The 122611-nt window shown below is 31.7% G+C and overlaps 17 protein-coding genes across 27 annotated transcripts; 9 read left to right on the top strand and 8 right to left on the bottom strand.

Annotated features, from left to right (window-relative positions):
* The first annotated feature begins 15003 nt into the window (after window positions 1-15003).
* LOC137827055 (UDP-glycosyltransferase 92A1) lies at window positions 15004-16661 on the top strand. The gene has a single exon (XM_068633263.2). It carries the CDS (start codon window positions 15030-15032, stop codon window positions 16578-16580), a length of 1551 nt encoding a protein of 516 aa, XP_068489364.1. The 5' UTR covers window positions 15004-15029; the 3' UTR covers window positions 16581-16661.
* Window positions 16662-17663: 1002 nt separating this feature from the next.
* On the top strand, window positions 17664-19384 carry LOC137824074 (UDP-glycosyltransferase 92A1). The gene has a single exon (XM_068629522.1). It carries the CDS (start codon window positions 17863-17865, stop codon window positions 19336-19338), a length of 1476 nt encoding a protein of 491 aa, XP_068485623.1. The 5' UTR covers window positions 17664-17862; the 3' UTR covers window positions 19339-19384.
* Window positions 19385-20022: 638 nt separating this feature from the next.
* Window positions 20023-25576, bottom strand: LOC137824073 (protein FAR1-RELATED SEQUENCE 3). Of its 3 annotated transcripts, none has more exons than XM_068629517.2 (6): window positions 25174-25576; window positions 22368-24630; window positions 22176-22265; window positions 21771-21920; window positions 20601-20717; window positions 20023-20421 (listed from the first exon to the last, which is right to left on the bottom strand). In XM_068629517.2, the coding sequence occupies exons 2-6, from the start codon at window positions 24588-24590 to the stop codon at window positions 20377-20379; spliced, it is 2625 nt and encodes an 874-aa protein (XP_068485618.1). In that variant the 5' UTR covers window positions 24591-24630; window positions 25174-25576; the 3' UTR covers window positions 20023-20376. The 3 variants fall into 3 exon arrangements, with proteins under 3 accessions (XP_068485618.1, XP_068485619.1, XP_068485621.1); XM_068629518.2 differs by having other exon boundaries at window positions 22368-24662; window positions 25174-25545; XM_068629520.2 differs by having other exon boundaries at window positions 25186-25393.
* Window positions 25577-26749: 1173 nt separating this feature from the next.
* Window positions 26750-28017, bottom strand: LOC137824473 (hyccin). Its single transcript, XM_068630125.2, has one exon. It carries the CDS (start codon window positions 27920-27922, stop codon window positions 26870-26872), a length of 1053 nt encoding a protein of 350 aa, XP_068486226.2. The 5' UTR covers window positions 27923-28017; the 3' UTR covers window positions 26750-26869.
* Window positions 28018-32312: 4295 nt separating this feature from the next.
* FBX2 (F-box protein 2) lies at window positions 32313-34384 on the top strand. The gene has a single exon (XM_068628430.2). It carries the CDS (start codon window positions 32541-32543, stop codon window positions 34218-34220), a length of 1680 nt encoding a protein of 559 aa, XP_068484531.1. The 5' UTR covers window positions 32313-32540; the 3' UTR covers window positions 34221-34384.
* A 1105-nt stretch (window positions 34385-35489) lies between these two features.
* On the top strand, window positions 35490-37443 carry LOC137825373 (GDSL esterase/lipase At1g71250). The gene is made up of 3 exons (XM_068631043.2): window positions 35490-35915; window positions 36419-37060; window positions 37158-37443. The coding sequence occupies exons 1-3, from the start codon at window positions 35675-35677 to the stop codon at window positions 37388-37390; spliced, it is 1116 nt and encodes a 371-aa protein (XP_068487144.1). The 5' UTR covers window positions 35490-35674; the 3' UTR covers window positions 37391-37443.
* On the top strand, window positions 37385-39195 carry LOC137823341 (geranylgeranyl diphosphate reductase, chloroplastic). Its single transcript, XM_068628431.1, has one exon. The coding sequence runs from the start codon at window positions 37651-37653 to the stop codon at window positions 39070-39072; it is 1422 nt and encodes a 473-aa protein (XP_068484532.1). The 5' UTR covers window positions 37385-37650; the 3' UTR covers window positions 39073-39195.
* Window positions 39196-41735: 2540 nt separating this feature from the next.
* Window positions 41736-45408, bottom strand: LOC137823314 (alcohol dehydrogenase-like 7). The gene is made up of 10 exons (XM_068628396.1): window positions 45138-45408; window positions 44856-44992; window positions 44419-44465; window positions 43498-43823; window positions 43257-43339; window positions 43104-43179; window positions 42932-42996; window positions 42750-42845; window positions 42279-42446; window positions 41736-42184 (listed from the first exon to the last, which is right to left on the bottom strand). The coding sequence occupies exons 1-10, from the start codon at window positions 45187-45189 to the stop codon at window positions 42068-42070; spliced, it is 1167 nt and encodes a 388-aa protein (XP_068484497.1). The 5' UTR covers window positions 45190-45408; the 3' UTR covers window positions 41736-42067.
* A 2449-nt stretch (window positions 45409-47857) lies between these two features.
* LOC137825371 (uncharacterized) lies at window positions 47858-50323 on the bottom strand. Its single transcript, XM_068631042.1, has 6 exons — window positions 49930-50323; window positions 49427-49734; window positions 48934-48969; window positions 48243-48847; window positions 48002-48149; window positions 47858-47944 (listed from the first exon to the last, which is right to left on the bottom strand). The coding sequence occupies exons 1-6, from the start codon at window positions 50321-50323 to the stop codon at window positions 47858-47860; spliced, it is 1578 nt and encodes a 525-aa protein (XP_068487143.1).
* Window positions 50324-53999: 3676 nt separating this feature from the next.
* On the bottom strand, window positions 54000-57295 carry LOC137823313 (alcohol dehydrogenase-like 7). Its single transcript, XM_068628395.1, has 10 exons — window positions 56877-57295; window positions 56595-56731; window positions 56158-56204; window positions 55651-55976; window positions 55410-55492; window positions 55248-55323; window positions 55077-55141; window positions 54895-54990; window positions 54442-54603; window positions 54000-54318 (listed from the first exon to the last, which is right to left on the bottom strand). The coding sequence occupies exons 1-10, from the start codon at window positions 56926-56928 to the stop codon at window positions 54193-54195; spliced, it is 1170 nt and encodes a 389-aa protein (XP_068484496.1). The 5' UTR covers window positions 56929-57295; the 3' UTR covers window positions 54000-54192.
* Window positions 57296-61200: 3905 nt separating this feature from the next.
* Window positions 61201-64867, bottom strand: LOC137826210 (alcohol dehydrogenase-like 7). The gene is made up of 10 exons (XM_068632096.1): window positions 64543-64867; window positions 64261-64397; window positions 63839-63885; window positions 62978-63303; window positions 62738-62820; window positions 62576-62651; window positions 62405-62469; window positions 62223-62318; window positions 61769-61933; window positions 61201-61643 (listed from the first exon to the last, which is right to left on the bottom strand). Exons 1-10 carry the CDS (start codon window positions 64592-64594, stop codon window positions 61527-61529), a joined length of 1164 nt encoding a protein of 387 aa, XP_068488197.1. The 5' UTR covers window positions 64595-64867; the 3' UTR covers window positions 61201-61526.
* A 3746-nt stretch (window positions 64868-68613) lies between these two features.
* Window positions 68614-73821, top strand: LOC137824178 (Fe(3+) dicitrate transport system permease). The gene is made up of 3 exons (XM_068629661.2): window positions 68614-68906; window positions 71787-72114; window positions 73421-73821. Exons 1-3 carry the CDS (start codon window positions 68759-68761, stop codon window positions 73629-73631), a joined length of 687 nt encoding a protein of 228 aa, XP_068485762.1. The 5' UTR covers window positions 68614-68758; the 3' UTR covers window positions 73632-73821.
* Window positions 73822-85126: 11305 nt separating this feature from the next.
* Window positions 85127-90796, top strand: LOC137824322 (bZIP transcription factor (DUF630 and DUF632)). 5 transcript variants are annotated; one of them, XM_068629907.1, is made up of 6 exons: window positions 85127-85322; window positions 86114-87269; window positions 87670-87741; window positions 88104-88321; window positions 88527-88750; window positions 89419-90796. In XM_068629907.1, exons 2-6 carry the CDS (start codon window positions 86174-86176, stop codon window positions 90155-90157), a joined length of 2349 nt encoding a protein of 782 aa, XP_068486008.1. In that variant the 5' UTR covers window positions 85127-85322; window positions 86114-86173; the 3' UTR covers window positions 90158-90796. The 5 variants fall into 5 exon arrangements, with proteins under 5 accessions (XP_068486008.1, XP_068486005.1, XP_068486006.1 ...); XM_068629904.1 differs by having other exon boundaries at window positions 85306-85465; XM_068629905.1 differs by having other exon boundaries at window positions 85308-85458.
* Window positions 90797-96618: 5822 nt separating this feature from the next.
* LOC137823312 (NDR1/HIN1-like protein 13) lies at window positions 96619-97949 on the bottom strand. The gene has a single exon (XM_068628394.2). The coding sequence runs from the start codon at window positions 97681-97683 to the stop codon at window positions 96862-96864; it is 822 nt and encodes a 273-aa protein (XP_068484495.1). The 5' UTR covers window positions 97684-97949; the 3' UTR covers window positions 96619-96861.
* Window positions 97950-99581: 1632 nt separating this feature from the next.
* On the bottom strand, window positions 99582-105171 carry LOC137825732 (Leucine-rich repeat protein kinase family protein). 5 transcript variants are annotated; one of them, XM_068631489.2, is made up of 5 exons: window positions 104566-105171; window positions 103310-104309; window positions 100696-102222; window positions 99944-100526; window positions 99582-99815 (listed from the first exon to the last, which is right to left on the bottom strand). In XM_068631489.2, exons 2-5 carry the CDS (start codon window positions 104238-104240, stop codon window positions 99797-99799), a joined length of 3060 nt encoding a protein of 1019 aa, XP_068487590.1. In that variant the 5' UTR covers window positions 104241-104309; window positions 104566-105171; the 3' UTR covers window positions 99582-99796. The 5 variants fall into 5 exon arrangements, with proteins under 5 accessions (XP_068487590.1, XP_068487588.1, XP_068487589.1 ...); XM_068631487.2 differs by having other exon boundaries at window positions 99582-99805; XM_068631488.2 differs by having other exon boundaries at window positions 104574-105171.
* Window positions 105172-110773: 5602 nt separating this feature from the next.
* On the top strand, window positions 110774-112835 carry LOC137825492 (AP-1 complex subunit sigma-1). The gene is made up of 7 exons (XM_068631163.2): window positions 110774-110960; window positions 111239-111325; window positions 111665-111756; window positions 111857-111965; window positions 112053-112088; window positions 112232-112318; window positions 112563-112835. Exons 1-7 carry the CDS (start codon window positions 110958-110960, stop codon window positions 112632-112634), a joined length of 486 nt encoding a protein of 161 aa, XP_068487264.1. The 5' UTR covers window positions 110774-110957; the 3' UTR covers window positions 112635-112835.
* Window positions 112836-118724: 5889 nt separating this feature from the next.
* On the top strand, window positions 118725-122359 carry LOC137826847 (ETHYLENE INSENSITIVE 3-like 1 protein). The gene is made up of 2 exons (XM_068632994.2): window positions 118725-118996; window positions 120125-122359. Exon 2 carries the CDS (start codon window positions 120233-120235, stop codon window positions 122066-122068), a length of 1836 nt encoding a protein of 611 aa, XP_068489095.1. The 5' UTR covers window positions 118725-118996; window positions 120125-120232; the 3' UTR covers window positions 122069-122359.
* Window positions 122360-122611: the final 252 nt, after the last annotated feature.

Genomic DNA, 122611 nt, shown 5'->3' with positions numbered 1-122611 from the left:
ATTATTATCATTAAATAATTAATATATAAAATAAGTAATTGTTTTCATTAATTTAATTTAATTAATTAAGCATTTAAAAAATATTTATAAGATATAATAAGAGGTATAAACACTATTAAATTTGCAATTTATTTGTTTTATTTTTTTATATATAAAAAAGTTACTCTCATTTTGTTACAGGAAAAATAATTGAAAGACTTGTAAACAAGAAAAAAAAAATTCAAAGATCATCATTTAAATACTCTTCATGAGAAGTCCAAAATTTAATTTAATTTCTTTATTTATTTGTTATTTTTTAATTTATATATTGAAAATTGAAGTTGCATTGCCTAATTAAATTTATTTATTAATTGATTAATATTATAGTCTTTTAATTATTTTATTCCTTTATTTTTTATTTTTGTAAGTCTATTTTTTATATAAAATACCCGTGCAATCTGCTTCAAGACCTGTCACGTCTTTTCTAAATGGTAACAGTGAACTAATTTTCCACAGTAAAAACGTACTATATATAATCAAAACTCGTGATTTTATGTAAGACTGAATTCTTAGTTTAAAATCTGCACGGTGTGTTTTAGAATCATTAAATTTTTTTACAGGTATGAAATATAAATATTATTTATCTTCATGTCATGGACCGAATATTATTTTTAAAATCAAATTATAATACTTAGTTAAAGATTATTACTTTCATAATCGGTGAATCACTGAAGAAATGGATTCAAACTAATAAAAACATAACTTGTGCAAATCCTACTTAGAAAATTAGTATGAACTAATTTTTATATCCAGGAATAGTTTAAATATATTTTATTTTCTTAAATATTTAAGACAAGTTTTTTTAAGATAAAATTGTTATGGAGATTTGAGCTTTCAGGATAATAATATTTTAGATATTATGGATGATTGATTTAATGATAATATCTTAAAGAATTTAAAGTTAGAATATTGGTAATGTATTTCAAGATGGAAAATAGTTTAAAAGGCGAAATTCTCGTTTTCTAGTCTTGGCTAAAGGGTATAGAAAAATGGTTCTAAATATAAATATTTGTTCTGTTTTAATTTTAATTGGAAACTTGTTTCAATATATTAAATAGTTTCAAATTGCTTAGAAGTTAATGTTAAAAGGAAGATAATTTAAATATATTTTTCTTCCTTTAAATTCTAACGTGTCTTTTAAGGACAAAATCATGATGGAGTTCCAAGTTGTAAAGTGAATAATATATCGAATACATGTATGATTCATCTTTATAACTACTTTCTCATTCCTCCCAATTGAGGACTACGAAAAAAAAGTTCATCTTTGAAACCTTCTGTCAGTCCTCATAGACGATGTCAATGTTTTTTTCTCAAGTTTGATCGTTACCCTTAAACATTGACTAATGGACTTAGAATAATTTAAATACACATTCTTCTCTTAACTCTTTTAGACCCTTTTAAGAATAAAAATATCATGGAACTCCTAAATGAATAATGTGATGATTGACTTCAGTGATATTACTTTAAGGAACTCGAAACCAATGACAATCTAAATACACATTAGTCTCTTAACTATTCAAATAAACTTTTAAAGACAAATTTAAAGTTGAAAGAATATGATATTTTTTAATTATATTTATTTTATTTTATTTAAAATAATTTAAGCAAATTCGCTGTGAGTGTATTTTAATAAATTAATTACATTTTTTTGGTTATCATGTTATGTCTAATGTATTGTTTAAAAAAATCAAATTTAATTTCGCTAATTTCAACTATACATATGTAACAACTACACTTTTATTGATTGCTATATATTCTGAAACTAATAAATAATAAATCAAGAAATTATTTCTCACTCTAATCAATAAATAATATAAATAGTGACCATATCAAAGGCAACATTTTGCCATGTGTCAATCACAATTTTTTGCCAAAAAAAAACTCAAAACGATAACACCCAAAATAGCAAACAAACCCTAGTCACTTAGTATCATTCTATTAGCAAACAAAACAATTACATTAAGAAATTTACCGCTAATTAAAGATCCAATTTCTCTCACTCTATTAGAAACCCTAATACCTCTCAAACCCTAATCCTCTCTCCAAAACATTCACGCTTCTATCCTTTCTACGTTACTCTCTCAACCTTATAATTATTCCTCTTTCACAATTTCAGCAACTGCACATTCTGCTCATTCGAAGAACACCACTGCACATTTGGTCTTTTAGATAGTTTTGAATTGGCGCGTGCTTTTGAATTTTGAAATGACAATAGCGATGGGTTTCCCCAAATATAGGTTGTTTTTCATTGAGTCATTCATTGTTTTGATTTCGCTTTTCTTCTTTTCATTTTCCGTGGATTAAGTAATTTTTTATACCTTCATCTCATTTTATCATTTCGTTTTCCAGTTTTCTTTTATAATTTCTATTCATTTGTTTGCATCTATATCATTTCTATTCAGATTGTTTGCTCTATTTTTCTCAGTTTTTCCATTTGTATTGTGAAATCTTCATCTAATTTTTTTCGTTTTCTGTCGTTTTCTTTATGTTTTGTGTTCATTGTTTTTTGGGTATTAAATGTTAATCCTTCGTTTTCCAATACTCTTATTAGTTTTGTTCAGTACCAGATTTCTATTATCAAACCCTAGTCATTTACTAACACGTGGACCAATTACATTAAGACACCTACCTCCCATTAAAGATCCAATTTTTCTCACTCTCTCAGAAACCCTAATACCTATCAAACCTTAATCCTCTCTCCATAATACTCTCTAAAACTCTCACGCTTCTCTCCTCTTTATGCTACTCTCTCATCCTTATTCACAATTTCGGCAACAACATATTATGTTCATTTAAAGAACACCACTGCACATCTATAGTTTTGATTTGGCACGTATTTTTGAATTTTGAAATGGCAATGGCAATGGATTTTCAATATATATATATATATATATATAGGTTGTTCTTCATTGAGTCATTCATTGTTTTGATTTCGCTTTTCTTCTTTTCATTTTCCGTGGACCAGGTAATCTTTTATACCTTCATCTCATTTTATCATTTTGTTTTCCAGTTTACTTTTATCATTTCTATTAATTTGTTTGTATCTATATCATTTCTATTCAGATTGTTTGCTCCATTTTTCTCAGTTTTTTCATTTGTATTGTGAAATCTTCATCTAATTTTTTTGTTTTCTGGCATTTTTTGTTTATCTTTTCTGTTCATTGTTTTTTGGGTATTAAATATTTATCCTTCGTTTTCCAGTATTCTTATCAGTTTCGTTAAGTTCCAGTTTTCTTTTATCAAACCCTAGTAATTTAATTACACGTGGACTAATTACATTAAGATACCTACCGCTCATTAAAGATCCAATTTTTCTCACTCTCTCAGAAACCCTAATCCTCTCTCCATAATAGTCCCTCCAAAACTCTCACGCTTCTTTCCTCTCTACGCTACTCTCTCATCCTTATTCACAATTTCGGCAACTGCATATTCTGCTCATTCGAAGAACACCATTGCACATCTGTTCTTTTCGATAGTTTTGATTTGGCTCATATTTTTCAATTTTGCAATGGCAATGGATTTTCACTATATATAGGCTGTTCTTCATGGAGTCATTCATTGTTTTGATTTCGCTTTTCTTCTTTTCATTTTTCGTGGACCAGGTAATTTTTTATACCTTCATCTCATTTTATCATATTCTTATCAGTTATGTGTAGTTCAAGTTTTCTTTTATCAAACCTTAATCACTTACTGACACGTGGACCAATTACATTAAGACACCTACTGCTCATTAAAGATCCAATTTTTCTCACTCTCTAAAAACCCTAATACATCTCAATTCCTAATCCTCTCTCCAAAACTCCCACTTTTCTATCGTCTTTACACTACTCTCTCAACCTTACGATGATTCCTCTTTCACAATTTCGACAACTGCACATTCTACTCGTTCAAAGAACACCACTGCACATATGTTCTTTTCGATAGTTTTGATTTGGCGCGTATTTTTGAATTTTGAAATGGCAATAGCGATGCGTTTTCACTATATATAGGTTGCTCTTCATTGAGCTATACATTGTTTTGATTTCGCTTTTCTTCTTTTCATTTTTCGTGGACCAGGTAATTTTTTATACCTTCATCTCATTTTATCATTTCGTTTTCTAGTTTTCTTTTATCGATTTTGTTCAATTTTTGTTTGCATCTATTTCATTTCTATTCATATTGTTTGCTCCATTTTTCTCCGTGTTAAATGTTCATTTAATTTTATTCGTTTTTGTCTTTTTTTTTATCTTTTTTTCATATTTTTTTGGTTATGAAATGTTTATTCTTCATTTGCAGTATTCTTATCAGTTATATGCAGTTCAAGTTTTCTTTTATCAAACCTTAATCACTTACTGACATGTGGACCAATTACATTAAGACTTCTATCGCTCATTAAAGATCCAATTTTTCTCACTCTCTAAAGAACCCTAATACCTCTCAATTCTTAATCCTCTCTCCAAAACTCCCACTTTTCTATCGTCTCTACACTACTCTCTCAACCTTACGATGATTCCTCTTTCACAATTTCGACAACTGCACATTCTACTCATTCAAAGAACACCACTGCACATCTGTTCTTTTCGATAGTTTTGATTTAACGTGTATTTTTGAATTTTGAAATGGCAATAGCGATGGGTTTTCACTATATATAGGTTGTTCTTCATTGAGTTATTCATTGTTTTGATTTCACTTTTCTTCTTTTCATTTTTCGTGGACCAGGTATTTTTTTATACCTTCATCTCATTTTATCATTTCTTTTTCTAGTTGTCTTTTATTATTTTTGTTCAATTTTTGTTTGCATATATTTCATTTCTATTCATATTGTTTGCTCCATTTTTATCCGTGTGAAATCTTCATTTAATTTTATTCGTTTTTTGTCGTTTTTTTATCTTTTTCTGTTCATATTATTTTGGTTATTAAATGTTTATTCTTTGTTTGCCAGTATTCTTATTAGTTACGTGCAGTTCAAGTTTTCTTTTATCAAATCCTAATCACTTAGGCTATGTTTGTTTCCTACGACTGATTGTTGCGAGCGAAGAATATCGAAGATTTCACAAATTTCAATGAATAAAAAATTACTTAAAAACAGAAAACGAGGTAAAAAAATTTGAGCAACTTTTCTTTCTATACATGCGAAGATTAGCGAGGATTTGCGAAGAAACTCAGTCATATATAATAAAATATATATTAATAAGATTATGAATGTATATTTTATTATATATATATATATACACATTTATATTTTTATATTATTAATTTATTAATATTTATATTATAATAAAATAAATATAATTAATTGTATAATATAATATAAAAAATATAATAATTATTAAGATAATATAAAATATTAATAAATATATAAAATAATAATTATAATAAATAATAACTAAATAATTATATCTATCAACTCAAAATATATATTATATTAAATATATATTTTATAATTATTAAAAATTTACATAATACCATTAAAAAGTTAAAATTATTCTTAATTTTATTTGTATAAATATTTAATAATATTAATAATAAAAATAAATATAGTTATTTATATAATAATAATAATAATATTATTATTAATTATAAAAGAATAAATATATAAATTATTTATTTATTTTTTATTATTCATATATTATTAAAAGTAAGAGTAAATTTATAATTTTACATTTTTATACATTTTAAAAGAATTAAAAATTTTCACACAACCATCACATCATTCACAAAATTCAATAAACTTTCTTCACAAATCTACTCTTACATACCTCAATCCAAAGAACCTCACTTTCTTCTCAAATCACTCCAAATCCACTCCCTCAAATCTCCTCCCCAATCCAAACACACCCTTAATGACATGTGGACCAATTACATTAAGACTTCTATCGCTCATTAAAGATCCAATTTTTCTCACTCTCTAAAAAACCCTAATACCTCTCAATTCCTAATCCTCTCTCCAAAACTCCCACTTTTCTATCGTCTCTACACTACTCTCTCAACCTTACGATGATTCCTCTTTCACAATTTCGACAACTGCACATTCTACTCATTCAAAGAACACCACTGCACATCTGTTCTTTTCGATAGTTTTGATTTAACGTGTATTTTTGAATTTTGAAATGGCAATAGCGATGGGTTTTCACTATATATAGGTTGTTCTTCATTGAGTTATTCATTGTTTTGATTTCACTTTTCTTCTTTTCATTTTTCGTGGACCAGGTATTTTTTTATACCTTCATCTCATTTTATCATTTCTTTTTCTAGTTGTCTTTTATTATTTTTGTTCAATTTTTGTTTGCATATATTTCATTTCTATTCATATTGTTTGCTCCATTTTTATCCGTGTGAAATCTTCATTTAATTTTATTCGTTTTTTGTCGTTTTTTTATCTTTTTCTGTTCATATTATTTTGGTTATTAAATGTTTATTCTTTGTTTGCCAGTATTCTTATTAGTTACGTGCAGTTCAAGTTTTCTTTTATCAAATCCTAATCACTTAGGCTATGTTTGTTTCCTACGACTGATTGTTGCGAGCGAAGAATATCGAAGATTTCACAAATTTCAATGAATAAAAAATTACTTAAAAACAGAAAACGAGGTAAAAAAATTTGAGCAACTTTTCTTTCTATACATGCGAAGATTAGCGAGGATTTGTGAAGAAACTCAGTCATATATAATAAAATATATATTAATAAGATTATGAATGTATATTTTATTATATATATATATACACATTTATATTTTTAGATTATTAATTTATTAATATTTATATTATAATAAAATAAATATAATTAATTGTATAATATAATATAAAAAATATAATAATTATTAAGATAATATAAAATATTAATAAATATATAAAATAATAATTATAATAAATAATAACTAAATAATTATATCTATCAACTCAAAATATATATTATATTAAATATATATTTTATAATTATTAAAAATTTACATAATACCATTAAAAAGTTAAAATTATTCTTAATTTTATTTGTATAAATATTTAATAATATTAATAATAAAAATAAATATAGTTATTTATATAATAATAATAATATTATTATTAATTATAAAAGAATAAATATATAAATTATTTATTTATTTTTTATTATTCATATATTATTAAAAGTAAGAGTAAATTTATAATTTTACATTTTTATACATTTTAAAAGAATTAAAAATTTTCACACAACCATCACATCATTCACAAAATTCAATAAACTTTGTTCACAAATCTACTCTTACATACCCCAATCCAAAGAACCTCACTTTCTTCTCAAATCACTCCAAATCCACTCCCTCAAATCTCCTCCCCAATCTAAACACACCCTTAATAACATGTGGACCAATTACATTAAGACTTCTATCGCTCATTAAAGATCTAATTTTTCTCACTCTCTAAAAAACCCTAATACCTCTCAATTCCTAATCCTCTCTCCAAAACTCCCACTTTTCTATCGTCTCTACACTACTCTCTCAACCTTACGATGATTCCTCTTTCACAATTTCGACAACTGCACATTCTACTCATTCAAAGAACACCACTGCACATCTGTTCTTTTCGATAGTTTTGATTTAACGTGTATTTTTGAATTTTGAAATGGCAATAGCGATGGGTTTTCACTATATATAGGTTGTTCTTCATTGAGTTATTCATTGTTTTGATTTCACTTTTCTTCTTTTCATTTTTCGTGGACCAGGTATTTTTTTATACCTTCATCTCATTTTATCATTTCTTTTTCTAGTTGTCTTTTATTATTTTTGTTCAATTTTTGTTTGCATATATTTCATTTCTATTCATATTGTTTGCTTCATTTTTATCCGTGTGAAATCTTCATTTAATTTTATTCGTTTTTTTTTTCGTTTTTTTTATCGTTTCTGTTCATATTATTTTGGTTATTAAATGTTTATTCTTCATTTGCCAGTATTCTTATTAGTTATGTGCAGTTCAAGTTTTCTTTTATCAAACCCTAATCACTTAATGACATGTGGACCAATTACATTAAGACATTTATCGCTCATTAAAGATCCATTTTTTCCCACTCTCTAAAAAACCCTAATACCTCTCAATTCCTGGTCCTCTCTCCAAAACTCCCACTTTTCTATCGTCTCTACATTACTCTCTCAACCTTATGATGATTCCTCTTTCACAATTTCGACAACTGCACATTCTACTCATTCGAAGAACACCACTGCACATCTGTTCTTTTTGATAGTTTTGATTTGGCGCGTATTTTTGAATTTTGAAATGGCAATAGCGATGGGTTTTCACTATATATAGGTTGTTCTTCATTGAGCTATTCATTGTTTTGATTTCGCTTTTCTTCTTTTCATTTTCCATGGACTAAGTAATTTTTTATACCTTCATCTTTTATTATTTTTGTTCATTATTTTTGCATCTATATCATTTCTATTTAGATTGTTTGCTTAATTTTTCTCAGTTTTTCCATTTGTATTGTGAAATCTTTATCTATTTTTTTTATTGTTTTCTCACATATCTTTTATCTTTTCTGTTCATTGTTTTTGTGTGTATTAAATGTTTATCCTTCGTTTTCCAGTATTCTTATCAATTTTGTTCAGTTCCAGTTTTCTTTTATCAAACCCTAGTAATTTACTTACATGTGGACCAATTATATTAAGACACCTATCGCTCATTAAAGATCCTATTTTTCTCACTCTCTCAAAAACCCTAATCCTCTCTCCAAAACTCTCATGCTTCTCTCCTCTCTACGCTACTCTCTCAACCTTACGATTATTCCTTTTTCACAATTTTGGCAATTGCACATTCTGCTCATTCGAAGAACACCACTGCACATCTGTTATTTTGGGTAGTTTTGATTTGGCGCGTATTTTTGAATTATGAATTGGCAATGGCGATAAGTTTTCACTATATATAGGTTGTTTTTCATTGAGCCATTCATTGTTTTGATTTCGCTTTTCTTCTTTTCATTTTCCGTGGACCAAGTAATTTTTTATACCTTCATCTCCTTTTATCATTTTATTTTCTAGTTTTATTTTATCATTTCTGTTCATATTTTTTGCATCTATATCATTTCTATTAAGATTGTTTGCTCCATTTTTCTCAATTTTTCCATTTGTATTGTGAAATCTTCATTTAATTTTTTTCGTTTTCTACCGTTTTTTTTAACTTCTCTGTTCATTGTTTTTTTGGGTATTAAATGTTTATCCTTCATTTTCCAGTATGCTTATCAGTTCTGTTCAGTTCCAGTTTTCTTTTATCATGTCTTTTCAGATTGTTTGCTCCATTTTTCTAGGTTTTTTCATTTGTATTGTGAAATCTTCATATAATTTTTTCATTTTCTATAGTTTTTTTTAATCTTTTTTGTTCATTGTTTTTTGCATTTATCTTTTCTATTCACGTTGTTTTGGGTATTAAGTTTTGTTCATTGTAATTGTGAAATCTTCTCATTTTTTTGGTTTTGTAGTTTTTTTAATGTTTTCTCTTCATTTTTGTTTGCATTTATATCATATATGTACATATTGTTTGTTAAATTTTTTTCTCAGCTTTTTCATTTGTATTGTGAAATGTTCATTGCATTTATTTTGTTTTCTGCAGCTTTTTTAATCTTTTTGTTCATTGTTGTTTAGGTATTAAGTGTTTATCCTTTGTTTTCTAGTATTCTTATCAGTTCTCTTCAGTGCTACTTTTCTTTTATCATTTATGTTCATTGTTTTGCATCTATATCATTTCTGTTCAAATTTGTTCTCCATTCTTCTCAGTTTTTCCATTTGTATTGTCAAATCTTTATCTCATTTTTTTATTTTCTGCATTTTTTTTATCTTTTATGTTCAATGTCTTTTGCATTTATCTATATGTTGACAGTTTTTTTGGGTATTAAGTTTTATTCACTATTATTATTGTGAAATCTTCATATCTTTTTTTTTTTCGTTTTGTTCATTTGATCCATATTTGAAAGTGTATTTTTGTTCATCTCATTTGCTCAGATTGTTAACGCCACTTATTGTTTTCCATTTGCTTTTTTTTTTTTTTTGATTTTGTCCACTTTTGAAATCCATTGTTATCATGTCCATTTTGTTCATCTCATTTACGATTTGTTTTTTGCTTTGTGATCTTTTTTTTCTTCTGTTGAGTTGTGAAATACATTATAATTATGGAAATGGGTTTTCACTATATATAGGTTGTTCTTCATTGAGTCATTCATTGATTTCATTTCTCTTTTCTTCTTTTCTTTTTTCCATGGATACACAATCATTGAGACACAAAGGTTGTCATTCACTATAGCTAACCAGTAACTTATTCGCTGTGATATTCTTCATGGTGTACAAGAAGCAATAAATCAAGGAGAAACAAATTCTTCTGTCATAGGAAAGTGCATAGTTCTACTTCATCGTTTACAAGTGGTATGAGGTATATGTTCAATAATTGCCAAGATGTTATGGCCATATGTAAAAAAATTTGGATATCTAGGTTTGTTTATCACGATTATGTGCAACATAAACTGGCATGAAATATGTGATTTTGTTTCCTTAAGAGGTTGTACAACATTTGATATACCCAACATTGTGTGTAGAGTATTTAAAATGAAATTGGATGAAATGATGACTGATTTAAAAAAAATTCTTTCGCAAAGTAAATGCAGGTAACTCTTTTTTTGTTGCCTTTCATACATATTACTATGATTTCTAAAGTTTTAAAATATAATATGCAAATCCTCTACTATTGTAGGCATGGACATTGTTGAAGCAAAATGAAATTGATACATCTAGAAGAAAAATGAAGACAAGAAGAATACTATGTTTTTGGCCTGGTTTGAGGCTAATAAGATATATGTTGAAGGGAAAAATCTGACGTATGCTGAATTCACCACCAAATTTGTTTGGATGGATCAACATTGGGAATGAAAACCAAGAAAAAGTGGTTTTAGCATTGGAAGACTTACCTTTGTTCTTCCAGGCTTAGGCGAATTGTATTAATGCTTGGAGAAGAAGTTACTTACTTAAGTTCAGACACACCTTGCCAATCTGATGAACAAGAAGACATTCAAGCTGAGTGGTTTACATCAGAGTTTTTAAATGACATTAGATGCTTAGAAGTTCCTAATCATTACCTAAACCTCAAAAATGGTGTTCCAATAATGCTTTTAAGAAATATTGATCAAGCTAATGGATTATATAATGACACCAGATTACAAGTTATTGAGTTGGGAAAGAATGTTATTGGTGCTAGAGTGATTACAGACAAAAGCATTGGGCATAAAATACTCATTCCTAGAATGTACTTGATTCCTTCAAATTCAGGACTGCCTTTCAAGTTTCAAAGAAGACAAATCCTAGTATCCTTGTGCTTTGCAGTGACTATAAATAAAAGTCAAGGTCAAACACTTTCCAAAGTTGGGTTTTATCTTCCAGAACTGTATTTACACATGGGCAGATATATGTTTCTGTTTCTCGAGTAAAATCTAAAAATTGTTTGAAAATCTTAATTTTGGATGAAGATGGACAAAAAACTACTTCAACAACTAATGTTGTTTACACATAAGTGTTTGAAAATCTTTAAAATATGATGTTACATCACACATATGAGGTATGAACATTATTATATTTTCAATTCATTTTATTTGGTCAATTTATTTTACATATAAAAAACATGACTCTCATGATAACAAATGTAATTGTGTACCAATATATGTTATTTGTGGAACAACAAGCTGAAAATGATTATGTTGTTGAGCTTGCAGGTTTTTAATTTATTTTATTGATATTATATTTATTTTATTTTATGGATATTGATGGTTGAAATGATGTTATTTTGATACAGGAAAATTTGAAAAAGTGTATATGAGAAAAAAAAAACATTCAAAGATCATCAGTTAGATACTCTTTATTCATATTCACATACATAATGATTAAGACATTAAAATTTAATTTTATTCTTTATTTAGTACAAATGTACTTTCACGAATGATGTAACATTATGTAATCTATTTTATTTATTAATATTATAGTCTTTTAGTTATTATTACGGACTAGTAGTTCCTTATTTTTATAATCACAATAAAAAATTATACAATAAATTTGAGTTTTTAAAAAATTAATGTATTTCTTCTTTTAAAAATTGTGTTAGGTTCGTGCTAAAATTGTCAAAAATACAATAAATACTTTTTGAATTGGACATTTCACCGATACGTGTCCTACGAGTATCGATATCCGATACGCGTATCCGACAGAAACACACTATTTGAGAAGAGTGTCCAAACCTCCTAACATGTTACTTTTACAAAGAATTTTATTATTTTAATATATAAATTCGATACTGTTTATAATATGATAAACACACATATAATCATAAAATGATTTATATACAATTTTTTCAAATTTGCTGGTACCAACATATTACTGAATAACAATATATATATATAACAAAAATTGCACTATTTTTTGAAGAAAATAATAATTAAAATAAAACACACTGAATTGTAATAATTTTAGTGTTGAAAAACATCAACTCTCCTTGACAAATGCAACATTTGATGTGGAGAAACTTTATTTCAGTGATTAGAATGGATTACTGTGCAAGATGTGAAAATCTTTTTGAAATTTGATTTTCAGAATAATATAATTTCTACTTCTACATTTTGATTTCCATTCGGAATAAATCATGTGGTGGCCGAATGTTTGAATTTTGATTTTTTTTCATTTGTAAGGAGTGAAAGAGGAAGAAGAAAGGCACATAAAATAAAATAAAGTAAATTTAAAAATTTTATTTATAAGTAAGAAATGTTTTTAAAATTTTAATTAAAAATGTGTAGAATAAATTTTAAATGAAAAGAAAAACTTATTAAATTGTAAGATTAAATTATTAAATTTTGTTGTGTAGAGAATTAAAATATTTATAAAATTGAAAATAGAAGGAAATATAAAATTTGAAAATTAAAAATTAAAAATATATAAAGGATAATATTAATATAAAGAGAATGAAATGAAATATTTTATAGGTATTTTGAACTAAATAATTATATTGGAAAAAATAAATAAAAAATTATTTTGTTTTTTAATTTTATAATAAATTTGAATTTGGGAAAATAAATTATAATAAATATGTAACTACATTTTTATAATAAACTTCAAATTAGATGAAAAAATTATGATATTATAATTATAATCATTGACTGGATTACAGTCATACACTCTAAAGATGAAAATTTGACTCTCTAAAAAGATCAAAATCCAATTACCCACCGAAAAACTCACTTTTCTTCAGCTTCAACCACAAAAATAAAAAATAAAAATAAAAAATTACCTCCAAAATTTGATCCAAAAACTGATGTTGAAAGTCGACAACAGTATAGTGTAGTTGTGTTGAACCAAACACACTTTAATAATAGTCGAACGACACATTGCACAGTAATCCATTCTATTCTAAAAAAAGTTGGGACTAATTAATTCCCGCATCCAAACCAATGGGTGAAATTCTCTCACATGTGATCCAATTTTTAATTGATATTATTGTATTATATTATATTTACTCGTTCATAAGCATTTTTTTAAAGAGTATTATTAAATTATTATATTAGGTTACCGATAATTAGTTATATATAAAAGAATCTTGAAAACATAAATCTTTTAACGAGGTGGTAACCTTGTCCATAACCTTTGTCAAAGAATAAGTAAACCCTAATGAATGTCACAACTATAAGAGTATGTCTTGTCTTCTTCAATTCAAGTGTGAGATTCCGTGACACCCAAACAATTTTATACCACTAAAAAAAAGGATTATGATATAGTGACTCAAATAGGGTAAAAAAAATATATTACATTGGTTCTTATTAACAATTAGTGTAATATTTTTTTTTTACTCATAATGACCTATATTACATCGGTTAAGTCATCTAACCGGTGTAATATATGACTCCCATATTAAAAAAAATGATTTTTTTTCATGAAGAGTGAATGATCATAAACGTCACATAAATAACCACTTACAGACACACGGGTAACTAGTAACCAGTTTTGCGTTGTGGAGGAACCTGTGGCTGAGTAACAAGTTCTGATAGGGTTATTGCATTGGTTAAGTCATCTAAGCGATGTAATATATGGTTCTTATTAAAAAAAATTAGATTTTTTTTCATGAAGAGTGGGTGGTCATAAACGTCCATATAAGTAACCATTTACAGACACACGGGTAACCAATTTTGCGTGCGTCACATAAGTAACCAATTGCAGACACATGGGTAGTTTTGCGTTGTGGAGGAACCTGTGGCTGGGTAAGTAGTCCTCGTGGCGAAGGGCCTTACACCGACGTTTCCAACAGCGTTCTGAGAGTTGTGTGGATTTGTTTCGACGCCAATCAGTTCCATGTCATCATCCACGACAGCGACCGTCACGTCGAGCGTAGCAACGACGATCTCGACGAGGCGCTTAACGTCACCACCGACCTCAGTGTCACCACCAACCTCCCAATTCCAACACCGCCTTCTTCCTTCGTGTTGAGAAAGTTCAACTTCTCACACGGTTTTCAAACCCTACGTTCTCTCCTTTCTCTCTCCCAAAGCCACATCACCATCATGACATTTACAACAATATCCTTACCATATCATCCATTGTTTCCACGTTTGCAGCGTCAAAAGTGTGTAACTTGACAGAAGGTGTAACAAAACGTTTTTAAAAAACAAAATACATTTATTTAATATTATTAAAAGATAAAAAATATTCATTTATTTTTTAATTAAATTTTTAATATATACTATTATATTATTAAGGTTGGTTTTTAGATAAGAGTGTTAAAGTATTATCTGTTTTTAACATCATGCATTGGCTAGGTACATATTTCGGATCTTGATTTCTCTTCATACTCTAACAATTGTCACTCTAACAAAACATTTTCTATTATTTTTATATTTAATATTTTAATTAAATAATTTAATTTCATTTATTATTATTATTTACGGTTTTTAATGAGAATTTCAAATAGGAATCAAAACATGATACTTTGACATGTAAGAGAAAATCTGCAAACTTCTTCCTCTCCTTTATATGCTCTTGAACACTTTTCTTTTATCACCAGCAACACTTTTGTTCTGTTTTCAGCTTCAGCTCCCTACAATGGCAGAAGAAGCAAAGAAGAAGAGGCATATAGTGATGGTACCCATCATGGCGCAAGGACATATCATCCCGTTCCTCGCACTAGCAAGACAAATCCAACACACTACATCAGCAACCTTCACCATCACCATAGCCACCACCCCTCTCAACATTCTACACCTACAGTCTGCACTTTCGTCCACTTCTCCTAATCAAATCCGTCTTGCTGAGTTACCCTTCAACTCTTCCCAACACGGTTTGCCACCAAACACAGAGAACACCGAGAAGCTTTCTGTCACTCAACTGGTAAATTTCTGTCATTCAACACTCTCGCTTGAGGCTCCTCTTCGCTCCTTGATATCACGCATAACAGAAGAAGAGGGTCAGCCTCCAATCTGCGTGATATCTGACGTGTTCCTTGGCTGGGTTAACAAAGTTGCTAATAGTCTGGGCACTAGGAACCTAACCTTCACCACTTGTGGTGCTTATGGAACTTTGGCCTACGTTTCTCTCTGGTTGAACCTCCCCCACAAGAAAACACACTCTGATCAGTTCTGGATTCCCGGGTTCCCTCAAAGCTATCGCTTCCATCGCACTCAATTGCATAGATATCTAAGAGAAGCTGATGGCACTGATGACTGGTCACAATTCACAATTCCACAGATTTCACATTCTATGAAGTCTGATGGGTGGATCTGCAACACGGCTGCAGAAATAGAGCCTCTGGGGTTGCATCTTTTGAGCAAGTATCTTCAACTTCCTATTTGGGCCGTGGGGCCACTCCTTCCACCTGCTGTACTCAAGGGCTCAAGACATCGCTCAGGGAAGAAATGTGGCGTGGCTCTTGAAGCATGCATGGAGTGGCTGGACTTGAAGGATGAGAATTCTGTTGTCTACATTTCTTTTGGGTCACAGAACACGATCAGTGCCCCCCAGATGATGGCCTTGGCTGAAGGGTTGGAAGAGAGTGCGATATCGTTTATTTGGGTTTTAAGGCCACCTGTTGGTTTTGACGTGAATGGAGACTTCAGGGAGGAATGGTTGCCAAAAGGGTTTGAGGAGAGAATGAGGGACACCAAGCGTGGATTGTTGGTGCACAAATGGGCACCCCAGTTGGAGATTCTGTCACACAAATCCACTGGAGTGTTTCTAAGCCATTGTGGATGGAACTCTGTGTTGGAGGCTCTTAGCTACGGGGTGCCAATCATTGGGTGGCCACTTGCTGCAGAGCAAACATACAATGTGAAGATGTTGGTGGAGGAAATGGGTGTGGCCGTGGAGCTCACTAGATCTGTGGAAACTACCATTTCTGGGGAGGAAGTGAAGAAGGTGATAGACATAGTTATGGACAAAGAAGGGAAAGGAAAGGAGATGAAGGAGAAGGCAAAGGAGATTGCATCTGATATGAGAAAGGCAATAACACAGAAAGGGGAAAAAAAAGGGTCTTCTCTAAGAGCAATGGATGATCTTGTTAGGACCATTCTATCTCCCAAGTCTTTGTGATTCTCTTCATTTAGAATTTGAATAATAAAGTTGTTTCTGTAAGAATATTTCTTATAAACTGCTGAGCAATCTTTACCATTATTTCTTAAACCCTACAAGAATCAAACCCAACAAAATTGTCCCATTCTTGAACAAGAAGCATAAAGCTATAGGATGGTAGATATTCGTTCTTCCTTTCATTTTTTTCATCGGTTGGTAGATACGTGTGGGAGAATATTTTACCCACGAAGTGTCTAAGTGGGAAAAACACTAAAATAAATAAATAAATTGCATTAAAGATGTGTAATATTTTTCTACTTTAGTGACATAGCAAGACACTCCATATATTACCATAACAATGTCCTTATTAAATCACATTGAATAGACAATGGATAACACATGGCATCTTATTTTCACAATTAAAATTGGTATTTTTACACAATATTAATTAAAATTAAAATGTTTGATAAACGAAAGAAAAGAAAAGGTAAAATCTTTATAAATGATTTTGGAGAGAACATATGAAAAAATGGTAAAACCTTTTATAGATTATTTAGGAAATAGTGAATTGTGATCCCAATCAAGGGTATTTTCTTATTGCACCTTTACTTTTCTTCATACACCCTATCAGAAATATGAATTGACAAAAAGAGGTTTTAAGAATCCTAGTAAAACGTCTCATTCTTCTTTGCCATTTTTGTTATTACTCTTCAAAGCAAGCAACAATGAGTATTCTGATAAATTTTGGTCAAACATGTGTGATTTATGGCGGTGTTGTGGTGGTTAGTGGTTGGTTTTAAAAACGTGTTCGTCAAATAAGAAATGTAGGGTTCATTTTTTTTTTTACTTATGGAATTGGTAATCCATAATATTTTTGGAAATGATAAATCTATAATGAAAAGGGGGAGTGCAGGGCATGCATGTTATATTTTGGAAAAGACAGTCCATATCCTGTTTTCAAAAAGAACAGTCGTAACCATTCTAGAATATCATTTCCTTAATAGATTTTATGAATTCTAGAATATATATCTTAAATTAAAAAATAACAAAAAGAAGAACATACTATTATATCAGTTATGATCATCATAATTCACGAAAGGCTATGCATATTTCTGAAAAGGTCCCACAGCACCGAAAAGGCACCTATGCGCATTGCATCAATTTACTTTCAAACGTGGATTGCAGAGGTTCACATATGTTTGGCCTAAAATGTCAGAGCTTGACCTCCTTCATCTTAAGCTTTCACTGTAGTTCATAGACACATTTTGTATCAGAAACAAATACTAGAAAGCTATTAGCCCAAATGGCAGAGGCAGCAAAGAAGAATGGCCACATCGTGATGATACCCTTCATGGCACAAGGCCATATCATCCCATTCCTCCAACTAGCACGCCAAATCCAACACAAGACAACCTTCAACATCACCATAGCCAACACACCCCTCAACGTTCAATATCTTCGATCTGCACTTTCTTCCACTTCCCCTCATCAAATCCGTCTTGCTGAGTTACATTTCAACTCTACCCAACATGGTTTGCCACCAAACATAGAGAACACAGAAAAGCTTCCTCTCAATCTCATAGGCAAATTGTTTAAATCATCACTCAGCCTTGAGGCTCCTCTACGCTCCCTCATATCACAGATCACAGAAGAAGAGGGTTACCCTCCACTTTGCTTAATATCTGACGTGTTCCTTGGCTGGGTTAACAACGTTGCAACCAGCTTAGGTATTAGGAATCTATGCTTCACCACTTGTGGTGCTTATGGAACTTTAGCCTACATCTCTATCTGGTCCAACCTTCCTCACAGGAAAACAGACTCTGATGAGTTCTGGGTTCCGGGGTTCCCTCAAAACTACCGCTTCCACCGTACTCAATTGCATAAATTTCTAAGACAAGCTGATGGCACTGATGAATGGTCACAGTTCTTCATTCCAGCAATTGCTCTTTCTATGAAGTCCGACGGATGGATTTGCAACACGGTTGAGGAGATGGAGCCTTTGGGGTTGCAGCTTCTGAGGAAGTATCTTCAAAGTCCTGTTTGGACTGTGGGGCCTCTTCTACCACCTACTGCACTCAAGGGTTCAAAACATCGTGCAGGAAAGGAATCTGGCATAGCCCTTGAAGCTTGCATGGAGTGGCTGGATTTGAAGGATGAGAATTCTGTTGTCTACGTTTCTTTTGGATCACAGAACACAATCAGTGCCTCCCAAATGATGGCGTTGGCTGAAGGGTTGGAAAGGAGTGGGAGATCGTTTCTTTGGGTGATAAGGCCCCCTGTTGGTTTTGACATGAATGGAGACTTCAGAGAAGAGTGGTTGCCAAAAGGATTTGAAGAGAGAATGAGGGATACCAATCGTGGCTTGTTGGTACACAAATGGGGACCTCAATTGGAGATCTTGTCGCACAAATCCACTGGAGTATTTCTAAGCCATTGTGGGTGGAACTCTGTGTTGGAGAGCCTTGGCCACGGGGTGCCAATGATTGGGTGGCCACTAGCTGCAGAGCAAGCATATAATGTGAAGATGTTGGTGGAGGAGATGGGTGTGGCTGTGGAGCTCACTCGAACTGTGGAAACCACCATTACAGGAGAGCAGGTTAAGAAGGTCATAGATATAGTGATGGACCAAGAAGAGCAGGGAAAGGAGATGAAGGAGAAGGCAAATGAGATTGCAGCTCACATGAGAGATGCCACAACAGAGAATGGGGAAGAAAAAGGGTCTTCGGTAAGAGCAATGGATGATCTTGTTACAACCATTTTGTCACCCAAGCATCTGTGATTTTGTTACATTTAGAATTTGAATAACAATGAAGTTGCCAACTTAAGCATTCTTGTTAAACTCCTCTGCAACCTTCACCACTAAACTTTCATAATGTCACTGAGAAGATCACAAGTTCATGCCTTTTAATTGGATTGATGATTTCAAAACAATATAAACGTGAATGAGCATGATCTCCTCGTATTAACTTTTAAGTATATATATTAACTCAACCATATTTTATGAGTACAAAAGCTAATGCGATCTCTGCAATATTTCGCTTATATCATCGTCAATATTAAATCTTTTTTAGGAACAGAATTTTATTAGTGAAACCGCTATTCCTGTTTTCCTGTTTCACATTCAAAATTGTAATCTTTAAGAAAAAATAATGAACTGCATCAAAATGTGTTTTTCCATCGAAAAATATAAAATATAAGAAATTGTTGATATTCAGTCAAACAGGACTTACGTCAATGACTATTTTGACTAAAATTTCACGGTATCATCCAACAAAAAATCATATTAAGTATGACTTGAATTTTAACACATGTATTATAAAAATTAACTAATTTCTTACAAATGAAAATTTGAAATCAAATAAGTATTCACAGCCAAATATTACGTCCAAAGTTTATATGACAAACTAAAAAACTCCTATAATTATCATTACTTTTTGTGTAAAAAATAGGATTCATAAGGTAATTTCGTCACCAAACTAATATATAATTTCCACTCCTGCATTTGTTTGCCTTTTTTTTTCCATTTCCAAATTCCTAAATCCATTTCTACTCGTTATTCGTTTGAGAATGCTCCTCCACTTCACCCCAGTGAAGAGGTAAGGATCTTCCAAACGGTTCCTTTAAAGTAACTCTGTTGCCTGTGATATGCTACATGTACAAATAAATATCCTAGACAACAAAATTAACACGCACAAAAAAGGAGAGAGACTTTACTACACTACTTTTCTAAAAGCCATTTGTGTATTCAGTGTTCACCATGTGGCCATCAAGATTAATAGTCACGAACCTATGCGTATAAAACAAAAATTTCGCTGCTTCACTTCCGAGGTCTTTTTGATATAGCTTCTGTTTGCGCATCGCCCTGCCAAAATTTACCCTACAGATTAACATTACGTACACAAAAAAGCACCCTAGTGTGCTAATAAAAAATAGAGCCTTAGTTTCCTGATTGAAAACTAAAGTTGGATGGTTGATACCACACTATTAAAAACACATTGATACATCTGGTGGCACTTGTTTAGGTAACAATAAACAACTTACAGGAACAGAGAGTTGCTCACGTATGTAGTCCATTGACCGTAGTACAGCAACTAATGTATCCTTGGACACCTGAAACTTGACTTCACACGCACCAGTATTTGTATCGGCAACTGGAAGCTGAAACAGTTAAAAGAATTTCAACAATCTAAAAGTTTGTCGAAATACATAGACCAAAACTCAAAGGAACATTTTTAGAAAGTGGGATTTCTATACGATAACATCTTAAACAAGCAAGAAAGATGCATCAACCCCACAAAAGCCCCATGAAGTAAGAATAATACAATTGATGACAATAATTATCTTTTGCTTTTGTTCTCTTTATCTCTCTTCTCTTTTTAATCGGAAGGGGGTGAGACAAGCCAGTGAGGGGAAAAATAAAGAAAATAAAAACAAATACACACTCTTTTATATAGACATGACCTATCAATGTATAGATGTTTCATCATTTTCACAATGTTTTCACCCTAATCGACGAAAAATGCTAGAAACTTCCATTTAACACAATCATTACTCTGCATATATGCTCTTTGCATCAAATATGATCTCCAAGATAGAATATCAATTCCTGTTCAGTCTCGAGATACGAAGGAAGAAGCTAAGTATTTATCCATATGTATGTTCTTCATATTTTAAACTGAATTTGGTAAGATCAATTATAAGATTTTAGTCAAAATCAAGTATATTGTCGTAACATTATATTACAAGTTATCTACCTCAACAGCATCATGTCATTTTTATAAAGCAGCTATATTTTCAACTGCGTGATGCCTACTTTCTTTAATAGCCAATATGAATATGCTCATACCTAACCATTTTCCCTAATAATAAATGTCATTTACCTATACCACCAGCCTCTGAAAAACAACAGTCTAGCTCTGTTCCCTTTATGTATCTTGCCAATTGAAATAATTAAAATTTTCTTCCTTAGAAACCTAATTAATAGTATGTGCTCCTTAAATAAAACCTAACCTTATAAATATAAATCAAAATAAATATCCTACCACCCCCATTTACAGCCACTCAGTAAGAAGAGAAGTGCTTTAAGGAAATTTAATATGACAATACAAAGCAGCATCAATCCCTGCTTTTCTAGTACTAATACTAAAGCAACAAAGCATAAGGACAGGGCCTATTTGAGAAAAATAAGTCTAATGGAACAAAATCACAGACCTTTAGATTTAATACAGCAAACTTCCTAGTTGGCGCAGAAAGCTGATCTCTGATGTTGACCATATGGTTAAACAACGGTTCCAAAGTAACTTTTGACAGATTAAACTTAACTTCCGATTCTGTTGATGGATTCTTGCTATAATCTTGCAACTGCATTTGAAATAAGCTTAAAGGACTTAGGATCCTCACATTCTCGTTATTTGTTAAATTGATGCAAGAGGATAAAAGCAGGATAACCTCACACGATCAGATGTTACATAAGACATTCATATACTCATAAAGGGATTAAAGGTTATCTGTGTCTCAGAAAATTCTCATGCAAAAGCACAGGTATCTAAACCAAATTTAAACTAAATCATGAGTATTACTACCAGGTTTTCATCATTCATATAATTATCAGCACACCTTAAGATTGATAACAGCCACTCTATTCCCTGGTGTTGAGTTCTTGTTTTCCATTACCCATGTCAATGATTTCAGACAGGGATAGACCACCTACAGAATAGAACACAAGGACCAATTTATTGGATTGCGGTCCAATTCCAATCCCAAGAATATGTCAAATAAAAAAAGGGGAAGAGGTTCTCCTTCACATACCATGTTTTCAGGTGGACCATCATCGCGCTGAAGAGACACTGGAGTCATTCGCGGTAAATTTAAATCAGCAACTGATTGAACAGGAGTACTAGCATCATTAAGGTTAAACCTCTTTGTTGTTTCATCCTGCTGTGGCCACAAAAGAGGGTTTGTATCTGCTGTTGAAGTTGGGGATTTTCTGTCATCATAAGCAGTCCAACTGACGGGATGACTAGGTGGGGAAACTTTGGCCACACTTCTCTTCATGAAAGAAATCTTCTTTGCACTTTCTCTAAGAGCACCAATTGCAGTATCATGTGTTTCCACATTCATTGCCCCTTCTTCAGCATATTTGATGGCTTCCCAACAAAGATTGCTATATCGTGATGCCAAAGAATCGTGTACATGCGATTCACCAGCATGTTCACTGCTTTTTGCATTTCTTGTCCACCGTTTTAAAATATAATGAGATGGTAACGTAAGTACATTAGTTACAGTAAAAACAGTTAGAACATGTCTACATAGAATGCCTGAGTACTCAAACATTTGACAACTACAGTCAGCTCTCAACTCAGAAAGGTTTAACGTGACAACATAAGCCTTTTGGTCATCATCAAATTTTGCAACCCTGAATATGCTACTTTCTCCATCTTCTTCAATTCTGTTGGCTGTATAAGCAAAGGTCTCGACTAGCTCTTCTTGAAACTTTGAAAATATTTTCCGGGTATAGAGATTAGCAGCCTGTTTCTCCATTGGGGAAGGTGTCTTCAGGACAGGGGTGGAGGAAATTGTCTCATAATCTGTTTCTAATTCTTTTTCAAACCAGTTCTCTAAAGCTTGTTCATACTGCCTAAAGAACACTGGTAATGTTGCCTGATGGTTGAGAAAACCATAAAAAAAAGAGCCATCAATTCCTTGATTAGGAGATATTACTGCAAAAAATGAATCACGAAAATATGCTGGAACCCATTGTGCACGAGCATTGTACAATGACTGAAGCCAATCATTTTTTGTGAGTTCATATTTATTCATGATAAAATTCCAACATGAATCAAACTCCTCAATTGTTTCTGTCAGATTAATACAATTATATAGTTCAATCTGAAAATTTGGATGCATGTTGCATACATAAGCCAACTTCTCATGGCCTTCTCGCAAGACATGCCATTTGCTTATACAGTGGCGTGTTTGAGGGAAAACTTGTGAAATTGCTGTTTGTATAGCTCTGTCTTGATCAGTAGTGATAGAGACAGGGTAACGGTCATTCATCGCTGTCAAAAATGTCTTGAAGAGCCAGACAAAAGAAGCCTCGGAATCATCCAAGAGGAGTGCACAACCAAACAAAATCATCTGACTATGATGGTTTACCCCAGTGAACAGAGCAAAGGGCACTCTATATTGATTTATTCTGTAAGTTGTGTCCATAGTAACTGCATCACCAAAATGACCATAAGCAGTCCTTGATCTCGCATCTGCCCAAAACACATTAGACATGTGATTATCATCATCAAGTTGTATTGCATAGAAGAAACCAGGGTTCTCAGCTTGCATTTTCTTAAAGTACTCCAGCAGGTTGTGAGCATCCCTCCCTAATGTCCTCTTTTGAATAGTTGGCCTAACAGCATAATTCATCATTGACGGACTTTTAACAAGGTGAGCTGTTTCAGAAATAGTAGCAACTGCAGGAATATTTCTAATCCCGTGGATATTCTTAGTGGGAATACAATTCTTATCCATAGATACATACATCACACCACTTGGAACAAGCCCCACTCCTTGGTAAGTTTCAGGCATGGTTCTTCCCACACTAGAAAAGTGTCTGCGCGGCCTAATACTATGCACCTTACTAAGGCTTGCCATGGAATGACTATGCTCCTTCACAAATTGTGTAACAACCCACTTATTTTGACCCTTCTTCTCGATCCTAATCATTGCAGTGCAACTTTCAGCAAGTTTTCTTTTCAAATCCTCCCTGCCACAGACAAATTCCCAGTACATATTTTCCCCATCGGCTTTGGAACGACCATGTGAGCCAGCTTTGCAGCTGAAACCCACTCGTCTGGCATACTCATTGTAGAAAGTCTTTGCAGCATCTTCAGAATCAAACTCCCTACCCACATACGGCTCAGAAACCCCAACCTCAACATGAGAACCAGAGTTGTTTTCAGCATTATTAACTCCACCTTCAATATGTTCAACATTCCCATCATCTGCCATAGCTTGATGGTCACTTCCTTCTCCCATGTTTATCACTTGTATGAAGCAAAAGTTGCATGCTTTAATCCTATCAAATAGAAAGGCGTTGTCTTAAATTACCTATGCAGCAAGTAAATCCAAAATTAAAAAATGAAGCGTTTTATCTCAAATATTCTCATTAATAGAATGTTGCAAAACAAAGAAAAGAACCATAGAAAGGAGAAGAAAAAAAAGTGAACTTCTTCAGATTAAAAGAAAATTTTCATTTACCAAATTAACGTCATATGAAGTGACACGAATAAAAACTCAGTCCTATCACAAAGTGTCCGTTAATAAATCAAAACCAGACATCATCAGATATTTGGTATAGCCAAAAATGGAACAAAGGTTCAATGTCAAATAGGTTTGAGCTAAACATCATAACTACAATACACAATTTTAACATTCAATTAATTATCACAATTAGTTATCACAAATAGGTCAAAATGCATACCTAGAGATGAAGTAATCAATAGAAGTCGCAAAACTTTCAGTGAAATTCACAAAAATAAAAATAAAAAATCAATAAAAATAGTAACTATTACATAATTCATTGTAAAAATTAAACGAGAGATAAGAAGTCCGAGCTTACAGCAATAAATACCGAGTATGGCGCTAATAAGAACCGTAAATAATTTCAGTGCTCCATATCGGGGTTGAAGAATCGCAGAAACGCACGAATGTCGAGAAAACGAAACGGGTGCGTTTTGAAAAGTGCTAGGGTTTGTGGTCGAGCAGCTCCGGGCGGTTGCAGAGACGGAGGAGGAAGGAGCGTGACAGTGGGTGGATGTAGTGTTGCATATGTTAGATATGAGTGCACACGTCATATTAACCGTTGATATAAATCTAACGGTTATCATTCAATCCATTTAAAATTGGAACTTCGATTATTTTTCTGCCTTTTGTGGTGAGATTTCTTGAGTGCACTGTGCACCATCCATCATCCATCTATCGCTCTGGCTCCACGTAACATTTCCACCGTCCGTTCTTTTTATGATTGTATTATTTTACAAGGCTTAATTATAATTTTCCATTCTATATTTTTCAAAATTCACAATTTCCTCCTTCTAAAACTTTTAGCTGTTTATTTTTAATTTTCAATAATTTTATATCCTGAAATATTTTTAACATAATCTTGATTCTTTAATTTTTAATTATTCATAATTTATTACATTTCCAATTCAACTATTCGTCAAAATTTATTATTAGGACATAATAAAATAAAGAAAAACGTGTAATACTCATTATTTTCTTTCAGAATTGTAAAGGTTTTCCATATCTTTTTGAAAATTGAAAATTAAACACAATGGGGTTAAAAAATGAGAAAATAAGAAACAAAATTATGAATTTTACAAAATAAAGAGAACCAAACTACAATTAAACATTCCTTTTAATATACTTTAGTAAAATTATTTATCAATAGTATGCTGTCATCTAATAGCATATACATAAGTTTGTTCATTTTAATTATAACCTTCCTATTAATTAAATTTCTAAATAGTTAATCATATTGCATGTTTTATAAATTATATGCATATATCTGATTATTCTTTTTAATAACCTTTCAAATTCAAATAAAGATAAAAAAAATAAGGTATATCTAAATATACATGTATTATTACGTTTTTAAAATACAATCGTTTTTATAGTGGCCACAAAAGATTCTCATTCTCTTATTTCAATTTAATTATATTTATTTTCTTTATGTATTTTACAGCTAAATATAATCAATTTATGCGTTAAACAAGTTTTTAATATTTATAGAATTGAAAAATATTAAAATTGACACCTCCACGATAATTTCAGTATTTTTCATACTCAACATTTAATAAATACGTGAATTTGACTTTGATGATATAACTTTACTTTAAATTGAACGTAATTTTTTAGATACATTAACGACAAAATTAGCACGTAAATCATATAATTATAAACCGTCCCTATCAAAATTACTAAAACATACCAAAACCTTATTTAATTCTTAACTCTTTATATACAAATTTGTCACGTATTACAAAATTTTCATTTTATATTTATATACATTAACATATCAAAACAAAAAAGGACACTATTGTTTCACGTGTTGAATTATACTATTGAAGTAAGTTAATATATAAGCTTTGTGTTTTTTAAAGATTTGGTGAAATGAACATGATCATGAGTTTAATATGATTTTAGAGAATAAATTTAAAACTTAACCTTATAATAGGATGAATGTTGATATATGTTTCCATGGAAGAGTGTGATAAAGAGAGAAAGTGCAGAAAGAATGAATGAAAAGAAAGGATTCAAAGAGAAATAACATCAGAGAAAGGTAGTTCAGTGGGATCAGGGTGGTTGGGCATAACAGTTTTGGAGAGTCTCAAGAGACTTCTCATAGGTAGAATAGCTTTAGGGTTAACATCATGCATGCTCCTTGAAAACAAGGATCTGCATGCTTCATTGGCCTTGTTACAGAGCTCAACATGTTTGTTGTTATTGGGACCCAACAGACAGTGTCCCAGAATCCTCATAACAGGTTGCAACAGTTCCCAAGACAGAGGAACTCGACCTTCGACCCTGTTCTTCTTTTCAACCACCCCTTCTTCTTCTTCCTTCGCTCCGCCGTCTTCCAACTTCTTACACATCTCACCCTCTTCAAAATTCTTATACATCTCACCGTCTTGCCCTGCCCACACCTTGCAAAACTCGCAAAAATCGGTCTTTGAGGACACCGGCATGTGCCCGATCTTCGCGTAGAAGAGTTCCAGCGCCACGCCCACAATGCGGGCACGGCGCGTGGACCGCACGGTGCCGTGGGGCTCCAGCGCGGGGGAGACCACGGCGATTTCGGGGTCGGTGGCGGCGGAGTTGGCGGGGCCTTTGCCGGGGGTTTTCGCGGTGGCCTCGTGGTACACGCTGGGTTGTGAGAGGTCGGGGATCGTTATGGACACGGGCTTCCCGGCGCGTGAGGTTGTTTCGTACGCGTAGAGGGCCAGGATAACGGCTTCGAAGCCGGCTTGGGGTTTCCGGTCGGCGACGCGTGAGAGGTAGACGCCGGCGATGACGGGGAGGAAGCGGAGAACAAGGAGCTGGAGGTCCACGACGCCTGACTGGAACGTGTCGTAGAGCCAACGGCAGAGGTTGTTGTCGCCGGCGCCGGAGTTGGGCTGGCGGAGGAGGGCGGAGATTTTGGAGTAGAGGTCGGGGCTGGTGAGGAGAGAGGCAGGGGTGAGCTTGGAGAGAGAGGGGACGATGGAGGAGAGCGAGTCCACGGCGGTTTGCATTTTCAACGGGGAGTCCGTTGCGGTGGCGGAAGCTTTGGGTTTGGCGGAGGGAGTGGTGGCTTCGTCGCCGGACATTGTTTGTGGTGTGATGGAGAGAGGATTACGTAGTTATTGTGATTAGCGATGAGTTCTTCTGTGAGAGATAGAAAAACTCAACGGTTGGAGCCAAAATAGGATCTTATATTTCGCTATAAAACAAGTGAGTGACATTTTTTATTTTTTTTAATTAGTATAAAATATATAAATCAGAAACAAAATCAACTTCATGGTAATAATTTATTCAGTTGAGATAAAGAAAAAAATTATAAATATTTTTTTTTATATGATACGATGTACCAAAATTAAGATCTGAGATGGGAAAGTTTTTCATTCTTCCGTTTATGCGTTATTCGCGGGTAGTGAATCATTATTATAATTTACTTATTATTATTATTATTATGGATGAATATTATTATGTTGTTTAATTTGAATATAAAACGTGATACAAACAGTGTGCACTTAAGATTAATAACGTTATACAGTTGTGAAAAAACGTTCATGGATACAAAAATAAGTCAAAGATACGAATTAATTAAAAAATTGTTGTTATTGGTAAATAGTTGGCACATGCACGATGGGATAATATAAATTGTAATCAATATATTATGTATAATTCAATTATTCAACACGTTTTTGTAAAGTATACTTAAAATTTTATAAACGAAAATAAGAGAGAAGGGAAAAGAAGAAGGAAAGAACATATAAGCTTGATAAAAACTAAGTTGTGGGCTTTGACTTTGATTTTTGTGAGTGATATGGTTTTTATGCTTACTTTGTTAGCAACTTTGTATATTTTAACTTGTTCTTACTTTGTTAACAACATCTAAAAGTAAAATTGGATAATTTGTGAATAATGTTTAAAAGTAAAATTGGATATTGTGGTATAATTGATAGATATTATTACTAGTAATGTTTATATTTTAATATGATTTAGTTATTTTTAATATACACATGCAATAATTATATTTTACTAGTAAATTGTATACAAGATACTTGATACGTAAATTTATCATTTTAACTATATGATGAGATTAAATATTAAGTAAGATAACATATGATGTTGTATTAAATTATCGTATTAGCAAAAATCAGTTTATATATTTAGTAAAAATATTTTTTTTATTAAAATTATGTCCTTCACGAGCATAAAGACTAGTATGAATAAATTTTAAATTATATGGGTGGGGTGTAGGTACGAGTGTGTGTGGATTGATGGGTGTGTGTAAAAAATAATTAATGACATAATAAGTGGGTAGAACCTAAGAAAATGATAAGGAGGATAAAACTTACACAACCCGAAGAAATTCAAATGCAACTTCTGAGTTTTCTATTTAACAACTTGTAAAAATTTCCTTGTTAGAAAACCTAAAATAAAATTATGCTTTCCTTTTGATAAATTTCAAAATCAAAACATGTTTTGAAAAAATCTGTTTACACACAATACTTTTTAGGTATAATTATCTTATTGGTTCTTAAATATAGTTTTTTTTTAAATAATTTTGTTTTTATGTTTTTTAAAAAGTATCTAAATTGATTCTTTCTATTAAATTCCACATTACAGCGTCAAGTGTTATTTATGTGGCGGAAAGAAGTGATATTAGGTGTTGTGTAGTGACAATTGGAGTGAATTGACATATTAGTGAAAATTCAATTGGAGGATTAGGGATTTTTGAATTGGGGGATTAGGGTTTTTTGAATTGCAATGAGTAAATGGGCAATTGAGATTAGGAATTTTTAATTGCAATAGTGTAGTTGCACATTGCTCAACACAAATTGTCTTTGCAATCTCATGGCCCTCAAATGTAAGAAGTGCAATCTCATTGTCCTGCCGTTAAACCCTAAATCCCCTGAATTCCCTAACTCTCTGCGCTACTACGCCCTCTGCCTCGCCATCCACGCTCACTCTGGGACCTGATCTCTTCTTCAAATTCACCTCCAAAGCCCAAAGCGTCAATAATAAATGGACTTCATATCAACATCATATTATTTGACAAGTCAGAAGATAGGACCGTGAGAAATTGAAACTACACCTGTGATTTCGCTTATGGGTTTGGGTTTAGAGTTTGTGCAGAGGAGAAATAATATTAAAAAATTAAAATATAAATATAATTAATAATTAATTATAAATGTACATAATACCTGGAATCCATCTATGCACAATTGTGCCATATAGTGTGCCACGTAATCATCATTTAACATCGTCTATATCAATTTAACATAAGGGATCAACCATAATTTTGAGCTTCATGTTATTCAGCCCAAGAGACATGTCAGATTCAGGGCATCCCAATTAACTGAAATGACGGTTTCTCATTTGAAATTTGTACAATAAATTTTTTAATAAAAGCACACATCGCCATATACTATACTTTTTAATTCTTTTAGAGATTTATCTAAAAGATTTGCAATATAACTAGGAATACGTCTCAGATACCATGCATGAGTTAATAAACATGTTAGATTTTTTTTAACAAAACTTATGATTTAATAGATTTTTTTAAAAACCACAATAATAAATTGAATATAAACTCTAAATGTAGGGTTAAAAAGATATTTATACTTATTTTTTTTTATATTTTTCCAAAATTTGTTTTGCTGCTTTACAATTAATTCGAAATAAAATAGTTTATTTATTAATTCATGTTGGAATTTAGTTATGCATTTTTTTACAGTACAATACTTACTTTGTGATCGTTTCATACTCCTCAATGGTATTTAATTATGTGTTCTTTCTGATGTTCTATCCTTTGTTTTAGAATTCCTCCATATCTTATTTTAGATGCATGAGACTCTAGTATCTAGAGGCTTCAGGATTATGAATTCCAAGGTCTCATGTCCAAAAAACCTTATATTTTGTGAGTGATATATTCATCTTTTTAGCTGATACTACTAGACCCTTTTGTTTTATAATAGTTTTTAAGTGTTTTATATGTTTTTCTAAGGATTCTGGAAATTTTAGAATGTTGCCCAGATATACTACAGTAAAATTTGAATATGGGGAAAATATATTATTCATTATATTTTGAAATTCAGAGGGAGCATTTCTTAATCCCATTGGCATTACATTCTATTCATAATGGCCAAAGGGAACCACAAAGGGAGTATTATATTTATCCTCTTCTTTTATCTTTATCTTATAATATCTTGATTTCATATCAAATTTAGAGAAAATGCATTGTATAATTTATTATTTAAATCTTTCTCATGGTAGATTATACATAATCCATTTAAGAACATTATTCAAGGTTTTATAATTAATTACCATATGAGGTTCTCCTCTTTCTATTTCATTTACATTGTTGACACAAAAACTTGCACAACTCCTATAGTCTTATTAACTTTTTCTCCAAAAAGCTATTTAATTTTCTTTTACAAAATTCTAGGGTTTTGCCTTTGTAGGGATTTGGTTTTCTTGGAAATACATATGGTATGGTAGTTCTATGGTAAATGAATTTCTATGACAAAAAGTTGTAGGGACCTCTACACAGACTTCTTTTTGAATTCTTCCTCTATTTTTTAAAAATTTTGTAATATATTTTTATAGGATTTCTTCAACCCTTTAGTATTTTATTTCATCCTTTATATATTTTATTTGATTTTTCCTTATCATTTAATTGTTTTAAGAAGTTTTCTTCTTCGGTTTGAAAGAGGTTATTTGTCTCTTTGCACCTTATTAGTTTTAAAACTTCAAATAAACTACCTTGTGTTTCTATTCCTCCTATATATTTATTGGGTTTCATGAAAACTTTTCAGAGCAATAATTGAGATAGTTATTAATGTAAATTGGTCCTTCATATAGATTTATCTCAAATATTGCTAAAATTTGATTATTTAGTTAATATGGCAAACAACAATGTACACTTCCTTGTCTGAATAATGGTTTTATAGTTATTTCTACTGATATATTATAAAATAATTTATGTTATCCTTATATATATGTATATTTTATAATAGTACTTAATAGAACAATAAATAAAGTTGTTAATTCATGATACCATATGTGAAGGATTAAATATATACATATATAAACCATCTTTTACATATTATTATGTTTTAATGCCCAAATACTTTATGGGAATATTTCTTATAATCAATGATGTAATATATATTTTATATTTTACATGTAGATTATGTTACAAGTGTATGTAATATATATGTTTTATAATTTAGAATCCTATTTATTTTAGTGTTTAAAATTAAAATTTGACTAAACTTGTGTTTTATTTTTATAATAATATTGTGTTGGAAAGGCCGGGAGAAGGGGTGGTGTGTTTGGCAGATTCCTTTTCTCAAATCGAACCTGTGGATCTCAATTCATTCTTTGTCGTCGCAGACCTAACCACACAAACGCTAATCCTAATTACATTTTCTTTATCCCAATCTCTTCTCTTCTCTTCTCTTCTCAAGGTATTTCTTTCCTCTCTAACCTTTTTTTCTCCTTTCAATCGTTCTTATTTTTCCCAATTTCTTTTTCAATTTTACAATTCCTCTACCCATAGTTTGGTCACTGATTGTTCCTCAGATTAGGTTAACTTTAGGGTTTGCAATTTGCTATTTTTCTTGCCTTCGGTTTGGGAATTTTGTATTTGTTACGTCGTTGCGGGGGTTTGAGCTTTCAACCCTTTTGATTCATAGAGTAGGATCCACATTTTTTATGGCATTTGAGTGCCTAAATAGGACTGGGGTTTCTCAAAATTTGGCAGAATTTGTAGCAAATCCAGACATAGACACAGTTGAACCTAATCAGCTTAGTTCCAAATCCTTCACCGAAGGAGTGGCAACGAAAAATCTTTTTCCAGATAGCAGACCTGGGAAGAGCGTGAAGCTTAAGGGAGCATCCAAGATTAGTTCCAAGAAGGGAATCAAAGCTCCAGGAAGTGGTTTGAACCAGTCATCAATTCCTGGTGATGTGGTTTTAAATTGTGGTTTGTCCATCACTGACCTTCCTTCGGCGTTGATATCTGAGATTTTGAGTTGCCTTGACCCCAAGGATCTGGGCATTGTTTCGTGTGTCTCAACGATTTTCCAAAGGGTTGCATCCGAGCACCATGCTTGGAAGCATTTCTATTGTCAGTGGTGGGGGCTTCCAACTGCCTCCTTGGCTGTGGATGATGATAAGTCATGGAAGGAGATTTTCGTGGAAAGGGAGTTTAGGAGTAAGACTTTTATGGGACGATATAGTATGGAAGTGTTGTATGGGCATACTGAGGGAGTTAAGACTGTTTTCCTATTGGCTTCTGCGAAGCTCATATTTACCTCTGGGTATGACTCTGTTGTGAGGATGTGGGACATGGAGAATGGGTTGTCGATTGCTTCATCAAGACCCCTTGGCTGCACCATTCGAGCCGTTGCAGCGGATAGAAAACTATTGGTTGCTGGCGGTACTGATGGATTTATTCTTTGTTGGAGGGCTGTAGAAGGACTGCCTCACCTGTTTGAGCTCAGAGCCTCACAGAATCATCAGAATACTGAGGTTCGACTTTGGGGACACGAAGGTCCTATAACTTCCCTTGCTTTAGATCTTACAAGGATTTACAGTGGTTCATGGGACACTACTGTTCGAGTGTGGGACCGTGATTCAATGAAGTGTACTGCAGTGCTGAGGCACAGTGACTGGGTCTGGGCACTTGTCCCTCATGATACAAGTGTGGCCAGCACCTCAGGTTCAGATGTGTATATTTGGGATACTAGTAGTGGGGCTTTGATGACCATTGTTTCTAATGCTCATGTTGGTAACACTTATGCTTTGGCACGGAGCCATACAGGGGACTTCCTTTTCACTGGAGGTGAAAATGGTGCAATTCACATGTATGAGATTGTAAATGATGGTTATGAGTGTGAAGCTTGGCATGTTTGTACTTGGGTTCCTCACTCGGCTGCTGTGTATTCCCTTGCCTTTGAATTTCCATGGCTTGTTTCAGCATCAAGTGATGGCAAGCTAGCTCTAATTGATGTGAGAAAGCTGTTGAAGTCTAGCAAACGAGCTCTTGGTAAGAGAGTTTCAAAGGTAAAGCATTTGAGTGGAGACATAGCTGAGCCTCCACAGAGGATGTTGCATGGATTTAAGAGCAACCTTTTCTCTGTGGATATAGGAGCTGATCGAATTGTGTGTGGAGGTGAAGAAGGTGTTATCAGGATCTGGAATTTCACAGAAGCTCTGGAAATTGAGCGAAGAGCCCGCAAATTAAGAGGAATACGATTAGAGAACAGAATGAGGCGACGGAAGCTCCAAACAGAGCTTAGCAATGATCAATGTTCAGTTGCTGCCAAGAAGAATTCTGTCACTTGTATTTGGCCCAATAAACGTGGGATGAGCGGAAAGCTGAAAGCATAGTGACGGATTTTGGCCATCTGATTTGCTTTATTTACTTTCACCAACTGTCATTATTTTACAAAATTCATGTATACGATATTTTAGTTTCAAGCAGTTAAATTGACGAATTTTATGTTTATCTCTATTATTATGATATTATTAGTGATCAGATCAGACTACTTCAATCTACTTCTCAATGGTATCTGAGAATGACAGAGCCTCTCTTCTAGAATTGTTTTTACCCAAGATATTTGTTCTAGAATTCTAAGTGCGTTTGATACCTAGTATGGACTATTGATTTATACACATTCATTTATGTTTTTGGACGATAAGCTTGTACATGGATATACTCATTATCCATCGAATCCCTTTTATTAGGCTAATATAGACACAATGTTTTCGGCCGTCTTCAAAAATAAAGTTATACAATAACTTTAACTGGTAACACAAAAATTATGAATGAATTAACCCCCTTTAATTGCGTTGTCAATAGTCAAAGAAAACATAAATAACACCCCCAAGTTTCCTTTGGTGAATTAATTAACCTTTAATTGGGTTGTGATGTGTCAATAGTCAAATAAATCATAATTCCTTTACTTTTGTGTACAAAGAAACCCTAGTCAGACGAGTTAGTTGGATGAAGTGTTATTTGGTGAGAGATAACAAATCTTGTTATCAAAATTCCATTCATATCAATATAATAGGAGATAGCAAATTCTGTGATTTCATATCCAAGTTTTTCCCTAAGCCCATTAATATCAGATCCCATGAATGTGATGGCCAAAGAAACTCCTACAGTCACCTTTTATGAATTTATGAAATGTTTTACGGTCACCTTTTATGAATTTATGAAATGTTTTAAAGAAAATCCTACAGTCACCTTGTCTTGTGTCTTGACGTGTGATATTTTTAGATCTTGTGCTATGTCATATCGTGTCAAGCATGACAAAATGTTTGCGACGGTCTTCAAAATAAAGTTATTACTAAGGTAAAAAGAATGCAATTATATATTTACCATTTTTTTTATGGAGAGAGAGTAGTGTGTATGATAAGTGGGTGTGTTTGTCCATTCTTAATGGAAACCTTGGGTCTGGAAGCTTAATTTGAATTTTTACAAAATTGCAATGGACTTCAAGAAGATATTAATAAAAAAAGGAGTGAAAGCATAAATTGTTGGTCGATGAAGGTTGTTGAGAAATCGAAAAAACGTGACATTTAAAAAAAGGGAGAAAGTACACAATTTTCTCATTGACAACAATATGTTATGAATGAAGTTATTTTCCTTCGTCTATGATCAAATAGGTAACATTTTTAGAAAAACATAAATCTGTAGTAGTTTGCAACTTTCTTGTGTAATCCATCCTTGTTGCACCAGAAAATCCGATAAAATAAGTTCCCTTGCTCACCAAAATGTTAAAGTAGCAAATATTTACAACGAAGGTCAAATCAATTTGAGGGGAGTAAGGGAAAACAGTATGAGCAGGTTTATTGCTGTTGTTCTAATGGGCATTCTCAGCATTGTTCATGGACAGCACACAGAGAAACCAATTGCCCCTCCTAATGAGAAGAACGACTCACATGTATCGGCATTGTATGTGCTAGGGGATTCCTCGGTTGACTGTGGAAACAACACTCTGTTCTACCCCTTGCTTCACGCTCGTCTCTCTTTGTATCCATGCAACGGCTCTGATGCCACCCTTCTTCCTCAACTTCTTGGTACTTTTCCTTATCTTTCTTTTTCCTCATCACTGGACTGCATTTGTAATTCAAGAAAATTGGGCAGAACTAGATGAGATCTCATATATAGAACATACAAGAAGTTATAATTTGAAACCAAGCTTAAACTCACACAACTCTCACAACTTTCCATTTTATCGTAAGAATTGATGAAAATGAAAAAGAAAAAAATGGACAATTGAATTGTATCGATGATAAAATTACATACACATATCTACAAATATATAAATAAAGATATAAAATCATTTAAAATTCATATTGAAATAAAACCAATGAATAGTCAAAATGTATGAATAGTAAGATTCTAATACCGTGTTTTTTACAAGATAAAAGAAACCTTACTTTAGTGATTCTAACAAGTCCTATTGGAGGGAAATGAAACCATGTCTTCTTAGACAGAAGTTATGTAGGTTTTACTGGTCAGATTTCACCTCCATAATCCAAACAATACTAATTTATGCACTGGAGTCATTCTGTTGCAGCTGAGAAGATTGGATTGACATCAATCCGGCCATTTTATGGTCAAAATGGATCTCTAGAGGAGGTTCTTGGTGGTCTCAACTTCGGGTCAACACAAGCTACAATCATGAACCAAGGAAGCAACAGCCACCAGTCTCTCAACCAACAACTACGCCAGGTTTCTGAAACTATGCAGCTATTGCAACTGCAGCTGACTGAGGACACTGCTTTCCAATTTACAAAATCCTCCATCTTTTTTCTCTCCTTTGGCAAAGAAGATTACATTGAGCTATTCCTCCATAACTCTTCCAGTACCAACCAAACGTTGCAGCGGGGTGCCCAACATTTTGCTACCATTTTGGTCAACCAAATGGCAAATGCTGCGAGGTATCTTTATAATGCTAATGCAAGGAAAATCACATGTTTGGGAATCCTGCCTTTGGGATGCACACCTCGCATGGCCTGGGAGTTGAATAGCACGTCATCAGCCGGAGATTATAATGCAAACGGTTGTGTGGAACATGTCAATGACATGATCTTCGAATACAATAGATTGCTGGATGAACAAATAGACAAGCTTAATACAGAATTTCCTGATGCTCAGATGGTGTTCTGTGATGTATACAATGGAATGATGGAGATTATCAACGAGCCAAGGCTTTATGGTATGTTTTTCCACCCCTCGATAACTTTGCATTGAAGATTTTCCTGTGCTGAATGTTTAGCATCTTAAAACAATTGTACCAAGCGTTCTTTATGCAGGTTTTGAAGACGTGAAGAGTGCATGTTGCGGACTTGGTTTGAATGGTGCCATGATTGGGTGCATCTCCATGGACATGGCCTGTGATCAAGCTTCAACTCATGTTTGGTGGGATTTGTTTAACCCTACACAAGCAGTCAACAAAATCCTAGCTGATGCAGCTTGGTCTGGCCAACCAATTGCTGATCTTTGTCGTCCTATTAGTATTCATCAACTGGCCAGCATGAAAGTCTAGCATTTCCTATTGATTCATCTTATAATATATAATATTGCTGGTTTTGACAACAGTAGAGAAGTAAAAATCATAAAAAACTAAACACACAACTTGCAAAGCTGAAGCTAACCCACATTCAGTAGAATAAGAAATATATTCGTATATTCTGAAAACAATTTTTTATTTGAATTCAATATGGAATCTGATTGTTTCTGACATCATTTGTATTTGTCCCCTGAAATCGATTTAAAGTATGTAATAAAATACTATATCTCTGGACAATGAGTAAAGTGACCAACCCTAATTCACAGATATTGATCCAAAATTCAAAATCCCAAATCATTTCGTCATTCTCCATGGCTGCCAAGATTCAAACTAGTTTTTGTTTTCCTTCATTCTCCATTCCAACCTCAAAACCCAAACCTTACTTAAAATCCTTCACCGTCTCAGCTTCCAAATCCATCTCCGGCCGAAAGCTCCGGGCGGCAGTTATTGGCGGTGGTCCCGCCGGATCCTCCGCCGCGGAGGCGCTAGCTTCCGGCGGCGTTGAAACATTCCTCTTCGAACGCAACCCTCCGTCCGTCGCGAAGCCATGCGGTGGCGCCATCCCTCTCTGTATGCTGGAAGAGTTCAACATCCCTCACCACCTCATCGACCGTCAAGTGACGCAAATGCGAATCTTCTCCCCTTCCAACATCGCCGTCGACTTCGGAAAAACCCTTAAACCCCACGAGTTCATTGCCATGCTCCGCCGCGAGGTCCTCGATTCGTTCCTCCGCTCCCGCGCGCACTCCGCTGGCGCTACCGCGGTGACCGGCCTCGTCACAGGCCTCGACCTCCCCGCAGCGCCGGCCGCGCCCTACACAATCCACTACACAACCAACGGCTCCCCACGGCGCTCGCTCGCCGTCGACGTCGTGATCGGCGCCGACGGCGCCAACAGTCGCGTAGCGAGGTCGATCGGCGCCGGTGACTACGCCTGCGCCATCGCGTTCCAGGAACGGATCACATTACCAGACGAGAAAATGGCGCACTACGAAAATCTCGCGGAGATGTACGTAGGTGACGACGTGTCGCCAGATTTCTACGCGTGGGTTTTTCCCAAGTGCGACCACGTGGCAGTGGGGACCGGTACGGTGCGTTCAAAGAAAGATATTAAGATGTACCAGCGCGGGATCAGAGAAAGAGTGATGCCGAAGATCAACGGTGGGAAAGTGATCAAAGTGGAAGCGCACCCTATTCCTGAGCACCCGCGTCCGATTCGGGTGAAGGGACGCGTGGCACTCGTTGGTGACGCTGCAGGTTACGTGACGAAGTGTTCCGGTGAGGGTATTTATTTTGCGGCGAAATCGGGTCGCATGTGCGGAAACGCTGTCGTAAAGGCTTCGGAGGGTGGGGAGAGGATGATCGACGAGTGTGATCTTAGGAGAGAGTACCTGAAACCGTGGGACACGGAGTTTTCTACCACCTTCAGGTTTTTGGATCTCTTGCAGAGGGTTTTCTACGGTAGTAACGCGTGCAGGGAGGCTCTGGTGGAGCTTTGTGGGGACGAGTACGTGCAACGCATGACCTTTGAGAGCTACTTGTATAAGAAGTTGGCGCCTGGGAGACCCTTGGATGATGCCAAGCTTCTCATCAATACCATTGGAAGCTTGGTTAGGTCTAAAGTTATGGAAACACGCACGCGCACATTCATTCTCTGATTCTTTATTTCTCTTCTGTTCTGTTTCGTTCGAAACATTATTTGTTTATCTCTGTTTTCCTTGTACTGTCATCTTCTAACAGAGCCACATTTTAATTTTAAGCAATGATGATCACTTTCTCAATTTGTTTTCATCAAATTCTAATCAGAGCACTATCACAACGAACACAATAGAACAGAACTAAGAAATAGTGTTCATACGATGCTAGGATACAACTAAGCCACTAGAGAAAGAAAGACGATGAGATGATAACTGTTGCTTGTTTATTTGAAAACAAACACGTATAATTAGATAAAGTTACAAATATTATAAAATCTAAAATAAAATCGCAAAAGAAAAAAGTAGGCACGTTTCAAGATTTACTTAGTGTTTGGATTAGGGTGCCAGTGTGTATTAGGGTGAGAGTGAATTTTGTTGAAAGCCCGTATCATACAGGGTAAATACCATGATGCCCCTTACTTTATTTACGTTATTCGGTTGCATATTGTCATTACACCTGTTCCGGCCGGTTGACCTGGGACGTCTTTGTGCGCAGCCTCACCCGTCAGCTAGGGACTCCTTCCCACTGGTTACCTGTGGGTTCCTGCAAAGAAGGACAAAAGGGCGCCTTAGCGGCCGTTTGCACTCCGACGCTCAAGTCAGCTAGCAAGAAACACCAAAAACTCTGCACCTCCGTGTCGGAGCACCGTGAATGACACTCTGAAGGTGGTCAAAATAAACTCTCTCTCTCTCAATAGTCCGAACCCCGTTCCCAACATTCAAGATGCTATTTAAACTACTCCAGCATTTAAAGCGTCTTAAAGTGCCTTTAATTATGAAACGTTCAGCGCCTTTAAGACATTTAAACCGCTTGGAGCATTAATAGTACCTTAAACGCTCGAAACGTAAACTCTATTAAATAGCTTTAATTACCTTGTACCTAACAAACTGATGTTTCTATTCTGACTTGGCTGCTATTACACGTGGAGGGCCTCACAGCACCGTGACCCCACTTGGGGGTATTTCCTCACGTGAGTCCTCCTACCTGGGAGTGCAACTGCGCAAGGGGTGACTTTTTGGGTGCCAACTCATGCCCCCAAACCTCTAGTCACTCACTTTGAGAGCGTATCTATCTTCCTCTCGTACCCTGCACCTGGCTACCCATGGGCGTGACCCTCTCGTGAGTCGTATCTATCCCAAGGGCTTCTCTGGGGCGACATGGGCACTTCACGAGTCAAATTGCTCTCCACTGGCGCTATTATTATGGCCTTGAAGCCATCTTTCTCTTCTCTTTATTGCTATCCCCGGGTTATCGGGGTTTGACGCCTTCCCACGATGTCGCTCCCTCCATGGTCTTTCCTACCCATGGGTATCGGGGAGTCACACTGTGATTGCCTTGCCTTTGTGACATTTGACCTTGGCGACGCTCTAGTTGGGCGATGCCTTAACTCGACGATGCCTTCGCCTAGGCGACGTCTTACCTTGGCGACGCTTCCTCTTGGCGACGCTTGCACTTGGCGTCTCCTCACCTAGGCGATGCCTTATATTGACTTTGACCCCCGACGTTGACTTTGACCTTGACTTTGTCAACGCCCGGATACGGGCCGGTACAACACCTTTGCATGGAGTAACAATAACAAGCACCATAGACACCACATCGGTCTAGTCTTCTCACATAGAGTTGTATTGCTATAGGGTTCTTGAAGAGAGTCTTCCGTAAGCATAGAGGTAGAAGAGTGAGTTTGGTAGTTCATCTTTGGCCTAATGTTACGTTTTTCTTTTATTTTAGTTTCATGCATAATCGATTATCATTGGAAAAGAACGTATTACATAATCGATTATGTAGTTAAAAACAGTTGATAATCGATTTGTCAAGCATAATCGATTATGAGAGTTATGTTATTTTGAATATGATCGATTATCTATGAGCGTAATTGATTATGTTAGATTTTTAACTGCAAAAAAAGTCGATAATGCCTTTTAATTTTTTGGATAATCGATTATGTGATTTTTTTAAGACAACTGATAATGATAATCGATTATGTTCATGGTTTTCCAGATTTTTGATTTTATGAGTTTTTTTTTTAATATTTTTTCAAGCACACTTTGATCTTGTTGACATGTGCATTGTTCTACCTAGTTGCACTGTTCTACTTAATATTCATGATATGTTCTAAATAACCATTTAGTTTTTAAAATATATTGATTTTGTTAATGATGATAATGGAAATCCTTATTAATAATAATTTATATATATGTATATATAACATAACATAATTTAGAAAAACATAAATAATATTAAAATTATCTAAATAAATTAACTTAACTAACCAAATTAATTTAAATTAATAAAATGGAAAATAATAAAATTATATTAAATATAAAATTTATTTATTTGAATTTTAAATTATTTTTCTTTTATTTATAATTAAAACTTTAATTTATTTTAATTAAAAAATGTCCACAAAATTAATTATCATTTATTTCTTCTTTTTTATATACAAGGATAATTACAATTTACACAATTAAAAATAATTCAAAATATCTTTATCATCATCACATTACTCATATATTTCAATAAAAACTTCTTTCACATCCATTCCTCCACACCCTCAACTTTTCATTTTCTCACAGCCTGTAATCCAAACAAAGCAAAATAAAGATAAAATCCAAACAAAGCAAAATAAAGATAAAAATATGAGTTTATTAAGAGAAATATCATAGGTTACAACCTTTACTAATGAATTACGTGATTTGACCTTCTAACAAACACACATTTGATACAGAACTTAACCTTCTTTATTTGTTTTTCTATATGGAATTTAGATAATATTTATTGCATGATTATCTTTCACCAAGAGTAGTTGGAAGCATTCATGGTCACTGTAACGTTTTCAGTAGTAGTTTATTTGCTGGGGAATCCACTACTTTTACACTGAACATTATTTTATCCTAACACAATAAGAGAAGAGTCCAACATTTTATTTCTGATGTCGTAATTCAAGTGCTCAAAGCATCATTTGTCCATCCAAATCACACATCGGAGACTCTTTCTTTCAGTCAATAAATCAAAAGCTTTATTGATATCCTGAAACTGCACCTCATGTGTGACAAAGTCCTCCAAGTTCAGTTCCTGTAGGTAATAAGATATAAACTTGGCATCATGGCACTATTTTTTTTTCATAATTATTACTATATTAGCAGAGGAGATAAAGAGAATAGAGTACCTTATCCATGTAGCGTTTAATGAGAATAGGTACATGAGATTTTGGTTTGAGTCCTCCAAATACGCATCCCTCCAGGCTCTTCCCCCCATTAAGCAGTAACTCAGGACAGCCAAGGCTCAACTTGGATCCTGGCTTTTCCAATCCTACAACCATTGTTTTCCCCCAAGCCTGTTGGCAAAGTAGCAATTAACAACACTCAACAACTTTGCACCACTTATTCTTCAAAACTATTACAAGTTCAAGTGCTACTTCCAATGGATTTTCAAATTTTTTGGTACAAAAGAAAAACTATTACTAGTGCAACTTTTAGCTGATTTCAAGCTTTGTGATACAATGATACTTGAAAATTATAATGCACGTATTGCTTTTATTGTATATTTCTGTCCTATAAATCATAGTGAAAGGTATGATAGAGAGATAGATACATAGATAAATAGAGGGAGAGGGAGATAGAAAGAAAAGTAGAGAGACCTTTCTACAAGAAGCATATGCTTCTTCCATCAATGATGCCTTGCCAACACATTCGAAGGAATAGTCTGTTCCCCCATCAGTCATCTCTATAATAATCTGCTAAACAACCACTCATGAGAAGGAAATTTCAAGACTTAAGGCTATTGAATTAAACAAATATTGGAGCCAAGAAGAGGGTAGACCTGGCTCACAGATTTATCTTCACTTTCTTCAGAAAGAATAAAGTCAGTGACCCCAAACTTTTTTCCTGAGTACATCAGAGAAACAAACTCATAAAATCAATTACGTAATTTGAACACAACAGTAACACAAACAAACTTATTTAAACATTCTTATGAAGCACATAAAGCATACCAATTTCATGTTTTGCTGGGTTGATATCCACACCTATAATCTTAGTTGCCCCACAAAGTCTAGCTCCCTCAACAACCTATGAAACCATTTAGTTGCAATGAGCTTTTCAGTATTATAGATAAACCACAAAAGAAAGTCATGTGGTCTCCTTACAGCTAATCCAATAGTTCCCAACCCAAAAACAGCTACTGTAGAGCCTGGCTCCACACCTGCAGCCTTCCAAGCAGCACCTACTCCTAAAAGTGGAAGTTTAATCAAAATATTGAATTAGATGAATGTTGTTGAGACCTTGTGCTTAATTATGACAAGATATTCAAACTATAATTTATATTATGTAACTGATATAATTCCTCTCTATTCGTTTATTTAATGTTTGAATCGTTTAGGCAATTACCTGTTGATACACCACAACTAAGTAGGCTTGCTATGCTGGGTGGTATTGCTGGATCAATCTTGGTTAGCTGGGTAATGTCAACCACAGTGTACTCAGTAAAACTAGAAACAAACATGAAATGGTCTATGATCTCTCCTTTTAAATTCTTGAATCTTGATGTGCCATCTCTAGGCATCCCAGGAGAGAACTCAAAAGGAAACTTTGAACAAAGATTGCTCTTGCTTGATTTGCAATCTATACACTCCCCACATTCAGATAAGAAAACTGGGACAACCACATCTCCTTTTTTAACTTCAGTCACACCCTCGCCTACACTTTCCACCACCCTGGATCATGTCAAAATTGACTGGAACATCAGCATCGACTTCAATAGTAATAAATGAAACATGTAAAACAAATAAAATGATTTAATGTTGCAAAAATAAAGATAAAGAATTTGTTCTTAAAACAATGTTCAGATTACTAGTGTTAAATCATGTGCAGACTTGCAGACATTAGTTGCTTTTCTACTGATTCCATGGTCAAGATTTGAAAATTAAAATCTGCCTCATTCTGTCTGATCCTTTCCTTAGGAATTTTATTTAGAAAAATAGCTACTCTAAAAATTAGTTCTAAACAGTTTTTGCACGTGTAACACCATATCTAACTACATGCAAAAAGTAAAATAAAACCATTAGTGTAAGAAATTAAGGACGACAATAATGTTTGACCAAATATTTATATAATAAAAACACAAAAAGTTTATGCTATGGGTGGTTAGAACGGATACCATCTTAATCAATGAACTTTTAAAGTTAACTGAAGCTTACAAATCCAACTTGAAAAGTGAGATTGCATCCATTGATCTTATTTTTTTTGTTAATGTGAAATCTCTAATAAATAAAATTATAGAATTCATAAGAGTAAAAAGCATGCACTCACCCAACAGCCTCGTGACCCAGGATTCTTGGAGAATTTTCCGGAGAGACCTTCAAAACACAGACACACAAAAAAGTTATTGAAAATTCTCGTTAAGAAGTTCCATTGAGGCAAAAGAAGAAGAAAAAGTAATATAGATAAAAAAGAATGATAGAATAAATAAATAAAAAAGAGAAGGGAAGACATGTACTAAAGAAGAATGTTTTTAATGTGGATTTAATTAACATAATTCACTCAATTAATGCAATTCAAGAACATCCCAAATGAACATCACAAACAACTGAAAGACTTTAAGAAGAATTAAACTCTATTTTATGCCTATGAACAAGTCATTATGAAACAAGTTTCTGTCATTTTGAAGTGCTACCTTAAACAAACTTGTTTACTGACTTAATATCTAGAATTTGAAATGATTGAAAGGAAAAGAAGACGATGGCAACCTGCAAATTCCAATATGTAAGATCGGTATGACAGAGAGTGGTGCATATAACACGAATCCGAACTTCACGAGGCAATGGAGGTGCCACAATGATCTCCTCAATACTCAGTGGAGACCCTGGCTTGCGGCAAATGGCAGCTGCAGTTTGCAGATAAAGAACAGATAGGATTTATACATATGAAACATAACAAATAAACTTCAAACATCTGATAAAACTGTCTGAAAAAGTAATAAAAGAGAGCATGTAGAACATTTTGTTTCCATGAATGATGTCATGGCATACCTTTACATCTCAAAGGTTGTCCTTCAGCTGCTGTTGGTAGATTACCTTCCATGGCGATCCAAAGCAAAACAAGATAATGAGTAAATGATTTAAGTGTAGCAAAAACTTGGGAACTGATCTACGAAATTTAAGTATGACTCAAGTGTAATGCACACATATATATATAGTATTAATTGGTGCGTGTCGTGGGAAATGGCTTAGGTTACGTGTGGATTTGAAAAATAAAGTTATAATAGACTCCATCTCACAATTGAATTCCTAAAATTATTATGTTTCAGATTTTCTCTCTCCGAAAGTCAATTTAACTTTTTGTTTACATCACGACATTATCCAATTCTATTTGATGATGCTTCTTTTCTAGCACAATGTATAGTAACGGTTGGAACCGGACAGTAAAGGCTTTACTATTAACTTTATGTCGAATAAATCTATTAAATTCAATAGAAGATTACCAAGCTATTTTAAGTATTAGATAATATGTTTTAATTATGATTCAAACGCTAATTTAACTTAATAATAATGAATCTATGATAATTATATATATAGTTAGAAGTTTTGAAAACAAAGATACATTATTATCGGTCAATGATACTGAACCCTGAATATAGAAAACTTATTTGAATGTTAGAGTACTTTTTGCAAGTACCATTCCGACCGAGAGAGCATACAAATGGATCAAAGTCAACGAAGAAGGAGTAGCAAAAGTAACCTAAAATGAAGAAGGAGTAGCAAAAGTAACCTATGAAGAAAGAAAAAAAGTGACCGACTGACTCCAAAGGGAGGAAGGTGACTGAAAAGAACATATACCAAACCATTTTTTTAAATGTGAATTGGATTTTCTTTAATTGTGATTTATGATGATTACTATTTTTGTTATGTTCTTCTTTGTCAATAGTTTGCTAATTTTGTTAATGATAACCGAGAAAACTTTTAGTCCACATTTAAGTAAGGTTATTTTCTGTTAATGTCAATTGAGATAATTTTTTTAGTTGATATTAATTAAAAAAAATGACAAAATACCATAGTCATCAACATTGTAAAATAACTTTGATGGATAAGCTTATGATCGAAATCAAATTAAAAAAATTTCGATTGAGGTTGATTGATTTTTTCTTCATGTATCGATTATTTTTTTTTTAGTAATTTTGATTGAAAAATAAAATGAATTAAAAAAGTCATTAATATTGATATTTTTGAATTATTAATAATTATTTGATGCTTAAATATTTTTTATACGAGTAATTAAAATGACTTAAAATAAAATTCACTAAAAAAATATTTTAAAAATAAAATAATTTGAAATAAAATTAATTTGAATTTAATATATTTAAATTTGTTATGAATTTTTTTTGCCGACACAAACGCAAAATACTTTGCACTTTTAAAACGTGTAGCTTTACTCATTTTGGTAGATGAGAAAAGACAAGAGGCACTTATCTTATCTATGGTCCTTGAGAGAAGAATGAATAAAAAAATGAGAATGAATAAAATGCATTGCAAAGATAAGAAAATGTAATTCTTACAAATCAGATAAGAAAACTGGGATAACCACATCTCTTCGTGTCAAAATTGGCTTCAAACATTTATGAAAATGTCTACTATTTATTATCTTAATAGTATGTTTCACGAAATTGCAAAATTCAATTTTGAAAATAATTTAAAATATTTATGAAAAACTAAAATGTGTGAATAATTTTTTTAAAAAAATTCAAAATTTAGAATATAAATAGAATAATTGAATTATTTAATATTAAAAATAAATAAATTTAGGTGACAAAATTGAAATTCATCATGTTTTCAAATTCATATTTTTCTTTTTTGTATTTTTTTTGTTCTATTGTGGTTGGGATATTATTGACTTAATTAAAAAAGATAAATGTAGAGATAACTATTCTTTAATTATTATAAATTATAATTTTTTTATTGATATTGATAAGTTTTATTTTGTGATTTAATAATTGTTAGAATTATTATTTTTTATTATAATTTTTTTTCAATATTAATTATACTTCAAAGCTAATGTTGAGGGGATTTTTTTTTTCAAGAATGTGAATTATATTTTTTTCAATTGTTATTTATTGTGATTTTTGTATGTATGTTATTTTTTGTCAGTTGTTTACTAAACTTTTGTTAATGATAACTTGAATTTTTCTTGTTAACATTAACCATAATTATTTTTTTATCAATCTTAATTTAGATAATTTTTTAGGTGACATTAATTAAAAAATTGGCAAAAAACCATACTCATCAACATTGTATGTAAGCTTATGATCCAAATCAAATTAAACACAATTTCTATTGATGTTGATTGAGATTTTTTTTTGCAAATATCAATTGATTTATTTTTTTGTTAACTTTGATTGAAAAATAGAATGAACTAAGATTATTGAGTAAAAAAGTAATCAATATTGATAATAATAATTTGATGTTTAAATAAAATTAAATTTAAATTCATTAAATTTAAATTATCTTCTTTAAACAAAATATTTAAAAAATAAAATTAATTTGAATTTAATGTATTTAGATTTCTTATGACGTGTTAGCTTTACTCATTGGGTTTATCTATTCGTACATGGTCCTTCACATTGCAAAGATTGGTTTTGTAACTAATTGTCTTTTTTTTATCAGCAATAAAATAAATAAATAAATAGGGACCACTTCAGGGATGGTCCAACCCTTATACATAAATACCTGACAATAACTCCTATTAGAACGCCTGTCTACCAGTTTGTCAAATGGGCTACCAGACCAACACTACCCAACATTACATAATCAACCTCATACAGTCCAAAAGACTTAAAACCCAACTAGAATACGGGAAATAAGAAAAACGAGATTTCGCATGAATCCAACCAAGACCATACCTTAACTTGCAATGAAGCGAACACCTCAGACACATCTGCCACTCCACTTTTAAAGATGACCGAGTTCCTAATATTCCAAATTTCGCTCACAATGCCAACCCAAATTGAACCCCAAACGTCGTTAACCGAAACAGAAGCTTGACTCATCCTGAATTGTGCAAAATTTGACTTAGGGTCCTTGTGAAAAACAAACGACACTCCAAGCCACTCAAAGCACAAACACCAGATACGCCAAGCAAACCTGCAAACAAAGAACAAGTGACACGACGACTCCTCCTCCTCCCCGCACAAACAACACAAGGAATTTTCCACCGCCACTCCACGCCTTACCAAATTAACCCTTGAGGCAATCCTATTCTCCACCACCCTCCAAGCAGTGAACAAAGCAGAAGGCAAGGCTTTACACCTCCACAACTTACTGTACTCAGGAGAAAATTCCCCTCCTCTACCCCGCCTTACCTGAACAAAGGCAGAGTTGACTGAGAAAGTTTGACTTTCCCCAACCTTCCAAACCCAACAGTCTGCCTCCCCCAAAGTCAACTTCACCTCTTGCAATAACTGAACTAGCTGTTCCACCAAAGACTTCTCCCAGTCGAAAAAGGATCTGTGCCATTCCAGATTCCACACCCAAACACCATTATACCAATAACCAAGCTCAGCCACTTTTGCGTCTTTGGCCGAACTTATAGAGAAAAGTCTTGGAAAAACTCCCTTCAAATTATCGCAGCCCAACCAATTGTCCTCCCAGAAAGATATCTCCTTACCGTCCCCCACTTTCCACTTAACCCCATCTTCAAAACTTCCGCCCCAACCCTTTGAATTCCACACCTCCTTCAGATCTTTCCACTAGAGAGAACCCCTATTAGACCTACTATCTTCTCTCAGACTTCTCCAACCTCCGTACTTATAATCGAGGATCTCTTTCCACAAACCTCCACTATCCATCCCCAGTCTCCAAATCCACTTTCCTAACAATGCCAAGTTAAAAATCCTAAGATCAATGATTCCAAGACCTCCAAAATCCCGAGGCTTGCACACCTTATCCCAAGAAGCCCAAGCAATCTTCCTTCCATCAGAGCCCCACCCCCAAAGGAAATTCCTTTGGATCTGAACTAACTTGTCAACCACCAAAGAAGGCAGTTTAAATAAAGACATAAAAAATAACGGGATTGAAGAGAGAACAGACTTGATCAAACAAATCCTCCCTACAATCGACAAGCACCTACCTTTCCACCTAGCTAGTTTACTCTGGACTTTCTCAACCACCCCGTTCCAACAAGCGCCGCGCTTATGACACCCTCCTACTGGTAAACCCAAGTAAACAAAGGGAGTTACCATCACATTACAATTAAGAATAGCCGCGAAACATTGTAGCGAGCTCGAATCCAACCCCAGTCCGCCCAATCTGCTTTTCAAGAAATTCACCTTAAGCCCAGAAGCAAGCTCAAAACAGAGCAAAATCGCCTTAATGTTGAAGATACTTTTGGTGTTAGCTTCACAAAAGAATAAAGTATCATCAGCATATTGCAACATATTCACCTTCACTCTAGCTCTTCCGACCTCCAAACTATCAATCAAACTCTTCTCCTCTGCCATCCTAGAGACTTCAGCCAACCCTTCTGCTACTAAAAGGAAGAGAAACGGAGCTAGCGGATCACCTTGGTGAAGTCCCTTCCTAGGAGTAAATTCCCTAGTTGGGCTACCATTCACCAACACAGAAACTGAAGCAGATTCTAAGCAACATTTTATCCACCGAATCCATTTAGCACAGAAACCCAACCGATCAAGCATATAATAAATAAAATCTCAACTAACTGAGTCATACGCCTTCTCATTGTCGACTTTGAAGAACACACAACTTTTCCTCTTTCTTTTATATTCCTCCAGCACCTCATTAGCTACTAACACACTGTCCAACAAACCCCTACCTTCAAGGAAAGCCGACTGTCTCATATCAATAACTTTACTAATTACCTTTTTCAAGCGTAGAGACAATGCTTTTGAGATAATTTTATACAAACAACCCACTAACGAGATAGGTCTGAATTCGCCGAGTTGCTGAGGGTTTTCTACTTTCGGGACAAGACAGAGAAAAGAAGCGTTTGAACCCCTAGGCCAATGACTTTTGGAGGCGAAAACCTTCACTGCTGACACCACATCCAACTTTATAATTTCCCAACAGAACTTTAAGAAACCAAAATTGAATCCGTCAGGACCAGGACTCTTTGAACTGTCACAATTCCACACCGCAACCCTTATTTCTTCTTCAATGACGTCACCAACCAACAACTTGTTATCAGCTTCAGAAATAGAATTAAACATTACATTGTCCAATCTAACCGTACAAGCTTCGTTCCTGGCGAACCTGTCTTCGAAGTATCACCTTCTTATAATGCATAATTACTTCTCTTTTCAATCACCAAAATACTAAATTAGATAAACATAATTAATCACTTTACATCTAAATACTTTCTAATACTACATTTCCATTAAGATAATAAATAATTAGTTTTAAATAAATATTTCAAACACCAAAAATGCATAGCGAGTTTAATTTCGAAAGATAATAATACATCACGAGTGAGACTGTTAAGTGGGAATGTAAAAGTTAACAATTTAATTTAATCTCCTGATTGTGTTTGATTATCTTTACAAGTGTTTGAATTGTTTTATAAATTTTATTTTTTTATGTAAAAATATTGAGTTTTTAAAAAATAATAAAATAAATAAAAAATATACATATATTAATAATTATATGTTTACGTAGATAAATGTTTCAATGTTTTCTATCTATATCTTGTCATATTACATTAATTTCTTGTTATGTAGTTTGTTAAAACTCAGAAAAGTATGGATGATGTGTCCTGTAAGAATTAAAAACTCTTTCAAATATAAATTATATTTTCTACTTAATTAATATAAATTTACTTAATTATTATTATAATTTAATAAATATATTTATTAACAACAATATTTTTTTTTGAATGACAGGAAAGCTAAAAGATATTTTGAATAAGAATATTTATTTAGTTTCTTACTTAAAGAAAACAAATTATTATTGTAAAAATTATGACATTCTAAATTAGTGTTTTTTTAGAATATATATATATATATATATATATATATAATTTAAAATGATATTTATAAATTTATCATATATAACTACTATATTTATTGTGTTTTGATCCATATAAATTTTTTAATAAACATAAAATTTAAAATTTTATGATAATATTTAAAAAAATATGGATACACAAAATTTATAATCAATTAAAATATTATAATATTATATTTAAAAGATACAAATATACATAAATTTATAATAAATTCAAATATTATCTTATAAATTTATAATAATTTTTAAAAAAAAATACACGTACACATAAATAAATTTATGATAAAATTAATTTTCGTTAATAAATTAAAATCGAAAAAAATTATGTAAACCAAAAAGTTATTATGAAAAAAAAAATATGTTTATCTATCTATACCTATATATAAATGGAATTCTTCTCTTTAACTGCTCTAAAAAAATTCTTATTTTATCTTTACTTCATATTTTATTTCATTAATTTATTTGGATATTTTATAATTTCAGAAGTTAATAAAGCAGTTTTTTTAATTTTAAAATTTTAATGGAAGGAGGTGGAGAGATTGGTTAGGTTACTTTTCTGTTTTAAAGATCTTATTTTCTATTAAATAAAAACTTAAAGATAGTTGTTAATATTTGTTGCTAAATGTGGACACAAGGAGAGGGAAGATATTGGTAGTTACTTTTCTGTTTTACACTTGATCTTCTTCTTTATTAAATAAAAAATTAAAGATATTTGTTATGTCCATTTGAAAAGAATGAGTCAAATAAAACTTTTCATTGAAATGTGGGTTGATGAACATTTATTTTTGTTATTTCCTAATTACTCTCCACTATTGTAGCAATTTTCAAATTGATTTAAGAAACAGATTTTATGATTCTCAAAGAAGTGGAATAAGATTGTTGTAATATTTTGATTTGATCTTCATCATGTGTAATCCTTTATGTATCTCTTGTATTTCTGAATACTGGTGTGTAAGTGCAGAATCAGAGGGTGTTCTGATTTCTGTGGTGTTTGTGTGCCAAAGGAAGTGTGTGACTTGAGGTATTCAAGGTCAATTCTTTGGTGGTATGTTTGTAATATGGATTTTGATTGCATAGTAGATACTAGTGGTTTCTGGGGACTGAATGTAGCTCTTGGGATAAGAGTGAACCAGTATAAATTGCTTGTGTGCTTTTCTCTTGTCTTGAAATCATTTAAATTTTGCTTTAAGTTGTTTTTAACTCTGTTGATAAAAACAATCCATTGAATCGCAAAAACAACTGGTTGATCTTCTGACAATCAACTTAATCAGTTTTTGATTGATTACTTTCTGGATTTCTATATTTGTGATTCTGCATTGAACTTCATTATACCTTCAAAGTTTGCGAAAATCTTTCATAAACAATTCACCCCCATTTTGTTTAAGGCCATATATTTAAACACCACTAACAAGCATTCCAACTAGGTGCATCATGATTATGTGAGCCACACATATAATAGAACTATTATGACACATGTTAGTGTAAGAAGATTTCATATATAGTAGATTTAGTAAAATCCAACTTAAAAAACCCTCTATATAAAAGCAAATAAAAATTTCAATGGGAACAATAGGAAAGAACAACCAAAGTTAATAATAAGAACAATAAAAGTCAGTAAAATATTTTTAAAAAGGGGTGAGACTTAGGGGTACCTCCCTGGAAAATAAAAATAGATAGCACACACAGATTTCACACACACTTCAATAATTTTAAGTGGGGTAAAATTTTTAAATCTTTCCAAATCCAATATATCAAGCAATTAATTCAAATAAATCAATTCAGATATTAGTTTAAAAGTCATTCTTATTTAGATTGTCTAATACCCTTGGAAAGATCGTCTAATGTCTTTTTAGTCATCTAATCTCCATTTGACCATCTATTGACATGTTGATCGTCTGATATAGAATTGATCATCCAGGTTTGACCGTCTAATCTAAGTTTGACTATCTAGAACAAGTTTGATCATCTAGTCAAAGTTTGACCGTCTAATCCATGATTGAGTTTTTTAAAGTTATATTGACATCCAACTCCAAATCATCAAATTTAAAGCTGATTTCTTTTCTTTTATTATTATTAGTAAATATTTTTAAATGATCTCATGATTAAGACTGGTTAGATGATCCCTCGATTTTAAAATATATATAAGCTAAATAAAATGTATATATATGATAAGAGAAATTTGGTGTATTAGGCTATCTGAGTGTCTAATATAGTATTACAATTTTTGAAAATATTACAAATTTATAGATGTTACATTTACCATGTCATCAAGATTTGTAGGTTTAATCACATTTGCAATGCGAATGAAATATTATGCAAATTTATGATTTTATAACTATCAATATTTTGTTATAAATACAATATCTTTGTGTTACTGCATAATTTTAAGAAGTGATAATCACTTTCTCAATTTGTTTTCATCACATTAGAGCACCATCACATCGAAGACAACAAAACTCATAACTAAGAAATAGTGTTCATAAGATGCAAGGATACAACTAAGCACTAGAGGAAGAAAAAGACAGAGATGATAAATGTTGGTTTGTTTAGAACATTAATTAATTTATATTTTTATTTAAGAATTACATTAAATAATTTAGGATATGTGTTTATTTAAAAAATTTAATAATTTATCCAAAAGAGTTATTTTGGGTCCTTCATTTTTGTAGTTGGATTTGGGGGATTTGGAAGAGAAATTTTGTTTTGGAAGAATTTCATTTGAATAAAAAAATGTTTACAATATGAATAAAAATCAGAATAAATAAAATTTCCTTATGTTTTCGGTCTTCAAATTTAAGATAGTTTTGTTTCATTTGCCATCACATGAAAAAAAATATTATTAAACAAAAGAAAAAAAGAAAGAAAATACAAAAATACGGGGACTAGACCAAAATTCATATGTTAATAAAAACGAAAAGAACAGACAAGGTGAAAACCTATTATACCAAAGAAAAGATTCTCTATGAAAAAATCCCAAATTAGCCAACTTATCAGCACATGCAAAAAATATGAATAATCGTAAACCTAATTATTCATTTCTAATAAAATTTTATTTCTGATGTCATAATTCTAGTGCTCAAATCCTCACTTTGTCCATCCAAATCACACATCGAAGACTGTTTCCTTCGATCAATAAATCAAAAGCTTTATTGATATCCTCAAATTGCACCTCATGTGTGACAAACTCATCCAAATTCAGTTCCTGTAGGTAATAAGATATCAACTTGGCATCATGGCACTGTTATTTTTACATAATTATTACATTATTAAAAGAGGAGAGAAAGATAATAGACTTAAAAAAATAAGAAGATATTGTGCATAGTACCTTATCCATGTAGCGTTTAATGAGAATAGGCACATGAGATTTTGGTTTGAGTCCTCCAAATAAGCATCCCTTGAGGCTCTTCCCACTCACCAGTAACTCACTACAGCTAAGAGTCAACTTGGATGGCTTGTCCATTCCTAAAACTATTGTTTTTCCCCAACCCTGTTGGCAAAGTAGCAGTTCAACACTCAACAAGTCTGCATGATTTATTCTTCAAAACTATTACAAGTGCAAGTGCTACTTCTATTGGATTTTCAAATTATTTGGTACAAAAGAAAACTATTACTGGTGCAACGTTTAGCTGATTTTCAAGCTTTGAGCTAGAATGATACTTCAAAATTGTAATGCAGGTACTATTTTTATCACATTTTTGGTCTGCCTATAAACCACAGTGCAAGGCATGATTAAGAGATAGATAGATAAATAGATAGAAGGAGAGGAATAGAGAGAGACCTTTCTACAAGAAGTATATGCTTCTTCCATCAATGATGCCTTGCCAGCACATTCGAAGCAATAGTCTGCTCCCCCACCAGTCATTTCTATGATAATCTGCTAAACAACCACTCATGAGAAGGAAATTTCAAGACTTAAGACTATTGAATTAAACAAAGATTGGAGCCAAGAAGAGGGTAGACCTGGCTCACAGATTTATCTTCACTTTCTCCAGCATGGACAAAGTCAGTGAGTCCGAACTTTTTTCCTGAATACATCATAGCAACAAACTCAAAATCAATTATGTAATTTGACCACAACAGCAACACAGACAAACTTGTGTAAACATTCTTATGAAGCACATAAAGCATTACCGATTTCATATTTTTCTGGGTTGACATCCACACCTATAATCTTAGTTGCCCCACAAAGTCTAGCTCCCTCAGCAACCTATGAAACCATTCACTTGCAGTTAGCTTTTCAACATTATGAATAAACCACAAAACAAACAAAACAGAGTTATGTTGTGTCCTTACGGCCAATCCAATACTTCCCAGCCCAAAAACAGCTACTGTAGAGCCTGGCTCCACACCTGCAGTTATCGAAGCAGCACCTACTCCTAAAAGTGGAAGTTTAATCAAAATATTGAATTAGATGAATGTGGTTGAGACCTTGTCCTTATTTATGACCAGATATTATCACTATAATTTGTAATATGTAACCGATATAATTCCTCTCTATTGGTTTATTTAATGTTTGAATTGTTTAGGCAATTACCTACTGATACACCACAACTAAGTAGACATGCCATGTTAGGTGGTATTGTTGGATCAATCTTGGTTAGATAGGCAATGTCAACCACAGTGTACTCACTAAAACTAGAAATACACAAGAAATGATGTATGATCTCTCCTTTTAAATTCTTGAATCTTGATGTGCCATCTCTGGGCATCCAAGGAGAGAACTCAAAAGGAAACTTTGAACAAAGATTGCTCTTGCTTGATTTGCAATCTATACACTCCCCACAATCAGGTAAGAAAATTGGGATAACCACATCTCCTTTTGTAACTTCAGTCACATCCTCTCCTACACTTTCCACAACCCTGGATCATGTCAAAATTGGCTGGAACATCAACATCCACTTCAATAGTAATAAATGAAACACGTAGAACAAATATAATGGTTCAATGTTGCAAAAATAAAGATATATGTTAATCTTATCTCTGATGATTAATGTGGATCTTAGAAAATAAAATTATGGAATTCTAAAAGGCATACACTCACCCAACAGCCTCGTGACCCAAGATTCTTGGAGAATTTTCAGGAGAGACCTTCAAAATACGTACACACAAAAAAAGTTATTGAAAATACTCGTTAAGAAGTTTCATTGGCAAAAGAAGAAGAAAAAGTAATATAGATAACAAAAGAATGATAGAATAAATAAATAAATAAAAAAGAGAAGGGAAGACATGGACTAAAGAAGAATGCTTCTAATGTGGATTTAACATAATTCACTTAATTAATGCAATTCAAGAACATCTCAAATAAACATCACAAACAACTGAAAGTCTGTAAGAAGAATTAAACTCTATTTTATGCCCATGAACAATTGATTTTGAAACAAGTTTCTCTCATTTTGAAGTGTTAACTTAAACAAACTTGTTTACTGACTTAATATCTAGAATTTGAAATCCTTGGAAGGAAAAGAAGACGATGGCAACCTGCAAATTCCAAAATGTAAGATCGGTATGACAGAGAGTGGTGCATATAACACGAATCCGTGCTTCACGAGGCAATGGAGGTGCCACAATGATCCCCTCAATACTCAGTGGAGACCCTGGCTTGCGGCAAATGGCAGCTGCAGTTTGCAGACATAGAACAGATAGGATTTATACATATGAAACATAAAAAATAAACTTCAAACATGTAATAAAACTGTCTGAAAAAGTAATAAAAGAGAGCATGTAGAACATTTTGTTTCCATGAATGATGTTATGGCATACCTTTACATCTCAAAGGTTGTCCTTCAGCTGCTGTTGGTAGATTACCTTCCATGGCGATCCAAAGCAAAACAAGATAATGAGTCAATGGTTTAACTGCAGCAAAAACTTGGGAACTGATCTACGAAATTGAAGTATACTACTTTGAATTTAATGTATTTAATTTTCTTATGAAATTTTCTCTGCCGACACAAAGAGAAGGCAAAACTCTTTATTTTTAAAACGTGTAGCTTTACTCATTACTTTCGTACGTGAGAAAACATAAGAGCCACGTATCTTATCTCTGGTCTTTCAGAGACGAATGAATAAACACAGAAGTTTGAAGTAAAATGCATTGCTAACATTCATCATCCTTCTATTCTGCTTTTCAACCTTTCATGTCATCTCATATTTTTATAACTTATCACCTTCTTATAATGCATAATTACTTCTCTTTTCAATCACCAATATACTTAATTAAATAAACATAATTAATCACTTTAGTATTAAATAATTTCTAACATTACATTTCTATTATTAAAGATAATAAATAGTTAGTGTTAAATAAATATTTCCAACACCAAATGCATAGCCATTTTAATTTCAAAATATAATAAATAATAAATCACGACGGTTAAGCTGGGAATGTAAAAATTAATAATTTAATTAAATCCTTTAATTGCGACTGATTGCTCATCCTTGAGTGTTTGATCGTTTTATAACTTTAGTTTTTTAGGTAAGAATATTAATTATTAAAAATTATAAAATAAACAAAAAAAATATTCATATATTAATAATTATCGGGTTTGTGTAGATAAATGTCAAAGTTTTTTATATAAAATTTACTTAATAGTTTGTAAAATGATGTATAATTAAGTAATATTAAAATATACATATCATCATATGTGATAAAAAAATAAAAGAGATAATACTTTAGATAACAAAATTTCTTTAGAAACTATATCTTTAGTAAAATTTTCATTTTTTATTTCAATGTGTCATTTTTTAATAAAGATTTTTTTAGAAGTTTGAGATATACTTACATTCTCGTGATTTTGTAACAATAAATTCTTAAGTAGGAGATCAAACAAAATTTAGTATTCAAGATCTATTTGAAATGTCATGTAATATATGATAAGTAAATTTTTTGTTAATAAATTTATTAATTAAATTATAACAACAACTGAGTAAATTTATATTATTTAAGTAGAAAACGTAATTATCTTTTAAGGAGTCTTCTTAATTCTTTGTAGAACACATCATCCATAATTTTTTGATTTCTTTTAAAAAAGTTTGTTATTATAGCAACTATGATTTGATATCGAATTATCTTGTATTGTATACTATTAGAGAAACAAAAAATTAGAATATACATTATTATATATAAATTTTAACAATTAATTTTTTTAAGAAGTGCATGTGAGTGTGTATATATATATATATTACATTTTTATCTTTTGACAGAAAAAATCTCTTTTATTAAATTTAAGTGTTTAATTTGATTTTTTATTATTCTGGACCCTATCCAATAAAATAAATTCGTAAACAATAAACCTACAATGAAGAAGATGATCTATACAAATAAAAAAATGTCGTTGGTATCATCATTATAAAAAAAAAATTGTATCTAACCATCACATGTATTATTGTAGAATTGAATTAATTGTTATTACCTTGTTGTCAACAATATTGACTGGTTGATCATCATTCTAAGTGTTTCATTATTTTACATATTTAAATGTCAATTATTAAAAATTACAAAAAAAATATATACTGACAATTACATGTTTATGTAGGTGAATGTCTAAATGTTTTCTTTCTATATCTTATATTCATTGAATGGTAAGATATTCTTGTATCTAATGTTACCTTTAGTATAATAATTAAATATGATGAAATTTACTTAGTATTTTGTAAAATGATGTACACTTAAGTATAATATTAAGATATATATATATAATATATATATATATATATATATTATATATATATTCATGTGTCACACATAAATAAAAAAGATAATACTTGATTTTGAGATAACAATTTTTTTTATAAACAACATTTTTGGTAAAAAATCCATTTTTTATTCATTCTTTAATAAGGATTTTTGTGGAAGTTTGAGAAATATCTCTCGATAAAGCAGCATATAATTGACTTAATATTGGGAAATGATTTTATGAATTTGTTTTTTCTTCCCTTGAAGACATAGAAGAGTTTTAATATTGGGGTCTTGGAATCTCAATCCAAGTATCTAAAACTCAATGTTGGGTCAAGATCCACGATCTTTCTATGAATTGGCAACCAAAAGCAATTTTCTCTATAGCGAGTGGGATTGATATCTATTTTTCTCTTGATGATTGCACCATGAATAAATCTAGAGTTTTTTTTGCTAAAGTGTTGATTGATATTGATATGATATTTGTTTTGCCTAATCAAATTTTGGTGAAAATACTTGGTTTATTGAATTTGAGAAGTTGCCTCCATTTTGCTTTTCATGCAAAATGATATGACATGGTATTTCTGTGTGCAGACAACATCCTAATAACATTAATAGCACACTCAAATCACCTACTGTTTTATTCAAACTTGTTGTTGTGCAGTATAAACCTATGACTATCTAAATCAAAGAAATTATTTAATTATATCCCTCACAAGGAAGTGGTTGGTATCACAAAGAAACATAATTATGCAGTAGTTGTACAAATATATGATGTACTTATTCATAAGGTAAGGGTGGTAGAAGTTAAGGGAACTACTATTAATCTTGATATCCTTGTTGAAGTTGTTGTTGGCCAAGTGGAGGTTAGATCTCTTATTGGTCAAAAGTCTAAGAAATTTGTTGAAGAATCATCTCTTGGATCTGTTGTTGCAACTGTTTGATACAGGGGCTGGTTAAGGATCTCAGGATGATATTTTTACTTATATTCACTCTTTAGAGAATGTCCATGAATTAGATGATTTGCTACAAAAAAAACGACTATTTGCCTCTTAAAAATTCTAGTCTTTTATAAGGATTCTCTCATCTCAAATATGCAACAAGTCCTAAACTTGTTGTTGCCAAACATGTTACTTTAGATTTGTTTATCAAGATTTAACGTTGCAAAATTGTTTTGAATATCTTTCAGGTGATTAACAAGAAACTCAAGAGTCATGTTCGATCAGCTTGACAACGAATATACTTGAATCTACCTCGGTTGATATTTTCTTAGAAGAAATCATTTTTTGTCTATAAGTTATGGGCTGAAAAAATGGATATGGAACAATCATTAAGTGAAGACGATAAATCAATTCAAACCTTTAATAGATCAGGACATTTTCCTAAAATTGGAATGAAAGTCAATAAGAAGACCTCCAAAACAGGTAAATCCAATAATAAGTAATGGTAATGACATGCATCAATATCATATAATTTTATACTCGTTGTTAGAATGCAAACAAGAGTCAATCTGATTGGATTTTTGGATTCAATCATTCCTTTTTGTTGTATTCATAAGAGTTACGCTTTAGATAATTTTTTTTTTTTTGTTTTCTTATCTTTATTTAGTTAGTTTTTTTTTTTTAACTCTCAGTTGCTTAAGTTACTTTTGAGAGTTTTTAATTTTTAATTTTATTTTCATAAGTTTTGTCTAGTCCCATGTGTTTTATATTATTTTGCATGTGATTAAATTTGTTTACATATCAGTCTTAAAATATAAGGTAATTTTGTTTCATGTATTTTAATGTTTTTAAGTTCAGAATACTATAGTATTAACGCACATCAGCGCAAGACAATTGATGCTAATAGTTACATTAAGCGATTAAATTAATTAAAAAAAATAAGTAACTCATTCACTTAAAGAACATAAGAACATAACAAGTTTCACTTAAGATATAAATTAAATGTTACTCTGCATTATTTGTCGTTGTTTTATGTCATTAGGGTAAAATTTTAATCAACTTCATTAATAAACAATTTTTACCGAAAACAAAATCCAATTAGTCATTTCTAATAAAATTTCCCTTCCTAAGTTCATCCAGAAGTTAACAATGTAATATATCAGAACCAGGATAAACTAGAAGTAACAATGTAATATATCCAGAACCAGGATAAAACAAAGATTTTGAGTTTTTCTAGCAAATTATAATGCCACAATATAAATAGAATAAAATTCAATTGTAATTATATTCTAATTTTAATTAAACTATTTTAACAAACTATATTATATTTTGTTATATATTATATTAACATATGATATTTATGATTCTAGTGGGCCTTGAAAAAAAACACGTATAATTAGATAAAGATTACAAATATAATAAAATCTAAAAAAATAAAATTGCAAAAGAAAAAAGTAGACACGTCTCAGGATTTAAAGAAAGATAAAAATAATTGAGTTTATTAACAGAAATATCATAAATTACAACCTTTACTGATGCATTATGTGATTTGACATTCTAAGAAACACACATATTGTTTATTTGTTTTTTCGTATGAAATTTAGATAATATTTATTGTATGATTTATCTTTCACCAAGAGTAGTTGGAAGCATTCCTGGCCACCAACAACCTTTACAGTAGCTTCTTTGCTGGCGAATTCGCTGTTTCTACACTGAACATGTTTTCTTTCATCCTAACACATTAAGAGCAGAGTCCAACATTTTACTTCTGATGTCATAATTCAAGTGCTCAAAGCATCATTTGTCCATCCAAATCACACATCGAAGACTGTTTCCTTGAATCAATAAATCAAAAGCTTTATTGATATCCTGAAACTGCACCTCATGTGTGACAAACTCATCCAAATTCAGTTCCTGTAGGTAATAAGATATAAACTTAGCATCATGGCACTGTTATTTTTACATAATTATTACATTATAAGCAGAGGAGATAAAGAACATATACTTAAGAAAGAAGTAGAAGATATTGCACATAGTACCTTATCCATGTAGCGTTTAACGAGAATAGGTACATGAGACTTTGGTTTGAGTCCTCCAAATAAGCATCCCTCCAGGCTCTTCCCACTAACCAGTACCTCACTGCAGCTAAGGCTCAACTTGGATCCTGGTTTTTCCAATCCTAAAACTATTGTTTTTCCCCAACCCTGTTGGCAAAGTAGAAGTTAAACACTCAACAAGTTTGCATGATTTATTCTGTAAAACTATTACAACTGCAAGTGCTACTTCTATTGGATTTTCAAAATTATTTGGTACAAAAGAAAACTATTACTGGTGCAACATTTAGCTGATTTTCAAGCTGTGCTAGAATGATACTTGAAAATTATAATGCAATTCTTGTTTTTATCGCATATTTATGTCTCCCTAAAAACTATAGAGCAATGCATGATTGAGAGATAGATTGATAGAGGGACAAAGAGAGAAAAGGAGAGAGACCTTTCTACAAGAAGCATATGCTTCTTCCATCAATGATGTCTTGCCAACACATTCGAAGCAATAGTCTGCTCCTCCATCAGTCATCTCTATGATAACCTGCTAAACAACTACTCATGAGAAGGAAATTTCAAGACTTAAGGCTATTGAATTAAACAAAAATTGGAGCCAAGAAGAGGGTTGACCTGGCTCACAGATTTATCTTCACTTTCTCCAGCATGGACAAAGTCAGTGAGTCCAAACTTTTTTCCTAAATACATCAGAGAAACAAATTCAAAATCAATTACGTAATTTGAACACAAAAATAACACAAACAAACTTATGTAAACATTCTTATGAAGCACATAAAGCATTACCAATTTCGTATTTTTCTGGGTTGACATCCACACCTATAATCTTAGTTGCCCCACAAAGTCTAGCTCCCTCAGCAACCTATGAAACCATTCACTTGCAATTAGCTTTTTAACATTATGAATGAACCACAAAACAAACAAAATAGAGTTACATTATCTCCTTACAGCTAATCCAATACTTCCCAGCCCAAAAACAGCTACTGTAGAGCCTGGCTCCACACCTGCAGCTATCCAAGCAGCACCTACTCCTAAAATGGAAGTTTTATCAAAATATCGAGTTAGATGAATGTTGTTGAGACCTTGTTCTTATTTATGACCAGATATTTTGACTATAATTTATATTATGTAACCGATACAATTCCTCTCTATTTGTTTATTTAATGTTAGAATAGTATAGGCAATTACCTGTTGATACACCACAACTAAGTAGGCATGCCATGTTGGGTGGTATTGCTGCATCAATCTTGGTTAGATGGGCAATGTCAACCACAGTGTACTCACTGAAACTAGAAACAAACATGAAATGTTCTATGGTCTCTCCTTTTAAATTCTTGAATCTTGATGTGCCATCTCTAGGCATCCCAGGAGCGAACTCGAAAGGAAACTTTGAACAAAGATTGCTCTTGCTTGATTTGCAATCTATACACTCCCCACAATCAGGTAAGAAAATTGGGACAACCACATCTCCTTTTGTAACTTCAGTCACATCCTCTCCTACACTTTCCACAACCCTGGATCATGTCAAAATTGGCTGAAACATCAGCATCCACTTCAACAATAATAAATGAAACATGTAGAGAAAAAAATGGTTTAATGTTGCAAAAGCAAAATAATTAGTCATAGAATTTGTTCTGAAAACAATGTTCAGACTACTAATGTTAAATCATGTGCAGGCTTGCAGACATGCTTTGCTTTTCTATTGAATCCATGCTGAAAATTTGAAATCTGAAATCTGACTCATAACTATCCGATCCTTTCTCTAGGGATTTTATTTAAAAAAATAGCTACTCTAAGAATTAGCATTAAACAATTTTTGCACCTAACTACAAGTAAAAAAACCGATATAAGGAACAGAAAATAGAAACCATTTCTGTAAGGACTCAGGACTACAATAATGTTTTACCAAACATTTATATATTAAAAGCATAAAAAGTTTAGAAAGACCATACAAATTAAACAATACAGTGTATAAATAAATAGTGGTGTGTAACTTTATCCAGTAAATAAAATTATGGAATTAAACAGAGTAATAGGCAATGCACTCACCCAACAGCCTCGTGACCCAAGATTCTTGGAGAAGTTTCAGGAGGAACCTTCAAAGCCACAGACACAAAAAAGTTAATGAAAAACCCATTAAGAAGTTCTGCTGAGGCAAAAAGAAGAAAAAAAAAAAGTAATATAAATGACAGAATAAATAATAAAAAAAAGGTGAAGGGAAGACATTGACCGAGAAGAATGTTTCTGTTGTGGATTTAACATAATTTCACTTAATGAATTCAAGAACATCCCAAATAAACATCACAAACTGAAAAACTATAAGATGAATGAAGAAGTAATTATTAGAGTATAAACTCTATTCTGTGCATATGAACAATTCATTATGAAACAAGTTTCACTCAAATAAACTTGTTTACTGACTTAATATCTGGAGTTTTTAATCATTGAAAGAAAAAGAACACGATGGCAACCTGCATATTCCAAAATGTAACATCAGTATGACAGAGAGAGGTGCATATAATACGAATCCGAGCTTCACGAGGCAATGGAGGTGCCACAATGATCTCCTCAATACTCAGTGAAGACCCTGGCTTGCGGCAAATGGCAGCTGCAGTTTGCAGATAAAGAACAGATAGGATTTATACATATGAAACATAACAAATAAACTTCAAACATCTGATAAAACTGTCTGAAAAAGTAATAAAAGAGAGCATGTAGAACATTTTGTTTCCATGAATGATGTCATGGCATACCTTTACATCTCAAAGGTTGTCCTTCAGTTGCTGTTGGTAGATTATGTTCCATGGCGATCCAAAGCAAAACAAGATAACGAGTCAATGGTTTAACTGCAGCAAAAACTTGGAAACTGATCTACGAAATATAAGTAGTGCATATATATATAGTGTTAATTGGGGCGTATCGTGGGAAATGGCTTAGGTTACGTGTGGATTTGAAAAATAATATACTCCATCTCACAGTTGAATTCCTAAAATTATTTGACATTTGCTCTCTCAGAAAGTCAATTCAACTATTTTGGTTTTCAACACCACGTTATCAAATTCTAATTGATGATCCTTTTTTTATACGAAACCATAATGAAAATCTTAATAGTATGTTACGACACGAAATTGCATTAAGATAATTCGATTTTGTAGATAATTTAAAATATTTATGAAAAAGTAAATTGTTTGAATAAAAAAATTTAAAAGAATTCTAGAATATCAATAGAATAATTGAATTATTTAAGATTAGATCATTTTAAATTTCACCTAAAAAAGAAAGTAAGAATTTGAAATTTTAGACGTTGTCCATATAATTATTCTTCGATTATTGTCAATTAGTATTTTTTGATTTAAATTGTTAGATATGATAATCAAATTTGTTTAATAAGTGTTCACTACAAGAAAATTATTAAATAAAAACCGATCTTAGAAACAAAAAGTAAGTAGTTGTTATATTGAAAAAATTAGATACAATTGTAGAGACTAAAAAAATTATTGGTATCTAAATTAGTTTCTATTTTTGATAAATGATTTCTAAATTGGTATCTAATTAGATACCAACTTTAAAATCTAAATATTTGGTAATTAAAACTTAAGTATACCTAATTAATTAGTTGCTATATTGACAAAATCTAAATAATTGATAACTAAAACTTAGGTATAGCTAATTAATTAGTTGCTATATTGACAAAATTGGTATCTAAAATTTAGGTATAACTAATTATCTATCAATCTAGAAACTATTTATCAATAATAGAAACAAATTTAGATACCAATAATTTTTGTCTCTTAAATTATTTTCTAATTAATGATTTTCTAGTAGTGATTGTATAACATACCTAAAATACTTTTAGCAAAATAATAAAATTTTCTATATAACATCCCAAAACATTCTTACTAAGCATGAATTTTCTTAAATAAATTATTAAATCTAAATGATATATTAGAAACCAAGTCCGAGATAATTTTTAAAAAAATTATTAATTATTAAATATTGAAAAACCTCTTTTTCATAACATACCAAAATTATTTATAAGTAAAAATAGTAAAGTTTTCTGTATAATTTCCCAATTAAACATAAAGTCATTATTAAATATAAAGTCCCTGAATGAATTATTTAATTTATATTTTAGATTCCTAATTAAATATAGAATATCTTTAATAATTTATTAAATAATATTTAATTAATACTTTTTGGTCTTTGTAACAATTACTAACCCTGTCATGAACATTGTACAATAATATTGATTCACATCAACTTAAATAACTATGATTCAAATCAAAATTTAAAGGGTTATATTTTGGTAAGTCACTTGTAAGAGGAGATACGATAATTAAATCTATTTAATAAGTAAATTTTAATAATATAGATAAAACAATAAAAAATACTTTAATTCGAATAATAATATTAAGAGGCATAACTAATAATAAATATATAATGAACCGAAACCAAAAATAGTCTGATACGGTGAAGAGTAAGAAACAGACAAATATTATATTAAAAGAAACCATTAGAAAAAAAAATGACAGATTGAATATTCTTATTTAGGATTCCAATATTTCTAAACCAGATAAAATTAAAAAAGAAAAATCAATTGACGTTAATTAGGAAAAAATTTATCAATTGAAATTTTTTTATGAAATTTGATAGGAAAATAAAATGAACTAAGATCAACTAAAAGAATCAAATATTTTTGAATTATAAATAATTATTTTATGTTTAAATAAATTTTATATTAGTAATTGAAATAATGTATCTAAATGAAAAAAATAAAATTCATTAAATTTAAATTTTCCTGTCTAAACAAAATATTTAAAACAGAAAACCATTTCAAATAAGATTAATTAAATTTAATGTATTTAAATTTCTTAAGTGGAGCCAAGTCGACCTGGATTCATTTTGAGTCACATAAGATGCATCCCATTTATAAAATTCTAATTGGGAAGATGTTTGTTGTTTATGTTTTTGTATTGAACATTGTCCTTCCCATGATATTGCTAGTTTTAGAGTATTTTTACCATGTCATCAAAATTTGTAGCTTCAATCTCATCTCGGATGGACATGAGATATTATGCAAAACTATGATCTTGTAATGATTGAATGTTTTGTTGTAATTGCAATACCTTTGTGTTACTCTATAAAGGAGACTTAATAATACATGCAAAAATTATTTGTACCTTTTTAAACAATTGACAATATCTGACAAAAATCTCCTCTTATTATCATCACTTTTTCTTCTAAATGGAACATCACAATCTCGAATGTCCTTTAACGATTGATCTAATGTCTCTAAAGCAACATATTTGTTACTTAAAGGGAGGGTGTTTCATCCCAAATAATTGCTCTAAGACTAAATTCATGTCAATTGTAATTGTACACCTTTATCACCAAATTTAATTTATGGTATTTTAATCGTTTGTCGAAGGACATGGTAAAAATACCCTATCAACTAAAGGACATGGTTCAATGCAACAACTTATACAACAAACATATATACAATTGGAATTTCATAAATGGAATGCATCTTAAGTGGTTCGCATAACCATATATTGACCCAAAAAAATGAAGATGTTGAAAAACTTAATGACATTATTATCAATTATTTTCCAGGTGAACAACATAATTTGCTTTCATTTGATGAAGTTGAAGGGGATACACATAATTTATATCAACAAGAGTACTTGCACTCCATTGTTCTAGGTGGCAAGCCACCTCATATTTAAAGGTTAAAAAAAGTATACCATTATTATTGTTGCAAAACATAAACCATAAACATGGGTTATGTAATGGGACAAAATTAATGTGTTGTGAATTCTACGTGAACATGTTGGATGTTAAAATCTTAACCGATAATGTTGAAAAAATATATTTCTTACCTGTAATTAAACATAAAACAATAGAAGATGTCGATCACCCTATTAAACTTATTAAGAAATAATTTATCGTAAAGCTAATTTTTTACAATTCCTATAAAAAAAAATCACATGTACAAATTATAGCCAACATTAAAATTTATCTTCCACTTCATGTTTTTAGTCATAATCCACTATATATTGTTTTATCAAGAAATGTTTCTTAAACTTTCAAAAATTCTTTATTAAAGAATAATTTCTTAAAATAAAAGATGAAAATTTTATCAAAAGAAAATGTTATTTATAAAAAAATTTGTTATCTTAAAATCAATTATAAATAATTTTTGTTATCTTAAAATCAATTATAATCCTTTTTATTTATGTGTGACATATGAAATTATGTATATTTTAATATTCAACTTAATTATATATCATATTACAAAATAATTACTAAATTTTATTATACTTATATTAAAAATAACATAAAATACAATAAAACCTTACAATTCAATAAAGACAAGATAAAGAAAGAAAACATTCAAACATTTATAAAAAAAAGTAATTATAATTTTATGTTTTCTACTTAAAAAATATAAATTTATTAAATTATTATTATAATATAATATATAAATTTATTAACAAAAAATTTACTTTTTATGAATTACATAAAAGTTTTAGATGCTTAAGACTAATTTTTGTTTTTCCTTTATTTAAGAAAACATGAGAATTTAAATTAGTGTTTTCTCTAAAATGTGTATAAATATATATATATATATATATTATTAATTTATAATATAATATTTATAATAAAAACAAAAAAACTCTTAAAAATATTTAAAAACTAACAACATACATTAATAACATTGTAAAAATTGTGTAAAATAAAAGTGAATTATTTTAATATATTGCTATGGGTATACTACTATTTAAATATATGATTTATTTTTCAAAATTACCCGCAATATTTTATTTTGTTACATAGAATACATTTTCCCACCTTTTTTTCTCTATTTTATTCAGATTTGGTTCTTCTCGTCCCAATCGGAAACAGTGTTTGCATGTTTGTGGAGTTCCATAACAGATCTGAACGATAGATTCTCCATTTTCGTGGGCAATGGGTGGCTTCACCGCTGAAGATCTGTCCACCATCGGCGGAATCGCCACCGTCTCTCTCCTCCATTCATTCATCCCTACTCACTGGCTTCCTTTCTCCATTGTCGGTCGCGCACAGAAATGGACTCTCTCCACAACTCTCATCGTCAGTAAGTTCTTCCTTTCACCACTCTTCTCTATAATTGCGCAACTTAGGTCACCGACATTTTTGTTTTAGTTTATTTTTTGCTTTTGGCATGTTTATTGTTGTGTATGGTGCGCGAATCTTCGTTAGGGTTTAGGTATTGCGGTTCTCTTCAGCATTCTTCTGTTGCGGCTGTTGCTTGCTTGGATGCGAGTAAAGAGAGTGGGACAAGAATAAATTGTTCTCATAAATGAGTTAGTTGTATAAAGATGAAATCCAGTGATGCGATTATGAGTTTCCATGTACTCTTTTCCCTTTGGATGGTATTATCTGGAATCTGAATGCATACAGCTTGCTGAATTGCTACATATTTTCCCACTTTTGTGTGCGTGTGTGTGTCTTTGTCCTTTTCCTCGTCTTATCTGTGTCAAGTACTTAATTATCAACTATTCAATCTCAGATAGCGGTTTGAAGTGGTCGACCACAGAAATGCTATAGAGATGAATGTTGTCGTATTTTTACATCGATATTAGTTAATTAATTAATACTATACATATGTACCACTGCTGGAAAATAAAGTAAAAAAATAGTATGAAATATTCATAATTCATAATTAATAATAAGAGTTGTACGTTTTAAGAAAAATATACAAGTATACCAACAAAAACAAGGTAATAAGAAAGTTCCAAGTTTTAAAGTAATTAAAACATTACATTGAAATAAAAATTGTTAATAGGAAGCTTCAATCTTCCTCTTAAAGATTTAAGCCTGTTTTATTATCGTTTTCATTACTGCTGCTGGAGTTGTAGATATCTTCGTCTTCCTTATTTTTAGTTCTTCGTCATCCACTGCTATCACCTCTTTTCCCTTTACCCTAGTGCTTGCAAGCTTAAATGTAGCTGCCCGCTTCAATCTTGTTTGCTGCCTAGGGTAGGTTAAAGGCTTACCAGCCCCAGCTGCATTTGCAGATTCTTTCCAAGTCGAGGTATCATCATTAAAGATCAAATCATCTTCAGCATCTTTGCCATCTCCACCCATTTCTCTCACTGACCACTTGTTACTATCATCAATATCATTTAAGAGAATGAGATCAATTACATCATGACATTCAAAGTGTTCTTTAGCTTGGTTATACCATACTCAATACAAAGCAAGTTGTTATGACAAAAAATAGCAGCAACTACAGCAATACAGGTGGCAAGTATGATTCGATTGAAGCAATGGGATGCGTGGTTACTGATCCAAATAATCAGGGATTAAAAAGGAGCAATAGAGAGGAGAAAGACTAACTGAAAATATGCTGCTGCCTGTGTGTGATGTATTAGAATTTTAGAAATATAAGGTTGGGGAAAAGGACAGGCGGACATTGACACTTTACTCCTTTCTCTGAGCTGCCAACGTCATTCTCAGTCACTTTTATTCTGATTTTTCCCAAATGGATTAGATTCCATATTTCTTATTCAGTGTTGTAATTGTTGTTGTCACGCTGTTAGCAAATACTGATTGATTTTTACCTGGAGTTTGTGGTATCCTTAATAGATCTCTTACACAAGTCTTGCAACCTTTTATGCTTACCTCTCTTATTTGAATAAATAAACTATATTATAGTTTTGAAAAGAAAAAATAAAAGTTAGTTTCGTAATGTTATATGAAACTTTACAAATTTAAATAATTTAATATTAACCTACATGCTCACATTATGGCAAACTACAAGTCAAGCTCAATAATAAGTCTTTACAAATTTGGTATATGTGGTCCGTACATCCTCTGCTACTCAACTGTAGTACAAATGTTATTTGCATTAGTATTTACATGGATTTTTTTCTTATTGCTTAAATTCTAAAAAATGAACATTCACTTACGAGGAGCCATTTTATTCCATTTACCTTATGACTACTTGCAATTGGCTATCTTATACATTACCAGCTCTTTAAAGTTTTACCTATGATTTCTCCATTTTAACTAAACTTACCATTGTATTTATAAAGTGCCTTCTGTTGCTTCAATATCAAGATCAATTATTGGATAGCTATAACAGAACTAAGGATTTAGAAATGACTTGCTGGATCTAATGGATGGTAAAGCTGACACTCTCATCTTCAACCAGTGATTGCAAAAATTTCTTTGTACCTGTCTTCATTACTGTTGAAAGCACTTTGAATTATAAATGCTTTAAAAAAAACCGAGTGCAAAGAAGGAATGAACAAGAATGCTAGAAATCACAAGAACAGAAAAAAACAAATGTGAATTCAGAAACAAAAACTGCTGCTCTTTTTATATATAAAGAAAAACAGAGCACACAAAAAAAGTGAGCAAAAACACTATAAACCAAATCAACAGGATTTTTTTTACGTGAATTAATCACAACAAAACACAAAAAAATGATAAGAAAAGAGAACGTACAGGACAAAAGAGTTGGTTCTCATTTCCCAGCCTGGTGGACAGTGAGTGGGTAAACAGAGCAATAGAGGAGAAGCAACAAAAGGGGAAAACGGTGCAATAGAGGTTGGGTTCAGAAGAATCTGGCTTGCTGTCTGGAAAATGCAGGTGCGAAGGCTGGGTCAGGCATGAGGTCATCCAATTATATTTTTGTCTAGGGCTGCATTTGATGCTGGATCATTGTGCTTAAATGACTTGAAATGGTCGTTTTCCTTGTCATGTTATTTCTAAATATAAGAATTGGAGAATTGTTTTGGAATACCATCCAAATGCATTTCATATCTGGACTTCTAGAGCAATTGGCATAGTGGTCTTCTTACTTCTGGCACTATCAACTCAGCTACCGCAATTAAGGATGACAATAAACTTTTGAGTAGCTTATTATGGTGTTTAACTTTACCTTTATATTTATAGTAAGATTCAGATGACTGCAAAGCTTTTTAACCATTCATTTTATTTCATGCAGCTGCTCTTGGAGCAATTTTGCATGTAATATCCACTTCACTACTTGGTATAACGGCAATTACCATGGCGAACACCATTGCTGGTGAAGAAACAGTACATAAGGTTGCTTCACTTTTGCTTGTATTTCTGGGTGGTAGTTATATTCTGTTGTTTCTAATGGGAAAGGGTGGCCATAGTCATTCACACAACCAACCAATGGAGAAAATGGCTGTAGCTGGACTTATACTTGTTCCCGCTTTGTCTCCTTGTGCTACAACTCTCCCAGTATTTCTCGCTGTTGGAAATTCATCTTCCATGATGGTGCTTGCCATCATAGTACTATTGTTCAGGTATGAGTCAGTTGCCTTAAACAATAGGATTTTTTCCCTCCTGCTATTTTATGCTTTGTTTTCAAATGTGTATACTTGTCTTCTGTTTCCATGTGCATGTTTCGTGGATCTTTGTTGGCCTGTGATTTAAAGTGATATGTTATGTGTTGGAAAACAGTATCAATGATTATCAATATTAAAAATTCTGATATTGATTTTGACAACGAATAAAGCAAAAGCCCCTAAGAAATCTTTTACTACGTGATCATGAAAATGTGTTTTTTCAATTGAGAAGCTAATGAAATTCATTTTATTCAATAAAACTGAACCAAAAAGTGAAACTAGGTAGGGATTAGGGAGATTCCAGTTCATGTTGATCTTTTTAACTAGCTGGTTGAGTTCTTTAGGATATCGTTAGAATAATTTACATGAAACATTATGAAATTCACTAAAACTTTTAGAAAAAGTATATTGATTAAACCAGGTCGAGTGATTTAAACTTGTCTGAAGTTGTTTGACCATCTCCTCAGTTTTGAGATTGAATTATAATCAGAGACAAGTGATAATTCATGGTTAGACCAAGTGGGCCACCTAATCTTATTGGTCCCGACAACAGTGACTATTGCTTGAACATTTGCCTACATTACAATGTTAGGAAATACATTTTCCTACAACTTGTAATTCCCATGAAAAAATCAAATTTATATAACGTTTCAGTACATATGAACGGGTTATACCATGTTGAATGTTTTGAACAGGTCATAACATAAGATGTTTGACTGCCAAATCAGTTGAGATTGAATTATAATTGGACAAGTGTCCAATTTATGGTTAAAACTGGTTGGACTCGTTAGTCTGGATTCCGACAACAATTTCTCCATGGCTTGAACATTTGCTTACAGTGTGCATGGAAATACATGGAATACCAAGTTGTAATGACATGTCATCCTGCAAACCATGTTTTATAACAACTTATACTAAGGCTTCTAACAAGACATCACGTCTGACGAACCTCTATATTTGGTACTAAAATTATTTGCATTAGAGATGCCATGCCATCCAAGCTGAACCAAGATGGTTAACAATGTAGCTACATCCTTGACTACTTTTTTTGAAATGCTGGTTGTTTGATGGAATATGTAAGAATCCTGATTTCCTTCTTGTATTTTAATTTTGAATGCTGTTCTGCAATAAAAATCTTTTAGGGCCCAGAATTTCTTAATCTGGTTTGATGCTAGTTTGGTTTAGATGCCAATTAAGTTTTAAAAAACTGTTCATTCAGATATTCATCACTTTTTACCAAGCTTCACACTTGTCTCATTTACAGCACAATAACTGTGATGACTTCGCTGGTAGCACTGTCGTTTTATGGAGCCAGTCAGCTGAAGTTTCACTGGGTGGAGCGGTATGACAAACTTCTTGTTGGTTCAGTGCTGTGTTTAGTTGGAGTCTTGACCCTACTTTTTCATGATCATGATCATGGAGACGTGATTTCGATTGGAGATCAGCACTCACATAGGAAGATTATTTCCTTTTGAGATCTATAAATGTTTTGTAATTACATGTTTTTGAGCATGCCGAGGTGGTGTTCTCATCTTGTAGTGGAAAGAAAAGAAAAGAAGGAAAACAGATGTTTCTGTCAGGAGAATTGACCATCTTGGTCAAGTTTAAGTGCTTGTATACGGAGTTTACAGTGAGAAGTTAATGAATATTCATATTACCAATTAATTTAGTCTCGTTCTGAAAGAATGACCACTTCCTAATTTCACTTTATTCTAACATATTATTGTGCTATTAAACTTTGTTGTGTTAAGGGAGTGTGCCACTATTTTTTTCAATTGAGATAGACATTTTTATTAAATCTTTATAATCTATATTTTTTTTCAACAAATTCTTTGGAGCGGATAACTAAACAAGTTACTAGTTTTGTAATATTAAAATAATAAATCGTCAACGCTATTTTAGCGCCTCTTCTCTACATAAATAAGTAATCACATACCTTATTATATTTAGATCTTACTTTAAGCGCTTCCAGATCCTGAAATTTTAGTATGATTCTGGTTTTAGTCCCCAATTTGTAAATATTTGCTATCGTCCCTCGATAAAAAAAATGTTTTCAATTATAAACATTAAATTTGAAAAATAAAATATTTTAAAACTAATTTTAGTCATATTTAGTATTAAGAACTAAAATCACATTTTACTAAATTTAATTAGATAGAATATTTTTTTATAATTTGAGGGATTAAAAAAATATTTATCCTAAATTTTAAAAAAACATAATTAAACTATTATTTTACCTCACCAAATATGCCAATTCTGTCTGATTTAGTGTAATAAAGAAAATGATTATTTATTTATGCAAGTAAATAAATTATTCACAATCTTAATGTAGAGAAGCTAAAGTTTAGTGCTTAGTTGGGAAGAAAAAAAATAGATGGAGGAAAAATAGTGAGAAAAAATAAGAGAAATAAGTGAGAAATATAATAAAAATAAATGATGTTTGATTATAAAGAAATAGAAGAAATTTCTATAGTATTATTAATAGAAGAAATTTCATAATACATTATATTTGTGATTATTTAGTATTTAAATATTAAGTAGGATAGCATTATAAAAAAAAAATAACAAGTCTATAAGATTATATTTTACTGAGGGATAACTCTATTTACAAATTTGTATCCAAAATTGATTTTCATTTTAAAGAAGTTACTGTGAAACTTGAGTAGTAGTAAAGCAAGTTTAACATGTAAAAAAGTTAAACTCAATACTTATAAAACATAACTTGAGTAGTAGTAGTTTTAATTTTTGTAGTTTTTAATTCAGTTATATGAAAATCCATTGACCTATTAGAAAATTAGTATATTTATAAATATGACATACCTAGGTAAAAAACTTAATATTAAATAGGTTGCTAAGGAAACTAATAATTAAAGTCAAAATAAATAAATAAAAGTCTGACCAAATATTAAAAATTAGTCTAAGACACCAAATAGACTAAGTTTGAGTTTTATTATTTTTTAAATTGGTCAAGTCTATTTAAATGAAGCACTCAATCTATTTTATTCTATACATGTATTCTCTAGTGCTATTTAATGTAGTATACATAAAATTAAGAATATGTTTATTGAATTAATTATTGTATTTCCTAAATATTATTGATAATTAACTTTAATAATATTTATAAATAGAATATATTGATTAATTTTAATAAATTTTAAATGTACTCATTAAATTTATTACTTTTTGAGTCCATCTATATTAAATTATTATGTTTAAATAAATATAATATTAAATAATTTAATACCTATTTATTTTATTTTAAATGACACATTAAAAGGTTTTTTTTATTTTATTATTGTTTTAAAAGTAGTCTATAAAGTGGATTTTAAAATTGAAAATGTGAAATGTATTTTAATATAATATATTCATATTTCTATTGATAAATTATTATTTTGATCATATTTTATACTAGAAAATTTGAAATATATATGAATATAAATGTAAAAATGTGTACCTATATTCTCTTAATTTACATTCTTAATTTTTATTTAAAATAAATTTCTATAAATTATTTTACAGATATATTTATATTGAAAAAAAATATTTTTTTATCTTTATTATTAATAAAATATTTTAAAGAACTAAAATCCTAAGCATAAAATACTGTGGAAATTGATATTGCCTTTGTGTTGGATAGAGCACACAGAATGACGCCGCGGATATCATTGTAGTAGTTAATGTTATTAAATCATTATTTATATAAATTAATATTTTGTCTATTTATTAATTGTTATATTAATTAAATATTATATATAATTAATTCTATTAATCCAGACATCATAGGATTAGTTAATATTAATAAATTCAGTATGTACATAAATTAATATTTTTGTTATATTTGATTAATTTTTATATTTATTAAACATGATACATAATTATTTTGTATTATTATAAAGTCAAATATTTTGATTAACTTAATTTAGTATGTAATTAAATTTATGACTTTTATATGATTATATGTATATGAAAAATGTAATCAGTGTTACAGGATTTAATACGTGTATGTAAATCAAATTATACACTAAAAATATGAAGTACTTTCTACTATTTTAAAAATATTTATAAACTGTGATTTTTAATCGAAATGAAATTTAATGTAATATAAATTTATAAATTTATTATAATCGAACGTGTTTTAAAATATAAAAGTTGAAATATATATTAGTGTAATCTCTATATATATATATATTAGAAAATACATATAGTTATTACAAAACTTAATACCAATATATATTCATTCATATCCATATCCATATCCATATTATGGTTATTATTATTATTATTATAAAACAAATTTGCAAAAAGTTTTGAGAGCAGTATAGTTTTACTAAATTCTATATTGTTTTATATAAACTGTTATGTTATATTTTAAATTTAATTATAAATTTAAAAAATCGTTAGTTCTATTTATTATTCATCAAACATATTCATGAACTTTTTTATTGCTTTAAAATATATTTTAAAGCAGTGAATAAAAGAATAGTCTTGAGGACAAATATTAATACAGTGTTTAATGTATTTTTCATATGAATAATTTGCTGTGTTATTAATTGAAGTATGATTAAATATGATATAAAATCAACATTAATAGTATTATTAAATAAATATGCTAACATTTAATCTAATATGATCACTTTATTAATATATTTTATTAATGCAAATGGCATAGGAAGTTGATTTTTTACTATAAATACTCAAATAAATAATTGAAACTAAGTTTTGTGTAATTGATAGTATATGTAGGCAAAAACGGTAATTAGTGATTTAGTGAAATAAATAAAAAATAATTTTAATATAAAATGTGTTTGATATTTAATTAATAAATGTCACGTGTATTTGTTAAAAAAAATAACAATAACATGTAATTAACTAATTAGAAGACCTTTTACTCTTTACTTTAAAATTTAAAATCGATCTTCTAGGTTGATAGTAGATTAAGGTTATCCTTTTTAATGAACATATGTCACTTATTAAAGATAAGTCTAATTACCTCAATAATTAACAGAATTTAAACAAAATTTAAAAAATTATTAAAATTTTATTTTTCTTCTTGTATATATGCATATTTTGTATATTTTTTATATAGTAAATTTTAAATTTTTACTGTTATTTCCAAAAAAAATTGTTTTTCCCCTTTAAAAAGACTCAACATTTTCCACATAAAATATAATTAAATATATAATAAACAAAACTTTGAAATGCATGTACTCATAATATTCTTTAATTTTTTTCTCTATTTATTTATTTATTTATTTATTTTGCATCCTAATTCAGAAAGAATCTAATATCACGATATTGGATCTAACTCATGTAAAATGAAGAAATGGATTATATGGAACAAAGTTTAGTTACAACTATTAATTACCAAATTATATATTGAAGTTGTGACAAAAATTAAGTATATTTGAAGTTATGTAAAAATATAAATCGACAATTAGTTAATTATTCTCTGGTGTTTTTCTGCTTTTATTGTAATTAATGTTAACGCTATTAAATTCGAGATTAATTAAGGTACGCGTTTTACTCCTGGTTTGATCATTTTTATATGAAATAAGCAAATAAATGAGTAATGACTCAGAATTTAATTTCCTTTTGTACATGTTTTGAAAGAATATTGTACTATAAATAGGTGATAATGATGCAAAATATTCTGTATCATAATTCTTTCTGAGTTTTCTCTAAGAATTTTATTTTTTTTCACATTCATGATGAATCACTTTTTGTCTCCGAAGAGAGAAATGATTCAAAAGAATGGAAGCATTCATAAGGATAATTGTTACAATGAAATATCCAGAAAGTATCAATCACTTGGAGTTAACTCAGAGACACTTCAAGATATGAAACACAGATCTAAGAATTATCCTCATCTCATCAACTTCATGCAAGGTATCAATTTTTATGAATTTTCATATTTTTATAAAGTTCATGAGTCTTGTGTTGAAGATAAGTGATTGATTATAAATTTGTTTTTTTTCCTGTGTTGAAGATGTGAAGACTCAATCTACAATGCCTTATGCATCTTCTTCTTCAAGCAACAACATCAACATTCATGCATCAAGAACAAGATATGATCAAGTGTTGCCTTCAGATAAATTTGGTTATCATCATAATATTGATCTTCTGGGTTCTTCTTCTTCACAAATAGACCCAATTCAAAATTTCATGCAAGGTATCAATATGTTTTTAATTCTCCAATTTTGGTTAAATTTGTCTTTTCATTCTTCAAATTTAAAATCTGTATTTTTAGTTTTTGAAATATAAAAGAAAAACCTTGTTACAACCTCATCCAAATCATTGTTATCCAAGCACATAATAAAATGTTTGTTGGTAGATGATTTATAATATATTTTTTTTTCAAATTACATGAACTAGAAAAAATAGTTTTAAAATTTTCAGAGATAAAACCAAATTCACTCCAAACTTTTTTATATAGATTAAAATATATTTAAACCTTCATTAAAGTCTTGTTGTTTTTATTAAATTACCATTTCATTTGAATTGTAGATGTGAAGACTCAATCCATGGCACCTTATGGTTGCTCCTTCAACACCACCACCAATGCATCATTAATGGCTGCAACTCCATATGGTAAAATGTGGCCTTTAGCTTTTCCAAGTGAGAAAAATGGTTACTCTAAAATGGATCTTTTGAGCCTTCCATCACACTCAAATAAGAATTTCTCATTCAATGATGTTGGTTTTCAAGGTCAAATAAGTGGTTTTCCAAGTCACCCTCATCAAAGGAATAACCCCTTAATGTTCAACTATTTAAACCCTCATAGGGTTGACACAAACAATTTTCATGGCATGAAGGATATTGCTAAGCCAACTTTTGTGCCTCCAATTGGAGTTCAACATTTGGAGTTACTTTCTCCTAAGGATTTAACTCTTAGGAGGGCAATGAAACGTCCCTTGTGTGACATTGACATCATAGCAAGTGCTTCAAAAAGGCCAAGGATGAGTTTTGACTCAACTAATTATTATGAAGAAAATCAATTGCAAGAGTCGCTTCTTTTTAAGGATGGGGAGCATCCACTTTCTTCATTCAAGAGTAAAACTCATTCAAAAGAGAATGAAGATGTGAAAAAATTAGATCTTTCACTATGCATTTGAATGCTATATGTTGTACATCTTTCTTTAGTTTAATTGTTAAATAATGTTTTTAATTCATCTTTTACTATTGGAATCCAACAATTTTATAGTATTTAAATGTGTGTAACATTATTTTATGAGTCGGTTTGATAAAATAGAATTAGGCTTAAAATTCACTTTCCAATATCTATGTTTGTAATTCTCAATAGTAATGTATCTCTCTATGCATTTCTCTTTATCTACTTCTCATCTAGTTAACGAATGTTTTGTTGTTTTTTGTTTCAATTATATATATATATATATATATATATATATATATATATATATTGTATTTGTATATAGCCTATATAGTATTTGTTACTGGCTTGAATAATTGTTTGTGGTTCCTCAGTTGCTCTTCTTTCTCCTTCGAACTTGCTCTCTGATACTTGATCAAGAGTTAACCCGATCGATGAAAGTAAGTGTTCTGTATAAAAGTAAATGATATATTGATAAAAAAAACGTACATTAATCTTATATAACTATGATTCTTTATAGTGTTAATAGTAAGTTATTTTATTTTGTTTATGAGTCGTATCTAATAAGTATCTTTAATAAAAATAAAAAATACTTCATTTATCGTATGTCTACCGGATTTATAAGATATTACCTATCACATATCTTCTTATTTTTTATTAGTGTAACAAATTAATTCGATTGGTCGACTATTAATATCAAATGATGGGGTTCACTCGACTCAACCAATATAATATATATATATATATATATATTTTGCTTAAACATAGATATAAAATTAATTTTAATTTTTCATTCAAATTTTAGATCTTCTAATTTATAATAAAGAAGTTATTAAAATAAATTCTTATTAATATTTTTTTACATAATAAATTAATTTTTAAATTATATTATAATAATATAATATTTTATAATTACATTAAAAATATGTTTCACACGTGAAAAAAATTTAATGTCGGTAAAAGTAAAAGGAATCTGAAATCATTTGACTAAAATTTTTATTCAGTGAATACCAGTTTTATGTTGAGTTAGGGAGATTTAAAAATACTTATGTTTATTAAAAATTAAAAGATAAGAGCTTCGTGTAAGGTGTTATTATGAAATTTAATATTTGAATTAGGTTTACATTTAAAATAATAACAATCATTTACGTATTATTTAAATAATTTTAATATTTATGATTTTAATATATTTTAATAAATTTATATGTATATTTGAATGTTTTTTTTAATGCTTAAAATTGGAAAATCTGTGAGAATTGAGTTGTTTAATAAAATATTTTGGATTTATGTGAACGATAATTACGTACATCGTAATTGAATCTAAATAAAGTTTAATGTATGTTAAGTAATAAAGTCATCAATAAAATAAGACATCTAAATTTTGTTAACTTTCAAATAACTTAAATAAATTCTACGTGTTCAATATATCTTCTTAAAGTCATAATTTTTTATTTAAATATTAATTTACCTTTATGTTTTACTTTTATTATATTATATTATGAATGATAATCATGTGTTTAACAGGTGAGCAGATATTAGTGTAGGTAGTAAATATTTTCATAGACAAATAATAAGTATGTATATTTTTATTTATTAATATACATCTTTATTTTAAATCTTTTATTAAAGATAAACTAATCATACAAAATTTATATACATTAAATATTTTTAAATAATTTTGTATTGTTTGATAATCAATATATATAGAGAGTATTGCTTTTATATTGTATTGTTAAAATTAGCATTATTAATATTGTTAAATGAAATGTACTATTAATTTTAATAAATATAACATATATTTATTAAATAAATTTTCGAAAATGTATATAAAATTATATTACACAAAAAAAATATATATATATATATATATAAATATATATTATCGTGTATATACTTTTATATCTATAATATGTTAAATATATTGTTAAAAAGTAATTAAAGTAAATTAAACTTGAATCATTCCTGTTCTTAACCAATTACATTTGAATTTATTTTATTCATAAAAATCTACTAACTGTTTTCCACGTGTAACATTGGATACTCATCCATTAATTTATACTTAATAAAAAAAATTATAAATACATATTTTCTGGTTACGTCCATGTCCAAAAACCTTATGTTAATTACCTATATAAATATATGCTTATAATTAATAATATTAGTTATTATCATTAAATATAATATTTATTTAATTTAATAAATATAATGACAATTTTGTACATTAAATATATTTATTTTTAACTTTGTATTATATAATTAAGAATTATGTGTAATTAATTACGATATTAATATATTATTAAAGATATTAATACATTATTAAATATAATGATAATTTCTTATATATATATTATTAAAAAATTAAATTATTGTATATATATCTTCTCAAATTTTAATTAGTTCTATTATTGTTTGAAAAAATTGAAATATATTTAATATAAATATTTTTCTGTTTTTTATTCATAATTAATATAAAATTATATTTGTAACCACCTCAAGCTAAGTATATATAAGAGTTAAGTAATTTAATATAATATAATATAATTGATTGGAGGAAATTATACATTATAATATTTAATTTGTATATATTTTTTATTTACTACAATTATAAAAAATTATATAAATATTTATAAAATTACATAGTTTCCAGAAAATGTCGTGTTTTAACATATGATATTAACATTTATTATATCTTTTGATCATCACATTGTACCATAATTCTAATCTCAACTGCTAATTTACATATGCTAAGGTAATTTCTTTTATTTATTTATATATATATATATATATATATATATATATATTAAATTTCAATAATTTTATTTTTTAAATAAATAGCATAAAAATTTATTTACCTTTTGCCATTTAAAATATTTGTATAATTTATAATTTAGGTTTTCAGTAAAGTTTGATATCTCATCTATATATTTTATAACTTGATACTTATAATATATTCATTCTAAATAAAATTATTTTTGTATTACTCAACTCCTACACAATTGTATCAATGATTTCATCTTATTCAAATATTCAATATTTATTAATCATATTTCATAAAGATACACTAATAAACATAACCATTATTTATAGAAAAGTTTCGTTATAATGTAGTATACAACATTTGCAAACAATAACATTATCTTAAAATAAAATAAAGAAAATATTTTCTTGAAATAGGAAAATATGTTTGAAATATATTTTCTCACTTAGTGACATTTAATTTAGTTTTAAAAAATATCTATAAGGAGAAGACGTCGTTTTAAGATACTTTCTTCTTAACATGAAAATTCAAATTATGTTTTGTTGCTTAAGAAGTCTAAGAAATGAAAGCATAATAAAAAAAAATGGGATAATGCCCAAAAAATTAAAATATAATTGTTATTTTTCGTGTGTAAATATTGATATATGTGATGATGAATGATATGTTTATTATGATAATACAAGTTTTAAACTATTTTTATTGATGAACTTATGTGTGTTGAAAGTTATGAGATATTATGTTATATGTGTTGAAAGCTATGAGATATTATGTTATACATGTGTTGAAAGTTATGAGATATTATGTTATACAAATTATTGTGTGATATGAAAAGTCTAAGTTGTGACTTAACAATATGAAAATTCAAGTTATGTATAGTTATTTGAGAAACCTAGACAACGGCTTAACAACTTGAAAATCAAAGTTATGAAAATATAGTAGAAAATAAGTTAAATAATACTCAAAAAATTGAGATATAGTTGTGATTTTTGTGTATAAATATTGATATATGTGATGATGAATGATATGTTTCATTATGGTAAAATAGGTTTTAAACTATTTTTATTGATAAACTTACATGTCTTGCAAGTTATAAGATGTTATTATGTAAATTATGTTATAAGACATGAAAAGTCTCCGTCTGACTTAACAACGTAAAAATTCAAGTTATGCTTCATTATTTAAGAAGCCGAACAATGACTTAACAACTTGAAAATCCAAATTCAAGTAATGATTAGTCATTTAAGATATACAAGTAATGTCTTTGGATATATATGTTTCAATCATTCATACTTTATTAGGTCTATATAGGAGGATTTTTATAGTTTTCTATCTTGACCGAGAGGATTTTCTAGTAAGGAACTTCTCGTTATGAGTGTAATGAGGAGTAGTCATGACCAACTATATTATCATGACTCACTCCTCTTTGGTTTAGTTATAGTTGAAAATGGATTGTCAATGTACTCCTAGTTTATGAAAGTAGAATTATAACATTGTTTTCTCTCATTCTATAAGAATAACACTTAATCTCACCCCACAAGGATGAAATACAATGTATCTCTAGTTTCTCACTAGGATTTTTAATCTCACATTATAGTGGATATCTATTATCTCATTTCTCTCTATGTTACTCTTCTCCTTTGCTTACATTTTTTCTTTCGCACAAGTTCTCTCTATATAGAGAATGAGAGGAAAACTTCTTCATAAAGAGATAATGGATAATTAATGTTTATCACATTGATACATTGGAAATACTATCTTCAATTGTTTAGGTTGAACTTCAAAGTTTTCAAGAGAGACACAATTCCAAGACTTTGGAATGTCCATCATTGAATATACCCAATAAATCAATTACCAATATTCATTGGTTATGGTGTCCCACTAAATTAAGGAGCGATTAAAAAAAAGAACATCACGTTAATATAAAGAAATAGATAGAAACAAATGTATAAAAGAATGAATTTATAATACCAACTAAACCAATGTGAAGAAGAACATCAACTCTTATTACATTATATAGTTAACAAATTGATAAATTATGTAATATAAATTAATTTTTTTTTTAATTTCTTAAAAATAACTTGACATGGTGAAAGATGGAAATGTCATTTTTTTATAATTATCTTTTTTTACATCATTTCTGACTGTAATCATGATTGGTACAAGACAAAAAGTTTTAGTATCATTAATATTTCTTTAATAATAATTTTTCAAAGTATTGTTAGGTTGATGTTTTTCTTTTTTTCATGAGGACAAGGACAAAATAAAAGGTGGTAATTTTAGTGTAGTTGAGTAGAATTATTGTAAAAGATATTTTTTTTTCTGATTCACACACTTCATGATAGTTAGGTTGATGTTTCAACCGAATTAAGGTTTGATTTTTGATTTGACTGGTTGAAAGTTATGTTTTTTACCACATTATTATTTAAAAAAATTAAAGTATCAAACTTATAGGTTACATTATTACCTTTTATTAAATGTAAGGAAGAAGCTGACACAATGCTTGAAGAATGTGGTGACATTTATTGTGACCCTACAATATGGAAGGAAGAATTTGGAGTTAGGGATGCAGAAAAAAGTAATGCATCGATTAGAGGCATGACCCAAAAAAGATCATCAAGCCAAATAAACTAATCACATGTCCACATTTCATACACTTTTCTTTTTCTCCTCTTCTCATCATCTTTCACTTTACCACATTAAGCTCCTCTCACCCTTTTGCAAATGTTGAGTATTTTATACCTTAATTTATGATATCATTTTAATGTTACTAGTTTTATAAATCACAGTCATATATGTGCAAATAGTGTGCATGTGCTTGTTTAAAAATCAAGATCTTTTGCCTCTTTCTTTATAAGTATATATGTTGTTCATAATTAAAGCTTTGCATGTGTTTCTTTAATCTTTTAAACAGACAAATAAGTAAACATGTACGTGTTAGACAGTCACACACAATACTTTTGTGATAACAGAACTGAACTGTATTAGACACTGAATATTAAACTGAAGAAACAACACTTATGTAACTTTATTATCAAAGTTTTGTGTTTTTTTTTTTCTCTCTTGGTTCCTTAATAGATATAAGAAGTTAGACACTTTTTTGAGATGGAAAATGAACGATGGAAAATTAGATGCCTTTGAAAAGAAAGATAGTACCATTTGCTTTCTTGTGCATTGAAGTGTTGTGAATGCTCCAGGCGCGTGTTTCCACGCTCTACTTTCGGCAGACAGTGGGACCCGCGTGGAGGTGGCATCACTGATTCAATGTGTCTCTTATGTTTCTTTTGCATGGAAGCAGCAATGGTATTAAGATTCATAACATTATTCTCTCTCCCTTCTCTGAAAATTCTTAAATCCAGTTTCTGTCAAGGATTCTCTTACATGGGTCTTTGCTGAAATCCAAGTTCATATCCTGCAGCTTTGCTACCCTGCAGCCTTGGTAGTTGGTACCCACCAAATTTTTCATCTTTTTGCAAATTCCAATTTTCTTTCTTGCTCTTTCACTGTGATTTCTGCTTTATGGGTACCCTCCTTGTTCCTGCTACATGATTTTTTTTGTGGGTTTGATTCGACTTTTCTTTTGGCTAATTACTCAAAAAATTCCCACTTTCTATTTTGTAGTTGGATGATTTATCCCTTCCTTGAAATTTGTCTCCTTTGCTGTAAATTTGGGTGCTTTCTGCATCCCCACGCACTCACTCACTGTCTGTCTCTCATTGGGTTTTGAACACTGTCTTTTGGCTTTCAACTTCAACTTTCAAAATTGCTGTCTTTTTGGATAATGGATGCTCTTTCTCTTTGATTTTTTTTGGAGTTTGAGCTGATTTTCCCTCTTCAATTGTTGCCTCTGCTTGCTGTGGTTTCACTAGCATTGTTTTCTTCAGATCAGAAGCAATATTTGTTTGCTTGTGTGTCCAGAAGAAAATTGATGGTGACATTTCATTGTTTCGATTTCACGGTTATCATCTCCACCAGCTGTTTATTAGAATGTCCGGTTTCTTAATGTGTTACAAATAAAACCATGTTTCTGTGTACCTAAAAAGACATTTGTGATCTGGTTTATTATGCTTATTCAATGTTTGATGAATTTACAGATAGAACTTCAGTGAAGGATTTCCATTAAGGAAAAGCTAAATTCAGCTAGATTTGGCATAATGGGGGCCTCAAGCTCCAAAATGGAGGATGACAAGGCACTGCAGCTATGCCGTGATAGAAAGAAGTTTGTGAGACAAGCACTCGATGGGCGTTGCTCACTAGCAGCAGCTCATGTTTCATATATTCAATCACTCAAAAATACAGGAACAGCTCTGAGAAAATTCACAGAACCTGAGGGACCAATTGAGCCTTCTTTGTACACTAATGCAACGCCAGAGCAACCACTTGCTTTAACTGGAAGGACCCTCTCATTCTCTTCGCCATCTGTGTCACATCACATAGATGCAGCTGAACATGAAACATTCTCCCCAACTTCTTCCCCTCCTAGTTCTTCTAGTAAGGTCCGAGCAAATCATATGAAACATAGCACTATTTCTTCTAAGAAAGTTGAAGAAAGACCACCTGTACCTGTTATTGGAATACTAACATCCTCAGGTACTACTACACAAAATGCCAGTGTAGCATTTGAAGATTCCTCTCTTCCAGCTGGAACTCCACAATGGGACTTTTTTGGTCTCTTTCATCCCATTGACCATCAATTTTCTTTTCAAGATGGGAAGGGTATGCATCAAGATATTGGGAATGCTGATGATATACAGAGACTAAGGGAGGAGGAGGGAATTCCTGAATTAGAAGATGATGAAGATAAGTCTTCATCTCATGGAAGGGAACACTCTAGGGACTCTGAAGATGAATTTGATGAAGAGCTTACTGCAGAAACTCTAGTCCAAAGATTTGAAAATCTAAATAGAGCTAATTCAAGTCATGTTCAAGCAGATGCTGTACCTGTCACCACTAGGCCTCTGTCGGGACATTCAGCTTCTGAAGTTGAATCAGTAAATGGAGAAAAAGGGAACTCTGCTAATTTATCTACATTAAAGACAGCACCTATGGCAGCTTTGCCTCCACCTGAAACAAATAAACCAATGGAGAAGGAAAGTCATAGTGAAAATAAAATCACCCCTAAGAATTTCTTTTCAAGCGTGGGAGATATTGAACTGCTCTTTAATAAAGCTTCAGAATCTGGCAAAGAGGTTCCAAGGATGCTTGAAGCAAACAAATTTCACTTTCGTCCAATATTCCCAGGAAAAGAAAGTAATCTTGTTGTCTCTCTTCTTTTCTTTCTGTCTGGCTGTTAATCAGTTTTCATCTGGGAATATTAAATATTAGCAGCTCTTACTTTTTAGTACAAGTAGAATATATAGATGAGATTTGGAATGCAATTTTTCCCCATATTCATGCTACTACTTAAGATACTCTCTAGACACTTAGCCAAAAATAGAAAAAGAATATACCCTATAGGCCACGGGCAGCCACTCCTTGCATGAATGTCCATTAACTAAGATTATGGTACATTACATATTTTACTAAAATATCTTGGTGATATCCTTGAGTTGAGATAAAACTTCACTTTCTGTTTTAAAGAAGCATTTGGATGTTTATTACAAAATGAAATGTTTTAAGATTTAAACCAGAGAATTCTTATTTGTAACAGATGGTTCTGTGGTATCCTCGTTATTTAAGGCGTGTTTCTCATGTGGAGAAGACCCAGGCCAGGTTCCAGAAGGTAATTTGAGCCATTTTTACGGTTTATCTTTTTATTTTGCTTAACATTGCTCATCTTGTGGGGTTGAACTAATCTTTTAGTTATGAAACTGAAAGTATTCCCTAAGAGTACACATTTACCTCAGCAGGAGTGATTCGAATTGCCAATCCTATTATTAAATCTGCCTATTGTTGGTGTTGGTCAAGAAATTGTTGATTCTTGTGTATTCTGTGGCATAGAGAATTGGCTTTTATGATATACCAGACCATGTGATAAAGTTTTCCTATCTATTTTCTTTCTAAATTCAATGTTCATTGCTGTGTTTTCAAAACATAGATTTTGAATTCAACATCTAACTTTCCCTTTTTTTTAAATCTTCCTAGAACCTGCTCAAAACTCGGTTAAGTACTTAACTTGGCACAGGACGGCATCATCCCGTTCCTCCTCATCCAGAAACCCTTTAGGAGCAGCAAATTCAATTGACAATGTTGAGGACCATACAAATAATCTCTTTGATAGTTCTTGTATGATCTCTGGAAGCCATGCATCTACCTTGGATAGGCTATATGCTTGGGAAAGGAAACTCTATGATGAAGTAAAGGTACACTGTACTTCTTATCAACAACTTTGTCAACCTTTGTATATTTTCTCAATGTTATATTTCGGCAATAGTATGTCCAGAAGTCTTGTTTTGGATCTTAGACCAAATCCTGAAGTTATCTGTTGACAGTAAAATATTTTGAATACATTGGTACATGTCGTATTCTCTGTCTGTTTGCTAATATCATTGTTTTTCCTGTGAGCAGGCTAGTGAGATTGTCAGAAAAGAATACGACATGAAATGTAAAATCTTAAGACAACTGGAATCAAAAGGAGAAAAAACCTCTAAGGTTGATAAAACACGTGCAACAGTCAAGGATCTGCACTCAAGAATCAGAGTTGCAATTCACAGGATAGACTCTATATCGAAGAGGATTGAAGAGTTACGGGACAAAGAGCTTCAACCACAGCTTGAGGAGTTGATTGAAGGGTATGATTCTGTAGCTTTTTGTTGTTTTATTTACTATCTAATCCGTGCTGACATGCATTGCCTCGATAATACAATAAATACCAGAGTGAATAAAAGATGCACCAAGAAGACCAAACACGAAATACCATGAGAAATTTTATTAGCAAGTTTCTGTTTATATCTTAGTAAAAGTTGCTGTATTTGATAAATTCATTTGAAGCTATGAATTTACTTAACCAAAAAAAAAAATAGTCAATAATCAAAAGCTCCATTACATAAATACATTGTTTTGCTTATGTGAAAGTCATTCTATATCTAGCTCAGGTGACTGAATTACACCCTTGTTTAAATTCTTATCAATAGGGCATAATCAGAAGATCCTTTCTACTATGGGTCATGTCTCTTTGAACTTAACGACTGATGTATATCAATCCCTATAGTGGCTTTTCTGCTTGCTAAACAGTATAGAATTTTCTACCAGAAGACTATAACATCGAAACCCTTTTTCGTAATTTGGAGTAACATTATACTTAACTTTTAGTAATTGTTTATTGAGATTGGATCTGTAAGCAACTTATGTTTTCATAGTCACAGAGATGGATGGTCCACACATGTAAATTTACTTTTGTTGATTGATATTAACCTCTTTCTTGTGTATTTCATCAGTTTCTGTTATGCTTTGTTGACAGGTTGTATAGGATGTGGGAAGTGATGCATGAATGCCACAAACTTCAGTTTCAAATCATGTCAGCAGCGTATAACAACAGCCATGCTAGAATCACCATGGATTCTGAATTACGTAGACAGATTACTGCCTATCTTGAAAATGAACTCCAATTTCTGTCATCAAGCTTTACCAAGTGGATGGGAGCTCAGAAATTCTACCTGGAGGCTATACGCGGATGGCTTAACAAATGTGTTCTTCTTCAAGAAAAATCATCCAAGAGAAAAAAGAGGCATCAACCTGACCTTCTTATCCGTTATGGTCCTCCAATATATGTCACCTGCGAGTTCTGGTTGAGTAAACTTAATACCTTACCTGTAAAGGATGTTGCAGACTCCATTAAGAGTTTGGCTGCAGATACTGCCCAGTTTTTACCACACCAAGACAAGAATCAAGGAAAAGGTGCTCATCCTCATATGTCAACATGGAAGGCTGATATTGGTGGCGAATCAGCTGATGGTTTACTAGCAGATGACGTATCAGAGGACTGGGTAACAGGCTTTGATCAATTTCGACGAAGCTTGATTCGATTTCTTAGTCAATTAAATAATTTGTCTGGTTGTTCTGTCAAAATGTACACAGAACTTAGGCAAAGCATTAAGGAGGTAAAAAAGTATCAGGGTTGGAATTCCCAGTCTCAAAACGGTAATTTGAATTCTCAGTTTCAGGATGGTCAACAACATAATTCTGAATCCCAAAGTTGATCCATCAGAGTCACAATCACAAGTGGTCAAGTCTGAAAATAAGCATCCACATGATAATTTGCAATGAAACATTGTGGAATTGCAGAATTATAGGTTTGTGTTTAGCATACAAGTCCACAGGATGGAGCATTTGTGCATGGTAGGATGTGATAAAGACCCTATTCATTGCCACACTTACTGTCCATTTAGTCCTTTTGGGGTTCAAATCAAGAAACAATCTCTTTGTATATGCAAATGCAATGAAAATATTGTGTACAATGACTCTCTCATGCATACTTTCACATATCAAGGAGCCTTATGGCATTGGAGTACCTTAGTTTATGAATGAAGATAAGGGAGCTGATAGATTGATCTGCAGAGATTGTGAATGAGTGATTAAGGATTCAGTAAGAGCAGTGATCACAAGGTTCTGATGGTGAAGATTTGGGTGATAAAGGTTTTTTACCATCACATGTGCTCTCCTTCATTTTCACTGCTACTGTCATTTTTTCAATTATGTTATGTGTATATAATTATTAGTTATCAATATTTATTTGAATTTTATAAAACACTCAAATAACCAAGACCTGTAACAGTTCACATTGTCATTTTGAACAACTTGCATTTATAAATTGTTCATTCAACTTTTTGTCTCAAAAAGTGTTTATAATTTTGACCCCTAGCTGCTTTTAAGACCATTAAATCTTCTTTTTAGGCACAAAATATTAAAATAGTTATCAAAAGAATAACATCCTTTATCTCTGCATTGATGCAGCAATTTTGGGTGACAAAGTGTTTCTTTTTTTAATCAATATCTAACCCATTTTGTTTAATCTTTTTTGGAACATTTTATTAATTTTAATTTTGCAACGATTAATCAATAGCATCTAATACGATTGAATAAATTATAATTTGATCCATTTTTTAATCATTAATTTTAATGTTAAATATTTTTTGCTTTATCAAATATATTTATTATTTTAAGTACATCGATTTTTTTTACATGGACATAATAGGATAGTTAAGTAATGAAATTTTATTCAGTCTGTTTTAGTGTCTAACAAAGATATTTATTAATTTTTAAATTCTTGATATTTTCTTACTATCTTTTCTTTAGTCTTTAACTATAGTTAGTTCAATGCTAAAAGTATAAAATACTAATTAGTATTATTAAGGTAACGAGAAAAGCTTTCAAATGAAAATAATTATGTTTTTTGACACATAATTTAATCAAGTAATATATTTATTATTTAATATAAAAATATAATTATATTAATTTATTTTTTAATAAATTTATTTTAATAGTATATTTTTAGTTTAAAATAATCATGTTTTAGTTAGTGCTTATAATTTATTTTGATATTTTAATTTTATTTCTAAAGATAAAAGTAATACTATATATATATACATATATATATATATATATATATAGAATTAATCCTTAAAACATACTAAAATTATACGTAATGTAAAAATTAATAATTAGCTTAAATTTTTATCTTATTATATTTTAGGTTCTGTAAATTTTTCGTTACTTCTAACTCTTTAACTTTTTTTAGTTCTTATTATTTATTATAATTAATGTAGTATACAAATATAAAACAATTAAATTATTTTTAAATACATAATTCGATTAAATAATATATCTAACATTTTTATAAATAAATAATGTATATGTAACGTCTTCAAAACTGACCATAGCAAACGTACATTTTCATATATATATGATTTAGGCTTTATTGTTGTTATAATAGATATAAAGAAACATAGATTGATGTATTTCAAAATTGAAAAAAAAATTAATATATATGTCATTATTATTATTACTATATCTTAAAATTTTATTCTAAAATTATATTATTATCATCATTGTTCATGTATGTATCATAGTTTCAAAATGAAACCTAACATACAAAGTAAATTAAGTCTAATAAAAATAATATATAAATATTAATTATAATTATATAGATTTTTTTTTCACAATATTAAAAATCACACCAAGAAGTTAGACAAATATTTTTTAAATTTTGCAACTTCGAGAAGGCTATTAAGTACTATTAATTACAATTGAATACGAATTTTGATATTTTCATATTTCACATGAAAATAGTATATGAGCTTCAAATTGTCTATAGAAAAATCCTTTTGTTTTCTTATCATTATTGGATCTATATAATGTAATTGGTCCTTAATTCTTTATAGGAACAAATTACTAATTTTCTGGTCTTAATTTTATTCATATAATGTTTATTCTATTATTAATCAAAAGGTCAAGTGACTGGTCAATCCGGACATGGTCTTTTAGTCAAAGTCACGTCAAATCATAGGTTAAGAGCACTAATCTTAATTAAGGTTACAAAGCGTAATTAAATATTCATTGGGCCTACGCTAATCCTTCTAAGAGAATAAAGTTCAATGGAAAAGTATAAATAAGAGGGGACCCTCATGGTGAAAGGTAATGGTTTTTGAATTCTAAACTGAACCAATTGATCATACCTCGTCTGACTTGAGCGTCGAAATGTCATTGCAGGTACCCCACCCTCTCGGACCTCGAAGGAAGACAACTGAAACTGGGGCCTACGCTAATCCTTTTGAGAGAATAAAGTCCAATGGAAAAGTATAAATAAGAGGGGACCCTCATAGTGAAAGGTAATGGTTTTTGAACTCTAAATTGAACCAATTGATTATACCTCGTCTGGCTTGAGTGTCGGAATGTCATTGCAGGTACCCCACCCTCTCGGACCTCGAAGGAAGACAACTGGAACTAAAGAGAAGACAGGAACAACTCAATAGGATATATTTAATTTTTAGATAAGTTGTAAAAATAATATCCAACATAGATGAAGTAGATTCTCCACCCTCATCCACAAATATATGAAAGTAATTTCCATTAGTTTTTTCATTATATTATATTATATGATACCTTTATCTTAAAGTTGGGATATCCATCTATAATACTCTAGACTCAATATTTAATATATGCTTACAAAAAATAGTATTAGCTTTGTGATAACTTCTATCTCACATAAAACATATTATGAATATTTATCTTAATTTTAAAACTACATACATATCTATCAATACCTCACAAGTTAGATTCTAAATACATGGATATAGTAAATATTATATTTCAACTAAACATTTATGCCTCTCTTGTAAAAAATAATTTAATGAATAGATAGAGTTGTAAGTGTAATAATATACATTTGAATTATAGATATAATCATTTAGCATTTAAAACCAACTTACACTAATAAAATATTTCTTACAAAATATAGAAATATTACTTAATTAAAATATATTCAATTCAATAAGATTTTTTTTTTCTCACTATAACAAGAGATGTATCATTTAATAAGAGATCACTCGAACCACAAACTTTAAAGAAAAAATATATTTTTGATTATTTTGCTTGTTTGAGCGAAATCACCCTCATTTGAGTTAAAGATGTAATATCAACAAACAAACATTTACAAATATCTATAAATTATTAAATAAGAACAAAACTAAACATGACATTTAGCTTTTGAATTTCATAATATTGAAGTAAGGAATTTGATATGCCTATTAAGCACTATATCTAACAAATTTTCATTCTAATAGATTTTAAATATAACTCTAATAATTTTAAGAAATAAATTTTAAATCTAACTCAGTTTTATACAATTAACTTATAAGATAAGATTTACACTCACTTATATACTATCAATTGACCTTATATCTAAAATCTTTAACAACTTAACGAGAGAAAAAAAAAATGAAAGTGATTGTATGTATTAACACTCTAGCTCATTTTAACCAAACCCTTTATTTTTTTCTTTGTATTTCGTCTTTTTCTTTCTATTTGGTTTTCCAACTGCTCTTAGTCCAAATAAAATAAAAGTTCAACTCTCACTTTTTTTTATTTGTTTAACTATTTTCATTCTCAAATCAACCACAGACCAAATACAGAAACAAACTCTACGATTAAAGGTCTAAAATCATATACTATCTATACCACTCATACAACAAATACACTGCATTAAATAAGTTAAAAATTAAGTATAATATAGATCTAATAATTACCACTTTTTGAATTATTACACACTCTTAATTAAGACACTAAAAGCACGAGTCCTTACAAACATTTTTTAATATATTATGAGCAGCAAACTTTATCTTATTTTTTAAAATAAAAAATATTTTTATTTATAAATTATTATGAAAAGAAGTTTATAATGTAGAATTTTTATTATATAATTATATATTTATCATTATATATATACTAGTGACAAAATATATTAATATATTATGAATGAAACTGTATTTGGACGACCAAGACAGTGTGAATGGGACGGTCAAGAACTAGACCATTCGGCTGCATAACCACAATGAGAAGAGCACGTGACCGACCGACCCATGACAGCGAGTTATGGGTTGACCAAGGCAGCAGGATTAATCCACAATTAAGGGTTGTTTAGTACAACCCTAACCATGAACCAACCCCCTAATTCGGCCCACCGACAAAGGCTCATTAAGGTAATATAAATAGCACACATTCCAAAAACTAGGTACGTCATTATCGACAGTACTCTGACACCCGAGTGCCGACACCTTGACTAACTTGAGCGTTGGAGTGTCTTCTGCAGGTATCACTCCCACCTGTGGAGTCAGACGATTGAGAGAAGGAAGGCAAAGCGAGAAGCTTGGAGCGTCAGTGACCGACCAAAATATAGAAGAAATCGTTCTCTAGACCCCAAACCCGTTCGAGAAGAGAAACTATTTTATATAATTTTAAATTTCGTATGTAACATCCTTTAATAAACCAAGCTAACCCAAGCTTGTTGCACCTAATACTTAGAACTTCATACGCCGTTGTGGAAGAAAAGAAGAAGAAAAACTGCAATCACTTGTACAACATAAACATGGAAACAGTAAATGCTGCAATATTTAGACTCATAAAGATGCACCCAAAATTACGGTGGGATGTATTAATAATGTGTTCCGAATGTAGGGACGGCTATGCTCATGACTAAGAATGCTTATGCGACGAATGTCTCCGAGAATCGACATCTTAGAATAATTTATTATAATTGTTTTAATATTATAAATAAATTGTATATCATTAATAATATGATATATTACACATTTTAAAGAATGTAGAATATATTTTGGATAATAAAAAACAACTGACTATAAGATGGACATATAAAAAAAAACAAAAAATTATAAAAAGAGAAAACATAGAACAAGACAGAGACAATTAATCATTATTGGCTTAGAGTCCCACAATTCATGTTCATAAAAAATTTAAACTATTTTTAAGACATTAATTAATTTGTCTCAAATATATAAGTCTAGTACTTATTTCTGAACCATCCACCTAATGAAAAGTATATTCAATTCAACCATTTCTTTGTGCACATAAATTCCACTACTTTATTACGCAAAGTCTGAACTTCTTCCCATTCATGAATATTGACCCATTAGTAAAAACAAGAAACGTTATTAATTGAATGTAGTTCTTTTTCTAAACTGAATGAGGTAAAACAAGTGATTTTAGCTTTTAGTTGTTGATGAAAAATATGAAAAATCAGATTTGTTTATATATATATATATATATATATATATATATATATATATATATATACACGATTAACTAGGGTTGGGCTTTGGTTGCACAATCACGTTTAATAAGAAATAAAAATTACCTTCATTTGTTAGATTGCCCTTAATACTAAAAACAATTCATTAATTTCGTTGTTTGTATGTGCATATATATGGAAGTTAATAATAAAAACAATGTTCTTATATAAGTCAAGTTATTGAAAACAATAAATAATATGAAATACGTATTTTTGTTGATCTAGAAATGTATTGAACTCAAATGTATTGGTATGTCTAGACTAGTAGTACTCTTGTGTTTTTTCATAGAATTATGTCTTTGGGAGGAATACTAAAAATACGAGCGCGTTTCAGTTACGAATAAAACAAATATTACATTTTCATTAAAATTATATGTTTTTTGTTCTTTTTTTAATCATAAATAATCGTTAAGCATTTAGTAAGTAGCATGATTGTTAAATTAATAGAAAAAAAAAGGTTAACTACTCTACTTTGGAAAATGACCATGAAAAAAAGAATTGTATTGCATAAAATAATGAATCAAAATATTTGATATCTATATTAAATTGAGTGACGTAAAAAACATGTTATTTAACACAATGTAATATTTACTTAAAATTTATTAAAAGTTGTAAAATTATAAAAAAATTCACCAAAATATATAATTTTTAGTCAATAATAAAAAGATGATGTTTTGTTTTAAACTAAAGCATATTAAAAGGAGAAGTTAAAGTTTCACTTTTTTTTTATTTAAAATAATTTAGTGGTGATGTTATAATGCAAAAAAAGAGAAAGCATTGTAAAATGTCAGCAAAAGAAGGTTTCATTTGGTGGGTAGAGGAACCTGCGTTTAATCTCAACAAAAATTCTCTTTCAAGAAGAATGAACAATCAAATCACTCTATTTATTCAATAAAATCGAATCTCTTCTGCAAAACCAAATCAAAATCTCAGACTCATGGGTATCAATAAATGCAACTATATACGTAATTTACGACTTTTTTTTATAATTTCTGCAATTTATAATCACTATATTATTTGAAATATAAAGAATGTATAGTCTGTAGGATGTTTCGGTCCTAATAATAATAATAACAACGGTCTCTGTTGTCCATCTTTTCATCACCAAAGGTCCACCTTATAGTCACAACGTTTAGAAACAATCTTCGCTTGCGCCGTTAACTCGTTCACCGTCACATCGCAGTCCACCTTAACGGTAATCTTCCACGTCTTAACGGACCCCACTTTTATTCTCACAGGCGCCCTGATACTAACGGTCAACGGCACTTTCCGTTTGGTCTGCGAACCCACCAACGACCTTTGGTCCTCGCTGCTCAGCTCGATTCCGTTACCCTTTAAAACCATCCCGAACACTGTCACGTTATTTGACGGCTGGTGAAACGCCGGAAGTGCGCCGTTACAGAGCCTCGCGTCGTTGTAAAATACTTCGGCGGAGCTATCCTTCAGATAATAGATTCCGATCTTGTCGTTGGGGTTATCGGCCTTGACGGTGACATTGAACTCCGGCGAGATCGCCGCATCGAACGACGGCGACGTGACGTTAATTCCTCTGACGGCGATGTTTTCGATGGAGTACTTCGGCGCCTCTGGACGGAAAACGAGATAGAAGATGCCAGCGGCGATGCCTAGGAGCACGACGAAAATAAAGAGGAGTCCGATGAGCCAGCAGCAGCAGCAGCAGAATCGGCTCCGGCTGTGCTTCCGGCGAGTGTATTGGTCGTAGCGGCGGGCGTTCTCCGCCGGAGGAACGCGGTAGACTTGATCCTTGGGGATCTTGATGACGTAGGTTCCAGGTGAAGGCACCGGCTTCTCCGGCGGCGGTGGCCGAATCGGTTGTGGAACGACGGAGGAGTCCTGAGGTGAAGCTGGTTGTGATTCGGCGGAAACAGGAGGCGAATCGCGGGGGTGAACTCGGTCAGCCATTGAGTGAGTCAGTGACGAGTCAATAAACTATCTGCAAATGCAAATGCAATTGAAAAGGAAACGTAAATGCAAATGAAATCAGAATTTCGAATCGAAGAGAGAAGAATGAGTGAGGGTTGCAGCGGTGTTTAGGTGCTTGTGTTTGACTGTATATGAATCAAACGGTTTACGCGTGCAATGGAATATCCACGCGGTTTAGGGATATTAATATGTGAAATTTAAGTAATATTATATAAAAAAAAGTTATTAAAAAAATTAATTAATAACGAAACAGTTTTTTGTTTGATGATGATGATAGTAAAAAAGAACACACAGATCATAATGTTGCATTGCACGTTGAAAGCACCATTAATTATTAATTATTAATTTATTATTTTAGATAACCCACAAAGACCTATTTATTTTTCAAATCTCGCAAAAATAATTAATAAAACCGTGAGCGGTGATTATTAATAGAGTTTTTAATTGTATGAGACCAAATTTAAATTATGAAAATAAATTATTGTAAAAGAAAATACATAAATTTTTTTTTTTCATTTGACATGTGGAACTTAAAAAGTTTAAAAATGTAATTTAAATTAAGATTGATAAAAAAAAAGAGGGGAAATGGAGTACAGTTCACGGTGTGATGAATCAATCACAGTTGGGAAGTTTGGAAGAAAGAAGAAGCAAAAGGTGTATTTGGATGTTCCAAATGGATAGTTAACCTTCTTTAGTGGGATTCCTTTTGGGTACTTGCTAGTTGGCACTTTGCCAAACGCGGTTTTGTTTTTTTCTTATGGATTATTTCCTTTATATTCTACACCAGATTTATATGCTTTATTATTTTAATCTTATTTGTTTATTTTCCCTTTTCTTGAAATGGTCTCAGGGGTCAATTCTCCGCAAGTGTTTTTTCCTAATACTTTACATAATAATTGATTCAATTATTATTAAATCAACGTCAATTTAAAAAGTTTATGTACGTTATAATTAATTTGATAACAATTAAGAAGTTAAATTTATAATCAATTCAACTTTAATATTTGCATTTCAAATTATCCATTGAATAAGAAAAATATAAAAAAGTGGAACTGAGAAAACTTCACCAAAAAAATTAATTGTCTTGCAAAATAAAATTAACTTTCATGTTCCACATAGAGAACAGTTAGGTAGTTTACACAACCAAAAAAACACTGTTTTCCTTCAAAATATTTCTATGATTTTTTTTTATATGGAGATTACATTCAACAAATCTGTTTTCAGTAACGCAATTATTACATAAATGTGACGTTAATAATTAAAATAATTGTGAGTAACTGTTTTTTTTTTAGGATTAGGAGATTTAAAGGTGACTAAGAATGATAATTGCGTTTTTAAATTAAATTTTAAAAGCTATAAATAGGAAATTAAATATATATTTTTTTAAAATTAGTATGTCTCTAAAATTTCAATTATTTGTATTTATTTTTAACTTGTTTATATTCTTTAATTGCTTTTTTTATAATTATTTTCTTCATTTTTGTTAAAAGTTAAGAAACAGGTAGGAGTGTGTCTAACTTAACTAGATAGAACTTTATTTCAAGTAAAAAAAAATTACTACTATACTACTCATAGATATAATAATATACGAGTTATACTACATTAAAAAAAAAAATAAAGATAAAAATGTTTTTGGATCATGTACGATTTAGTCATTTACAAACACATAAGCAAGGCTGAACATGCATAAAAAAGGACATATGTGTATATAGGTATATGTATATGTATATGAATACTATCATATTACATGAATTAAGACATAATCATTGTTAATTAATATGCATGAATTTTCAACCACATTCCAGTTTTTTTTATCAGTTAAGTCATTAAACATGTAGCAGCCCTTTTAAATGAATTCAAAAGTATGAGCAGAAAAGGAAGAAAAGGAAGAGATTTTACTGAGTTTGGATCACAGCATTACTCCATTGATTGCAGTGATGGCAAAATGGTGGATTAACGTCTTCTAGCATTATCAGTTATTACACAGAACAGTACAGCAAAAATGATCAATATACACAACCTGCCCATTGAAGGGTTGAAAAGAATGAATGTCCTTTGATAAAGAATTTCGTTTCATATCCTGACTTGTTTGTTATAATGCCTGTTGAGTGCTGTCATCAAGGGACCAAAATTCAACAAAATTGAAAAGCAACTTGAACAAATTAAGCAACTATGTAGATAATGAGGATGATGATGATGATGTTAGTGGTTAAGGCTATGATATGATCAGCAACTCTACCTTATTGTTGAGAGATCATCAAAGACGGTTTTCATGTCAGGCCTATCAGATGCTGGAAGGATGCATCTAAGAGCCACCTTTAGCATGTCATCAAGAACTTTTGAGGATTTTTCCCCATTATGCTTGTCCACTAGAGACCTATCAAAGCACTGGCTTGAACGGTCTTGTTCAGCCAAAAACCTCACCCAGTCAGTGAGGTCAACCACCCCAGGAATCCCAGAAACTATTTCTCCAGAATTTCTTCCTGTTAGGAGCTCTAACAAGACCACTCCAAATGCATAAACATCACTTGTCAAAGAAGGGCATGGCTTGCTTGATCTAGCAAACTCCGGAGGCCGGTAACCGAGTGCACCGGCATTCAGAACTTGCTCGGTAGTACCTGCTGCAGTGAGTATCCTGTGCAGGCTGTAGTCTGTGAGGAGGACATTTCTGTTGGGAGTTTCTAGCAAAATGTTTGTGGATTTGAGATTGCCATGAGGTATGGCTTTCTCATCGTGTAAGAAATGTAGACATAGCGCCACCTCTGTAGCCACCCTCAGCCTTTCATCAAGAGTCAAAGGATGGAGATTTGTTTTATCTACTTCTGCATAAAAATAAAAATAGAAGAAACAGTTAAACAAAACTGGCTCCATGCAGAGAAATCAAATTCTATGTGGCTATTCGCCCTTCAACACCCAAAAATATCATGAGAAGTATAATAACTAGAAAGCCTAGGTTTAATGCTGCAATCAAACATGAAGCTATAATCTCACCATGGAGATAAATGTCCAAAGATTGTGCATTCATGTAATTTGATATGATCAGTTTTTCATGTTCCTTTGGCCCCAGATAGTAACCCTGAATAGAAACCAGGTTTGGATGCTTGATAGTCCCTAGTTTCTTTATTTCCCTTGCCAACTCCTTTTTTCCTTTGGTTATTCCTTCTCTTAACCATTTGATAGCCAATGCATGATGACCAGAGTCAAGTGTCGCTTTGTAAAGTGTTCCATGGCAACTCCTGCCAATAACTTCTGCTGGAGCACATGAAAGTTCTTCCGCAGTTAGTACCAAGGACCCATCAAATATATGCAAGTCTCCAACCAGTTTATCTGGAGAGGATACTTGGAGGGAACCAGGATTCTCAAACTGATGGCTTTTAGAAGATGAAGGATTTGAAGGTGATAAAATAGACATTGGGGAATACATTCCTTCCGCCTTCTTACCTAACTCACTACGGCCAAGATTCATAGGCTTCTCTCCCACTGGATGAATATTGCTTGCAGCATCAGAAGAGCCCCTTTGAGAAGGTGGTAATGCTTCCAAATTTCTGTAAGCTGCCTCTATATTTGATGTGAAAGTACTCTCTTGAGTGATGCCTCTTGCTTCATTTTGTTTAGAAGTAATTTCTTTTTCATGATGAACCTTATAATAAATTATTATGCCCACAAAAGCCATCACAAAAGCACCAGCAACCAAAGATGCAATCAGGGCAATTCTAGTGGCAGACCTTTTATGTAACCGATGTTCCCTCAAACCTAGGTTGGAAGTATCTTTTGGTGATGATTGCAAAAGAGGAAACACCAGCATAGGATTTCCTGGATGAAATGCCGATTCAGGAAAATGCTTTATGTTTTCAGGTACAACACCGGAAAAATTATTGAAGGACACATTTAATACTCTCAACTCATCTGGAAGGTCATCAGGAATAGTACCTTCCAATTTGTTGTTGCATAAATTGAGATATGATAAATTGTGAAGGCTGCTCATATTTGAAGGAAGAGTCCCACTCAAGTTGTTGTGTGAAAGATCAAGAAACACCAGACTAATATTTTCAGTAGAAACTAGTGGAGTATTAGGAGGTTGAACTTGAATAGGAATTAATCCAGAAAACTTATTGTTGGAGAGATTAAGATTAATCAATTTGGTTGAGTAAAAAAAGCTTGGCAGGAGGACCCCAGAAAGCTGGTTGAGGCTAAGATCGATCTCCTTTAGTTCTGGATATGTTCCCAAAATTGGTGGGAGAAAGCCCTCCAATAAGTTATTGGATGCCTTAAGTTCAGTTAACCTTAAAAATTGAGAAGTTTCGTTTGGAAGCATTCCTATCAATGTGTTGGTACTTAGCTGAACAACTTCCACATAGTTACCCCAATATCCAATCCTTGAGAAATTACCTGACAGTGTGTTATTACTCAAATCTATGACAGCACAATGGCCTACCCTGAGAGGTAAGGGGCCATACAACTTGTTTGAAGATAAATTAAGCTTCCTCAGAGTCACCGAGGTAATAATTCCAATGGGACCTACAAAGAAAGTTTAAATTGTAAAGAAAAGGGTAAGCAGAAACTCATTGAATAAGACATTTTGGAAGCCATGGCATGCATAGCCATGTGTGATTTTAAAATATTATGACTAAAATTGATGAATAAGTTAAATGCACAATAATGTGGTAGAGACAAAGTAGACCAAGATTTCTAAGTGTACAATAGATTGTTTACCACGTGTTGCATATGTTTGGCCAGATTTGAAAGCACTTCCAAAGTCTATATCTATACAAAATAAAATGACCTCTACAAGGATTAAGGGATGACTACATAAAAACTGTAAAACCTGGACACCAAATTCACTGCAGATATATGTTACCACATGAAATTTCTTAAAGATCTAAAGGTCTGATGACAGTTGCATACCTGGCGGCATACTATCCACAAGGTTCCCCTTAAAAGAAGGTTTAACATCAACATAATAGACTGATGCTGATGATATGCAACCAAAATACTTGAGTTAATTTTTTAACATACTGTGTCTTTTGTAATCAATGCAGCCTTCGTTAGTACTTAATTGGCTCAGAGAGTGACGTTTGAACTTAACTTATCTATCAATAGGTGGAACCTGGTATAGAAACTTCAAATTGAAGAAATATTAAGAATTTGAGAAGTCCACTAATGATCTTTTATTTCAGTCAATATTGATCAAGAATAGACTTTTATTTCAGTTTAGTGATCGTATAGTACTTTCTTCTACAACCTTCTTCCTAGAACAAATGGAGCCATCGAGGATATGGAAAATATCTTATTTATTCCATAGAAGAATAATCCCCTAATGGGTCTATCAAAATAACAAAATAGTAGAAAATGGCATTAGAAAGATAGTTGCAGTTTCATATTTCAGTAACTATACAGAAGCTTGATATGGGTTATTGGCAGTAGTTTTTCACACCCAAAACTTCATTTATGAATGAGTTAGCAAAACTGATAGAAACACAATGGGAGTAGACTACCAGTTCAATTGCATCTTACGTTTAGGTTTACAAACTAACATTTAAATAAAAAATGTTTTACTTTAAAGAAAGAACACAAACACAATTTACCCAGAAAAGATAGATGGTACCTTCAAGCTTGTTTTGACTAAGATCAAGTTCAGACAACATCATTGAACTTTCCTTCAATAGGGCTTCTGGCAGCAAACCAGTCAGCTGGTTGAAGGCAAGTCGAAGAATCCGAAGAGATACCACAAAAGTAAAGGAAGGTATATTACCCTCTAACTGATTATTACTAGCATCAAAGACCTCTAAACTGTCAAGGTATGGCATACCATCATGAGCAAATAACTCACCTTTCAAGGAATTGTGGCTAACATTTAAATATTGAATTGAGGAGAGAAAAGATTCATCTACAAGTCCCAAGTCCAGTGCACCAGAGAAGCTGTTGCTGCTTAAGTCAACATATAGCACACTGCTCATCTGATAAAAGATATGCATAATATCCCCAGAAAAGTTATTCATGTGCATATCTAAATACTTCAACTGCTCAAGTTTGTGAAACTCAATAGTAAGAGTGCCTCCAAGTTCATTAGAAGAAAGATTCAGATATACTAACTTGCGCAACTGAACGAAGTTAGAGAGTAACGGTCCATTAAACTTGTTGAGGGACAAATCAAGATATTCAAGTGATTCCATTGTAGCAGCATGTGTGAGCTCTCCTGTGAACTGGTTGTTCACAGCTGACAAATTGCGAAGCATTGCAAGGCCACTAATTGCCGGGAAATTAAACTCACCAACCAAACCAGCATTATCCAGAGTGATTGATATAACACTGCCTTCACTACACCATATTCCATACCAGTTCCTAGGACATCCATCCGAATCTAAAGACTTGGAATTCCAAGAATTAAAAACAAATCCAGAAGGGTCATTCTGAATACTTTTCTTAAATTCAAGGAGAGCATCAATATCTGAATTCCCCAATGCAATAGACACCAACAGCAATAGCATCAACCAGATAGCCTGCATGCCTTTCCTTGTAGCTCCTACTCCAACCATCAATCAACAACACAAATACATATGACTGTATGAGGGAATGTGCCACTGGAAGTGAGAGCAAAGGGGCAACTGTAAACAGAAATTTGAAGGCAAAAAATTAATTTTAGAGCATATTATTCTATAATAATGTAACGCAAATTGAAAATCACTTCTTGTTACTACAATTACGAATCTCGGGTAAAAAAGAGAGAAACAAAAACCTTAAATGCAACAACACTAACGATAATGTAAGAATTATTAGACAAGGAACCTATGCTTCTTGCTGCACATTCATAATCCCCGCCCCACAAAAAAGGCAAAAAAGTAAACAATGATGCATTCTCACCTTCTTACCTCGTAATTCACAAGAAGTAAATGAAGCATATACGCCTAACAGAAGCAACAATGCTAACCAAGGTGAGTAGAAGAACAAATTCAGAACAAAAAACCCCAGTAAGTTTCTGCTGTTGGAAAACCAATGGTTCTGAGAAGATGAGGTTATAAATCTGAACAAGGGGGTGAGTGAGGTGAAATGCAATGTGGCAAACAAATGATTGAGAGAAAGTAATGATTTTGAGAGAAGGGTAGAAGCAGAATAGAGTGATGAAAGAAGAAGAGTGAGGAAAACATTAACTGAGAAACATGGTAGGTAGGTTGCTGTTTTATCATGTCATGATTAACAAAATCATATACAGAAAATATTATAATATCTGAAAAAAAGTCATATATATAATTGCTTTTTCCTTTTTTTATAACTTTTTTGGTAATAATTATTTTTCTCTTTTTTTTTCTCTCATATTGTTTTGTATAAGAAAAGTGAATTCAGAAGAAGAAACTTTTTAGGGAAGAAAGGGTTTGTGAGAGACAAGGTGTGTTGTTGTCCCAGATACAATGAAGTAGTAGACCTCGTTAGCTGCACCTTTGACTCTATGAATGAGTTTGGTTTTGTTCCGAAGGTTTTGGCAATGTGAAATTTTATAGAAAACGTAAGGAATTAGACGTGTTAGTGTTATTACAGGAGTACATCACAATCACTTTTAACCACAACTTTCTACTTCCTAAGCATCCAATGCAAAAACGCGTATTGTCATTTTCAACTCTAACTATTTTGTGCCCCATCTTTTATCATAGCAAAAAAAATACACAAGAAAGAAGATTTTTTTGTTCCCACTCTCACTGTTCTTTCATTTAATCATAAAATACTAATTTATTAAATTTCTTTTTTTTTAATATTTTAAATATATGTTTATTGAATGTTCTATATAACAGATGAAATCAAATTATATCAAAAATACAAATCCCACTTTATAAATGCTTTCTATAAGAATAAGTGGTAGTTTGGTGGGTTTTTTTCCTTGCAGTCGAGGGGTAAGACAAGGTGATCCATTGTCTCCTTTACTTTTCTGTCTTGCAGAGGAAGTTCTTAGTAGAGGTCTCTCTAAGCTTGTGAATGATAAGAAGATTTTAAATATGGCCAGTCCGCACGGTTATCTCACTCCCTCTCATATTTTGTATGCTGATGACATATTTATTTTTTGTAGGGGGGATGTTAAGTCTCTTAGAAATTTGAGTTCTTTTCTTAAAACATATGGTGATTTTTCTGGTCAATATATTAATAACTCTAAAAGTAGTTTCTTCACCATGGATAATTCTCCAAGATTTGTCACCAAAATTCAAAATATTCTTTCCTGTAGTCATGGTTGTTTGCCTTTCCATTATTTAGGAGTACCTATCTTTGTTGGTGCTCCAAAGTGTCAGTTTCTTCAACCTTTGGCTGATAAAGTTAAATTGAAGCTAGCATCTTGGAAAGGTAAATCTCTTAGCATGATGGGTCGAATTCAGCTGGTCAATACAGTGATTACTTGATCTCTAACTTATAGCTTTAATATGTATAAGTGGTCTGTTTCACTTATTAAGCAAGTTGATCAGTGGTGTCAGAATTTTATTTGGACTGGTGATATTCTGAAAAAAGGTATTGCTACCGTTAATTGGGGGAAAATTTGTTCACCTCTCGAGGATGGAGGCTTGAATATCATTAATCTTCATCATGAAAATAATGCATATCTTCTTAAGCTTGCTTGGAACTTTGCTTATAGCGACAAACCTTGGTCTTTACTCTTGAAAGCCAGGGTTCTTAAATCAAAATATGAATTTCGAACGGTTTATAGATCTTCCTCTCTCTGGCCTGGAATTAAGCAATTTTATTCTACCATACTTGACTATACTTATTGGACTGTTGGTACAAGTTCTTTTATTAATTTCTGGAATGATAAATGGTGCTCTACTACTTCTTTAGCAAATATTGCAGGGGTTATCTGATGGTGTTAGCATTCCGGATACAATCTCTCAATTTTGGACAGGTTGTGATTGGAATATTCCCTTCTCTTTACAGCAGATGCCTCTTTTTTTTAATCATATCATGATTAGAGAGGAACAGGATATTCCTAATTGGATTCTAAATGAGTCTGGTCGTTTCACTCTTAAATCGGCTAGGACTTATTTCTTGGAACCAGGAGTTCCAGGTGGTTGGGGTAAATTCATTTGGTCTTCATCTATTCCATCTTCCAAAACTCTAGTACTCAGGAAAAATTTTCATGGGCGACTTCCTACATATCAACATATTCAGAATAAGGGTTTGCATATATGTTCTATGTGTTCGCTTTGTGAAAAGCAAGAGGAATCTATTCAACATCTATTTTTTGAATGTTCTAACGCATTGCATATTTGGAGTTGGGTACGACAAATTTTTCTTACTTCTCATTTCTCTAATAAGGATGATCTACTTTCTTTTATTAAGAGTGATGGTACTCCTTTGGTTAAATTGATTAAGCTTGCGGTGATAACCTTTTCTATATGGATGATATGACGTATGAGGAATTATGCTAGATTTCAGGATAAGATTGGGGTTTCTAAGGCTATTTCGATAATTAAAGATTTAACTTGTCTAGTGGGAAATTCGTCTAAAGCTTCAATGAAGAATGATATGTTGGACTTCAACGTGATTAAGTTTTTCGGTATTAAGACTCGTAGTGGTAAAGTTCTTCGTCCTCTTCCTATTAGATGGGAATTTCCTTCACCAGGCTGGGTCAAAATTAATACTGATGGGGCTGCTAGGGGGTATCCTGGTCTTGCTACTTGTAGAGGTATTTTTCGTGGGAGTATGGGAGAATTTATTGGTGCTTTTTCAGCGTTTCTTGAAGTTCAAACTGCTTTGGTTGCTGAGTTTTATGGAGTTATACATGCTATGGAGGAAGCTCAAAAAATGGGACTTACTAATGTCTGGCTTGAATGTGATTATGCCTTGGTTTGTGCTGCGTTTACTGCTAGGACTAATGTTTCGTGGATGCTTCAGAATCGATGGAATACTTGTCTTAATTTTTGTGGGACAATCAGGTTTAGGGTAACTCATATTTTTCATGAAAGGAATGCGTGTGCTGATAAGTTGGCTAATTTAGGATTTATTCATAGAGAATCTTTTCATTGGTATAATAGACTCCCAGCTAGTCTGTTCTTAGAATTCTTTGTGAATAGGTATAATCTACCTATGTATCGTTTGTGTTAACATATGGGTTTTGGTCTAGTCCCCCCATATTTTTTTTTCTTTTTTTTTCTTTTTTTTTAATAATATTTTTTTTCATGTGATGGCAGATGATTGTTGTTACTTGAGGTGTCAGCTTAGCTGAGATGTCAAGTTGCATAATGATGCCTAACACGAAAATTTTATAAAAATAAATAAACAATTAAACTAAGTATGGAAAAAATAAAAATTGCATGGCACAGTGGAAAAAGACATACAAAATGAGACAAATTAATCTATTATTAACAATAATAAATAATTATACATTATTTACAGATTTATTATTATTTATTTATTTAAAATAGATGTACATTGAAATATCAAGTATTACAATTTTTAATTTATAATACTAAAATCTCAAATATTATACTATTTTTCATTTATTTATAATAATTGTGGATTAATGTGTATAATAGTAAATACATATTACATTGAGATTATTTTTAATGTAATAAATGTAACTTAGTATGAGTTGTGGGATGAATATATTGAGAACTCTCCGCTGTATTCAATATTAAAAAATTATTAAATAAAAATTAATTTTAAAAATTAAAAATAATTAGTTATTATATTGATTAAATTAAATATTATTTTAGAAATTAAAAAAATTATTGATTTCTAAGTTAGTTTTTATTATTAAATTTGGTACCACAGTTAATTAGATACCAATTTAAAAATTATTTATCAAACTAATTTAAACTAATAAACTTGTAGTCCTTAAATCTAATTTAGTGAATAACAATTAATTATTTTTTCTCTCTAAACTTAGTTTTTACTCAATATTTTTTTTAATTATAAGTAAAAAGAAAAATATAAAGAGATAAATAATTTTGAAATTATAATATATATCAGATTCTTTTACACTCAATAACTAATATACATTTCTTAGAAATACATATGATATCTTAATGGTTGCTCTCACAAGTGATTGGTTTGCAGTTGGCAATACGTTAATGATTGTTGTGTAATAGTCTCTCCACCTAGCTGGTTTGTGGCTAACAATGCACTCATAAACTCTACTAAATATACTTGTTTAATTTTTTCCACCAACATTTTAGAAAATATTTTACTTGAGTTTTTCATTTTTTTTCATTATTATATTTTTTTTAGTTTTATATTAATAACAAATCAAAATTAATATTTACAATTATTAAAAACGAAACAGATGACATAATCGTTCTAATATAATTATATACATTATCTTATAAATTTAAATTTGTTTAATATACTTTTTATTATAAAAATACTAATATATATATATATATATATAATAATAATAAAAATAAAAATACACAAAGTAAAAATAATCTTAATAGAAAATTTTATATATATATATGCACTGATCTATACAATACAATAAAAATAATTGAATTATAGGTATCACGGATTTAATTTTTAATTTAAAAAGTAATAAGCATTTTTCTTATAAGATTTTTAATTCAAAATTATAATTATGTAAATGTACTGTTAAATCACTATTGTCGACAGTTAATTAGGTTTTATTTAAAATTTTTATAATTAACGTTATCTAATCGGGCATGTAGAGTATGTTTAAGTCAATTACTTCCTACACCCAATTAATTGCTTACTGTACTTGATAAATTTTTTAAAATCCCATTTTGTCTTTATCTTCTTTAATATTTGCAGTAGAAGTTTCTGGACGCTCATGTCCGTAAAAGGAAAATGGTTTACAGATATGATCATCCAAAATATAGGGTTCTGTATCCCGGATATACATATCCGGAAGAGTTAAATGTGTTCTGGATATGGAGATGTGGAAATATACACACAATCTTTTGGACAAAGCCATCCGCAGCACATAAATCACTTTCGGATAAGAAAATCTAGAAGTCAAAAATCACTTGCGCATAAAAGTATTCGGAACACACATGGCATGTTAAAACTCATCTTGTCTTCTCCGATGGCTTCGTTCTCTATCGTTGTCGAACTCCCTCACAGACGATGCTTCAATGACCACAACAATGGACGTCCTTCGCTCCTAGGTTTGTGTTTGTTGAAGGGCTCGTTCAAGTGAACCTTCCGCTGACTCTGAGGAGAAATGCAAACAGAAGAATGGAAGAACGAAGGAGGCGGTGGTGGCTACTGCATTGCCTGGGTAAATGAAGGGGGTTGGGTGTTGTGATTGGGTGTGTTGTGATTGGGTGCAGATTTCAGTTAACCTAATTTCAATTTCATTAAAGATATTTTAGTATTTTCGCATAAACAATTGAGAGTTAGTCTAAATTGATTGGGTGCAAGGAGAATCAGTTCATCTTTAATTAAAAGTGGTCCTAATTCTTAATTTGTCACATGCAATTTTTTCATTGGTATTTCATTAGTCCTATGTGCTTGTTAATTTACATATAATTATCATGAATATTGTATTAGAGTTAATCATATATATATAATATCATTTTTTGTACTCATTTTATTATTATTTTTTTCTTATTCGTACCTATTCTATTATAAATATACAATAAAAATGGAAATAAAACGTGTGATAGCATGTTTTGTTGGCCAACCATTTAGGTGGCAAGTTTAGTACACGTCAATAACATCAATAGATTTTAATATCTTGTTTAGTGCATCAATTATCCTCTTATATATATAGCTGGTTGTAATCAAACAATTTATGCCCACATCTTTTAAGGAATTATCTGTCATAAAAAAAATTGTATTCAATTTCTGAGTGCAAGAACTTGACCAATTAACAGAAGTTACAAATTTTCAAATATAATCTGTTTTTGATTGAGTGGATCAAGAGAAAACATGTGGTTGGATACAAAAAAATCTTATAATATGAAAGATTGCATAATCACATTCTCTTAGATTGTTTTTAATGTCATAATTAACATCATTTATCATTTAGGAGAAACCAGACAAAAAGTTACACACATAAAAATATCCTACAACAAAACATGGTTAGGCTTCCATTGTATACGTCTAACTAACAAATCATTTGCGTAAATGACCAATCTATATTTGAAAACTTAATTTTGGTTACTAATCAAATGTGTAATTAACTTTGACCCTCAACTTCAGCAACAAAACTAGGATTAAATAACACAAAATACCTTGTGCCTTTCTGAAAAGTGAAAAACAACAATCCCAAATAGATTTTATCTGTGATAGACTCAAACCAATCTCAAAATCAACCATCAATGGTAAATGTTTTTTCTTGTAGTTGGTGATCTTTTAATTATTTACAATTCATTTGTTTTCCTTCAATGAGTGAAATCATGTTACATATTTGTAGAAAACACATCTTGTGATTCCTCCTATGAACCTAACCTCATTTTGTGTTTGGTGTTGTTGGCTTAATATCCACCACATCTCATTCCTGTGCAGATGGGTTTGATTTGAAGTGATGCAGATCATGTGTTTGCGTATATGCATATTATAACTTAGTGATGTCAAAAATAATATTTTCTTTTTGTTACAGATCCACTTTGTGCTTCTTATCAGTCGACAAGGAAAAGTGAGGCTCACAAAATGGTATTCACCATACTCTCAAAAGGAGAGATCCAAGGTACCTGTCTGTCACCAATTATAATGATGATTCATGGCAATTACAATTACTCCAATATTTAGATATGAGTCATCAATGTAGTTTTATCACTGAAACTGCATGTTGAATCTCCACAATTCCACTATAAGACAAAAACAAACGAAAGAGATATTGAATCTATTTGATATAATAGGTATGAAACATCTAATAGCAATGACTCTTATGCCAAGACTTTAACCTTTTATGGTAGTTTGTTGCCTTCTGACACATATTTTTCTTCTATTGAAATTAGGTGTATACAACATCATTGTTTAACTTGTTTCTTCTTTTGTTTGATCTATTTCTTAATTGTTTTGGAAGATAATTAGAGAGCTATGTGGGTTAATTATCTCTAGAGCTCCAAAGCTGTGCAACTTTGTGGAGTGGAAGGGACTCAAAGTTGTTTATAAAAGGTGGATCAAGATTGTTACCTTCATTGTTTTTTAATGCACGGTTAACAAAATACATTGAACAGTAAAAATTGTGAGTCACTTAGTTTTGGTTATTGATCAGATATGCTAGTCTCTACTTTTGCATCTGCAATGATGAGGAAGACAATGAATTGGAGACCTTGGCCATTATTCATCACTTTGTTGAGACATTGGATCGCTATTTTGGCAGTGTTAGTATCAGATACTGTTGAATTCTAAAACTCTTCATAAATTTTACTCATACCCTGGTTTTGTTTCTCTCCCACTTTTCCTATCAGGTCTGTGAACTCGATTTGATCTTTAATTTCCATAAGGTATTTTGTTTCTTCTCTTTTTATAGACAAAAAAAAATTTACACAACAAGAATTTTTGCTTAGAAAAAAAACATAACAATTGAACATTAAAATTAGAATCACTATGTTGCATATGTGGTTAAAATTGCACATGATGTTGGTAGGCATATTTTATACTGGACGAAATTTTGCTAGCTGGAGCCATGCAGGAGACTAGCAAGAGAACAACTTTGAGACTCATAGGTGCACAGGTACAAATCCTCTTCTATGTTTTCCACAAATATTTCACCTGCATTTTTTAATGTTCTTTTTTCTATCACACAATTAAAGATTTATTTTAATAATTTGCATCATAAAAAATTACATTAAAAATCAACCAAAGTTACCCAAGGAAAAGTCCAACTGCAATTGGCCAATAACATTAAAAATACTTAGGAAATTATATAACAAGTTTTTAATCCTCATTTATTTTGATCCTATGACAATGTGTTGCAGGAAGATTTGGTGGAAGTTGCAAAAGAGGAAGCAAGTTCATTGAGTAATATAATTGCCCAGGCCACCAAGTAAAAACATCTTCAAGGGATAGAAATGATCAATTATGCAGCATATCTGCATCAGAAAATTTTCATCCTGGTAAAAATTCATTCTATAGAAAATCATTAAAAGAAATATATGATTCTATTAGAAGCTTTTTTTTTAATATAATATACCTAGTTAAAAGACTTGGTTATTATTTTATTTGAACTGAAATTTTAGGTGTGTTCAATTGTTCTCAGCTACTATATATTGTTTATTGACCATGATATCTGGTTTAATGCTTACATGGTATAGACCAATATTTATTTAGGATAAAAAAGGAGTAATTCATGAAAAGAATGTGAGTCTTTATGAAGAGATGTAACCCTTGTACTTAAAGATATAAAAATGACTCTTTATTCATAAATACATGTGATTCTTATAAAGAGATGTGACTTTTCATTCATTAAGAAATAAATAACTCTTTCGTAACAAATACTTCTGTAGTTAAAGGAGGAATTCCAATAGTTTTGTATATCATAAACCTCCAACATTCTTACATAAATCATAATATTTCATTAATCATTTTCAATTGAGTTTGGTAAAATTAAATAATGTTATTTGACTTTCAGAATTAGTGTGAAATTTTTATTTGATTATATTTAAAATTTTAAAAAAAAATTATTTGTGACTGGAGAACAGTATAAATAATATTTTTTAATAAAAAAAAACTTTTTTCTCCCCTCATGTTTACTTGAACGTTTTTAAAAGATGACCCGTAGCATTAAATAAAAGTCGTGTAAGCTTTTAAATTTCATTTTAATGTCATTATCAAAGTCGAAAGAAATTAAGTATATAAAGATTCAAAAAATCAATTAAATAAATATTTTTTAGTCCTAATTAAATATGTTTTAGTCAATCATAAGATCATGTATTTTTTAAACATTAAATTTATAATAAGTTCAATATTTATTAACATTACACAATGTCTATAAAATATATTCCCATCAAATGCGAATTCATACTAGTCTATTCGACATCAATCTTCCATTGAAAGTAACCTCCAAATACAACTAAGCAAAATGAAAAGGATCATTATAATTTAACATGCTTTTATTATTATTATTATAATAATAATTATTATTATTATTATTATAATTATTATATAGTATGGATAACGCATTGTTTCTATATTTGTTTCTGTACCGGTCGGCACCGGACGACCGCAGTATACTCATGGTAAAATCATCACAAAACCCTGCGTCTTATACGACTCTTCATCCTTCCATGACCTCTAGCCGGACGACCGAATGGTTTATGTCGATTAAATCTAATTTAATCCAGAACGTGGTTACACGTGTAGAAAAGAGCAGTTATGACAACCATTGACGAAGTAAAAACACGTTCTCTAGACCACTCCCCTGGTTTTCAGGAAACCACCAGGCACGACCCAAAGACCACTAAGCATGTCTCTAACCATCAACTGATTGGCCCACATGGCCAAGGCCCAGGTCAACCTACTAAAGGGACTTCTGAAAAGGGGGAAAAGGTACGTTTTCCATACTATCAGAGAATTCACACTTGAGCACCATCGCTGACTTGAGCGTCGGAGTGCAATCGCAGGTACCCCCGCCGGCCGACCGAAGCACGCGAAGAGAAAGAAGACTTGAAGAATAGGACAACCAAGAGTGAAGAAGACACCTTGTATCGACGTGGATCAACATTACTCAGTCCCCAATATCCATACAGGTACAATTGGCGCCCACCGTGGGGCCCGAGTAATCATTATTCCCAGACCCAAGGATCCCAACGCTTGAAGATGGACTCAACGGCAAACAACAATGATATCTCCGAAGAGCATAGGACCATACTCCAAACCCTCCAGATTCAGATACAGGAGTTACTCCAAAAAGGAGTTATCGACCAACTTCGCCAGGATGAAGAAACGAAAAGGCGAGAAGAAGAGCGTCAGCAACACGCAGAAGAGATAGCCCAATTGAAAGAACAGAACAAGAGATTGCTGGACAGACTTGAACAATCTGAACGCGAAGCGCATTCGCGTGCACCTTCCCCACCACCGTTCCAATCAAGAACAAAAACAATAGCCCAGACTACACCTCACATGTCACTCATTCAAAACACCCATCAGAGTGTAAAGCCAGTAACTCCAAACAAGGTAACAAACCCGAGAGGCCATCCGTTCGCTGACAACATCATAGTCACTCCTCTCCCTGACAAGTGGAGGGGCTTAACGATAAATCTTTATGACGGCTCTACAGATCCAGACGAACATCTGAATATCTTTAGAACTCAAATGACCCTTTACACAACCGACCGAACGGTATGGCGTAAAGTCTTCCCCACCTCTCTCAGGGAAGGCCCCCTTGGATGGTTTTCTGACCTTCCACCCAATTCCATCACAAGCTTCGACGCCTTGGAATTGAAGTTCACAACGCAATATGCCACAAGTAGACCTCATCGGACGTCCTCCATGTCCCTTCTAAATGTCAAACAAGAGAGGGGGGAATCGTTGAGAACATTCATGAACAGATTTAGTAAAGTGTGTACGAGCATTCGTAATCTTAATCCAGAAATAGCCATGCATCATTTGGTCTCAGCCATACTGCCGGGGAGGTTCACAGAAAGCCTTATCAAACGGCCTCCATGCGATATGGACGAATTAAGAACAAGAGCAACAAAGTTCATGCAGATAGAAGAACATATTGACTATCATCGAAAAACTTATGCTGAGAACACAAACAAAGGCAAAGGGATTCGTCCCCCCACAGTACCGACCGACCGAGAGCGACATCGCCCCAATAGGGGTCCCCGTTTGCACAGCTACACTTGCCGTTCGGTCTCAAGAACGCAGGAGCCACATACCAGCGACTCATGGACCACGTGTTCCACGACATGATTGGTCGGAATGTGGAGGTATACGTTGACGACATCGTCGTCAAATCAGACTCTTGCGAACAACATGTTTCTGACCTAAAAGAGGTTTTTCAAGCCTTGCGTCAATACCGCATGCGTTTAAATCCGGAAAAGTGCGCGTTCGGCATCAGAATTATTCAGAATTATTTATGCCTCGTCCGGCATCAGAATTATCTTATTACTTTAATGTAATCAGAATTATTTATGCCTCGTCCGGCATCAGAATTATCTTATTACTTTCAGGTAATCCGAATTATTTATGCCTCGTCCGGCATCCGAATTATCTATTAATTCATTAACCGGTCGTTCGGCCAGAATATATAACGAATTATAACTTCAACGTTATTCACCAACCTTGGTCAGAAATCAAAATTATTTATGCCTCGTTCGGCATCAGAATTATTCAGAATTATTTATGCCCCGTCCGGCATCAGAATTATCTTATTACTTTAATGTAATCAGAATTATTTATGCCTCGTCCGGCATCAGAATTATCTTATTACTTTAAGGTAATCCGAATTATTTATGCCTCGTCCGGCATCAGAATTATCTTATTACTTTCAGGTAATCCGAATTATTTATGCCTCGTCCGGCATCCGAATTATCTATTAATTCATTAACCGGTCGTTCGGCCAGAATATATAACGAATTATAACTTCAACGTTATTCACCAACCTTGGTCAGAAATCGAAATTATTTATGCCTCGTTAACCGTTCGTTCGGCCAGAATATATAACGAATTATAACTTGAACGTTATTCACCAACCTTGGTCAGAAATCGAAATTATTTATGCCTCGTTCGGCATCAGAATTATTCAGAATTATTTATGCCCCGTCCGGCATCAGAATTATCTTATTACTTTAATGTAATCAGAATTATTTATGCCTCGTCCGGCATCAGAATTATCTTATTACTTTAAGGTAATGCGAATTATTTATGCCTCGTCCGGCATCAGAATTATCTTATTACTTTAAGGTAATCCGAATTATTTATGCCTCGTCCGGCATCAGAATTATATCATTACAATTATTCATCAACCTTGGTCAGAAATTCAATCAATTTATTAATTAACCGTTCATTCGGTCGAGATTATATAACTACGGCTCTCCGAATCATATACTTCTTCAAACCCGGATCTATGCTCACAACAATCTCTGCAACATAAACACGAAAGTAAGAAACAGATACGCTATTAGCCGAACGACCGCAAGAAGAAGGTGCTCACCTTTTAGTTCCGCCTACTGCTTGGACGACCCATAAAGAGCTATCAGTTCCCGCGTAGGGAGCCTACACGGTAGTTGATTCACGACCATCAAAATTTCTTGGTCGATGGGAGACAAAGATTCCCAAAGCCGATGGTCAAGAGAGGTGGGATTCTCCGTCCAATAGAATGGAAATTTTGTGCTTCCAGCGGCATTATAGAATAGATTTTGTGCACCGGACGACCCCAGGGTACTCATGGTAAAATTATCACAAAAACCCCTGCGTCTCATACGACTCTTCGTCCTTCCATGACCTCGAGCCTGGGGGGCAAGTGTACCGGTCGGCACTGGACGACCCCAGGGTACTCATGGTAAAATTATCACAAAAACCCCTGCGTCTCATACGACTCTTCGTCCTTCCATGACCTCGAGCCTGGGGGGCAAGTGTACCGGTCGGCACCGGACGACCGCAGTATACTCATGGTAAAATCATCACAAAACCCTGCGTCTTATACGACTCTTCATCCTTCCATGACCTCTAGCCGGACGACCGAATGGTTTATGTCGATTAAATCTAATTTAATCCAGAACGTGGTTACACGTGTAGAAAAGAGCAGTTATGACAACCATTGACGAAGTAAAAACACGTTCTCTAGACTACTCCCCTGGTTTTCAGGAAACCACCAGGCACGACCCAAAGACCACTAAGCATGTCTCTAACCATCAACTGATTGGCCCACATGGCCAAGGCCCAGGTCAACCTACTAAAGGGACTTCTGAAAAGGGGGAAAAGGTACGTTTTCCATACTATCAGAGAATTCACACTTGAGCACCATCGCTGACTTGAGCGTCGGAGTGCAATCGCAGGTACCCCCGCCGGCCGACCGAAGCACGCGAAGAGAAAGAAAACTTGAAGAATAGGACAACCAAGAGTGAAGAAGACACCTTGTATCGACGTGGATCAACATTACTCAGTCCCCAATATCCATACAGGTACAATTTCCTTTTTCAATAAATTGAAAGGGATACTGTAAAATTAAAGTACTAATATTCACTTGAAAGATTGGAAGGGTTCCAAGGTTTATATGTGTTAAAAAATTGTCAGATTGAGTAATTCCTTCCATTTTAAAAATAGTAAAGTTAATATTATTCATGCTAAAAAATTAAAAATAATTAATTAGTGTAAATTACTATTACTCTTACTATAATATAATTATTGAGATTATATTATTTAATAGAGAAAAAATTATTTAATTAAACACTGGATTCAGAGATTACTTGTTCCAAATTTATTTAGAAAACCATCCAAGAGGTTACTTGTACTAATTTAACTCACAAGACAAGTTAAATTGTGTGATCTTCCTTTATTTAATGTTTTCACACAATCAGTTTCCAAAATATGGAAATATGAAATGCTTATTTTATTTTGATATTAGAAAAATCAAATTTATTAATAAAATACACATTTAAATTATATTTATAAAGTTTGATGTTTTGAATAATCTTAAAATAATTTAGTCAATATAAAAATTACAGTTTAATGATAATAACATTAACATTTCTTGACTATATTGAAAAAATATAATAAATTATTTTATTTTTATGGAAACAATAAAAAAATACACACAACTGTACACCTATTATAAAATTGAGATTATCGTCTTAGTGAAATCATTGATTAAATTGAGATTGAAAATCTCAAATAACTCTTACAACAAATTATTAATGATGATAAAAAATTGTAAATGTATGAAGAGGAAGGAGAATGAGAATAGAAGTTATAAGAATGTTAGATATTTTTACTAATAAAAAGAAAGTTTGTATTTTGTTTAAAAATAAATAAAATTGTGTAACTGATAAAAAACATCAACTTCATTAATCATATTCACACACATTATACATTATGTCACTCACAATAAATGAATTAATAAAAAATGATTCTGATGGGATTAACCTAACCTCTAACATCTGTTATAAATACATGTGGAACTTCACTTTTTCCTTCAATTGAGGCTTTTTATCAATGTTTTAATCTTACCAATAATGAATGACACCCCACTTCACATTCACCAATAGCACCACCATCTTCCATAATAAATAAAAGGAAGATAATGCTCACAACCCTCTTCCTTTTTCTTACTCACTCTTCTCCCACCTTTCTTCTCCCTATACTCTGTTCTTCTTTCTTCTTCTCTTCCTGCTTCTGCTCTATCAAAATTCTCTCTTTTTTCTTTACAAATTCACCTGTGCTCATCTCTCAACTACACCCTCTTCTGGTAACCTTCTCCCCATACAAAAAAAACTGTTTTTTTTTCTTTCACAATTCACCTCCTTCTTGATCTCTGCTTGGTCAATCAATTTCCTGCTCTTTCTTGTTCTGTGTTTATCTTTCTTTGTTGGTACTATGTTTTTACGCTATTGGGTTGTTATGTTTTAATATTTCATAGCTTTCTGATCTTCCCAAATATATGTTCTGTTCTGTTCTGTTTTGTGTTGCTCTTTATGGTGTTGAGGGGGTTTCCTAGCGATTAATTTGGCCTTAGATCCTGTGTTCATGACTGGTTTGATTTGTTTCCTCTTGTGTTTTGGGAAAGTTATATTTTTCTATATAACATGTCAATCCACATCTGTTTGATTATAGCTGATGAAGGATTTTTTTTTTCTTTTTAGAAATCATTGTTGAACTATGCTATGTGTTTTTGGTGTTTATATTTTCTCTACTTTCATTCTTATTTTGTGGTTGATTTGGATCTGTTCAATCAGGGTAGTCCTGATCTAGTTTTTCTTTTGATGAATTAGGTTTTTCATATAAACCAGAATTTTGATATTGCATTTAACTTGTGTTTGGATTAAACACTTGAAGAGAGTGGTGTGATTTTTAAGGGGATTCCAATCTATATTCAGTAACATGCTCTGTTTGAAATCCCTCTCAAATAGTTTAATTTTCAAAATTTATCACTCTCCTCCTTCTTTCAAATCCAGTAAGGCATGTCCCAAACTCTCCCATCTTACTCCTCATCTCTCTTTTTTATTTATCTAAATTCAAGTTTACTTTTATATTTTTAATATTAGTACTTTTTACATGTTGTGCGGATAGTTCACAGATATGAATATATTTTATTGGTGAATAATACTTTAGAATTGATGACCTATATGTGAACCGAACTCAATACTCGTATCAATTCAGCGTAGGTGACAATTCAACTATCGAATTTTTGCTTGTATGTTTAATATAATGGATGAGTAGGAGAGAAGAATTTGCTGGTCAAAAATACATGCTTGATGAATCTTATAAGATATTGCTACATATTTGATGCTTTTGATATTCACTTCATCTGGAAAGTATCATTTGATCTTTGAACAGTATCAATTGACAATTATTCCTTGTTTTTGGCTTTTGACAGTTGTAAAGTCAGTTTATTATTCACTTCATCTGAAGCTGCTGGTTGAATTTAACCTATTTTCCTGGAGACTTGGTCTATCTTTGGGCTGTTTTCTTTGTCTGGAAAAAGATGATGATGTTCGAGGACATTGGATTTTGTGGCGATTTGGATTTGTTAAGTTGCCCCCTTGGAGAGGAGGATGTTGCTGTGAGACAAATAGAACCAGATCCTGTTGTTGAGGAAGATTATAGTGATGAAGAAATTGATATGGATGAGCTGGAGAAGCGAATGTGGAGGGACAAAGTGCGCCACAAGCGATTGAAAGAACAAATCAAGGCCAAGGAAGGGACAGATGCAGTGAGGCAAAGGCAATCTCAAGAGCAAGCTAGGAGGAAAAAGATGTCAAGAGCTCAGGATGGAATACTGAAGTACATGCTGAAAATGATGGAGGTCTGCAAAGCACAAGGGTTTGTTTATGGGATCATTCCTGAGAAAGGGAAGCCAGTGACTGGAGCATCCGACAATCTTCGTGAATGGTGGAAGGACAAGGTTAGGTTTGATCGAAATGGTCCTGCTGCTATAGCAAAGTATCAGACTGATAATGCAATTGAAGGAAAGAATGATGGTTGCAAATCCATTGGTCCAACTCCACACACATTGCAGGAGTTACAGGACACAACACTGGGTTCTCTTCTGTCGGCACTTATGCAGCACTGTGATCCCCCTCAGAGGAGGTTCCCATTAGAGAAGGGTGTTCCTCCACCATGGTGGCCAACTGGGAATGAAGAATGGTGGCCTCAAATCGGTCTTCCCAAAGATCAAGGCCCACCGCCTTACAAGAAACCTCATGACCTCAAGAAGGCATGGAAGGTTGGTGTTCTTACTGCTGTCATCAAGCACATGTCTCCTGATATTGCCAAGATTCGGAAGCTTGTAAGACAGTCTAAATGCCTTCAGGACAAAATGACAGCGAAGGAGAGTGCAACATGGCTTGCCATCGTCAACCAAGAGGAAGCCTTGGCTCGAGAGCTGTATCCTGACTATTGCCCCCCATTTTCCTCAGGTGGAGGTAATGGGTCCATGGTCCTCAATGATTGCAGTGAGTATGATGTTGATGGGGCAGAGGAGGAACCAAACTTTGATGTGGAGGACCGGAAGCCAGACCATCTTCATCCATCTAATCTTGGGATGGAGAGAATCACTGGAAGACTACCGCTACAACAAGTTTCTCATCCATTTAAGGGAGATGTTGTCACAAACCTTGATTTCATCCGGAAGAGGAAGATTCCTGGTGACTTCAACCTCATGATGGATCCGAAAATCTACACTTGCGAGCATCCTCAATGCCCTTACAATGAACCTCGCCTTGGTTTCACTGACAGGTCGGCTAGGGACAATCATCAATTGAATTGTGCTTGTAGAAACAGAGCTGCAGATTATGGTGGTGGTTCCAACTTCCATGATGCTGAGGTTAAGCCAGTCATATTCCCCCACTCTTTTGTTCAACCCAGCACTACATCTCAGGCTGCAAGTGTGGTTCAACCTTCATTTAGTGTGTCTGGGCTCGGAGTTCCGGAGGATGGCCAAAAAATGATAAATGACCTTATGACAGTCTATGATACAAATGTTGTAGGAAACAATAACTTAAGTTCCAACAACTTTGTACCTGCAGAAAATCATAACTTTTCTCAGACCATCTTACAGCAACACCAACAGGACAGTCGTGACAGTTTTTTCGCTGGCCAGGGAATGGTGACGGAAGGGAACTTCTTTGCGCGAGAGGAAGGACAATTTGAGAGGTTCAAAACCATGAACATGAACATGAACATGAACGCCCCTTTTGATACCAACCACATGATGTTTAACCCACAGTGTGATTTGTCATCTTTTGATTTGAAGGATATACAAGGGGTAGGAATGGACCCTGTTCACAAACAGCAAGAGGTTTCCATTTGGTTCCAGTGAAAATGAGAAGAGGAAACAAGTATTCCTAGGACTTTCATTGTGTGAATCGGTTACACTAAAGTCTCTTGACCCAAAAGTAGTTGCTGCATTTTTACTTCATATATGTAATTGAATATTTAGGTCCAGACACTTGTATGCTTTCTCAGGTGGTGTTATGGATTAAAAAAAAAACATCACTGGTGTTCCCATATTGTAACCCTTTTATGTGTGTTTTTATGTAATAGCCCTAAGATGCTACTTATTATTTTAAGTTCGACTGTCATATAAATAAAGTCTTTTATTCAGTTTCAATGCTCTACATTCGTAGTTAAGGAATCTGAATATATGGCTCAATTATCATGGGAACAAAAGTTAGTTAGGTGGGATGAGAAGAGTGCATCTTTCTCATCTCAATGTGCTTTTCTTTCCAGCATTGCACAGTAAAAATGGTCCCATCAGAGATTGTTTGGCAGATGCCAATTTAGATGGCTACGGCTGTTCAATTGCGTGATGGACTTGTATGTGTGGTGGGGTCTTTTCAAAGGGACACGGTGTCTTTGTCTT

This window comes from Phaseolus vulgaris, chromosome 8 (genome assembly GCF_051622355.1).
Source record: "Phaseolus vulgaris cultivar YP4 chromosome 8, ASM5162235v1, whole genome shotgun sequence".
Taxonomy (NCBI): domain Eukaryota; kingdom Viridiplantae; phylum Streptophyta; class Magnoliopsida; order Fabales; family Fabaceae; genus Phaseolus; species Phaseolus vulgaris.
This window is presented reverse-complemented; position numbering and strand designations above follow the sequence as displayed.

Coding starts and splice junctions, on each gene's coding strand:
- LOC137825732 (XM_068631487.2), bottom strand. CDS start 104,240: ATGGTTGGAGTAGGAGCTACAAGGAAAGGCATGCAGGCTATCTGGTTG. Junction 102,223..103,309: donor TAGTCAAAACAAGCTTGAAG/GTACCATCTATC, acceptor CTTTCTTTGTAG/GTCCCATTGGAATTATTACC. Junction 100,527..100,695: donor TTTGGACATTTATCTCCATG/GTGAGATTATAG, acceptor ATTTTTATGCAG/AAGTAGATAAAACAAATCTC.
- LOC137823314 (XM_068628396.1), bottom strand. CDS start 45,189: ATGGAAGGTAATCTACCAACAGCAGCTGAAGGACAACCTTTGAGATGT. Junction 42,997..43,103: donor CCCAGCAAAACATGAAATTG/GTATGCTTTATG, acceptor TGATGTACTCAG/GAAAAAAGTTTGGGGTCACT. Junction 42,447..42,749: donor CATATGCTTCTTGTAGAAAG/GTCTCTCTACTT, acceptor CTTTGCCAACAG/GCTTGGGGGAAAACAATGGT.
- LOC137824074 (XM_068629522.1), top strand. CDS start 17,863: ATGGCAGAGGCAGCAAAGAAGAATGGCCACATCGTGATGATACCCTTC.
- LOC137825371 (XM_068631042.1), bottom strand. CDS start 50,323: ATGTTTAATTCTATTTCTGAAGCTGATAACAAGTTGTTGGTTGGTGAC. Junction 48,970..49,426: donor AGCTTGCTTCTGGGCTTAAG/GTGAATTTCTTG, acceptor TGGCATTGTTAG/GAAAGTGGATTTGGAGACTG. Junction 47,945..48,001: donor TCGCTTCATTGCAAGTTAAG/GTATGGTCTTGG, acceptor CCCGTATTCTAG/TTGGGTTTTAAGTCTTTTGG.
- LOC137823341 (XM_068628431.1), top strand. CDS start 37,651: ATGAGTAAAGTGACCAACCCTAATTCACAGATATTGATCCAAAATTCA.
- LOC137824073 (XM_068629517.2), bottom strand. CDS start 24,590: ATGGGAGAAGGAAGTGACCATCAAGCTATGGCAGATGATGGGAATGTT. Junction 22,266..22,367: donor ATGGTCCACCTGAAAACATG/GTATGTGAAGGA, acceptor TCTATTCTGTAG/GTGGTCTATCCCTGTCTGAA. Junction 20,422..20,600: donor GTGAGCAACTCTCTGTTCCT/GTAAGTTGTTTA, acceptor AAATTTTGGCAG/GGCGATGCGCAAACAGAAGC.
- LOC137823313 (XM_068628395.1), bottom strand. CDS start 56,928: ATGGAAGGTAATCTACCAACAGCAGCTGAAGGACAACCTTTGAGATGT. Junction 54,991..55,076: donor AAGATAAATCTGTGAGCCAG/GTCTACCCTCTT, acceptor GTTGTTTAGCAG/ATTATCATAGAAATGACTGG. Junction 54,604..54,894: donor CATATACTTCTTGTAGAAAG/GTCTCTCTCTAT, acceptor CTTTGCCAACAG/GGTTGGGGAAAAACAATAGT.
- LOC137824178 (XM_068629661.2), top strand. CDS start 68,759: ATGGGTGGCTTCACCGCTGAAGATCTGTCCACCATCGGCGGAATCGCC. Junction 68,907..71,786: donor CTCCACAACTCTCATCGTCA/GTAAGTTCTTCC, acceptor TATTTCATGCAG/CTGCTCTTGGAGCAATTTTG. Junction 72,115..73,420: donor ATCATAGTACTATTGTTCAG/GTATGAGTCAGT, acceptor TCTCATTTACAG/CACAATAACTGTGATGACTT.
- LOC137826847 (XM_068632994.2), top strand. CDS start 120,233: ATGATGATGTTCGAGGACATTGGATTTTGTGGCGATTTGGATTTGTTA.
- LOC137824473 (XM_068630125.2), bottom strand. CDS start 27,922: ATGTCCGGCGACGAAGCCACCACTCCCTCCGCCAAACCCAAAGCTTCC.
- LOC137826210 (XM_068632096.1), bottom strand. CDS start 64,594: ATGGAACATAATCTACCAACAGCAACTGAAGGACAACCTTTGAGATGT. Junction 62,821..62,977: donor TAGTTGTGGTGTATCAACAG/GTAATTGCCTAT, acceptor CTTCCATTTTAG/GAGTAGGTGCTGCTTGGATA. Junction 62,319..62,404: donor AAGATAAATCTGTGAGCCAG/GTCAACCCTCTT, acceptor GTTGTTTAGCAG/GTTATCATAGAGATGACTGA.
- LOC137824322 (XM_068629907.1), top strand. CDS start 86,174: ATGGGGGCCTCAAGCTCCAAAATGGAGGATGACAAGGCACTGCAGCTA. Junction 87,270..87,669: donor AATATTCCCAGGAAAAGAAA/GTAATCTTGTTG, acceptor TATTTGTAACAG/ATGGTTCTGTGGTATCCTCG. Junction 88,322..88,526: donor AACTCTATGATGAAGTAAAG/GTACACTGTACT, acceptor TCCTGTGAGCAG/GCTAGTGAGATTGTCAGAAA.
- LOC137823312 (XM_068628394.2), bottom strand. CDS start 97,683: ATGGCTGACCGAGTTCACCCCCGCGATTCGCCTCCTGTTTCCGCCGAA.
- FBX2 (XM_068628430.2), top strand. CDS start 32,541: ATGGCATTTGAGTGCCTAAATAGGACTGGGGTTTCTCAAAATTTGGCA.
- LOC137825373 (XM_068631043.2), top strand. CDS start 35,675: ATGAGCAGGTTTATTGCTGTTGTTCTAATGGGCATTCTCAGCATTGTT. Junction 35,916..36,418: donor CCTTCTTCCTCAACTTCTTG/GTACTTTTCCTT, acceptor ATTCTGTTGCAG/CTGAGAAGATTGGATTGACA. Junction 37,061..37,157: donor CAACGAGCCAAGGCTTTATG/GTATGTTTTTCC, acceptor TTCTTTATGCAG/GTTTTGAAGACGTGAAGAGT.
- LOC137827055 (XM_068633263.2), top strand. CDS start 15,030: ATGCTCTTGAACACTTTTCTTTTATCACCAGCAACACTTTTGTTCTGT.
- LOC137825492 (XM_068631163.2), top strand. Junction 111,326..111,664: donor CTCAAAAGGAGAGATCCAAG/GTACCTGTCTGT, acceptor TTGTTTTGGAAG/ATAATTAGAGAGCTATGTGG. Junction 111,757..111,856: donor CTCAAAGTTGTTTATAAAAG/GTGGATCAAGAT, acceptor GTTATTGATCAG/ATATGCTAGTCTCTACTTTT.